Source organism: Rissa tridactyla, chromosome 8 (assembly GCF_028500815.1).
Source record: "Rissa tridactyla isolate bRisTri1 chromosome 8, bRisTri1.patW.cur.20221130, whole genome shotgun sequence".
NCBI lineage: Eukaryota > Metazoa > Chordata > Aves > Charadriiformes > Laridae > Rissa > Rissa tridactyla.
The window spans coordinates 5,472,803-5,595,222 of NC_071473.1; the positions used below are offsets into that span (position 1 = coordinate 5,472,803).

The 122,420-nt window shown below is 49.4% G+C and overlaps 6 protein-coding genes across 17 annotated transcripts; 3 read left to right on the plus strand and 3 right to left on the minus strand.

The window, feature by feature from the left end:
• Window positions 1–520: 520 nt before the first annotated feature.
• Window positions 521–10,344, minus strand: SREBF1 (sterol regulatory element binding transcription factor 1). 2 transcript variants are annotated; one of them, XM_054212912.1, is made up of 19 exons: window positions 10,073–10,344; window positions 7,238–7,621; window positions 6,895–7,067; window positions 6,680–6,820; window positions 6,382–6,600; window positions 6,180–6,294; window positions 5,881–6,092; window positions 5,188–5,392; window positions 4,449–4,633; window positions 4,081–4,342; window positions 3,829–3,995; window positions 3,562–3,730; window positions 3,364–3,472; window positions 3,178–3,287; window positions 2,949–3,081; window positions 2,576–2,738; window positions 2,099–2,284; window positions 1,895–2,006; window positions 521–1,578 (listed from the first exon to the last, which is right to left on the minus strand). In XM_054212912.1, exons 1-19 carry the CDS (start codon window positions 10,176–10,178, stop codon window positions 1,355–1,357), a joined length of 3,375 nt encoding a protein of 1,124 aa, XP_054068887.1. In that variant the 5' UTR covers window positions 10,179–10,344; the 3' UTR covers window positions 521–1,354. The 2 variants fall into 2 exon arrangements, with proteins under 2 accessions (XP_054068887.1, XP_054068885.1); XM_054212910.1 differs by having other exon boundaries at window positions 2,949–3,287.
• A 4,157-nt stretch (window positions 10,345–14,501) lies between these two features.
• On the minus strand, window positions 14,502–72,672 carry TOM1L2 (target of myb1 like 2 membrane trafficking protein). Of its 7 annotated transcripts, XM_054211391.1 has the most exons (16): window positions 72,583–72,672; window positions 52,345–52,429; window positions 51,572–51,650; window positions 49,742–49,891; window positions 45,260–45,394; window positions 44,129–44,287; window positions 43,246–43,362; window positions 40,440–40,573; window positions 37,938–37,986; window positions 37,148–37,271; window positions 35,928–36,045; window positions 33,926–33,999; window positions 30,670–30,758; window positions 23,401–23,460; window positions 20,735–20,771; window positions 14,502–20,201 (listed from the first exon to the last, which is right to left on the minus strand). In XM_054211391.1, exons 1-16 carry the CDS (start codon window positions 72,632–72,634, stop codon window positions 20,053–20,055), a joined length of 1,611 nt encoding a protein of 536 aa, XP_054067366.1. In that variant the 5' UTR covers window positions 72,635–72,672; the 3' UTR covers window positions 14,502–20,052. The 7 variants fall into 7 exon arrangements, with proteins under 7 accessions (XP_054067366.1, XP_054067359.1, XP_054067360.1 ...); XM_054211384.1 differs by lacking the exon at window positions 30,670–30,758 and having other exon boundaries at window positions 33,924–33,999; XM_054211385.1 differs by lacking the exons at window positions 23,401–23,460; window positions 30,670–30,758 and having other exon boundaries at window positions 33,924–33,999.
• Window positions 72,673–73,102: 430 nt separating this feature from the next.
• On the plus strand, window positions 73,103–89,934 carry DRC3 (dynein regulatory complex subunit 3). Of its 2 annotated transcripts, none has more exons than XM_054213255.1 (13): window positions 73,103–73,153; window positions 74,729–74,902; window positions 76,293–76,409; window positions 77,932–78,098; window positions 78,701–78,847; window positions 80,108–80,227; window positions 81,137–81,248; window positions 82,543–82,718; window positions 85,494–85,625; window positions 86,905–86,975; window positions 87,772–87,895; window positions 89,349–89,480; window positions 89,647–89,934. In XM_054213255.1, the coding sequence occupies exons 2-13, from the start codon at window positions 74,746–74,748 to the stop codon at window positions 89,788–89,790; spliced, it is 1,599 nt and encodes a 532-aa protein (XP_054069230.1). In that variant the 5' UTR covers window positions 73,103–73,153; window positions 74,729–74,745; the 3' UTR covers window positions 89,791–89,934. The 2 variants fall into 2 exon arrangements, with proteins under 2 accessions (XP_054069230.1, XP_054069231.1); XM_054213256.1 differs by lacking the exon at window positions 73,103–73,153 and adding an exon at window positions 74,474–74,604.
• A 948-nt stretch (window positions 89,935–90,882) lies between these two features.
• Window positions 90,883–97,973, minus strand: ATPAF2 (ATP synthase mitochondrial F1 complex assembly factor 2). Of its 2 annotated transcripts, XM_054212970.1 has the most exons (9): window positions 97,731–97,973; window positions 95,889–95,933; window positions 95,389–95,534; window positions 94,455–94,552; window positions 93,971–94,051; window positions 93,726–93,838; window positions 92,136–92,251; window positions 91,636–91,708; window positions 91,368–91,506 (listed from the first exon to the last, which is right to left on the minus strand). In XM_054212970.1, the coding sequence occupies exons 1-8, from the start codon at window positions 97,858–97,860 to the stop codon at window positions 91,679–91,681; spliced, it is 759 nt and encodes a 252-aa protein (XP_054068945.1). In that variant the 5' UTR covers window positions 97,861–97,973; the 3' UTR covers window positions 91,368–91,506; window positions 91,636–91,678. The 2 variants fall into 2 exon arrangements, with proteins under 2 accessions (XP_054068944.1, XP_054068945.1); XM_054212969.1 differs by lacking the exon at window positions 91,636–91,708 and having other exon boundaries at window positions 90,883–91,506; window positions 97,731–97,970.
• Window positions 97,974–98,169: 196 nt separating this feature from the next.
• On the plus strand, window positions 98,170–108,097 carry GID4 (GID complex subunit 4 homolog). Of its 2 annotated transcripts, none has more exons than XM_054212652.1 (6): window positions 98,170–98,490; window positions 101,033–101,092; window positions 102,075–102,182; window positions 102,925–103,026; window positions 104,050–104,180; window positions 105,324–108,097. In XM_054212652.1, the coding sequence occupies exons 1-6, from the start codon at window positions 98,278–98,280 to the stop codon at window positions 105,385–105,387; spliced, it is 678 nt and encodes a 225-aa protein (XP_054068627.1). In that variant the 5' UTR covers window positions 98,170–98,277; the 3' UTR covers window positions 105,388–108,097. The 2 variants fall into 2 exon arrangements, with proteins under 2 accessions (XP_054068627.1, XP_054068625.1); XM_054212650.1 differs by lacking the exon at window positions 105,324–108,097 and adding an exon at window positions 104,876–105,307.
• Window positions 108,098–108,545: 448 nt separating this feature from the next.
• DRG2 (developmentally regulated GTP binding protein 2) lies at window positions 108,546–117,857 on the plus strand. Of its 2 annotated transcripts, XM_054212702.1 has the most exons (13): window positions 108,546–108,688; window positions 109,800–109,960; window positions 110,380–110,469; window positions 111,654–111,714; window positions 112,650–112,740; window positions 113,176–113,248; window positions 113,379–113,469; window positions 113,665–113,762; window positions 114,355–114,431; window positions 114,883–114,971; window positions 115,818–115,876; window positions 116,299–116,352; window positions 116,438–117,857. In XM_054212702.1, the coding sequence occupies exons 1-13, from the start codon at window positions 108,625–108,627 to the stop codon at window positions 116,522–116,524; spliced, it is 1,095 nt and encodes a 364-aa protein (XP_054068677.1). In that variant the 5' UTR covers window positions 108,546–108,624; the 3' UTR covers window positions 116,525–117,857. The 2 variants fall into 2 exon arrangements, with proteins under 2 accessions (XP_054068677.1, XP_054068678.1); XM_054212703.1 differs by lacking the exon at window positions 115,818–115,876.
• Window positions 117,858–122,420: the final 4,563 nt, after the last annotated feature.

A 122,420-nucleotide genomic window follows, 5' to 3' on the forward strand; every position in this document is an offset into this window, starting at 1 on the left:
ACTGCTGGGGGTGTCCCCCCCAGGCCATGCCAGCCCCTGGCTGGCCCTTCATCCCCGGGTGTCACCTGCACCGAGGGTCTTGCTCGTAGGGCTGGGCTGGGAGGGGACACTGCAGTGGGGCTGGGGTATGGGGGGGGGGGGGAGTGTACCAGCACCCCTGGCGTACCTTAGGGCAAAGAGGGTGTGTTTGGGATCCCTTCGCACCCGCTGTCCCCATCCCTGCCACCCTTGTCACCCCCCATCCTGTGCAGTCTGCGGGGGCAAGGCAGGACCCACAGATGGGGCTGCCCAGCTGAAGGGGATGCCCAGCCGGAGGGAGGGATGCCCAGCCGGAGAGGGGGATGCCCAGCCGGAGAGGGGGATGCCGGGGAGGGTCCCTTGCCCCAGCCAGGTTCTCTGTACCCCCCAAGTCCAGTGTCTGTCCCCAACCCGCACTCCAGCACACACCGGTATAAATAATCAGCTTTAATTTGTCTGTACAAAACTCTCCAACTATGAAAATACCGTTTAAAAAGGCAAGGCGGGGAGGGGGGGGCTGGGGTAGGGTGGGGGGCTATGTACAAGAGGGGGTGAAGCAAAGGGACAGGGGCACCCCCCCCAGCCCCCTGGGAGCCCTGTGGCACCCTGCCATCCCTTCTCCGAAAGCGCTCAGGCCCAGCTGTGCCTGGGGGGGGTGGTGGCAGCTCCTAACTGGGGGGGACTGGTCAGGGCTGGGGGAAGGTGGGGGCAGAGGTGTAGGCTGGGGGTCCCCTCTTGCCTACCATGGGCATGGTTGGGGAAAGGACCCTTAGCCACCACCATGGGGGCAAACCTCCTCCCCACCATAATGGGGGCAAAGCCGAGGCGCCCCAAGCCCCCCCTGCGGCAGCGGGACCCACGGCGGGGGGGGAGCACCGGGCAGGGGCACCAGGAGAAGGGGGGGGTGAGGATGGACCTCCCCACACCCTGTGCCAGGGCACGGGGGAGTACAGGTGGCACTGGGACCAGGCTGGCCGAGCATCCCGGTGCCATGCAATACTGTGACAGTGTCACTAGAGGTCCCCACGTCCCACCACCCGAGCGGGCTGGGGAGAAGGACAGAGCCCTGGGGTGGCCGAGGCCACCCGGGATGCCCCACGCGTGGCTGTCCCACGCCAGGAACCTCCACACCCGCCGCCGGTGGCACTGGGCATCACCCTGTCCCTCACCACCCGCCCCCTCACCTTAAAACCTGCTCCCTAACACCGTCCCACAGAAGGGGGAAACTGAGGCACGCACCTCGCCGCCGCCCCCGGCCACCCGGCTTCCCCACATCCCCGATCCAGAGGGGCTGGCAGCCTGCGTGTGCCCCCTGACCCCCGGTCCTCCTCCTGGGCTAGCCCGACGTGACGGTGGTGCCGCTGCCTAGCTTGATGATCATCTGCTGGCAGTCGTGCAGCGTCCGTTTGTCACCCAGCTTCTCCAGCGTGCGGGCGGCCTCGGCCAGCATGCCCACGCGCTGGCCCGGGCCCGAGAGGAAGCTGGGCGGGAGGTAGCAGCAGGCCAGCAGCAGGGCCTCGGCATGCTCCCGCGGCGTTGGGTGACTCTCCGGCTCGCCGGCTGCAATGGGGGGAAGAGTGGGGGTCAGTCCCAAGGGGTGTCCAGAGAAGCCACCCGCCCTCCCTTGGGTGCTCCGGCACGACCATGGAGCCATCCGCCCGCCCCAGGGCAGATGCCACCACCAAAGCGTGGTCAGGAAGCCCCTGGACCCCACCACCCAACTCTGCTGGGGTGCTGCAGGTGGGAAAGGGGGTGGGAGGAGAGGTGGGAAGAGGGGTGGGAAGAGGGGTGGGCTCCCACCCTGTATCCCACCTGGTGGGGGGTCTCCCACCCCATGTCCCACGTGTGTGTGGGGGTCTCCCACCCCGTGCCCCACCTGTTTTGTTGCCCTGCACCCCTCTCCTCCGCAGGCTGCGGTCCAGCAGCTGGTGGGTGCGCGTGGGGCTGGCCCGGGCCATGAGCCTGGCGGTGGCTTCGTGCAGGAACACCTGGAGGTGGCGGGGAGAGGGGGGGGGGACAGTGAGCACGACAGGGCGCAGGGGACGAGGGGACCTGCTGGGACGAGGGGTGGGGGGCTCACCCGGCGCATGGCGGGGCGGAGGGTCTGGGCCAGGCGCCGCAGGCTGCTGAGGTCCTGCTGGAAGCCGCGGAGCTCGATGGCGGACGCCTGGTAGAGGCAGCTGCGCTGCTGGCTGGCACTCATCTGCTGCTGCCACAGGTTGGTGCGGGTGACGAGGAGCAGGTCGCACAGCAGGAGCTGCACCGCCTGTAGCGGGGAGAGGGGGGGTGGCAAGGGGAGCTGGGTGAGCAGGGAGACGGAGGGACGGAGGGACGGGGGGGCCGAGGAGGTCCCAGCGGGCAGGCGCTGCTGCGCGGGACCCCCGCCGGGCTGCATGGCAGGGGCATTGCACTCCCAGTCTGACACATGCAATGCAACTACAATGCACCCCCGCGAGGGCCGGGGGCACCTCCCGCCAGGGCCGGGGGCTCCCCCCCAGGGCGGGTGCCCACCTTACCCGTCCCCCTGCCCGCCCCCACCCCCCCAACCCCAGCTCACCTTGTCGATGGTGCCCTTGGGGGGGCTGCCGAGCTCCAGGCTCTCCCGCAGGCAGCTGCTGGCCTTCTCGCAGTGGCTGAGGCTGGCCTGGCTCCCGTCCTGCTTGCTCAGCATGGCGCGCACGGCCCTGAAGGAGTGCAGGGCGGCACGGGGCAGGGGCTTCCTGCAAGGTGGGGGACGACACAGTCACCACAGGCTCCTCGCTGGGCATGGCCGTGCCCCCCCCTTCAGTAGACACCGGCCAACACAGCCTCGGTGCTCTGACTGCGCTTGCACGGGCTGTGCCGACCCGAAGAGGAGGGAAGGCGTGCGATGAGCTGTCACCCCCCCTCCCCATGGCCCTCTCCCCGTCCCTGATGTCCCCAGCACTCACTCAGAGCTCTGCAGCGCCCGGGGCATGGTCTCCACAAGCGGGTAGAGGCGCTCGGCCCCCTCCTCATCTCCCTGAAGCCAGTGAATAACTGTGCCAATGATGGACGCCCACCACTTGGACACGGGGTCGGTGCCTGTGGGGCGGGAGGGAGACGGGAGCGGGGCATCCACCAGCCCCATGGCCCCCCCCACACAAGTGTCCCTGGTTGGGGGGGACACGTCGGCCTCACCTGTGACGGCTGCCAAGCTGGAGCTGATGGAGGGCGCAGGGCCGGGCACGCCGCTGGCATCGGAGCAGCCGTTGAGGAGCTGGAGGTATTCCAGAGCATTGGAAAAGCGCCTGCCGGGAGAGGGGCAGTGAGTGGGGACAGCCCCACGCTGGGCGGAGGGAGCGGGGTGCCCACCCTGGCACTTACCCCTCTCCCTGGGCAGTGGGGCGGCCGGGCTCGGGCATGGCCACGCAGCACAGCGCCTTCTCCAGGAGGTGCTCGCGGAAAAGCTGGGTCACCTGCGCCAGCGGGTCCACTGCGGCACAGAGGGGCGGTGAGACGGTGACAGAGGTGGGGTGAGACCCCCGAAATGGGGGGCTGGGGGTGCTGGGTTGGGGGTGTTACCTGGGTTGCCGGCGGAGCTGTAGATGGTCTCCCTCGGGACGCCCTTGACAGCCCAGTCCCCGTCGACGAAGAAGCGGTGGCCCAAGGGGTGGCAGAGCCACTGCATGGCGGGGGGCACGGCCCCGCCGTGGGACAGGGCCACCCGCCGGGCGCTGCAGAGGAAGGGGCGCTGCGGGGAGAGCGGGGGGTCAGGGGGGGACGACCCAAGACTGGGTCACACATGACCGCCTCCCCAGCCCCACACGGAGGGGGCTGCCCCGCACTCACGGCCAAGAAGTGGAAGCAGCGGTGCAGGCTGGCCTTGACCCGCAGGGCGGCCGCCACGTAGATCTCAGCCAGGGCGGCCACGGAGACGGCGTCACCGGCGCACTCGGCCAGGTTGACGGCGCTCAGCGCCAGGTTGATGGCCAGCAGGTGCCCCCCCGCCTGCTTCCCTGCGGGGACAGGGACGGGGGGCTCAGGGAGGGGGTGTCACGGGCATCCCATCCCGCAGCCTGTCCCCACGGTGCGGGGCCATACCGGCGAGGTGGAGCTGGTGCAGGCGGTGGTAGGTCATGGCGGCGTCGCGGGCGCTCTGACGGACGTGGGCGGGGGGCGGGGGGTCGGGACGCAGCCCCCCGGCGCGGGCGGCCAGCCAGCGTCCCACCCAGAGGCGCTGGAGCAGGTGGCGCAGCAGGGTCCAGAGCAGGCTGCAGGCCAGGTCCCCGTGGGAGGCGGGCAGCGGCCGCCCCAGTGCCCCCAGCGCCGTCCGCAGGTGCTGGGCGCCCTGGGCGAAGTCCCCCTGTGTGTGCGTCCCCACGCAGGGAGAAGGGGGTCAGCGAGGGGGGGGGGTGGGTGGGGCGGGTGACATCACACGGGGTGTGGCAAGGGCGGGGTGCGGGGCTCACCCGGTCGAGGTCAAGGTCGGCCTGCCGGCGGTGCCGCCAGAAGAGGACGGAGGGCTCGGAGTGGGGGCGGGTGACGGGCTCTCCGCAGACGAAGAGCCGCACCACCGCCCCCAGCACCAGCGCCGCGTTCAGCGCCCAGAAGGCCAGCGTGGGCCACAGCCACTGCGACCACCCCCACGGCTCCTCTGTGCGGGGAGGGGGTCAGCACTGCCTCCGCCCTGCGCCCACCCCAGGGTCTCCCAGCCCAGCAACCTCCGCCCCACGCCTGCCCCGAGAGCCTCCACTCCAATGGTGCCCACCCCAACAGCCTCCACCCAATGGCCTCTGCCTTGCGTCCACCCCAGCACCCTCCACCCCGGTTGTCCCCCATCTTGGACCTACCCTGAGACCTGAGACCCCCCTCCTGATGGCCTTCACCCCATGCCCATCATGACCAGCTCCACTCTGGTGGCCTCCAGCCTGTGCCCACCCTGATGGCTTCCACCCCAACAGCCTCCACCCAGGTGGCTCCTACCACAAACCCACCCCAACATCCTGCACCCTAATGGCCTTCACCTCAACAGCCTCTAGCCCATGCCCGCCCTGACGGCCTCCATCCCCCGTGCCCACCCTGACAGCCTCCACCCCACACCTATCCCAGTGGCCCCCGCCCTGCGCCCACCCCAACAACCACCACGTTGACAGCCTCCATCCCAATGTCTTCCACCCCAAGAACCCCCACCCCCACGCCAGAACTTACCCATAGTGCCGGACTCAGCCATGATGCTCCTGCGGGGACCAGCGGTGTCCGGGCTCCCCACAGCGGCTGGGGCACCGGAGCCGCGGAGGAGGGAGGCCAGGGGGTTGAAGGAGAGGCAGAGGAAGACGAAAGCGCAGAGGGCCATGCGGGAGCGGTCCAGCATGCCCTGACTGCTGGGCGAGGGCGGCGGGTGCTCCTGCTTCACCTGGGCGGGCAGAGCTGCTGTGAGCCCCAGGGCATGGACACGGTGATGGGGAACAGGCATGGGACATAGGGCATGGGACATAAGGCATGGGGCATGGTGACGGGATGCAGTGATGGGGCACAGGCATGGCATATAAGGAATGGGCATGGGGCACAGGGCACGGCAATGAGGCACAAGTATGGGAAACAGGGCATGGGCATGGACTGCAGGGTATAGGGATGGGGCACAGGGTACATTTTGGGGTACAGAGCATGGGGCGTGGGCGCGGGGCAGGGCTGCAGCAGCCCACTGCAGCCCAGAATGCCCCCACACCCCTCCCTCCAGCCCCAATTCGGGTGAGGAGCAGCCTCAGAGAGCAAGATCAGGGCTCTCGGCTCCTTTCCCCGCGCACCCGCCACGCTTTGCTCTCGGCACCCCCGGCGTGATGCACCGGATCCCCTGCCCCACTCAAGGCGCGGACATCCCTCCCACAGCCCCCCCACACACACCTTGCCGTGGTCGCAGAGGGGGCTGTCGGGCTCCGAGTCGCTGCTGCTGTTGCTGCTGCCCCCACTGAGCGAGAGCGGGCTGCTGTGGGAGGGCGAGCCCACGTCCGAGGGCGGCGGCGTCAGCATCTCCATCACCTCTGCCTTCACCACCTCCATGGGGGCCTCCGCCTTAGCCCCGCCGCTGCAGGAGGCCACCAGGTCCTTCAGGGACTCTGTGGGGAGCAGAGCGGGCTGAGGGGCACTGGGGGGTACAGCAGCCCCAGGGCCGAGCCCTGCCAAAGACCTGCCCTTCCACTCACGATTCTTCTGCATGGCCATCTTCAGGGCCAGGTTCTCCTGCTTCAGCTTCTGGTTGCTCTGCTGCAGGAAGCGGATGTATTCGATCGCCTTCCTCAGGATGGCCGACTTGTTGAGCTGCCGGTGGGCAGGGACGGCTCAGCCCAAATGCCAGGCAAAGCCCCCTCCTTGCCCACCCCATCCCCACCACCCCCAGGCTCCCACCTTGGCCTCGGTGCCCACCACCAGGTCCTTGAGCTCCACAATCTTGTCGTTGATGGAGGAGCGGTAGCGTTTCTCGATGGCGTTGTGAGCCGTGCGCTTCTCCCCCCTGCTCTGCACCAGCGCCGGCTTCCCACTGGGCGCCAGCCGGTTGATGGGCAGCTTCTCCGCATCCACAACCAGCGGCACTGTTGCCAGGATGGTCCCTCCGCTCACCAGTGCCTGTGGGGACACAGGGTGGCATCGGTGGCGCTTCCCCGAGCATCCGCCCACCCCGGAGCTCCCCGGCAGTGGGACCTACCGGCACCTGCAGCGAGGTGGCAGAGCCGCTGGCGCTGGTGGCCAGGGAGGCCATGCTGGAGGTCTTGGCACCGCCAGCGTCCGTCTTGACGGCCGTCAGCAGCAGGGAGTCAGCCTTGATGAAATGGGGCTGCAGCAGGACCTAGGGGGCAGGGGGGGGACGTCAGGGGGCTGGGGGGGACCACCGGGACCCCCCTCCCCTGGCCCTCGGCTTACCGGCACCTGCTGGATCTGGGGTGAGACAGGCTGGCTGGCGGCGGAGGCGGCGGGGGCCAGGAGCTGCTGGGCTGCCACGCTCTGCACGGGGCCAGGTAGTGCCACGGGGGGGCCCGGCTGCAGGGTGGGCAGGGGGCTCGGCAGGGCCTGCCCCGCACTCCCGGGCTGCACAGCTGGGCATGGAGCAGAGGACAGGGTTACCAGACCCCCCGGGGCCAGCCTACCCCAGGCAGCCCCATCCCGCAGGGACGCATCCCCCTCTCCAGCAAGAGCCCCCCCGCAACAAGCCCTCAACCCAGGGTGTCCCGACACCCCCCCCCTGCGGCCCCCCCCAAATCCTCACCGGAGAAGCCGTGCTGGTTCTGGTAGCCCACTAAAGGCTGGGGGTTGAACTGGCTGGAGGACGCGGGGACGAAGCTGGGGGCCAGCATCACGCCGGGCTGGGGCTGGCTGCTGGGCACGGCCGCCAGCTCCTCCTTGACACCCGGGGTCGGCGCCGGCAGGAGTGGGGCTGGGGGCTGCGGGGCGAAGGCCGCCATCCCGGGGGGCCCCGGGTAGTTGCTGCCGGTGGGGGCGGCGGGGGGAGTCTTGCTGGGCCCCAGGTAGGTGCCGAGGGTGGCCGATGGCGGGGGGAGCCCCGGGGGCACAGCGCTGTCAGGGGCACCGAACGGTGAGTCAAACAGCCCCGAGAAGTCATTGTCCGGCGTGTTGATCAGCTGGAGCATGTCTGCAAAACAGCCCCGCCCCCCCCACGCCGTCAGCAGCTGCCCCGGCCCCGCACCTCCCAAGGGGCCCCCAAAGCCCCAGGGGTCCCCGGGCTGGCCTCATGCTGCCCACCCCAACTCAGCACTTTGGGGACAAATTCCCCCTAACCCAGAGGCAAAACTTCCCCGAGAGCCCAGGAATCCGCTGTGCTCTGCTCCTGGCAGCCTCCCGGCCACCCTGCCGGTGGGGAAACTGAGGCACGGCGCTCACAACCGGGGGTGCTGTGGCCTGGCCACCAGCATTCAGAGGTTTCCAGACCGGTCTGGGGGTGGCAGGGTGAATCTCAGCCTGTTTCTGAGGTCGAGGGGGGCAGAGAGGGGCTTGTGCCAGCTCGTTCATTTATCCCCTGACGGAAACCCCGACAACCCCCGAAGCAGGGGGTGCTCAGGCAGGGACAGAGGGGTGGCCCACCCGGGATGTCCCAGCCCCCCCGTGCCAGACGTGCCTGCCCACGGCACCCCCCGGGGAGGGACGTGGGTGCCCTGCGATGTCCCAGTGCCGGGCAGGGAGGAGGCACCGGGATATTTTAAAGCCATGTTCTCGCCTCCTCCCCGCCACCCTCCCCGCCGCTGCCCGCGCCAGGCCTGGAGCGAGGCCGGCGATGGGGTGATGCGACTCCGCCAATCGCCGCCCGCTGCCCCCAGACAGCCCCGCGGCCGAGCCAAGGTGAGCCCGGCAGCCGGTTACTCGCGGGCACCCTGCCGTAACCCGCCCGCGGTTACTCGGGGTCAGCCACCGTTAACCCCTTCGCCCGGTGTCCCCTCATCCCCCGTGCCCAGCCCCACATCCGTCCAGCCCGCTGTGATGCGCCACACTCGATGTCCAGCGTCCAGAGGGGACACCCTGCAAGGACCGGGGTCTTTGCGCAGCCCCGTTTCCCCCCAAAGACATCCAGCCCCTCCCTGCGCTTGGGGGTTTCCTCCTGGGGGGCTCTAAACCTAACCCCCTCCCTGCTCAAGAGACCCCCAGGCCCCCCCGTGATCCAGGGGCAAGAGAACAAAGTCTGGGGGTGCAGAGAGGGGGTGCTCCCTCCTGGCCCCCCCTTCCTGCTGCCCAGCCCCGGGGGTGGGTACGGCTCCTCCAGCCGCCCGCATCCACCAGATATTTCTGTCCTGTGGCACCTGCTGCCACCTGTGCCATCAGCACAACAGGGGCACCCAACGGTGCCACGGCTGCCCCCACTCTGCTGCTCTGGGACGTGGGAGCCCGTGGGGCAGAGCCACACGGCTGTGGGTCCCGGCAGGTCCCAGCACCCACACCCCTGGATGTGCATCCCACAGTCACCCCCCCGGGTGGGCAGAGGGACAAGGGACGGCTGTAGCCACCCGGGGACCAGTGGCAAACCCACAGCACGTGGATTGTCAGGCTACGTGGGGGAGCCGTGGGGCACGGGGTGGCACAGATGGCCGTGACGCAAAGGAGCGTGGCAAAACCCCACGGCGGGACACCCTCACCCCTGGCCGAGGGCCAGGGAACCCGATTTTTGGCTAAAACCGCGGCAACGCTGCACCCAGCGCCGGCAAGACCTCGGTGGCACGGTGGTGGGGAGCGGGTCCCCTTGGGGAGCGGGTCCCCCCGGTGGCATCCGCGCCCCCCGGACCCCCAGCTCGGCGGGGAGGTGGGTGCTGAGGGGTCCCACCCCCAGGGACGCTCCGTTCGGCCGCGGGGCCGGTGTGGAGCCTCCCCCCGCCCTCCCCGCCCCCATCCCGGTTGGGCGGCTCGGGGAACCCAGGCGTCCTGGAGGGAATGACCGGGAGTAACCCCGCCGGTGACGTCACCAAGGGGGTGGGGCTACAGACGACACGATGCTGCCGCCGGCGGGGGCCCCGTCGGGGCTGTCCCGGCACCAGCACCTCCAGCCCGGGGTCCCGCTGTCCTGCTCCCCCTCGGGACCCTGCTTGTCCCCGAGCCCCCCCCGCCACGAACCGGCCCCCGGTAACGGAGCAAGCCCGAACGGCCCGGCCCTGCCCCGACTCCGCGCTCCAGAGCAGCTCGGTGTTCCCCCCACGCCGGGTCCGGCACCGAGCCCGGTGTCTCTCCGGTTGTGCCCCGGCCGCCCACCGAGCCTGCACCGAGCCCGTTTCTCCGGCCATGCACCGAGCCCGGCTGTGCACCGAGCCCCGGCTATGCACCGAACCCGCTCCCGCCGGCCATATACCGAGCCCCGGTTGCGCATTGAGCTCGCCGCCCCGGCCGTGTCCCGGTCCCCGGTTCCCTGACCGTGCACCGAGCCTGATCTCCCCAGCTCCGGCCATGCACCGAGCCCGGTCCTGGCCATGCACCGAGCCTGGCTACCGCACCGAGCCCGGTCCCCCGGCCATGCACCGAGCGCCGGTTCTGCCCCCAGCCCGGCCCCGGCCATGCACCGAGCCCCGGTTCTGCCCCGCTCGCCGCTGCCCGGGTCGGGACGCACCGTCGATGTCGCTGAGCAGGGCCGTGTCGATGTCGCTGGCCCCGGAGAGGCCGAGGGACGGCGCCAGCCCCTCCAGGGCCGCGTCGTCGAAGGCGAGGGAGCTCATCCCGGCGGCGGCGGCGGCTCCCGGGCTGCGGCGGCTCTAGGAGCGGCGAGGCCGCCCGCCCGCGCCCGCCATGGCCGCGCTGGCCCGGGCAGAGGGGAGGAAGGGGACGAGCCGCCAAGTTGCTCCCGCGAACCGTGCCCAGACCTGCTACCGGGCAGGGGAGGGAGGGAGGGGTCGGAGGCGGACCCGCCGCCGCGTCCCGCCCCGCCGCCGCCGCCGCCTCCCCGCCCCGCAGCGCCGGGACCTGCCGCCCCGCTGCACCGCGCCGGGACCCCCGGCCGGGCCGGCAAGGGACCCCCCGCGGCAGCGGGCAAGGACCTGGTGCAGCAGGAGCGGGGCGGGGAGCAAGGCAGGCTGCAGCCCCCGAGCAGGGCACCAGTCCCCTGGGGAAGTCGCCGACCCCTGGGGGAGTCATCGACCCCTGGGGATGTCACCGGGCCCTGGGGAGGTCACAGAGCCTTGGGGACAGTCACCAACCCTTGGGCACAGGCACCAAATACCTGGGCTGGGCATTAAATACCACTTAGCCCTGGACTGGGGCACACATGGGAGCAGGCAGGAGGGCTGGTGTGGGGACAAGGTGGTGGCCGTGGCTGCAGAAGTCCCCAGCACCTCGTGGAGGCCACATGCCGGGGTGAGCTTGGGCCACCATGTCACCTCTGGAAGCTCCTACGGTTCCTGGCACAGGGGCAGGCTGTGGACATCTGCCTTCCCCCTCCCCGCTCCAGAGCACATCCCAGCACCACTGCCCAACCACGGCATGGCCCAGGGTGGGAGAAGTCCCTGTGGTCCCAGTTAGGGGATGCCAAAGGGTCGATGCTGCCCTGTGAGCCCCAGCTCAGCCCACGCACCCTCCCAGGTGCTGTGAGCTGTGGGAACCAGGAAAACCACTAGGTGCCATTGGGGTCAGCCCCATGGCTGCTCTCGGATGGTGGGTCTCAGCCTGGGGGGGGGGTCTCTCACCTATGCCCCACAGCGCTGCGTGGTTTGTTTCACCGCTGGGAATAATTTAGCAAAAGAAAATGTGCTGCAACATCATCCCCCTGAAAGTTCACCCTCTCCTCTTCTGCGCCACCGAGCACAATCTGAGGCTACCTGTGAATTAATTAAACCTGTCTGCCCCATAAAAACATCTCCCCCAGACTCACTGGCTTCCACGTGGTGGCACGGCGGGCACCCCTGTGCAATACGGGGATCCTTTGCATGGCACAGGGCACCCCGCTGTGACACGGGACTCACCGGGGACCACGCAGAGCACCCCGTGCCTGCACATGGCGGTGGCAGAGCCGCGGGTGCACAGCCCTGACGGTCCCTCTGCACCCTTGTGCTCACTCGAGCCTCCTCCAGCTGGGGACATTAACCTGTGCCCAAGCTGGGGACAAGCCCAGGGAGTCCTGGCTCAGCTCCGTGCCCATGGCCGGGGCAGCATCACCCGCATGCAGGCCACTGGCAGCCACACGGATATCTCTCACCCACAGCAAACGCTACTAAAGAAAAACCCTCGAGAGATCCATGACCTGCTGTGGGGTGATGCAGGGGGGCCATGCACTGCCCCCCACTTTTTTATTCCGGTCACCGGGGAGAAGCCAGGCTCTGTGGCGGTGGGAGGTTTCCCTTTGCTTCCAGGAAAGCCCTTGCAGCAGCCCATGTGCTGCAGGAGGAGAGGGCAGGTTTCCAGGGCTGGGGAGAAGGATGTGCCCCACGAGGCTTTAGGACAAACGCTGTCACCCACCTTTAACAAGCCACGCGAGATCTGGGACACAGCCTTCCCCGTGAGACACGGAGGGGGGAAAACCGCACGCACAAACACGGCTTTATTTTCACACAAGGTGCAGGCAAAGCCAGATTTTGCAGAGCCCCTTCCCCGACCCCAAGCCTCCCCCCGAGCCGGAGGGTCCGTGCGCCCCGGGGACCCGCACACGATGCTTTCCCCTGCTCCGGGGGGAACCAAAGCAAACCAGCAGCATCTTCTGTGCGAGGGGGAAGAATCGAGCACCCCGGCAGCTCCGTGGGCCGGAGGTGGGTTTGGAGGCCGATGGATGCCAGGCGGGGTGGGGCTCCCCGGGGTAAGCTTGGTTGCGGGGTAGGGAAAACCCCGCCTGTAGGACCAGGGCCACGCAGCCAATAAGCGCGGCGGCCCGGAGTGGAGTGATTCTGCATCACGGCTCAGGGCCCGCGATTACATCATGTCGGTCCTGCGGGGATGGCAGCGGGGCCACGTGGTTGCTCCGGAGTCGCTGAGACGTTTTTCCTGAGCCCAGGCTGGGAGGAAACCGCAGGGATGAGAAAGAAAACAAACCGGCCCCGAGATGGTTGGGTTCTGGCCACCGAGCCGGCCGGGCAGGCTCGCGCGGCTGCAGCGGGTTCGGGCGGGCTGCGTAGGGTTTGCCGGCGGCGTGGAGCATCGCCCCGAGCCGCAGGGGACGTGCCATGCTTCAGCTGCAGAGCCCAGACGCGGCAGCCTGCATGGAGCATCCCCCATCCTGCTGCCCCCTCGCTCAGCCGGGTGGGCCCCCCACGAAACGCCGTGCCCAGCCAGACCGCGAGCCCCCGGGTGTTTCCACTTGCCAGCGCACCTGAACCCTGCGCTGAAAGCAGCCCTGCTTGCCCAGGGCTTCGCTGACATGCCCCGCTCCCGGCCCTCGGCATCCCTTGTGCTCCGGGGGTTTGTTTTGCTATGGCAGAGCGCGGCGTTAATCATTAATTCGTGTTGCAAACAGATTCAAAGCCTCTTCTCTCCTTCACTACCTGTGACTTTGTATTGTCAACTGTCCCTTCCTGAGATACAGCCTGGGTAAACACGCAGCAGGGCCCACTGGCACTCCAGCGTGCTGCGCAGCCCCCGCTCGGGGTTTATTTACCCCGAGGTGAAATGGGAAAGGCAAACACACGTGGGGTCACTTCCCATTCGCACTGGGATCCAAACTCGGTGCCCGACGCTGACAAGCGGTGACAGGCAGCCGGGCCAAGGCTCGGCCCTGCGCCGGGGCTCAGCAGCCGGCGGTGGGGGGCAGCGATCTCCGGAAGCCCCAGCCCGCGCCGGGAGCTTGCACGGTCTCTGCGGGAGCCCGGACAGGCTTGGAGAAGCCCATCAGGGGTCACAAACCCGGGGAAGCCATGCTCGGTTTGGGGATTCAGGTGTCACCAGCAGCTGGAGGCTGGGGGGGGCACCACTGTGAAATGACCCCCGCGTGCTTGTCCTGCTCTTACACTGTCCCCTTTGGCCCCTGTTGGAGACAGGATTTGGGGTTAGAGGGATCTTTGCCTCATGCGTTTAACCATGGGGCTGCAGAAGGAGACAATGGCGCAGCCCCCCAGGGAGGCAGCAGACCCCGCTCTGGCAGCCTTCCTCCTGCACAGCGCTGGAAATTTATGACCCAGTGCTTTTTGTGCGATTTCTGCTCTTTTTTCCTCACCATTCTCAACAGAGGCAGGCCATGAACCTCCCCGAATACATCCAACACAGAGTCAGGCACATGATGAGTGCGATGGTAAACATGCCGGGGCAAAGCTGGATTTAATGCATGCTAATCTGCAGCTCCAAGGAGGGGAAACCCATTTTTCAAGCTGTTCCACACACACCCCTTCCCCCAAAGCAGCTTTTAAACCACAGGCCATTAGTTGTGATCTCCACGTGCAAGACGGAGGGCACCATTTTGAAAAATCGGTTCATTTTTGGCCGAAGTAGAGCCACGTCACTTCTCCGGCGTTCCTAGATGGCCGCTCTTCCTTCTCCTCTGCCCATCACAACCAGCCTCATAAATGAGAACGTTGGGAGTCAATTCCTGGACGATGAGTCAGGAAAAGTCACCCATTGCATGGGCTGGGGACATCACCTGCATTGCAGTGCACAACAGCTCCTTACCCGTCACTTTCTAGGTCACCCGGGCAGGTGATCCAAAGTTACTCCCTGAGGACCATCTGGCAAACCCTGCAAGGTGGGCAGGTGTCCCACCACGCACCAAGGTTGTCACCCGTGTGCCTGTCCGAGGTCAGCCACAAAAGATGCGCCAAAGATTGAGCAGGGAACGAATTTACCAGCAGTGGCAGCACCCCACAGTGCACAGCCGAGACCCACGTAAAGACACAAAGAGCGCCTTCCGCTGGGGACAGCCCTTCTCCCGGTGAGAATACCTGGGCCTCTGTCATTTGGAGGAGACATAGAGGATTCCCAAAAGCCTGCGTCGTGATTTGATATCCGACCGGCACCCACGGGCAGCTGCAGGCCGTGCGTGTCTCCCTGCTCACTCGTACGGCGTGTTCAGGCCGGGCAGTGATACAGCGAGATGCCACCCGAGAGACAGACGGATGCCACCCTCCAGGTCACACTAGTAGTGTATTTATTGGAGTATCTCACATGCAGGAACCAAAGTAGAGATGATTTCTGGAGCAAGTTAAACAATGGCAGATTAATACAGTTGTATCGTCCTCAACGTAAACACTTTCTATGTGAATACAGCAACATTTTAGTGTTGGGTTGCTTTGCTTGTTGTGTATTTTGTTTCTCTTTACATAGTCAATCTCTTTAAACAGTTATGTCCCGCTTCTCCCCCTACCCCATTCCCAAACAAAAAAATATCCAGTATCTTCAGTAAATAAATATTATCCACTTTTATCTGGAAAGCCTACAGCTGTAATATACAGAGAAGCTATTACACAGGTTACATTTGTAGGGTTAACAGTAGCTCATAATAACATGTACAGAATGAGGAGCTCGTACTCATAAAAACACAGAGCAGGGTGGGCAGTTTGGTGTAGGTTTGCCATGGGCTAAAGAGATCCAGCACCGGAGCTCGGCACGGCTGGAAGGCCACCCGGCTCTTGGTGAAAACGCAACCTCACCTCTCTCCGGGACGGAGGGTCAACCTCGGCAGGGTGCGGGAGGCTGGGGCTGGCAGCTTGGGGATGGAGCAGGCAGGGACAGCCCGCTCCGGAGGCTGCAGTTTGGGAGGGATGAGTGGAAGGTGCTGCGTGGGCACCAGCAATGCCCCATGGCGCCTGGCATGGGGATTCCTGTCTCCTCTCCTCTGCTGGTGGGCGAGGGCAGGTGGGTGCCCCCGGCAGCTGAAGGGTTACCTCCACGAAGGCTATAAATCCACTCACTGATTGCCTGCTTCATTATTTCCATAAAAATAACTGTTCCGAGCTGGTTTTTTTTTTCCAGGCTCCACAAGCCTTGTGGTTAGCATTGAGGAGGTAAACAATGACTGAGCTGGATGAGGCTGGCCTGGGGATGGAGATAGCACAAGCAGTTCCCACTCCACAGGACTCCCGGTAGCCGCAAGAGACTTGACAACTCATTGGCTGAAAAAAACTGTGGAAAACGCTGCTGTGTTTGCTCTCCTGGTCTGCATGTCCTGTCCCCATGGGTGACAGCAGGAGAGCATTGAATAGAGAGGAACGGGAACAGGCTGCGTTGGTCGGGGTGCCGGGGGAGCGCGGGCCCAGCTCCTGCAGCAGCTTACGGAGGGGGACCATCACCCCTGCCCTGGGTCTGGCACCACCGCCCGGATCTGTTCTTCCACCACTGGAGGGAAACATCTCGCCACCACAGCCAGCTCTGCCGAGCCCTCCATTTAAAAGTGGAAAACAGCCAACGTATTCCATGAAAAAAGAGCCGAATGAAGTCAAACAAATGGAAACCCCCACTAAAATCCTTCTTCAGCTTGGAGGTGTAAAAACAGCCCTGGAAATGGCAGGGCTGATTTGATCAGCACATTTCAGAGATGGAGGCTGTGATAATCAGAAGGGGAAGGGTATGTTGGAGGCTACGAGAAGGTCCTGGTGAGGACCAGTCCCTGCATTTTTGCTGTTGCTTTTAAGAGACACCGTGCTACGTTTTTATGAGCAATTCTCCTATGAGCCTTACCTACATACTAAACACCCTAAATGTCTGTACAGCACATTGTTATCTATTACACCTGCCAAAGATGCAGCTGAAATCTACACATAACAATTAAAAAACCCGAAAGAATACATTTAAATAGAAACCATTCATTTCTTACATCTCAGCACATGAAGGTTAACAGAAGAGGTTAAAAAACACACTGGAAAGAAAATATATCGACAAAATAAATATTTTAACCTAAAATAGGGTATGATTAGAACTTACAAAGGTCCCCAATAATAATTTAGTGTCATTGCATCTCAAGCTGTGATTCCTAATATGCCTAGAAAGCGTTGGGATGTTATTTCTTAGGGAAAGCGGATCAGGCTGCAGCTCCATCCCCTCTTCTCACAAGCGTCGGAGCCACACACGTCCTCTGCCCACTTGCACAGGGGAAGCACTCAGAGTGAAAGCGAAGGAAGAATAAATGGAGATGGCGGTCTTCTGAAGTGAAAAACCCCTTCCCTTTCCCCCAAACAGTTTCCACCGCTCAGGTTTTCTGCAGACCACAAGAGGACGAGGAAGATGAGAGATCCTGATACAGGACATTAGGGAAGCTCTAGCGTAGCTCTTATATGTGTTAAAGAAGGTTTGGGCCAAACCACCCGTTCTGCCACTCGCTCTGTCCCCTTCAGTGCTTCCAGCCCCTGTGTGCTCAGCCCGCGAGAGCCATATCTGGTGGATTTGGGGTACAAATTTAATGCGCGGCAGGGCTGCGCTTTCTCCACACCCACCAAGGGTCCCACCAGAAGGACGTTTAGCCATTGCCAGGCTGAGCACACGCCTCCCAAGGACGGCATCTCCCGAGTGCTGCCCTACTTCCAGCAAAGCCACTCCTTGTGCCGACAGCAACTGCCACCCCCTGCAAACCATGCCCTTGCTTTCCAGAGGATAACGCGGGGTGTCAGTGGGGACCACGGAGTGCCTGAGGTTGCAAACACAGAGGACAGTCCCTTGAGCCATGCCAACACACGCTCCTTATCTCCCCTCAGCCCCAGCCTTCTTGTTTCATCTCTTTTCCTCCCCGGCCGGAGGAGCAGTCACTGACAGCTCTGCACGATCTTCCTGAAAGGGACCAGATTCTCTCTAAAGCAACAACTTGGAAGTCCCAGGAGAGGTTTAGCACGTCAGAAAGAAGCAGCTTTAACAGCACACTCCTCCCCCATCCCCCCTTTTTTGCTTAGGGGTGGGGGAAAAAGGGCCAGCAAATCCACAGCAGTGGCACTCTGCAGGGGGGCTCGGTGACAGCACCGGTGATATCCTTGCCACTCAGCATCATTTCACAATGTCCCCATGCTTGAGCAATGCGATTATCTCCTCCGGCTTGGCAGGGAAGCTGGATTAACATGCTTAGAATCACCTGATGTGGCCATTTACAGGGTCAATGTGTTTCAAGGATTTAGAAGAGAAAATACACACTTAAAACACCCACGGAGCTTTTTGCATTGACAGGAATACTAACAATTCATTCTGTGCTGGCAAGACTGCTCAGGCAATCACCAGACACTGTCTGAAACCAAATCAGCATCGCAACAGAAGTTTCCTCAGGTTTCTGGGAGCTGGTGGCCACATCTGACGTGTTGCAGCAAGGCAGGGTCTGGCAGGAGCTGGCAGCGGGGTGTCTGGCAGCCAGTCTCTGAGCATTGGGCTCACCTTGTGTTAAGCAGCGAGGGCAGCGGGCGAGAGCAGCAGTGCGTACGTGCAACCTGTCCTGGCACTTCCCATTAACCACAGAGAAGACAAAATAGAGAGAAACCCTCTGCAGACCCACGCAGAAGGGCTACAACTGGGGAAAGGGCCAGCAAGTGGGGAAAAGAGGCAGCTTGATCCCCAAGTTATCTCCATCCTTACACCGATTTTCCCCTTCCGCTTGAAGCCATGCCATTTTCTGCACAGCACAGAGCTTAGAGGGAGCAGCAAGCTAAGGAGCAGCGACAAGGTGCCGGGGGTGGCAGGACAGCCTTGCCTGGGCCCAGCTACATACGGAGGGATCCTGGAAGAGGATGCAGACAGGGCAGGACAGAGGAGAGGATGAGCAGGGACAGCACAGAGTGACATCTGACCTGGGATGGCCTGGAAATCCTGCACCAAACACTTCCCTCGGAAGATTAATGCGGCTGCTCTCAAAGACCATCAGTGCTGCAATCGGGCCATTTGGTAAAAGGTTTTATGTGTCACAACCTACCAAAGCATGATGTACCCTAGAGAGTATGTTATGAGCCAAAATAACTACGCTCAGATAAAAGCTTCTATCGCTTTCATATCAGCCGTTTATAGCACGGCTTCTTGGTCTAGAACAACTTCTGAGAGAGCTCGACACACATCAGCACCCCGAGAAGCTCAGACGTGCCAAGTCAGAACAAAGTGGCTGGTTGCCTAAAACAACGAGCACCCCGAGGAAGAGGGGCTGGAGCGCTGCTGCCTGCATGGGCGTTCATCTGATAAAAGTTCCCTTCTGTCAGGACTGGAGATTCTCCCTCCCTGCCACCCAGCGTTCAGCTCTCTCTTTGATCCTGCCATCTCGCGCCACTGGCTTCCTACCAAGGAACATGCTGGGGGATGCAGCCATGGCTGGAGCTGCCTGCTCCAGCTCCGCTTGTCAGCCCAGCAAGGCAGGCACACATGCTGGAATCCCTTCTGGCGGCTCCAGGAAGAGCAGCACTCTCGGCCGTGCCTCTGGCAAGCAAGGGAATATGCTTGTTTGCACAGACAGGAGGGAGACTGCAGCCCTGTAGGAGCCGGGAGGCAATAAAGGGGCAGAGGTTATCAAAGGACACCCTAAAAATTACAAACAGCATGGCCACAATCATCCAACACTTTTTCAGGCCCAAACCTAGAAGGAAATGAGGAGTTTCACCTCCAGCGCAGGCAGGAATGGCTAATCCCTCCACAGCAACCATCTCCCTCAGCATTTTTGTACAAGCCTCTGTGAGGTTTGCCTCTTTTTCTCATACCTACCACCAAGAACCAGCATGTCTATCCTACCAGGCATGGCAGGGAATCCAGGAACCTCAGTTGACACCCAGTCCATGAGCAAGTCCCATCCATCTGCATGGATGTCATCTACAACTGCTGAGACAAACGCAGAGCTCTACAGTCACTGAAGGAGGAATCTAAGGTAAGGAAAAAATAACCTAGCTATTTTAAAAGGCAAACCCACTAGAAAAAATCCTCATGTGAGAATGCTCTCCCAAAGAGCAAAATGCTTCATGCGCTAACGTTATGGCATCCATTTAGCTCAGCGTTTTTCATTCTTGTCAACTGCCAGAGCTACTGGACATGGCCAACAGACTGCTTTCAAATTAGAGCAAGCCCAGATAAAACACAAGGAAAAAATACCCTGTGAGATTTAGAATATGAAATGCCGCACAAAGTGGGGAAAAGCGACCACCATATGGTACCGGGAGATGTGTGAGTGGGAGAGTAAAGGATTTTAACTTGTGAAGCACACGTTGAAAGGGGAACAGTTGTTCCTTGCTGTCGAATCCAACACGAAAGCCAATACATTAACATTTTATCTAAAAATAAAGACACACTCCTCCTGAACATTCCAGCTCAGTCAATTACATGCTGATCGACAGAGCAGTCTACTTGGCAGGACCTGCCTACAGAAGAGGATGATCCCTACAAAAATTGAAGGGCAAGGCTGCTCTCTCCCCTCCGGGCTTTTGTTTCAACACAGTGTGATGTACTCATGCATTCTAAAGGGGTTTTCAGCATCAAGAGCTGGTTTTGTGCAGCTGGGATAGGAAGGAGGGGATTAAGCGAGTGCTGGAGAATTGTGGTCTGGCAGGAATAGTGTTGGACTTAAATAGAAAGAGTCAGCTTGTGGGGGTGGATTGTTTCGGGAGGGGGGGAAGAAGAAGCAATCTATGAAATGGGGGGGAAGGGGGTCGTTGTTAGCCAAGTACTGCGAGAGGACGAAGTGGCCGTACAGCGACATTCGCCTGCAGAACACGGGGGTGGGAGGGCGGCTAAGAGCAATCTTCACAGTGCAAAGAGGGCATCCTCCGAGCGCTCTTGCTTTTTCCTGCTGGAAGGATTTGTCGGAGGGGTGGGGGCTTCCAGGGGAGGGGATGGCAGATTGGGAACCATCTCCGCCGCTTTGGCTCGCTCTTCTAAAAATTTGTCAAACTCTGCAATGCAAAAAAACAAGGAAGACAGGTAAGAACTGGGGCTGTACGTTTAGCCCCGGGGACAGAGGTTAGCAGGGGTTGAAATTCCAGCGCCTGGTGTCCCGTCGGGCTGTGTTCGCAGGCACATGTACTTGTACAGCCCGAGTTCCTCAGGAAAGGGTACAGATGTCCTTTGAGACACCCTAGCTCAGGCAGCAGAGGGAATCAAACCCACGCTACGCCATCGGCTGCGACAGAAGCAGGGAAACATCATTCCGAAGGGCTGAGCAGCTTGGGGACGCATTCCTGCTGGCACAAACACAGTGCACAGCCAAGAAGATGGCAGGAAAGCACTTACAGCTGGGAAGGCTCCTCACACCATAAATACTACCTTTTTGCTCTAAAACGCTGTCTTCCCGCCTTTCCGAGCGCAGAAGCATTTGCTGGGGAACATCAGGCTGGGAGAAGTCAGCATCTCAGCAGGGATCAAAGCAGATAATTCAGTCTGCGCACTAACCTGAGAACGGCTCATAGCCACAGGCATCTCTGCTTACCTTCACTGGTCACTCCTTCTTCCAGTTCGTCTCCTTTCTGCAATTGGAACAAAAAGGCGGGTGAACACACAGGCAGCGCTTCACCTTCACTATTATCCTCTACACACGTTTAATGCAACTGGACAGTTGCCACCACTTGCTTCCACACATTAACTATTTGAGCAGGGCGACCTGGGGAAACGGTACGGCTGCCACGTCGGGAGGCCAGTGGTGACTGACATTTCACCGCGGTGCAGAGCAAGAGGACGAGCACTAGAGATGCCTCTGAAGATTGCTGGTGGATACCTAAACTTTCCCCGTTGGACCTGAATGGCAGCCCAGCGCTGTTTCCACTTCAGACAGTAGGCCTAGTCAAAAACCGAGCTGTGTAAGTCACACAAACACTGTACAAGATGCCACCTTTTGTCACACAGTCCTTTAAAAAGTCAGGACTGCGGTTTGCATTGTGTCTTCAAATAAAATGCACTTTTAGCTGACAAAGGACATATGTCGCAAAATAGTCTGGGGCCAGCGTTCCTCCTGTGGGAGTTCATTTTAGACTTCATACAAAAATATAGCAGCTTTCCTGGCGTCCACGCTGTACAAAGACAAGACAGGGTGGGCTGGATGAAGGATACTGATGGGCAGTTAGCATCCATCCATGACATACGAAGGCTGGGATGCCAGAGGGTCAGTGCATTTCTACCAGCTGTGTGCATTTCAACAATCGAATTTCCAACAGTGCTTTAATAAGGAAATTAAAAGTCCACGGATGTGGCATCCTTGTCAATCTATCAGGATGTTAAAAATGGACAAAAATACTACTTGAAAACCTCATGTTGAACCTCCTTTGAAAAAGAAAAATGTTTGTCCATACCCTGGCTTCTTTACCAGGAGAGCGGGAACATGCCGATTGGCCTCACAAAGGTTTTTAATGCCTAAGAATTAATGCCACCTAGCACCTGCTAGCTTTCTACTTCACATGCAGAGGCACTGTTTGTTCCAATGTACCCCAAAAAGGGTAAGGGAATAAATAACAATTAGCTAAGCTAATCTGTAACTTCCTCAGCTGGGAAGCAGAGAACTGAAATGAAGCATTAACAGAACAAGGAGGGGGGGAACTCAGAGTGAAAAACAAAAATCCATCCCAAACTGTCTCAGAGGGCATCTCTCTGCTGCACGCACATACGGTCAGGATGGGGACCCAGGTACCCGGGAGAAGGGAAGCCCCAACAGTCACAGTCACAGCGCGTGTGATCCCCAGGCTTGTTCGGGCATTTACAGGGCACTTCTCGGCTTTGCTCTCTTTGAGCAAGACTATCTAGGGGATGAAAGATGTACAGAGCTACCTCCATATCTCTCCGTAAGATCTCTCCTGCTAAATTAATCTAAATGGCAAAGAGAAAAGTTTATTGCTTAAGCAGAGCGGACGTGCTACATTTACTATATTTCTTTAACAAAATGGGGCTAGTTTGTAATTAAATTTGAAAATAACTGCCTGTACCAAGGCCTGAAAAAACTATCTGCAGCTGAAAACCAGTGACATTTCAAAGACAGCCAGTCAGTCTGCCAAACTCCAACACCGAAACCCAGAATCTGTTTAAGTGCTTCTTGGGCTTTGGAGAGCAGGAGCATTTTCTTCCTTTGAGTGCAGTCAGCTCCTCCGGTGCCGGAGCGGACGTGCCAGAGCGTGCCTGCAGCACTGCTGCCAGAGCCAGGCAGCGGAGCCTGAACCCCGCAGCTCCCAGCTAGGAGCCGAGCAGGCAATAGCCAAGGGCTGGGGGAGACCTTAAGGAGTAGGGAGTTATCTAGGGACAAAATCTGAAGTCATAAGAAGTAATGGAAGGAGACGATCCTTAGGGATACGGTGACCACAGGGAACCAGTTCAGTTCACTGAAACCATGTTTAAAAGAACAGTCTGAAACGCAACCCACCACCCGTCCCCAAAATGCACTTGGTTAATTTGAGTCAGACGCTTACATTAAAAAAAGAGACTGGAATAAATGCGTACTAGCTGTACCACAGCTTAAACCAAAGGTGTATTGGTACAGCAAAACAAACTTCAGAGTGAAGGAAAAGCTACTTTTAGTTCTGTCTTTTGTTTGTTTGTTTAATAATTATCAGACAATAATCATTTAGGAGAAACTGAGTTATAAACATTGAAGAGAGACTGTTGTAAATTTTTATTATTGCTCTTATGAAATGTGTCAAGATTGCTTGCCATTTTAACAATGGCAACTTGATTTGCAAGGAGTCTAAGCCCCGATCCAGCACCTCTTAAAAGCATGCCTCAGCCTCAGCGTGTACTTGGATCCTGTCAAAGCTAATGCAGCTTTAAACAGGTGCTTTAAGCCCAGTGGAGAACACAGGTAAACTTCAGCACGTGTTTAAATGCTTCCCTGTACGGGGACCAGAAACACACGATTTCTGGAACGCATGCTATTCCGTGCTGTAAACATGGAGAAGGGAAAATAAAACAACTCAGAAAAAACCGTTTTGATTGAATTGCTGAACACGACCCTATCTCCTCCTGCTTAGGTAGTCCCTTCCAAGGGAAATAAGCCACAATATTTGGAAGTTTCACTGCCTCCCGTTACGAGAAGTACCAGTAACTCAGGAATGCATTGAAAGTTACCCGTACAAGTGCTATTGCCCATGTGAAAAATGAAAATATAAAGAGTCTCACCAAGTCGGTACTGAGCCACTCCTCAATGTCATCCATGACAGAGGACTGTGCAACAGGGATCTAGGGAGTGCAGCGAGAGAACAGCAAGGCAGGCAAAAACCAAAACACATCCACAATCATGGCCACAGAGCGATGGAAAACGCCAGAAATAAAGATTAAAAAACAAAACAAAAACAAAGATGTAAGATGTGCTGGAAAAAAAAAAGGCAACAAAATATAAATGGCATTTCAAATAAAGAAACACTTGGAAAGGAAATTATGAACAACAAGGCTAAAAAAAACCAAGAGAAAGATTATGGGGAATGACGTGACTGGATGCCAGTGTAAGACGGGTAACTTCTCGACCACATATTAAAACCATCAAGATGCACTGATGATTCTAATCTTGATCGTGAAAAGCTTTTAAGGGTAGAATACTGGATATATCGGTTAGGTTTTGAAATGTTAAATTTACACCTTTTGTTTTTTAAAATGGGTATTAGCCACAGTGAAGGGTTAGCAAAAAGAGGGGCTCAAAGTCTTCAGGCAACACGCCTATGAAACCAACGTGATTTTCTCCGCGAGTGGAGGCAGTCAGAGCCCTGGGTACACAGTCATGTTTCCTTCCAGATCCTCCTTCCCACCACACCACCCAGCCTTGGCAAGCCTCGGCACACCGGTTTAAAGCAAAACACAGTCCCGGCTCCTTTTCCCCAGTCCTCTGCCAAAGGTGTCCCTCTCGCAGCTGAGGCAGCAGAACCCAAGGTATGCCAGAGCAAAGTGTGGAGTCTCAAAGGTGAAGGTGAGGAGGAGGATGGGGCAGCAGGTCCTGGGGTGGGCAGGGGCGGATGGCGCAGCATGTGCCCCTCTCAGCTCCCGCTCCAGCACCGGCAACACCCTGCAGCGCTGCAGCAAGGCTCACCGGAGCTTGCCCGTCATGGTTTAACAAAAAGCGTGGAAAGTTTGCCTCTCCTCCTGCGATAAACTCCCTCACGTTACGCTGTGTGATTGCGACAGGCAGTACAGATGCGCTGAAGAGTGCTGAAGCGCAGCTATTTCACAAAGCGCTACAGGCAACTGGGTCAGCGAAGGGAAATTACGGCATATTAGGTGTAGAATTTCCTGACTTAACTACACTGCTTGAATACGACAGAGGGCTGCAGAAGTAAACAGGAAAACAGCACAATAGATCGCATAGGGACAACCTGAAAAACATTTGGAAAGCAACGTCAGTCAGGCAGGCTGCAGGCGAGAGCACGGCAGCCGAGCAGCGGGGCTGGCAGGCAGAGACCTCACGGTGCTGGAGAGGCTCTCCTAGAGAGAAAAGGCGTCAGGGGTTGTTCACAGCTTTGCCTGAAACCTCTCACGGGAAGAAGAGCTGAAAGAGGCTCTGCAGATGAATTTGCTGGGAGATGTAGTTTTCTCAGAGACTTCCAGCAGAGGAAGACAGACGGACTGAATTACAGAGGCAGCAGCACAGGCTGACGCTGTTTAGCAGAGCTCCTCAAGAATTCTTTCTTCTAGTCCAGTCGGCCTTTGAACTGAGGGGGTCAGTTAAGCCCTTGCTTGAGGGGGAAGTCTGCTAAGGTGGGTTAGTTGTGTCAAAGGACTGGAATTCCAGAGTTCAATCCAAAGTATCTCCCACCAAGCGAGGCACCGGGAAGATGGCTGGGTTCCAACTCTGCAGGTTGCTGGACAAAGTGCACGTGACAGATCCCAGAAGGGTCAGAGGTGCAAGTTGTCATTTTGCTTAAATAAGTTCCTGCAGTTTCTTTGGAATGGGCCTGATTTAGGATGATTGTGCCTTTTTAAATTTGCAATGGAGAGCTGAATCATGCACGTACATCGCTAACGCAGTGCGCTGAAGCTGCTGCGAGCTGGCCATTAGTGAGAGGAGGGCTCTGTAGACATCTTCCAACAGGTTCCTTCCCAAGGACAAGTTGCATCTTGTAGAACTGGCTTGTTAGTTTAACAGCTTTGGAAAATACTGGCTTCAGAGATACAAAGCAATGAATTTATTCAGCCTACAGCAACCTAAAACCTACTGTAGAAGTTTCACTGCTGTCTCCCCCTTGTATTCCTTAACACTGCAAACAATAAGCCATGCTCTGGAAGGTGTAGCCTTCAGAGCTGTTGGCTAGTTTGCAGCTCAGAAAGGTACTTACATTTCTTTAAGGTTAAGAAAATCTGTATGGAGAGGAGGAGGAAAATAGCAGGGTTTTTTTTTTCTTTTCTGTGAATACAATAAGAGCAGCTTTTCTAAAAAGTGTGGTGGTACTGCGGTCCTTGTACTAGGAGGAACCACAGTTCAAGTCTCGGTTATCCTGAAAACACAACAGATGACTGAGCAAGTAATGTATTCCTGAGAATCGCAGGGCTCTCGAGTTTGCAGGAGTCCTTGAAGAACAGCTCAGCAGTATAGGAATCTGTGCTGCTGTGTTTTGCAAGATTTAAAACAAAAAAAGGGGGGGGGAAAAAAAAGGAATTCTACTTTCAGGCGGACCTACTTTATATAACAAACAAACACACACCTCAGAAGTGCAAGAACACTTCTTGCAGGTCATATATAAGAAGCAGAGAGAGCTGTAAGATAAACATTTAAGCATGTTAGCCGTTTGCTATTCAGCACTGACCTTTTAAAAAGCTTCCCCCGTCTTCCAGCACACTTCCAGAAGAGCCAAAGGTTTGCACCTATTGCTCCTCCCATGCTCAAACTTCCAATTTATTTTCCTCAGACTCTGAGCCCCATTTTCCCAACAAAACATGGGTTAAATGTCTCAGGTTCAATTTGTTCAAGAATAGAGAGGGGGGAGACTCTCAAGAGTAACTGGAAGTTTTAAAATATTTTGACTGTAACATTGTACCATTTATATTTTATTTGCAACTGACCACACAGAGAAGTTCCTTTTTTGCCAGTCAGTTGTGTATTTGGCAAGTCTCCCCCTTCCAGAAGCCCTAAACTGAAAAAAAATGTGGAGGGGAGTTTTGTTAAAACTAATCCCCTAAAACACAACAGAAGCAATGTAAAAACAAATTAGCTAGTTTACACATTAAAAAAGACAACAGTTTCTGGGAACAAACAGCAGTGGCAGCCGCAGACGACATGGAAATGGCTCCAGAATGGGATACCGTCTTGTTAATACTTTGATTATGCAAACATACACGGTCTAGTGAAGCTCTTAGTCTTGGCAAGACAGCTCCCTAGATACTCAGTGCTGGCTGCAAGAGCTGTTTTTATAACGATATTGTGATTTCTTTTCTAAAAGTCTATACTCAAATTAAATGGAAATCAAGTCAGAAAATATTTTGGGGTACTTCAAGTAACTGGCTTTAATTAAAAGTCGGGCTCGTTGTTCAAATACCTTTTTTCGTTTAGTCTTTGGAAAATCCTACAAATGGGATCATCTCAACAGTCCTGAAAGGGAAATGGAAAAAGAGGGCTGGGAGAACAAAAGTGAGCGTTCAGTCCCACAAAACCCACGGGAACCTGGAATTCAAGTTCATACTCATCTAAGTTAGATTGTGTTGGTGTTCCTACTAGCAATCAAAAGCCAAGGAGTATTGCCAATATATTTCCTCAGAAGTCATAAAATCCAATATTCTACCCTTAAAAAGACAGTTTAAGGTTATTATTATCACATTTTATTTCTATTAAAAATGATCCCACTGGAAAAGAAGCAGGTATGAAATGACAATTCAGGTCTCTAGGTGAGCTCATTAATGTTCTCAAAATGTTTAACAAGGTTCATGCTAATTGTTGCTAGACTACTGTCTTGTAGTAGCTTAGTTAATTCCACTTCTTTCTAGGTGTTTAACAAAGCTGACACCAATACCAGGTTAGCTGCTATTCACGCCCCCCCGTTCGTTAGCAATAGTAAAGAAAGGGCTATCGTTCCTACGGCAGCAGCAGGAGAGCACTCAGATGCACACTAACAGTCTACTCCAGCTTACTACTACAGCCTTACCATCTATTTAAAGCTGTTGGGATCTTGAAATAGCTGCCTGGCCTCAATATTAGAACATATTTGACTTTACATGTAAGGACTGAATTAGCTACTTGATTACTTGTAACTGTGTTTACACATCGCATAGGGGAAGGCAAGAGCTCAGGTGCGGCGTGTGCCCCAACGCAGCCTGTTGTGCCCGCACAACAACCAGCCGATCTGGATCTGACAGGCACGTCCGGACAGCAAAAGCCTTCGTTCACAAGGGGTATCAGATTGTCCTTATAGAGTGCTCCGTAAAATGCCACGGCTGGACAGGTAACGAAGCCCACGTGGTCTTCGGAACAAGGGAACGCGCCTGCTTGCCTTCAAAAGGGAGAGGGCTCCTACCATACAGAAGAAGTGAGATCTTCACACGTTTATTTCTCAGTTTGTCCACAATTCAAGCACTTTAGTCTCCAAGAAGACGACATATTTCAACAGTCTCACGTTACCCAAGTCATTTCCAAATCTTAGATCCTATCTCTCTATTGAAGGCACACATAGCGGCATCCCATTTTCATTAACAACATCTCAGCAAAGGTTTCATTTAATCTTTACTCACGTATCTTTACTACAGAGTGGAATCTCCTCTCTAGCCAGCTATGCTTCTGGTGGTCAAGATGCAATGCTGAAAGCTGTTTGTATCACTTTCTGTGAATTCTGGTTCGGTTTCATTCTTCCCCTGCCACTGTCCCAAATAATGTCTGTCCTGACGTGGTGGCTGAAGCAACGCATGCTTCTCGCTTTTGTAACAAATATCCATTTGGCATGCGAGTGGGGTGACAGATTACTCTAGCAAGTGAATATATCCATGCAAATCTCAATAGCTGCTCAAACTCATGAGAAGGGAACTGGAATTACCTGCACTAATACGTGGTGGCCTTATGCTAAAGTCTGTGCCCAAGAGCTGCTGATACAGACCCCTGGTATGACACAACGTGCAAAAACCCAGACTTTACACTGCAAACAGACCTGGCACTGGAACAGCTCAGCTAACATCAGTCTCGTTTGAACCAGGAACGTCTTCTGCAGATACCATTTTGTCTATGTTAGTTTTGTAGGCATAGCTGGAAAGGATAAAGGTGCGGTTCGTGTCTCCGTGGTCCTGGCATCACCTTGCCAGCAGAACTGAGCTGTAGATTAAGCTGATACAGAAACAACGCTGCCAAATTCACTGGGAGAGTACACACAGAGCCCTGAACGAGCCTCCCTCTGCAGAGGTGTGCTGGTGAACCGGGATGCACAGAAATGGTGTGGGAAAAACTCAACCCTAAGCTTAAATGTACGGCAGTTTGGAAAGAAGAACGTCAGGCCAGGAGAGATGTGAGTAGCCTCAGTGTTGTGCAGGCACAGGTAATGGCAACGTCAGCTCACCCCTCTTTCCCCCCTCATCTCAAAAATACAAAAAGCTACCAAAGAATGTGCACATCAAGTTCATACCTGGGATGCTAGTTATTCCACTGGTATTGCAAATGCTACAAAGTCGTATTAATAAATACGGTTAAGAACTACGCCAGTTAAGAGAGAAACAGAGTTAATGATTAGTTTAGTTTTAATTTTAGGTATTTCTCTCTCATATTTAGCATACAAACAAGGTGACAGGCTTATAAGAGCAGCGACTGGCTGGACAGCCAGACCCCCTTCCCTCCCCAAATCCATGTGCCTCCATGAATGCTGCAGTATCCTTTTTCCAGACTGAATAACCACAAGCCAATGAACGAATATTGTGTTTGTTTTTTTAATAAAGCAGTGGTGTGAGTGGTGTGAACAGCAGGGGTGCCGATTTCATGCTTCCCTGCTCTTGTAAACAGTGGAAAGGCAAAGAAGAGGAACTAACTCAATCACTGGATTATTCATTATGGATGAACATCTAACAGTGGCATAGTACATCTTGGGCTGCAACAGAGCCACCGAACAGCAAGAGCCTCTGTGAACCACCGTCAACAGTATCAGAGGCAAAGCAAGCGCTGCTCACTTTATGGCTTTTCACTCTCTTGTTATGAGCTGTGGGTCTCTGACAAGCCCTGAAAGGAATCTCTGGCTCCCATGGATAGGCACCTACAGCTGGGCTTACCACGTGTGTATGTATATATATGTGCGTGTCCAATCACTGGGTATGCACCAGCCATGCAAACTTCTGACAAATTCACAAGCTGGCTCTCAGAAATAATCTGGATTAGCCCTAAATCTAGAAGAATAAATGCAAAGTGTTGTACAGAGTTGGTGCATTTTGATGTTGCACACTCTGGATTTTCTCAACCTTAATCTCTCTGGGATGTTTCTCTTTTTAAGCCCTGGGCAGCTTAGTCTGGGACATTCAAGGCTCTCTCCGGAGTAAGGCATTCCTGTTCAATGGCCTGCTGACACCCAGCCCAAAGGGAATTCTGCACTGCACCTTTCCGCACTCGCCTGCAATCAGGACTGTCTCACAAGGACTTTGTACAGTTAGGTCCCATTAAGTGTTTGAGATTAGTACCAATAAAGTGACGGATTATGTCATCCAAAAATACAAAATTGGTCTTAGAACCTGGCTTTAAGGCACAGCTGAGGCTATTTTTTTGCCTACCTCTGACTTCTGCACTTGAAGCAGGCTTTTGAACTTCTCTCTGCAAGCATGTTGATGAAGGACAACTTCAAACAAGGTCAAAATGTGCACAGATTCTATCATCTTCAGAAGCTTGATTTTATCAGAGCACTGGCATCACTAGACATGGGAATTAAATCCTTAAAGCCAGAAACACTATTGTACCTTTTGGAGTCTGAATCCTAATGCCAGGGAGTGGAAGGTGTCAATCTGGGTAGCAGTTCTCCCATTCCCTTCCTTTCATAAAGAACTATCCCTACATTACTCAATTGGATTAGCTATGATCCTACAACTTCCGTATGTTTATTCCAGACCACGCAGTTAAGCACTAGCAGAAAAGATTGCTTTAAAGACACATTGAAAGTGTCCTCTTTATGAGCAAGATCCATGAGACTTGTGTTTATCCCTCGAAAAGTGGATACTGCATAAATAAATCAAGACAGTATAAGGAACCAGCTGGATCCCCAGGCCTCTTCTGAAGGTGATGTGGGATCCTACAATTGATTCAGTTGGTCACAGGCCTTTGTGCTGTACAAACCAGAAATAGGTGCAAATCTCTCCCTTTGCCCCAGGTAATGACGTAGGTGGGAAATAAACTCCTTGTACTGTCTGATTTCATGTGGTTCAGTAGGGCAGGACGAGAGGTGAATGGAGGACGGTTATTCTAGGTAAAGGGACTGGGGTGGGCAGTAGGAATCGCTTCACTGGTGAAGTCCTCACCATTCCTTGTGTAATTAGCCACTTGTCTATGGGCTCCATGTCTGAGTTCCCACCTTTACCTCTCCTCTGTGTTGAGAACAGAAAGGTCCATAGAGAAACCACAGCAACAACCCGTGATAAAAGTAAAAACAGCAGCAAGTTAAAAACTTCACATACACATACACACACACACACAGAGTTGCCTAGAGTAGCTTCTGGCAGCAGCTGCATCTCCCTCTGCTGCCTGTCAGCTCTGTCCGTGGAGGGACAGACCTCACCCCGACCTCTGCACTTCCTACAGACAGTTCACAGAATTTTAGCACTTCCTCCATGCTGATATTAAAAAAATAATAATTAAAAAAAAAAAAAATCACTGACTAGTAGTGAGGCTGATGTTTGTCACCTTCTTAGAAGAAGAAAAAGTATAGGTTATACAACCCAGTAAAATCAGTCAGACTTTATTGAAAACACCCGTATTACACAGTGTAGAGTCTCCCTTGTTTATGAAGCTGTGAGCTGCAGCACACACCCTGTTCACCTCCTTGATCTCAGCAGCCAGAGTCTGCCCCAAACTCCAACAGTACGACAGCTCTAATGACGGCGTTGAGCGGGAGGGTAAGTAATGGCCGTTTGCTGCAGTGTTCTGGCAGCTCTTCAAACTGCCCCTCTCGAAGAGCGGCAGAGGTTAAAAGGACCGCTGATGCATCCAGTTCCTCGGAGCAGGTTGCAGACTGCATGGCACAGCAACACAAAGACTCCCAAGATGGCTTCTTGTCCTTCAGCGTCTCATCCCTGAGCCAGCGCCCGGATGCAGAGTCATCTCTAGCTCTGGAGGGGCTCGCTCGGGACCGGCAGAACCCAGCGGTTCCAGCCAGAACTTGGCTAGCTCAGCAAAGAGCCCCTGGTGTGCTTACATACCTCCATCCAGATACCCATATAAGTGGGATACCTCTCCTGTCCCCATTACCACAGATAATGGAGAATCAGCTCTAATCTTTCATGTCTCATTTCAGTACTTGTGCTGGGAAAATAAAGGAGGAAATCACTCCAACTTCATCTACTATCTGTGTAACACTAGAGAATTGTTTCTTGGACACCTCTCCTCCCAGTTGTGATCACGCAACAACTCTGCGGCAACAAAAGCAATTCCCAACATGGAAAAGCAATATTAAGAAAGCAAGTGTATTTTTAGCTCATCTTGTTTCCAGCTGCTAAATCATATTAAAAGACAGCTAATGCCACGTGATCAGACATCTCTCTACAGACCATTCTGAGAACGACTACATTAGAAACGTCGGATGTGCTGAATTTTACCACTGGACAACTGTGCTGGAACAAGATGTGTGTGAAGAATGTGTTGCAAAGCTTCTGGCTCCTCCCTAGAGCTGTTCTTAAATTAGCTCTCTACCCAAACTAATGCATGTCTTTCGTTTACTGAGCGCTGCCCGTTTTTTGCTACACATGCTGGGGCTGGTGACTTTAGGAGAGTTTAATTTTTATTTCCTTTAAGAAGAGACACCCACAAGCCTCACAACGCTTGACAAAAAGTAGTGTTTACCAATTACCGTAAGACTGCATTTCAAAACACGCTCTTCTGATTACATGATACGGTCATCAGGACCTTTGAAAAGAGGCTGAAAGTCTCTACAACATCTCAGAGCCCAAAGTTCCACAACCCATAAAGCGTTTGCCCCAAAAAACTTTGACCGTCAGATTAGCTTAGACACAGCCCTTTGAACTGACAACACTTCGGGCAGAGCAGCAGCTACGCTGGTGTGATTGACACATCGCATTGGTGCCTCAAGCAGAACTGGCTGAGAACAAAAGTGTTAATAAATAAGGACACGACCCTGTGGCCACCAGGGGAATGCAGCCCCCTTGACCAGTAGCTAAATGCAAGCCTCTTGCTTTGGTTAGCCAGGAACAAAGAGCAGAATTGCAAATCCTTTCCCAGGTCCTGCCAATAACACAGTGCTGTGATACTGGGGGCTTGGGCCGTCACAATGGCTTCAGGAATTCCTGTCTCATACCCCCCCTCCTTAATATATTTCTGTCCGTGCCTCCCCATGCTTCCCCCTTTTCTCTCAATAGTGCTGGGATGAGTTTTTCTGGGGCTGAGCTTGAAACTGGTCACAGGGATGACCTGACTTATAAATTTCCCTTTTTGCAGGAGGACAGGGACAGGAACAAGCAGATAGATTTGTGGGGTGGGGGGATGCTCCATAAGAAATCGTCGCTGAAACTCTGATACCACTGAACTGTGGCCCAGGCAGGCAGGCAGCTGTGATCTGACCCCAGCTGGCTCTGAACACAAATTCTCCCTGGCTCAGAGCACAAGCTGCCAGGCATGCCAGCTGCCCTGAGCGCTCCCATTTCAGCTTATGAAAGAACCAGGGCGGGATCAGCCAAGGCATGGGGAGGCAATTCTCCATGGAGGCGGGGGTGTGTACGCTGCACTGGCTCTCCCGTGCTACACTGGCTCTGCCATGCTCCCTAGTGGTCAGCACAGATCAAAATTAGACCAGGAAAAGGCTCCGAACTTGCTCCGTCATCTAAAAACTTGCGCACAGATGAGTACAAAAGAGCAGGACAGTTTTAAAAAGCAGGGTGGTAGAAAGGGGTCGAGGGACGATATGAAAGCTCTTTTCACTTATGCTTTCAGCAAGGTATGCAGACAAAGCTGGCCAAGCTCGCCCTCTCAAACACGTTCCTAGCATCAGCTGCTGTGAGGTGACAGTGCATGGGCCTCTTCTGCCCACACAAGATAGCAGGAGCCTGCCCCGGGACAGACAGAACAGACTGCACGCAAGAGCAGTTATGGCAAGGCATGCGAAGCATTAAAAGTCTACATAATTTCTCTCCCTGTAACTTGCTCGCGTATCCACGCACTTAGAGCAAAGTCTACTAGATTAAGACTGCATCAACTTTCATAAGCAAAACCAAACCAAACAAATGCACACCAGTGTTCACAAGACGTTCCCCACGTATTCTTTTCAGCTGTGATTCCAGTCAAAGAGATGGACCCCCCAGGCTAGCTGCAAGAACACAGGAGAATTTACCCACTACAATTTTGAAGTCTTTTAGGCTGGTGTGCTAAATAGCAGCTCTTTAGAGATCATTACTGAGCAAGTACTTGCTCCTAGATATCAATTTCAAAATAGCCAGTACTAGCATGTTGCTGGAATACAGAATGAGAAGTCTCGTTCAAAGCAGCTGCCTACAAGCTTGGATTCCACGCACAGCTTCAGGTAACAAAACGCAGAGCAATGACCTACCCCTCCTGTGTTCTGTTTTCGAACATCCAGGGCAGACGCTAGTCCTTTGACAGCCTGTGGATCCTCATACGTCACGCTGAAAGAAAGGAACAAACCACAGAACTAGAAGGAAGCCCAGCAGTCGTCCATGCAGAACACACTTGCTACTCTGATTTACTCCCCTGGAAATCAGAAAGCACATTCTTTTTATTTACAAGACTTCAAGTGTACTAAGTGTATTCCAAGAAGACGAATAAAGACCATCTGTATAAAGACCATCCATCAGTTTCAGTAAGCATGTTGAAGCAAAAAGAGTAAGGCTGCCATTATGAAAGGCAGGCAAATAGGTTACGAGGCACCATAAGCACGTCCAAGAGCTAGCAGGGGACTGTGAAAAGAGGCCTGATTACAGATTACATTTTGCAAAGCTTTGAAGATGACATTTGGAAGCCTGACCTTGATGCGTGCATTGAGGAAGGCAGGGGGAGACTTGAAGACAGATGAAACATAACTAAGCAACTGCAGTAAAGCCTACAAAGAAACACTCTATTTACAGAGGTTGGATTTTTTAAAAGCTTAAATTGCTATTCCAAAGGGACACGTAGCAGTCAGGTGACAGAGGCAATAGCATCATTTCTCAGAGCACAGTGGTGAACCATGAGCTGAAGCAGACGCCAACACCTGCCCACAAATCAGCCCCTGGGAGGAGCCGCATGTCTGAGCAGGAGGAGCACGTTCTCCTCCAGCGTGCTGGCTTCTCCCAAGCTCGGAGCACAGCACCCAGAGGCTCTCGCCTATGCACCACGCATCTTTGCTGTCTCCCTGCTGCTCCATTTATACGGCGTACAATCCGAGGGAGACAGAGCAATCCTCCCTTGTGAAATCATGGACTGATAGGTGCGCCTTGTTCCATTAGCTCGCAGAGGAGACTGAGGTGCAGTGTGGGAAGACTAGTTTCATGCTTCATTTAGCAGAAGAGACAGAGGGACCTCCATTAGATCTCTCTGCAATGCATCTCCTTTCTGACCATACATTAGGGCTCTCAGCCTGTAATCTCCAGTGGTAATGTACGCCTCTACAGTAGAGCACGTCTTCTCAACACCAATACTACAGCTGAGGCAGTACCAACAGCTATATTGATGACTGAAAATAAAAGATCCTAATAAATTTGCTGGCTCAGGTTTTCCAGAGCTGCTAAGTTTTTGATAATCTGCTACGGTCTGAGTTAAACTATTTAACAACACTTCTTAGTTTGAGGCAAGATATTAATGATGTTCTGACTGCTGGTAGCCACTATATCTAGAATCTGAAGCCAGAAGGAGGCAAGAAATAATATATGAAAGAAAAATACCTGAGCGTGTCTCTTACTGAATCTCACTTGACAGGGATCAAAGGATTTCTTAATAAGTTCATAGATTTATTTTACATTAAAATAATTGGGCCTGTTAAATGCCCTTGAAAGTGCCAGATCGGCAGCTCTAGAGATGCAAGCCCTATGCATATAAACAAATTAGGGATAGCACGGCAGCTGGGCAAGCTACACTGCCTTGACAGACTGCGAGAATCTGACTGCTGGGCCAAAGGGAGAGTTTAACTGGATGGTAATTCTGTTTCCAAGCCCTTGATGACAGTAATTCCATCACCAAAGTATACCCATGACCTTCAGGTGAAGGACCCTTATGCTCCTGTATCTCAAGCACTGGCCGGGTGGATGGGATGACAAGCCTTTATGAGAGGAAGCATCTGCAGAAGTAAAGGCAAGTTCATTTCCAAGTTTCCAGTGAGCTCATTAACTAAGACAGTCAAATAACGTTACTCAGCCAGTCTGTTCTGCCCAGCAGCAGGAACTTCTCCACTTGCTCATACTAATAATGACCAACAGGATAGGGATTGGATTAAAAGCACAAAAACATACACCAAAACTACTTTTTTAGTCTGGAATGAAGTCAAGAAGTTTCAGATTTATGCCCTTAGAAAACAGCAATGTCGTGACTCAAACAGCACTAAAGACAAACTCCAACATACTTCTTTCGCTGCTCAGCCAAGGAACTGCCTCTTGTCTGTGCAAACATGTCGAAGTCATCACGAGGATTACAGTGTTGTAGAGAGCTGAGTGTGCCACTGACGCTGTTTGTACCCAAGTCTGCAACCAGAAGAAAAAAAAAGCAAACCAATGAAACAGCGAACCATATGCAAGCACCGCTGCCATGACTATGTAGGCTACAGAGGAAGTCATGAACAATACAGGACAGCTATAGATATCATCTAGTTAACAGTTGCAGCACTGAACACAGTTCTGTCCAGAAGAGGCTGGAAGCTGCAAATCATGCATTTTTTAAAAGACAAATGTAGAGATTTGTCTTATTCCTCCTGGCAGCACCACACCATAAGTACTCCTCATCGAGAAGCCAGCATTTGGGAATTGCTGTGCACCTGCTGCCAAACTCATCCTGAAATATTTACTATTCACTAACATGGTCCAAAATTTTGGGCATGGATACTGGTCTTTGCCACAATGTTGTCTCTCAGCTGTTGACTGTGAAACCAACAGCTTCAAATCAAGTCATATAATATTGGCACAGTGCTGAAAGAGGTGGAGAACCTTCAGTCAAATCAAGTGATCCTATCAAGCAATCTGGCTTGATTTAATGTACAACACCTAACAGTTTCATAAAACCTTTCATCCAAAGATTTCAAATATTATTTGTATAAGGAGAATCAAGAACATTCACCAGACTGATTTCATGGAGAGCTATACCTAAGCAGATATAAAAGTAGTAGTACAAGTTTTACCATGAAGAAGAACTGCAGCCTTTCCTTCAGTCTCCCCTTTGGTTAATAAATCCCCTCCTTTGTGCCAGGCTGGTTCCCAATTACAAATCGTTACAGCGCAAGGGAGTGGGAAAGCCTTCCTAATCCTGTAAGCCATATACACAAACCTTCTGAAAGCCACATGGCAACATTAATCAGGTAGTGCAGGGCCAAAGGGAGCAGAAGCTCCCTGACCGACAAGTGAAAAATGTCTCCTCGTAAATCCCAACAGCTCACTGCGATAAGGGCTTGTAGTGGGTGTTTGGGCTGGTCACAGGGACCTCAGCAACTGCTCAGACTTGCTCCCACAATCCCACACTTGGATTGCATAGCAGCCCCTGCATGCTGTGCAAGATGCACAGACTGGTTAGGCTTGAAAAAGTCCATGCATTGCAGCCTCGTGTTCATCAGCATTATTTAGGTCAGATACTCACCAAGCCCTGCAAGCTGTGACGAAAGCGAAGACGGAGGTGCTGAGTTTCCGACCATTGGGCTCACTACAGCTGGAGAGCCAGGACCCAAATCTATTAAATTATCTTCTGTCACCTCATTCAGTACCTGTTGGGACACAAGAAATGCAGCAAGTTACACATGCCAGAGATTTCTTCTTGCAGTGCAATATTAAACACCAAAAAATAATGGGCGCTTCCTAAAAAGATGTCTCTTGCATACTGCAAAATGGACAGGTCTCTTGGATACTACGGTGATGAGTGCAGTATAAAATGGGTCAGCCACCAAAAAAACTCAGTTTGAGTGCTCAGCACAACAGGAAGCTCTCCTGGAGGTCATCTACATCTCTTGAGATTGATCTAATGTGTCTGTGTTCTCCACCTCTTTTAGCACCGGACCAACATCGGATTGAAGTCAAACTGAATTTGCTACCATCTTCCACATCAGGTGTAAACAGATGTCACACAAAGGAGTCACACTTCTTTGTTGTGACTAAAGTTACAACGCCTAAAGTCCACACAGACTCAAAAGCAATCAAAAAAGTTAATAGAGGAGAGAAAATCCATCAAGGATTGTAAATACACAGATATTTTAGTAGCAGTGTCTTCCTGAGCCAGAAATTGTCACTTGTGGTTTGCCGCATTCTTAGGCTCTTTTCCTGGTATCCACTATTAGCCACTACAGGGCCAGACAGGTAAAAGGTCTGATACTAGCGATATTAGTACGGGTAGTACGGTGTAGCTGCTGATATAATAAATGGAGTTAGGTACTTACTCCATTGCTGGCATTCTGTGTTGAACGTCCCGATCTGTATCGTTCAAATCTGTTTAGAAATAAATAAAAAAACCCAACATGGACTATCAAAGCTACCAATAAACGATGAAAACATGAGTTTATAACAAAGCCATGACATGCTTGCCACTGAACTTAGTTTTTGTTTGTTCAAGAAGGAACCCTGAAAGCTTCAACTCCAATCCAGGATAAAGGGAGGATAATTGCAGAAGTTGCATTTTTGGGGAATGTGGGTATTAACTAATCTGATCTTGCAGCACACACACGCCTGAAAAACACTGTAGGATTTGTCTTTGGTTGGTGTTGGGTTTTTGTTTTTATTTTTCATTAAGTGCTTCATGATAGACTATTCTGTTAGTCAAGGGACAAGAGGAACTGCAGCAAGATTGATGCTCCCAGGTAAATAAACTGAGTACCGCAGCAAGTCTTACTCCCACTTAACAGCTCCCTCTTGCTGCAATACATGTAAATTAGAAGCCATATGCATGCGAGCACAGCCCTACCCAGGCAGCACATGGCAAGAGAAACAATGATTAGCAGATTCACTTCATAAATGAATTCTGGCTCAGCGCAAAGATCGTCAGAGCCTACGTTCAAATAGGTTGGTACTTTTCAAGAATGAAAAGTAATGATGTTGGATAAAAATGCTCCTACTTCTTAGGGGAAGAAGTCTGGCTAGTCAAGATCTGGTCTCTTCTCTACTCCTTTCCCAACCAGCTGTGCATCTGGGGCCACAAACCTAAACCCAGCTTTCATGAACTCAAAAAAGCAGGGGGAACTACCTCCTCCCAAGGCCTGTCTGAGCCCAGTCTGATCGCCTTCCATACCAGGAAAAGCACCGTGATTTCTCTGAGGTTAGAGTTTTTCCTCATTTGAAAGAAGTTTCATATATAACCTCTCTTTTCAATAAAAACCCTATAATACTAATATATTCCTGTGGGTTTTCTCCCAGATGGACAAAATACATCAGGGAATCTCAGGCAAACTGAAATGTTTTCTTGATGTAACAAAGGGAAACGCAGACTTAAAGGGCAGCAAAAACAAATTCAGGCCCAAATTTCAATTTTAGGAAACCGTGGGTGTCTACTATTACTGGAAATCCAGCTCCCTTAGCTGGAAACCTAAGACACCTCCCACCTCTTATTTCTCACCAAAAGGCTTATGAACCACACGTTCGTTTACATCCAAAGCTTCACAGCGAAGGCTTGAGTCACTGACAGAGCTCGGTACCCATACTAGAAATCAGCGTGATGAATGTGGAGCTTTTGGAATAGTTGAGGAGGAACTGGAATTTATTGAAATGGTCAGACCAAGCTATTCTACTACAAATCGCTTGCTCACATCACTCAGCTCACCTTTCAGTGTATAATGACTACAAATACATTAGCCCCCGTCAGCAAAGTCGCAGATGGGGGAAATTAGGAAAAATATTAAGGGTGACCAGACTAAGCCTTAGCGGCAGTTACACTCTGCCACTTGCAGAATCATGCTCATGGCATGACACACATACCATTGCACACAAAAAGCCAGCATTTGTTTCAAAGTTTGCCCCATCTCCTCTGAATGACTCAATCAAAGACAAAATCGAGGCCACTGAGTCTTCTTTCCAGCTTTTGCTGTGACAGCCCAGATTCACATATCTAGAGCCCAATTTATTTTTAAAGGCTTGAGAAACAAAGCCCCGTGCTAAGAGCAAGGAACAAAGGGTACTCTTTAGTGCCCCGCTCCCCAGGCCTGTCATTACGGGGAAGATTAAACTTTCCCAAGACTGCTGTATCACGTGTCACCTACTGCAGCAGATGTGGCTGACAGCGCCTTTGTCTAACATGTCGAAAGTCCTATGACCCAAGTCCAGCCCCTGGGGATGATTCCCACAGACCATCTCAACTCTGCGTAAAACAGGCTTTTTTCAAGATTTTAAGTGTTACTTAAAAACAAAGCCCTTACATGCATGAAGGTGACGCCCACCTCAGGCAGCTCCCCTTGCACCAGTACTGGAACTAGAAAGCTCCGAGATCAGAAGACAGAGAGAGCTCACGGGAGCCTCCCTAAGCCAGGACGCAGCACAAGCATTTGTGCAGAGCCCAAGCGAGCAAGTAGAACCAGCCACTGTGGCCGTGCTATTTTCAGTCCCAAGTCCCTACATCTGTACAGCACCGCACAACAGGGACTTGCAGGCTCGAGTCTCTGCTAGTTCAGAGAGTTTTGCACAAGGTTGCCCTGCATTTTATGGCTATGCCCCACAAAAATTCAATGGCTAGGACAAAAAAAAATAAAATCATGGTATTAAAGGAAACAACTGAACCCAGAATGTTACCATAAAAGACCATAAAAAGACTTTGTAAATGCTAAATGCTTTCTGTGGTTTGGCTCTCCGTGTTTTGTGATGTTGGCCCAGATGGCCAGCTCTTGTCAACTGACCTATTTTACACTTAAGTGAAAACCCAGAATGTATGTAAATAGTTGATGGAAAAGGTGCCCCACCTTTCGTATCGGAGGAAGACGTTATTTAAATCATCATTCACATGCAGCAATTCCTCTGTGACTTCTTCATTGGACACTCGTGAGATAAGCTCCACAATTCTCTGCTGCATAGCTCTACAGGTTCGGTTCAGTTCCTAGGAGGAATGCATTGTGCACACACATTCTGATAAGCAGCTAGCAGTAAGTAGATTTAGTTGAGCTCTGTTCACAGCCAAACATATCCCCCAGCTGAGAAACACTAAGACAAGTCTATCTTTGCATGATTAAATGTCACCCAAAAGCACATCTAATCAAAGATGCCCTTCAGGAGACGATGGCATAAAACCTTGAGAGCCTATTTACAATTCAACATCCTGATTCTTCTGTAACTCCGAGCACTTCAGAAAATAAATATCTATATTTTAGTGATGTGTTTTAAGAATAAAACATGTTACTACAACAGCTTTCCAGAAGAGAGCTTTCAAGGAAAATTCAGTCTGGTCTTTTTGGCAATATGATCCCTAAAATCTAAAAGATGCACATGGTGGAACAAGTCGGGGAAAAAAGTTCATCAGGGCTAACACAAGTAGCCAAGTGTGTGCTAGGAAAAGAAGTGCTGAGGACACAGAACTTACCAACTACTCAGAACAGGAGGGTGAACACAAAACAAGGGGAAGGAGCATAAGAAGATGAGCACTCCACACACGTTTCAGTACTGAACTACGCACAGAAACGTTCCCTTCAACTGAGCAGATCCACAGACAAGAGGCTGCAGAAAGGCAGTGGGGAGTTTCAGAAGAAAATTTTAAAGAATATAGAGTAAGGGCATTTATTTTAGAAGTGTCTCATGCCAAGAAATCTAAGTTTGAGTTTGCCTAAACCAGGAGTTCTCATGCTTCCAGGACGTCTCTTCCATCAGCGATTACTTAGCAGAATTCTTTACTCCTGAAAGGCCTCAAGACCAAAGGTCAAAGCCGGCATGTTGAGGAGGAACTACAAGAAGAAACGTGACATATTGCATGGCGCCACTGATTAGGCCCACGGTTTTACTTCAATAAGCACTGACATTTCAACTAAAGCATGTCCCTCTGTCATCTTCTACCCCCCCACCCCAGCTCCACTTCACAGCAAAAATTCAGCCCTAAACAAGGATGACTTGTTGGTACACAACCTTCGGGATGAAAGCAAAGATGTGTTTGTTTTCCTTGCATGGTCTGACATCCTAAGCTCTGGATAAATTTCACCTAGTGCAATCCAGCTGCCTTAACAGCTTGAGGAATGTGTTCTCCAATGTCAGTTTTGATCCCATCACTTTAGAAGCAGATTGTGACATTTCAGAGGTTTGTTTGCTGCCTTTCCGAGAGGGCTGACAGTACCTATCTATTCTGCTCAGAGCTGGCTCTCCAGCAAGCTGTTTACATTTGGTTGTTGGAGAAAATGTCAGGAATTATTTAAGGAGGAGGGCTATATAAACCTCAAAGCAAGGAGTCCTTGCATGCAGCACCCAGCTCACAGCTTTCAAAAGACTAACCATCCTTTGTGATCAAAAACGGGTTCTCCCCAGCTCTGTGATTCAGGTTTAGGAAGCACCAGTCAAAGAAGGGAACCAGTTGGAATAAAGAATTGTTGCTGTCACTCCATTTTATGATCAAGTTCTTTCACCTTAAAGCTATGCTGTAAGGTTACGCTGTCAAGATGTTAGTAGTTGTTTCTGAATGTAAGCAAACTGTTTTACGCTGTTTTGGTCTGTTGTGCTTTCCTGGAAGCTTCTTTTGTTTTGAGCAGTCCGACCCAAATGGGCAGTAACTGAAAGGCTCTTTATTGCAAAGCCTCTCATCAGCTGCCATGATGGCTCTGAGACAAACACACAATACCGCTGCATGGGAGAGACCAGTTTTTGGATGGATTTCAAACTCTGATGTATCACAGAGAGCAATTCCCTGCCTTCCTCCAAATGTACTGCTGTGGCAGCCCATCCTCCCTGCTGGAGGATCAAAACAGAAGCCTATTTCAGAAGCCTATTTCTGAAGCTATGGAAAGGCAAATACCATGTTAAGGGCATCAGCTGGAATGCTAGATCGCAGCATTCCTCACCTGTGTTGCACGTGGTACCGTATTACTTTCCTCAGGCAAAAGGGCACCTTGCTACCACTGGCCGCGGGAAACAGGTATGAAGCCTGAGACATGAGCTCAACTGAAACTTTTCCCTTTTGAGATAATAAATCCTGTACTGGATTGAGACTTTCCAGCAAAGAAACCCCTTCTGATTACTCAGTCTAACCCTCCGGACAGCACAAAACTTTGCCTGAGTGCCTGCCTTAACGTTCAGGAGAAGCTACAGCACATCTTCTGGAAAAAAGATTTCAAGTGGCAGAGAATCCACAGACCCTTGACAACATTTAGTTCAGATGGAAGTGCTTTTTTTTTTGCACAGTGACCGGGAACACTTTGCCACTGTACAAGTGATGATGGAGGATGTAAAAGAAGCAGAAATGCTCAGGGCTTACAGAGCCTATTGCAATTTTAAGCTGCTTTGTGGCAAAGGAGACCTGATATTCAACGTTGGGAAAAATTTCTAGCTACACGGAGAAGAAAGCACTGGAACAAGTTCCAAGGGAAGTCAGGAAATCCTTGTCACTGGAAGCTTTAACAAATGAAGAACATCAAGTGATGAGAGTAACTGGGGTCAAGCGCAGTCCACATTGATTTTGTAAAACAAGCAAACCAAGGCAGTGAAGTGAACTACAACAAAAACCATCCCCCAGAGAAACTCAAGCGCAGAAAGGATCAGAATCATATTTGCTAGGAAACTGTAGGAAACTGTTACCTGGAGTAATTCAAGGTCTGAGGAATCCTCTTGTCCAGGTACCATTTCTGTCAGCATTTCAGACATCACTTTTGTATTCCCACGAACAATATCCAGTTCACTGCGCAGACGGGCAATCTAAATTGGGGTAAAATACAGCAAAATACTGCATAATCTTTTGGTTTAAGCAGATCATTTTCAAGAACTGACTTTGTGATACCTCTGCTTCTGTCTGACTTGATATCTTAGGCTCCAGACATTCTAGCAGGGTGGAAAAAAAGTAAAGACAAAAAGTTTACCCAGGAGAGAATTTTAGAAAAACAACGGAAAAAGAAAAGAATTTTGTAGAACCACTCACTATCATCACAAACCCAGATGTGCTACGCTTGCCTGGAAGGGAAGCAATTGAAACCAGCATCTAAAAACAGACCTCAGCTGCAGTAGACCTCGAGTGCCTCACTCAAGTGTGGGGAAGGATGTACAACTTCTGAGCAGGATCTTTGGCTCTGAATTTATTATTTTTGCAGAGAGAAAATAAGATCCTATATTAGGGCATTTGGAAGGGTCTTAGGGATACAGGCTTAATTCCTTGTTAGAAAGGCTTCCTGCATCTGCAAGATATTCTGTGCCTTTCAAGGAGGGGGGCTAATGAGAGTAACTGCTATCCTACTGCACAACCGCTGAGTTTTTCAGATCGTGAGGTTTCGTAACTGCTGCCATTGGGAGGCCATACAAACAAATCTAAAGCCCAGATTTTACTGTATAATAGGAGGAAAGACTACTAAGTAGAACCAGATCTAGGAGGCAATCAAAGTCAAAAGAGTTAAAATGAAAGTTCCTTTGCAAACTGGTTTCTAGTTTGATCTGCTGAGAGTCTCACTCAAAAGAATCATCATCCCAATACCTGTTCAGAATTAGCAGTGATGGGACCAGTCACATTCAGAGCTGGAGCCTGAGGAGCAGAATACGCCGTTGGAGAAGATGAGGAATAAGAACTGGTGCTCATCCTTTGCTGAGACTGTGAATTGTGCATATTTGCTGCAGGATCAACTTCAGGAACGCTCTGCCACATCAAAAAGACAAGAGTTCACAAGCTGAACTGTGACAGCACTTGCTTTGTCAGCAACCTCAGGCCAAATACGTTCAAATATAGAACATAATTGCACCTTGTGGAAAAGGTCAGTGTAGTTACAAGAACAGACTAGCAGGCCATCCCATAAACAGACAGCCGTAACAAAAATGCATGCCCGTATCTTTTGACTCAACCCACATGCGTTTAAGTCAACTTATCTTTACAAGAAAAATGAGAAGCAAAATAAAAACGAGCCAGAGATAAATAATTATAAATTATTTAAAACTAGGAATTAAGTTGCAGGCTTACAAAAAAATGATGTGATATATAGATACTGGATTTAATTAATCTTGACACAAGAATTGTAGTCTTTCAGTCCTTGATCACCTGCATTTACCACTTCAAAGACTCATTAACTTAAGCTTTCAGAGTGAATAATCAGAACACCTGTGATCATTAAGTTACTTTCTAGCAGCAGTTCTGTCAACTTTACAGACCTAACTTTTCAAAGGTGTAAAGATCACACGTTACCACAGGATCAGTGAGAGATTCAGACACCTTTAAAAGACAGGCAGGCCTTGGTTCAGGGTTATCACCAACAGAAACAACCATACTTTTGAGAAAAAGAAGTAAATCTCCATCATACACCCTGCTGGACTCTCTCTGAACAAATTAGCTGCATTTGACTGGTGGTTTTGTGGTACAAGACAAGTGTAGAACCTCCTCCAAACTCTTCTCTCAGATTGATGTTTGACTCAAGGGGGGAGACTCCATTAGCTTATCGGCATGTCAAATGCAGCTGCTCCATTATGCTTCTTCTACATGCCCTTTCATTATTAAAAAAGTCCTTACAGAAGTGAGAAAATGTGCCAAATTCAGAGAACGGGAGGGGAAAGAAGGGCAGTTACCAACTATTTAGACGTCTTGGAAAAATACCCCTGGAATCACGGTGTTGCAGCTTACCCTCTGTGGTGTGTGTATTGGAGACAGAGCATCGAGATCTGCCATGGGAAACTCTATGCCTTTCCTCTTGAGTTCTTCATAAATATGCACTACTCCAGTTAAATCAGGGCTACTTCGAAAGGCATCAGCCCAAGCCTGGAAAACATGAGGGATTATCCATAAACCTCCCAAATGATGTTCCAGCTCCACCCTGACCTCAGATACAGGCTACAAAAGCTTTCATGTATTTCAGCTTCAAAGGGAAGCTGTAATCATTAGACCTGGTCTAAAAGGTCCTGCAAATATTATTCAGACAGTCAAGTACACGTTTTATTCGAATATAAAATAGACAGGAACCCAGTGCGTAGCAGCTATGTCTAACGCCTGACATCATCAGAATCTGTAAATGCAAATGAAAACCCCTTCCAATCTCCTCTACTAAGCACTGACTGCGTGCTGATCTTTCCTTGCCTATTCAATGGCCAATGACCCACCAAAAAAAGTCGGTATGCAAGATTCAGATCTAAGCAAAATTCATAAAGTCATACAATAATCTTAGGTAATCTCAATTTACTTTCTGAAACACCCTCATTTCTTGCCAAATAAAAAAAAACCCATAGCTGTCAAGTTTTCTTCAGTATTTTATTTGGACCAAACTTATATAAAAAAGGCAGTTTCTGAGGTTCTTATACTGTGAAAGATGCAGTCCCGTGAGCAGCAGAACTAATGAAGCCTGGGCTCTTACAGAGCATATCCAACACTTAGACACCCCAGTGTGTCAAAAAGGACAAGTTTAAAGGGAGAATTTCCCACAGCCAGAACACTCATAACATCTCTCCCGCATGAATTCTCTCATGTCTAAAAAGACTTCAGTTCATATTTGAGCTTTTCCTTCCGTGGGAGTACTAAGTGTTTCTCTTCGCTAGCCAGCCTCCCATACTCATGAAGCTGCTAGGAGCATAATATCTTGAAAGCCTCTACCCCCTTTCACTTTTGCTGGAAATTAGCCAAGTATTAAAAATTTAGGGGAAGGAAAAATTGAAATATTATGACTCAATTAAAAACGAAGCATTCCCCAAACCCCCACATATGTGAGGCAGAGTATCAGTGTGCTGGATCCAGAACTACTGTGAGACGTGTGTGTGGGCTCTGAACTTAATTAATTTAGTCATCACTTTTACACTAGTTCTTTGACTATTTTTACTTTAAAAGCTGTTTTAACCCACTTCCTATATTTGAGAGGAGAGAAATCAAGGATAGTAAAACAAGAGAAGAAATAATATTAATATTTAACTTACATTCCTATTCTGTTCAATTCTAAGAACGAGCGTTTCCTACCCTACATGCCCAGGAGACAATCCATTATCAGCTGCAAGCTAACAATTCTGGGTTTGCTTCTCAGCTTTGTTAGAGAGTAAATTAACTGCATCAACTGTTCTGATGCAGTGCAAGTCCAAACAGCCCCATCTGAGCCAGAGAAAACAGCTCTGACTGCAAAGAGCCATTCTGTTTCCTTGGAACTGACCTTCCAAACCACCCCTAATTCTGATGGAGATATTGACTGTACAAGTAATTCTACCCTTGCACTTTCTCTGCATGTTCAATTTACATAAAAAGTCATCTGAATGATGCTTCTACATAATGGTGTTCCCCAATTCAACTCTATTTGCAAGTGAAAAATGTTAGGCAAGGGATGCTCTCTTTTAATAATCACTCAAAAGCAAACTTAGAGGCGGAAGTATGTTGCGTTGCTGCCCCCAACTTTTAATGAGGCTTGTTTGCCCAGGCGGATGTACTAAAGCATCCTCTTTTTCACTGGCTTCCTATAAATTTTGTTGTAGGCACTAATGACAGTGAATTCACTTCATTTGCACTCTACCTTTTTAATATATTGTTTCTTCTGCAACACTCCTCTCTGCACAAAGGACACTTTCATTTCTATTCTTCTGCCTGAGCTGGCAGCATTATCTTCATCAGTGTGTGTCTCAGAGGCCACAAGCAGGACTGGGCGCTATTGTTCTAAGTGCTGTCTACACACCTTGTAAGACAATCCCTGTCCTAGACAGCTTACAGTTCAACCAGGCAAAAGTAATATTAGGTTTACTTTACGGATAAGGAGCTACACACAGAGCTTAGGAGACCTGCCCATTGTCCGACCAAGTGTATGACAGAGGTGAGGTTGAATTCAAATCTCCTAAGACTTTGGGCCAGACTGTCAAAGGTAGATACTTAAGGATGCTGCTGTATAAATCCCACTTGGCACCTCAGTGTGTCCAAATAGGTTAATTAAATACCATTGCAAATCTTGCCCCTAAATCAGTGACCATCACAAAAATTTTTTTCCAGCGTTGGACACTTTTTAACACGTGTACTCTCCAAAGAATCTGCTGTGCCACTAGAAGTTTCCCCATGCTTCATCTTTGATAACAGTGCTCAGCTATTGGGCAGCAAAGTGGTATCAACTCTGAGGTGACACGCAAGCTCTTACCAGAGGCACAGCAATAAGGAATATTTCCAAGGCCTTTTTAGCAAGAAGAAGGAAGGATAAGCAATATGTAATAGATGCTAATTCATGTACACTGGGAAATAGGTTGAGAAAGTGAGACACAAGATGCCCAACATCTCAAAACAGTCAAGTCTCTAGCTAAGAAATTGTGTGTCAGCTTCATCTGCCCTTGCTATGGAAAGACCCAGGAGTACAAGAGCTGTATGGTTGGACACGTACACTGTTTGCACAGCTTTTTCCGTGCTTCCAAGTGCTATTAATCCTCTCATTTCTGTTCTTATTAATTCCCTGATATCAAATTCTAAAGAGCCTACAGCAAGGGAACAGAGCTGAGAAGAGATCAGACCCCTGGAAGGGAGTTAACTCCAACTGCAGGGAGCTCTAAAGAGCAAAGTCTAAGCTGAGCAAAGTGGTCACGACGTGCGGGATATTTCGGGTGTGCGTGTCCACAGGGCAGCTGAGATGAGTGACTGCAATCACTTTTCCAAACTTGTCAGGCAATCTGGAAAACAAAGTCCCCTACCACCTCCAGCTAAAGAGACACTAACAGAACCCACCCACAGGCAACTTTCATAATTCTCAAGCTTTTTATACCAACAGGCATTTAGTACCCAGGCTTTTAGCTCTACTGCACCAAGTCTACTCAGATAAAGCTCTGTTTGATACACTGAGGCTATGACTGCGGCTTTTTGGTTATGTTACAAATACTTCCATCTTAGTTGCATTGATGACTAGGAATCTACTTAAATCCAGGACCCAGCGTAACCAACATTCTCTAAAGCACTGTAGCAGAGCAAACAGTATGGAAACACGCACAGTTTCTCTTCATGGGACAGTATTTAACCTCATCTGGTGGTCACAGCATGCACCTGCTCTCCCACCAAAGCAGGCAGACACCCAAGGGCTCACTCAGATGCACAAGAATCGCTTTTAATAATTTCATTAATTTTGTGATTTTTTTTTTTTAAAGAAGCCTTGAGATCAGAGACCAGAAATAAAGGGACCCCACAGACCCCAATGCAATGCCCACCTAATTCCCCCACCCAGCCTATCTCCTGTTCGGAAATCACTTATTTACATTGTCATGCTCTAACGATGTCCTCGTATCTGTATATCCTAATAACAAATAAACCAGGAGAAATTCAACTGCGTGCTTTGCCACACAAATCAGAAGTATATCCGGAAAACTATGCTGCGCATTTCTAAGTACCTTCCCACAAGAAACACTGCAGCAGGTTTATATCATTTTAAATACGCAGTGTCTTTTAGTCTCTGGTGTATGCAATAGCCTGTAGGAGCTTAGTGATAAAGCTTCCTATAATTGTCAGATTTCCTCCAGGCAGGCACCAATGTTTCCTCATGTGTTGCTAATGGTTTGTGGAATTAACATGGCTGTTTATTGTTATGCTGCACAGAAGGAGAAGTGGCAGACAAGCCTACGTCTGAACTTCCCCACTGCAGGCAAGGATCTGATAGTGCACTTTTACTGCACAATAACCAGAGAAAAGACACCAAACCCATTTTAACTCCTATATGGTCATTTACTTTTCTATAACCATCTTTAAAAGGAATTCAGAACGCTTTCTAATGGAGGGAAACCGCTTCATTTTACGGTCAGGGAAACAGACACAGAAAGGTAAGTGTTCTGCAACTGACAGCGAAAGTGCGATCCTCTAATTTCCTGGCCTCAGATGACAAGCCCATCACAGAAGCAGGTCTCCAGCTTCTAGATTTGACTGTTAAATTGCAAAGCCATCCACTTATTTTAGAGCAGAGTGGTACCTCTCTAACTAGAATCCAGGCATTTCTGCCTGGATAAAATATCTATGCGTGTGCATGTCTGCTCTTCCCTGCCAATCTGGATATATTGTTTGTTTTTACGTATAAAAAACTTGCCACACTTTTAATGATGACAGCATGTTTAGCGATGCGTAGCACTGAAGCAGACAGTCCTTATTTCAGGCAGCAACATATGGAAGCAGAGACAAGGTGTGTACCTGAATCAGCGCTAGTACTTTATCCTGTACAATAGTGGGGGGGTTATTCTTGGGCGAGATGATTTTCACCAGAACACCATCTATGAAGTCACGGTTTGCCACTAAGACATGAAAGCGATGGCCACAGTTCTTCACACAGGTCTCCAACACCTACACACACACAAGAAAACATTCATTGTTGGAGCAAAGCTTGATCAAACACATAGCACCTATCTGGTTGGTTTCTCATTTTATCTTATCTTATTTTATCTTATTTTAATTTATCTTATTTTATTTTATTTTATTCTAAAACTTTTGATGGGAGGGAGAGAAGACAGAGGAGAAATCACACTTTTAATTCTTCTTTTCTTCCCCAATTTTACCAGAAAGCTTACTTTTCTACACACACATTTAGATGTACCTCACCCACCATTAACATATTGGGCACTTTTGTGATCTAACTTTGCCCGTTTTCAAGGTAAAAAAATATAAAGTTTCTTCCTCTTCAAAGCAGAACTTTCCAACCTGCGCAGCTGAACAGCTAAGTACACAGCATCACATCAAGAGCAGGTAAGACAGAGGACATCCTGTCACAGTGAGATATTATCGTGCTGTGCCACTCCACCATTTCCTATGTACCTGGAACACAGCTGGACCCACTTGCTCTGAGCTATAAGCCGCGTTTTAGAGTTGGGAATTCAGGTGAATGATCTTCGCTCATTCAAAACACTCCCTTGTGAATGCTCTGACAGGTTATACTTTGACACATTTTCCCCCTGCAACCTAGCTAGAGGCACCTTCCACTTGCCATTCAACTGCCATGGAAGAACAGCTGTTGATTTTTCCTCTGAAGAACATGATTAGCATGGAGATAAATCCAATGCGTCACTTCTCCTTACAGCCATGCCTAATAACCACTGCGACTCTCTATCTGGGGAGGCTGTAATTACTCTCCTAGTTCAGCTACCTTCATCAGCCCTGATGACACGGACTCATTCCTGATGAATTTCGCTGTTTCCAGCACAATAGATAATCTCATGGTTTGGTCTTTGGTGATCTGTCAAAATGACAATCCAGGATAGGAAATGGCAAAAAGACAGAAAGTACAGTCACGCTTCGTCAGGGAGATGCAACAAGAGCTGTGCGAAAGAATCATACAGATCACCTACCCACAGCAGCACAACTCGATCCAGTTACTGCTGCTCATTCCTCAGACCGCTGCGGCGCTGAGCCTGCCCAGCACCGCGCGCTCAGGAGTGCTGCATTACCCAGGAAACCCCTAGCTAAAGTCATCAGTAGCAAAGGTCACTGGCAAATTATCTCGCACCTTAGCAGTGCTGCCTAAATGCACAGAATATAATTTACACTTCATTGAGTGAAATTAGATCAGCATAAATTAGTTTGAGTCTCCTACAGAGATCCATTCACATGGGAAATTGTGCATCAACTACTTATGAAGCTGAAAATATGGCAAGTTCATCATCCTCACTTGCAGATATGCCCACAGCTGTTGTCTTGGAGGGAAGAAACAGCAGGACGCAGGGAGATGAGTAGAAGGGAAAGCCCCAAAGAGTACACAGACCCATTTGGGCTACTTTAACTTTCCTCAGTCAGTACTTGGGATGAATAAGAGCCCAGAAAAAAAGCAGAAATCAATTGAGTCAGAAAAACGCTACGCAAAGCTTCCAGCAACTCTCCCCAAGGAAGTGAGGAGGCAATTGGAGAGAAGAAAAGGGCAGAGCAGTGGCTGTTAAAGCAAATAGTGCGTTCATTCAAGAGAGTGCCAGGAAAAGGAAATGACAAAAGAAAAGGGTTCTGCCCTTCGAGGCATTCCAGCCTGCCCCCACTCACCGTCAGCGCCAGCATGACCTCTCTGTAATTTTTGTTTCCGTTCAGCCTCTTCTTCAGTGCTCGAATGGCATCCTTTGGGCTGAAGGAGAAACACACCATTTTTAGAAGACAGCTCAGGCGCTCTTCACATGCCATACATATAATGTGGGAAAAGGAATCCTTTACCATTTCCAGCTGGACATAAGCATGTGTGTTAACTTCAGATTGCTTGACGACAACCAAACTAGGGTCATGTAGAATTATGCGAGGAGACAAGATATCACAGAAGTCAAGACCAGAGCAATGCCCGAGGCCTCCAAAAAGGCAGGATGTTGATCAAGGAGGAAAGACTGACAGCCACTCAGAAAAAGGCTCAGGGCGTAAGACCAGCGATCAGTTCTCCTGCAAACTGCAAGCAGCACAGCTTTTCTGATGCTGAAGGAGATGTATCAGAGAAGCTCTCTACTCAAATAGCTGAAATTAATAGCATTGCAGCACTGCAAAGAGATACACCTGCTGAAAACAAGAACCCCAGAAGTACAACTGGGTACCCTCTCCAACAATACATTTTTCATGCCAGCCCTCCCAAGCAGAGACCGACCATGGAAAGTGCTGCATCATACAGTGGTTTTCTGAAATGTTTAAGGAGCAGGAAAACAAAGAAGCTTATATGCAAACCACATTCAAACTATGAGCATCTGCCCCCGGACTCACTGCATCTCTTCACATGCTGAGTACAACTGGATGAAGATTGTGCTCATGAACCTTTCAAAGTTTAGCGAAATAGCACATACCCTTCTTCTGTCTCGTTGATAATGTCACAGATCTCCATGTTAAGTGTCCAGTCTTCGCTCTGCAGAGAGCCATCTGTGGCCTTTTCTGTAAAGGAAAGAAAAATAAATCTTTTTATATCTTCCTCATTAGGTACTATACTTCAGTCCATCTTCAGTTACTCTCAGCTGAAACTATCCAGTAGAAGATAGAAAAAAAAAAAAAGTCCCCACTGACTGTAAGCAATGTCAAACTTTCTCTCCTTGTTTTAGGGATCAGCATAAAGGTTTCCAGACAGAATCAGTTATCCCTCGAGCTCACTACCTTCAGCCCACATAGATGGGCTGCTCTTCAAAGACTCCTGAATTCCTGGGAGAGTAGGAAAATGTCAGCTAATTCCAATTTGAACTTGTTGGATGCTGTGTTGCTGGCAAGTTATAAGGCAGGAAAATCTCCCCAAAATCAACATGACCTCCTCCCTGTTTCAGTAGGTAACACCGACACATCAATTGAGGGAGGAAAGATAGCAACTTGGAGACAGAATTCAAGGGAGCCCGGAATTTCAGTGTAGAAAGAACCACCAGCACATGAAAACATTTAGCACATGACAATTCAGGTCACAATATCATTCATGGGCACCCCTTTTTGCCTGGGATTCTTTTTACTCCTGTACCGCTGTCCCTCAATACTCGATTGCCAGGGGGCTGGGAACTGCTTCCCTCTGTCCCCAATGTCCTCTCCGTGCTGGAGCTACGTGCACATCTCCCAAGCACAGTCCGCCTTCCTCCCGACTCCCAAATGCTCCCTCACTATTTGCGTGGCAGGTAAGTCAGTCGCTCTGGCATCAGGCTAACTTCTATGGGAAGGATGACCTATAGCACTGTGACAGTGGCAGATGCCAACTGTTGGCAGTTTAATTTATAGTCGTCTGCAAGAGTAGCATAACCATAACTTCAAGTAATCAGTTGACAAGAACTATTTCCTCCTTGGGATTTCCTCCTAAATCAATATAGTTCTGTCTGGTGGTGCCTAGAACATCCCCTGAATTTTTCACACTTTTCACTTGCGGCATTCAAACCTTAGCTGCGTTACACTACCCACATTCAGAAACGCTATCGAGTTGAACATAAAGCCTGTTGCCAGAGAGACCTAAAAAGGGCACCTTTGAGATGAACACGACCTTCTCCTCTGTATTAGCCTAAGTTTTTCTACAGATCTCTGACATCCAATGTTGGAAGGCAAACAGGGTAAACAAAAGCACGTTTAAAATGTAAAACAAACCAAAACCCCCACCAACTTCTAAACATTTTAAAGCACAAACAAAACCACAGGTACCATCTTCCCCAGCTTTCCTTCTGTCTTTACCTCAGACCTCAATCTGTCCCCCAGAACAAGGCAGATTTTGTTTGAGAACACCAGACTCCAAGGACTTCTTCACACATCTCTCTTTCTGTTTACCAGCCACGTTTTTCCCATTAACATTTCTATCACTGTGACTGAGGATAGAGATGCCCACAGGCCACAATTATGGGACATTATTTAGAGAAAGGCTATGTGTCTGGGTAATTCAAGTTTCAGTGACTTGTCTACACCAGAGCAGTGGCAAAAGCAGCTCCACCAAGGACAGCAATTACAGAAGTCTGAGACAAACCAGGCAGCACATGCAAAATCCAAGCAGAGAGTGCTGAAAAGAAGCCATCTGTCTCTGGAATGGAGAGGGCCCTGTGGAAAAGGAGATTATGGAACAGGAGATTGTTCTTTGCAGGCCTCAATTCCCATTCAGAGAGGCAGTGCTGCGAGACGCACACAGATCGCCGTGTCTCACCAACCGGGGAGGAAACAGAGATGGCAAAACTCCCAGCTGTGCCATCTTCACCTCTGGGTCTTTTCCAGCCATCACCACCTCATGTGGAGTTCTCTTTGGCAATGAAAACTCTTTCTGTTTGAGGAGGAGCCTCAGAGAGATGCATGGCTTCCAAAATGTCCAATAAATACTGGAGAGGTTATTGAGCATTTTTAATTTACTGCATTTTGGATACGTTGGGCAGGGATTCTCTTAAGGAAGAGTGCAGGCAGAGCTGTTTAATCTTTTCTGGGATACAGGAATTCATCTCTGTGCAAAGTTACTTGTAACAATTGGGTTTTTAGTTGCATTTTGTTCTTCTACTGTACATAACACTTCATTGCTATAAAATGTCATCTGCCTTCACCTCCATATAGTCCTCGTTCCTTAGGAAAACGTTTTATTTAATATTAGAGAAAAACCCTTAACAGTCAGGGATATAAAAAAATCACTACATCTGCTCTGCTGGAGAAGGTGATCTCCAAAGCTGCAAAGGATTTATAAACACAGTGCCACAAAATGAGAGATTACGCCTTAAATAAAGGGTATTCCTTAAGCTGGGCGTATGATTTGTTTTCTTAATCTAAAACTGTATTAACAAATTTGTGTGTTCTTGACAGCATTTGGCGTCAGGCAGCAACTTAGCGATGTTCGTACTCTCTGGTCTGCTATAATCACTTTTTATAAATGATTGCAGAAAATGCTGATCCTGCACAAAGTTGTGCTAGCCGCCACTTTGTTCATTGCGCTTGTAAAACCCATTTAGTTAAGGTTGATTTTGACAAAATGTGTATATGCCAGTACTCCACAGCTAAAAACTGTGATATTTTGGAGATGGTAAAGAGATGCTGCTGCAGCACTGTACGGAGGGTAGCACACACTCGTCTGGGGTCCTCAATAACCTCATTCATATTTCCCTTCTGAGAACCACGTGGGAAAACGAAATCCCCTTTCTCCCAGAAAGTTTGGTTACCGCCTTTTTATTTTTGCATTTCTGTTCTTTAGTTGGAGTAATACGTGGCTGAGACTGTGTGGGTTTAAGACGTAACATTTGTCTTTTTGAGAATTAGTTCTTTTCCCCTTGGGTAATTGTTAATTCGAATAAGAGTCGGGAGCTAATTTTAGTCTCTTCTTCAGCGACAGAGAGCACACAAGCACTTGTCATCTGTAGTCGTTTGTCCTTTGTAGGGTGTGTGACCCAGATTTGCTGCTGCAGCACTCTCTCAACTGTTAGAAAGGAGTTAACTGACTGCAGAGAAGGCATGCGAGTTGGTGTGTGATTTGTTTGAAGAACAGTATTACGCTGAAATGAACTGAAAGCCTGTAGAGCTCTTCCAGAACCAAAACACAGTGGGTCATCACTTCTGGATTTCTGGTGAAACAGCTCTGCCTGCACTCCTCCTTAAGAGATTCCCTGGCCAATATATCCAAAAATGCAGTAAATTAAAAAGACTCAACAACCTGCCTGGTATTTATTGGACGTTTTTGGAAGCCATGTATATCTCTGAGGCTCCTCCACAAACAGCAAATAGACACGACTGACAAGATAAAACAGAGTTTGGAAACTATCACAGAATTGTGAGGAAATGGCATGCAAATGATGCAAATACCCTTTAGAAAAGCCACCAGTTCCTCGGTCTCTTTCAAGCTCATTAAAAGGCATCTAAATGGCACTAGTTCACACAAGGACTCTGGAACATGACCAAAGAATTCCAGGGTGACATAAGAAATGTTAAATCAGACAAGGAAAAAAGCAATGAGCAGGAGTCTCTCCTGCCCCTCCCCTCACTGAACTGAAGAGTTTATGGTAGAGTTTAATTGTGTAACAAAAGGGCTGGCAAGTCCCAGCCTGGGTGCCAAGGATGCCTTGCACAGCTTCTGCCCCGGGAGCAGCTCTGAGGGCTGTGTTATTGCCGAGTTTGCCACCACAGCAGGGGCCAGGAGTTATTGTCTGACACGGAGATGCGACACAAGCAGTAAGATCATCAGAAAGTCTCTCTCGGAAACAAGATGCTATCAGTTCCCACCACATTTCCCAAATTAAAGCATAAATGTTCTGGTAGAAAGAAAGACAATCTGGCTCTCCACGCCTGACACGCTGCAGACCTTGGACACTGCATATGCACACGCAAGCATTAGCTTATCTCTAGTCTGCAAAGAAAAGGAGAAAAAATGGTGCTATTTTTTCATTCACACCTTCCCTCTGAGATCTAACTCTTGTGGCCGCATTTTACACTCTGCCAAATGGCAATATCAGTATTTCCCTGCTCACACTGAAATCGTGTACATTTTTGGCGTTCAGAAGTCACTGTTCAGTTGCATAAAGTTTTCAGTGTAAACCGTCCCAGCCCACAAACCCCCCAGCCAAGCCTCTTCCCAAACAATCTGCTCCCACCTGAGAGATGTCACCACAAGGAAATCGAGTCAGAAATTCCCATGTAATTGCCACATCATAAACAGCCTGTGCAGGGCAGTACAGGAATGCTCTTTAAAATGCAAGGGAAAAAAAAAAACACTTTTACCCCCATCTTGAACCCAGCTCAAAAGTCACCTAACAAAGATATGTGACTGCTGGTGGTCCTCGAGAAGCTGCTGTCACAGCCCTTTACAGTTCATGCTACTTTTGCTTCAAAGTTACGGTTTAATGTTGACAATGCTTCAAATTTGCCTTTGTTCACACACAGAGAAAAAGCAGAACTCGTCTCTCTTCCCTGCTTCCCACTTCCAATGCTCTCCTCTGACCATTACACCGAACCTGCCAATGCAGACGGCCTGACGATTTTCGCTAGGATTGCAACTGCTCAAGTGGAAGTCTGTATGCTATTTAACTCACGTGCCATATGCCAAGACTGAAAAACCGACTGCTGGAAACGCTGGGAACATCTACTCTGCCTGAATGATTACAGAAGGCATGACCAGGGTAAAAATCTCCCCAAAAGGTCTATCTATAGACACCAATAAGCGACTGTGGTGCTGCATAACGTTCTTGGAAGAAAAGGCAAAAGTGAAAGCTAAATATTGTACTAGCTATAAATCGCATTAAATGAAAATGGAAGAACTGCGCTTTTTTCTGTCTGAATACCAGAATCTTGTGAATGAACACATCTTTGTGCTCAGAGAAATCACAGTTTTCTGTCTTGGGACTTCTCCAGATGTTGCTTCAGAGACTTTTGATTCATATGTTTGGGAAGAATTACATAGAAAAAATCATTTTCTGTTTATGCAAGAAGCGTGCACACCAATGCACCGTATTAGAGAGATCCAAAAGCAAAAAAGTTCCGATTCCAAATTTCTCCCCTTCCCTCCAACAGCGTTTGGTGCTCAAGCAGCATAAAACATTTTTTTTTTTTTATTTTTTTTTTTTTTGCTCGGAAGTTCAGAAGATGGCAGATCTTAGATCTTTGTCTTGCCTCTTAACAGTCCACCTGCCTACCAGCTGTGCTCCAAGACTGAAATTAGCAAATCAAACAGTCAGATGTGTTATATTTCACTCTGCATAATATGTGACAGAGAACAGAAGACGCCACGTTATTAGCAGGCTTTTACTTCCATCCTACTTGTCCCCCTCCCTTCAGCTCGGTGGAGCTCTCTCAGAAACAAGGGCTATTAGCTGAGGTCAAATGTAAAATGCTTTTATAGAATGGACAGAGGTCTTTCAGAGAAAAAAAAAAAAAAAGAGTTTTGCAAGGCAACGCAAAACACACAAGATAGCTCACGAGGGAAGATAAGCTATTGAAGGAGACGATAACATCTCTCCTCTGAGCTGTAGCTTATAGAATTGTTTTGCTTTAAAGCATCATTACATTTTGTGACTGCAGTTGTCTCTCTTGGATTCAGCAAATCATCAATGACCTGCATGGCGCCGTCAATAAGACCTGGGGAAAGACCATACAGAGGCCACGGAAACATATATCAGCTGTCCAAGCAAAATGAAGATACGACTAAAGATCCTCAGCATTCACATGGCTGCTGAGTTCAAGACATCTCACTTGGAAGACAGAGATACACTAGAATAACACACTTGGATACTCCTGGACCTAACAGCCTATTCTTGCTTTTTATGTATTTGCTTTTAGAAAGACAGTCACGGACACTTAGACATTATGGTAACCAACAGGAGGTTTTTTCCTTTTTATCAAAACGCTGCTATTAAAAAATAAATGTGACTCATTCAAAATTCAAGATCAAAACTCAACTCTGAAGTGACTTACTCATAAAAACCTGCCAGTTTCTTTGTTAGAAAGCACAGCTCCAATAGCATTTTTCAATTAGCCACCTCACTGCTCCAAGTCCTTTTTCTACATTCCTTATTTCACACCGCTCTGAAAATGCTGAGCTTCACACTTCCAAAGAAAAAGCCAGTCAGCTAGAACAAACAGGCTCAATCTGAACTGCAAGGCATTACAGAAAAACGTGATTTGGGTTGTACTGCCGCAGCACTGGTCATCCACTTTGACCGTTGTGATTTTTCAATTGATTTTAGCTATGCTTGCATCAAAACTCTTTGGGATGAAGTCATCTATCCTCCCCTCATTGCTTTGCCAAAGTTTCTGGAGCTGAATAAATGAATAATCATGATTTATAATGACTGCAGAGTCTACGTTAAAATAAAATAACAAGAGAAGCTGTGGACATGCACATGTGCAATCAAAATGAGTATTTAGCTCGAATGCTGTTTGAAGGCACAGCAGCAAACTGGGAACTGTCATTTTCTCCAATTAACTTTCAAGTTTTCTTCTTTTTGAAGCTGCAACCCAAATGCCAAACTTCTTCAAACCTGCTTTCCAGATCACGCTTACCTGCAATCATGAATATGTAATATGCAATTACTGTGCCTTTTTAAGGACCACATGGTATTCACAGTTATGCTACAACATTCCTGCGATTTAGATATGCTACAGAAAAGACATCGCCCAACATCTCCCACAAACTTAGCCTCTCAGGAGCAGGAAACTACAGCTGATTAACAGAGCATAGCTACACAGCAGTTTCAGAAGCAGAGCAAGGTGAATGGATTAATACATATTAAACAAATATTAACAGCTGTATAACAAAGAAAAATTTTTCTTTCATACTCAGATCAGAGCTTCACCTGAACAAGAAGAAAAACAAAACAGAAATCCTAATAATAATATCAGAGTAGGCAAGACAGAATATCTGCCTGACTCGCTTAGTTTAGCACATCTCATAGGTCTCGATGCATTTGCAGGTTGTAAAACCAAACTGACCTTCCCGTACTGCGCTATTGTATCGTACAGAAATGGCCTGACAGGGTAACCTAGTCCAGGCAGTTTCTGTACTCAGATGTCATTCATCTCAGGCACAAATGATGGTTTAGTCATAGTCCTTAAAAGCACTGGAGTCTGGATCCCAAGCAGAACAGTGTGTTTCTCTACAATAAAGACTTTTGTTATGAATCTTCTCACTGAAGTTCCCCCATCAGCAGAAATTGTTGCTGCTGACAGCATGCTCCGCTGAATGACATGTGTATATAAGTTGCTCTCTTTTAAAACAGACGGCAGAGAGTACTGCTTCTTTAAAACAACGTGAAATTCCTCTGAGTTCTTCATTCTACACAGCTTAAAAAAACAAAACACAAAAGACCGCCTTCCTCCCACATACTGTACACCCATTAAAGCTAACGGGTTGACCCATGTACTGTAAATAGCTGTCCTTCAGAGCTAGGTCATATGGCAGCAGCTCCCAGCTCATCAAGCTATTTGCATGATTCAGAAGCACTTTTCCCTAAAACCGAGCCTGCGCTGCGTGTTTCTTCACCTCTTTCAGCAGTGACCTTGGCCAGGTCCCCATCTCACCGCAAACCCACGGTATTCAACGTACGGTGCTTCTTTGCAATTGACAAACCAGGACCTGCTCACGTCAGAAATCAATACGCTAAAGCCTTCAATCAGAAATGTCAAAGCAGTTTTAAAATATACGTCCTGTATTAATGGATTTTTATGGATTCGAATGGAGATGTTTGCCGTGTGATTTACTGTAGGGGAGCGACAAATCAATGTTCCTTTATGACATGTCACATCTCATGACAGACTGTCCCCGCGTACTGTTGTATCGGTGGAGATGATGGCTCGCCACTCCGCAAACATCTGTGATCTATTAGGCAACACTTCCACTAGTCTAATATTATCACACTCTGAGTGTCCATCTTTCTTCTCTAGAAGAGAGGCAGGAAAGCATAAATTAAAGCCTTCCGGGTGACAAAACGTTCTCCCACGGATTTGCCTTTCTGAATTAGACCGCGACTGCTGTGACTTGTCCATATGATTTCTGTATGGGAGACGTTATCAGCACAGCGTTGTTTAAACAGGTCACTGCGTTGGGATGGTTACCCAAATCTCCTCTTCCTTTGATCACGGTAAGGCAGCTGGTCCTCTATACCAATTCACACCGACATTTAGTCATTGCCATAGGCAGAACTTGAATTGTACCCTACTACCTGCCAAAGAGTTTTTATATTGTTTTAATTTTTCCAAGGAATTTGGATGACTGGGGGGGGGGGGGGGGGGAACTACCTTGTTCCTTAATTGGGGCTACCAGTTCCTTACCTGAGAATCTCACGTATTAAAACACTGACATACTGGATGAATAACACCTGTTTACCAACACTAGAAACACAAATTTTTTTAACAGCTGAGTCTTTGGCTCTGCCCCACCCCCAAAAAAAACACAGACAAAAAAACTAGCCAAAGAAGCTGGAAAAATAATCTTTTTCCAAACACACCTTAGTAGGTGTGAAGCTTTTCTCACCAGAAAGACAACTCACAATAGAAAATCCTAGTATTCCAAAAAAGCTCTTAAACAACTATCTAATACATATACATGACTTTGTCCTAATGCAAAAAAACAACTGCTAAAAAAAAGAGCAGATTTCATTACTTTTATTAGCCTTAACTTACAAATCTGAGAGAAAGGGCAGCTGAAAGTAGTGATTTATTTCTCAACTTCTTTGTTAACAAGTATGCCTAAAGGCTCTATTACTGTGGGGTTTTCTTTATAAGAGCCACACAGAACACCAATGACAGTTCCTTATATAAACCGTTGCAAATTGCTTTTTAAAACATTCGCCCCAAAATGCAGAAAAACGGTATCACAATACAAAGCAGAAGAATGTATTTGATCAGTAAGATACCACCAGGAGGTGAGAGAGAGAGGAATAGTCTATGCATCCAGGTGCAGTTTTACCACCCAGAACCGCAGGCAGAGCGGCATTACAATTTGATATCTCAGCTGCACAAAATGCACCATCAAGAGCAAGAAGGTGTCCTGATCTGTGATTACCTGCCCCGTTCAGGACTTTAATGGCATCCAGTAATTACAGGTGAGACCGAAAAAACGTCTTTATGAAAAGTTATGGATGATCAGTGTGTCAGTGAGCTATATTTGAAATCTATCAGCTCTTGATGGCTAATTTTGTACTACATGAGTAAAGCAAGTTCTAATAACTCACTTGGGACTTCACTCCAGTACTTACAAGCTACGTGCTTTTCATATTCATAAAACAAAACTAATTGCCTTTCATGGATGAAATGTTCTAAGAATTTTTAATCCACGTCAGCTGCAAACTCTAAAAATCCATCCCCATATATTTAAAACTCCCCCTCCCACCCACTCACTTGCAACATGTTTGCTGCAAACAAACTATAAAGCAAAGATAATCCATCAGGCTCCTACATTAGTATTATTTATATTATTTTTTTACAAGTTACTCCTGAAGTCAATTGCCCACATTCTCACACGCTTAAAATAAAACACTAATTGCACTTAGGGAAAAAAAGTCAAAATCTTTCATGCCTACAAAAAAACCAGCTACAAACAAGTTTACTCCTTAGCTGCAGCATGCTACAGCAGATTTTTAAGTAAACGTTCATACACAATAATTAAAATGTGTTATGAATTAAATGAAACAGCTCTTGCAGTAGCCTGTTTCATGTTCATGTTCCCACAGCCGGCTCTCCTGTATATCTACAGCTACGAAGGTGAGAGCTGTGTCCTCTGGAAAACCACGATTATCCAACACGCAGAAGCGAAGGAGACAGTGGGGAGTCTGCAGCTTTTGAGGGCTGACGGCTCACGTTTTCTAGTGTGAAATGCTTCGGTTTGCTTTTCAATTTCGCAGCCTTCCCTCACACTGCTCTACAAGATGACAGCAGGCCTATGCAAGAGGCAGCTAGCTCCGATCCCATTCAAACTCTCCAATGTCTCCACGGCTTGAGGATCAGCGTCTGGAATACGCTAAGCGTTTTCGCCACGGGAAGAGGGGAGAGCTGGCGCCCGTTCCACTAGGTAACAGGAATCGCTTTTGCCAATGCTGCTGTCATTGAAGGGCTCTATTGCCAGCTGCCCGTTCCAACAAGCCAAGCTCGCTATGCCTGCAAAAGCTTAGCGGCTAAACACTTCCAAACGATCTTCTCAGGAAACCCGAGTGCAAATCAGGCAACGCTAATAACAAGATACATGTGTGCAATTCCGTCTTGTACGGGCTGAGAAATGCAGATTTCTTGGTCTCTAATAACGCTATTAAAAATTCTGCTCCATTTCTACAGCCCTGTTTCTCATGTGTCACTGCTGTAGATAAGCCTGAAAAAGACTGATAAATAGAAAATGTAAATACCGTAAGTTTAGATCAAGTATGCAAATGCCTATTTCTAAGACTGTCATTTTAATTTTCCCCTAAGTCCCCATTCACCAGCTTGTGTTATCTAGTCATACGACTTTGTAAATTCTTCAGGTCAGGAACTGTCCCAATGCATTTCACATTCCACTGCTATCGCCTATATTACATGATACTACTAGTGTAGTAAAATTAAAAACAATGTAAATGCATCAGGGGACTGCAGCATACTTTTGGAAAATAACTATATTGGTCCTTGGACAGTTAAAATTCTAACTAGAACACAGATCTTGAGCACGGCTTACAAACAGTTTGGCTTATTTACCATATGGAGCAGGGAAGCAAATCCTAGGAAATGCAAAGGGCTGTGTTCTAGTGCATTCTGGAAACTGCAGAGGATGGAGGGGAACTTTCCCAGTGTGAACATATGCGATCTTCTGGAATCTATAGAGAACCACCTCTCTGGTCTTTGCTGCTTACAGATTGTTAATCAACAGCACAGGAGATGTCACAGTATACCAAATGATAAATACGAAACCTACTTAAGCCTTTTTGGCAGCGCGACGCTGATATATGTTAGTGTCACTGCTCCTGCTTGAGAAAGCAATGAGTACCAGCAAAGGTACTAGCCTGGCCCCGTTCTCTGGTGGCCAGCTGAATGACGGAGCATCACCAGCTCTGGCTGAGCTTAGCCCACCCGGGACTTCCCTTATGTATCTGGGTGAACCAAGACTTTCTCAACTTCTTTTGCGTTTTATGTTCATGTACACTGTGCACGTCCTTCCTCTGAGGCGCGCAGCAGCTTCCTAAGCAACCAACAGCAGTATAATGATGCCTTTTATGAAAGAGTGCCCTTTAGAGGTGTAAAGCTTGCCTGAGCAAGGCTGCACCATTTCATCTCTCTCCTGGTGAGCATCAACGGCCTGGAGATGATTCTGCAAGCCAGCATGCAAACTAAGGTTTGCTTTAAGGGATGCTACACGTGAAATACCTCATTAACTGCAGCAAGACTCAAAGCCAATACTCTTTAAGGAACCTGGATGGAAGAGGAGTTTTTCATTACTGACTGGCTATGCCAAGTTCTGTGTCAGAGATGGGGATTTTAAAGGCAGTTTTAATTATAGTAGGTAAAACCCACACATGATCAAGCTGAAGTGTCAGAAAACGACCAGAACTGAACACTGACCCATTTGGGCTGTTTGCTGAACTTTAATCACTTTCCAAGTCTGACAGCTGCTCAAACTTAATTGCTCATTATGCTTGTAAATAAAAACTGATCTCACTCTCTGATTAGCCAACCATCTTATAGTTGCCATAACAACTTCTTGTCTAATAAGTGATTTCAGATTTACCATTATTTGTACTAGCAGAAAATTTCACAAAGGTCTGAGATCGCTCTTTTCACTAAAATACCCTTCTAATTAGAAGAACTGAAAACCAGCTCAGAAAGGGCAGCTCAAAGATAATGAAAAAACAAGCTATTTACTACAACAGCTTAAACATGAGATAAGGGTACCCCAAAACCAAATATATGCCGGATCCTGCTTAACCCCTACCTTTCACTATCAATCATCTTATGATCATACCTATACACCATTAACAACTGCTCAGAAAAATAGTACTAGACAGCATTCAGGTAATAACTGGGCACAACATGGCGACCGATTTCAAGATTCACTCCAGATGAAATATTCCAATGAAGTTTTCATATTCTTCTCTCCTAAACTTTAATTTGGAACCAATTAACTGGTTACATTCCTTAATACTCTGTTAACTGATAGGAGTGCTTTTTGGTGAATACAGGAGTTCAGATTCTCGACAGCTTCATATAAAGAAGGGAGAAGCGTTTGTATTGAGCCCAACAGATATCTATTGCATCAACTGCAAAGAAAGATGTTTTGGAAGGGAAAGCTACAATATAGTATCTCATCTCTGTATCACCTCAGTAGAAAACTTACTTCAGGCTTGACTTTTTGGACAGAATTACTAACTAAAGCCTTTCAGATGTCTGGGAAAAAAAATAATCCGTATTTAGTAAGTATTTGGTCATCACAGCTCAGTAAAATGCCTCTATTAAAACATACAGACATATTTGTTAGTCTGAGAAAACAAAGTGATGGGGAGCTATGAAACACCGCTAGCCTGTGAGGCTAGTACAGCATAAAGACCTTCCAAAATTTGCTGGCAAAGCTGCTCAAGCTTGCAATTTATTTAATCTGCTCAAGGTAGCTTTTTGTGTGTATAGGCAAAGAAGGATGCCCTTTTCCTCCCAAAAGGAAAATAAATGCAGAAAGCTATAATTGAGACAAAACTAAAGTTAAAAAAAACCCAAAACCTCAGGAAATACCAGATTTCAAAAAGGGACTATTTCTGCATTTACTCAGCTACGCGATAAATGTGAAATTTTTATTATTTGGGTCAAATACAAAGCTGGTCACAGCTCTTGCAGTAGATATATCCCACAAAAATACAGAGGATGCAACACATCCAAGTTAACAATATCTTCAACATTCCTGACCACGTGGGATGTAACAAAGTCTTTTTTGCCTTAAGACTAAGAAACCAGTGCTCTGCAAAGTTCTTGGGGTTCAAACACAGTTTATAACACCAATCTGTGCCTTTACTTTGTGTACGTTTTCTTTCATCTAAATGTGAACAAAGAATTTCTTCCCAAAGTAATCTAACCCAGAAGGCTTCTGAGGACCAGCTGGGGAACAGACTGGCTTACTCTCAAAGAATAAGCAGGCTTACGAACTAAGCAAACTGTTCAACAGGTTCCTTCTGAATATCTTCTCATTTTTGAGTCTCCTGATACTGTCTGAGACTACGTTGCAAACACGGAGCTGCCAAAGGGTTTCTGTGAACTGAGAGATACAGAAGCAGGGGTAAATAGTCTATATATAGCCGTGCCAGGAACTGTCGTAACAAAGACAGAGTATATACATACACAGACTTTTTTTTTCTTCCCTAATCCTTGATTTTGAAATGAGTTACTACGTTATGGGGCCTACCTTATAATTCTGGCAGGTACAGAGCAATCATAGAGCATATTTTTAAATTTAAAGACAATGCTACCAATAATAGACTGGCTGGATTTATTTGCATCTCCCCTTCTTGAGCAACGGGAAGAGTACCTACAGATTAGAAGATCCGGCTCCATGAGTTATGGATAGACATGTTTACCTGCAGCAAAGGACCTGCTCCTAAGGGAAGAGAGACCAGGCTGTAGCAAAGCCTTTAGACCAGCATCTTTTGTGCTCAAGAATCATCAGTTTTAAAAGAGCCCTTTCCCATTGACGAGAACTGAAACAAACGAGCAAAACAATGGTGAACTGTCAGGGGACTGACTAAGCAAATACAGAAGGTAAGGCCTATCTATCCCAGATAGGATTTTTACACTCAGCAACAAGTTTCTTTTATGTAGAAAACTAGTAATTCCCCAGGTGGATGCAAATAAGAAAACTGAAAATTAGTTCTGGATGATCTGTGCAGACTCGTCATATAGGGGAACAACTGTGTTACACGGGCTGGCCTTTCGGGTCACTTTGTAACTTCTCAGGGCTCCTGCAACTCTTCTTTTCCCCCTGTGTTCTCCAAACATTTATGCTTTTTATCACTGATACATTGCACAGATTTTTAAACCAAAACACAAAGTGTGAAATTATCTACCCAGAGTAAAATACGAAATGTCAGACAAGGGAAGAGGTTGCCAGGCCAACCCTGAAGGGCACCAGCCCTGCAGGTACTACGCAAAGTCCTCCCCCACAAAGGATCGTCTCACCGAAATTTCTGCAACAACTGCCATGGCTCCTCCACTGACCATTATCACTGAGGCTACTACCAGACGCCTTGATCACCTTCAAAGAGTGCTTAATTAAAAATCCAATGTAGTTTACGAAATCAAAGGAAAGTCTGACTAATTTAAAACTGGTTTTAATTAAACTAAGGAAAACACACAATACCTCCTTGCTTTGGGTGAAATACGATATCAGTTGGAAGGGTTTGTGGGAATTTTCTAACTATGTTTTTAGTCAGGCATATTTTAAATATGCAGTTTAGAAAATCTGCCGAGTATATGAACAGAGCAGTATCAAACTGGGAACGAGCTGTCCTCACACTACAACCTTTACATATAGATTTATATTAGAAGCATATGGAGTATACATTTAAGCATACTGTGCTGGAAGAGATAAAACTGCATTACTCAAAAATACATGCTATAATACCTTCATGAACTACAATCTGCTTTTGTGCCTATAAAATAAATCCAGTCTTAGAAACCTAGTATTAAATGGTATTATACTAATTATCCAGCTTCACACATGTATGTAGTTCTCCAAGTTGCCAGATTCATGACTCAGTATTTATTTGCTCCTTTAAAAGCAAAGATATCCATTTTTGTATTTCATGGAGATTTTCCTTACAACATAATCCATTGTCATGAAGTGAAAGCAGATCTAAATAATCTTATAAAACTAAAAGCACTTTATCAGACTCTCTTCTGCATGACTAGCACAATTCTACATGAACAGTGGGGGGTTGGATTTTTAACAACTGACCAGCTACCGGAGTAACTATAAAAGTACTTAAACTCTGAGGAGAGTTCTTCTTGTGCCCTCTTCATTGTAGGCAAAGACAAAATTCATCTTTTTGATACAGAATATGCTGTGGGGATATGTTTTTCTTACAGCACAGAAAAGTAGTAAGTTTACTCTGAGGGAAATTTAGGCAAATTGTGTATGTGGTAAAGAAAGCCTGGGTTAATTCCTCCTGCAGAATTACCATGGGCTGCTCACTGTAATACATCTCTCTATTCTTGCATGTAGCTATCAACTCATTTATTTAGGAACCCTTTTTTTTTTCTAAGACTCATAAAAATCTTAAGATATGAGAAACCTGAAGAAAGGTCTTAAGTGCTTCTTTATGGAAAGAAAAAAAGAGGGGGAAACAAAACAGCAGCTCTGGAAACAGACTCTGTCCACCATATTTATTATCAATTTAACAGCCTTGAATGGGAACTGCAAGTGCTTTGATAAAAATCAATTGAAAAGCTGTCTGTCTCACTGTTGCTTCAATAAAGTGCCTCTGTATCTTTTGCTGAAACCCTGTTTTTTTAGCCTCCTTAAACAATGCTCTGCATTAAATCACCACACTCTGCCTCCCCTGAAAACAGACTCCAAGGCAAGTGCCCAGAGCAGCACCCCTCATTCAAACCTCCCTTCATCAACGGGGACCAGGGATGTAAACCAGCACCGCCTGATCAACACCCCCAGTCATACGGGACACCTTAATTTCTACTGTATTGTTAAAAATTAACTTTCAGGTCTCTGTGCATTTAACTCAGGTGCTGGACCTCTCTCCCTGGAGGTCTTTGGCTCAGAATCAAGCAGATTTCAGGCTGTGGCAAGAACGGCTGACTTCAGCAGTACGCACAGCCCTGACCAGAGCCCTTACCAAAACGGACCCCGACACTCCCATCCATCACCCCGTGAGGAGCCCATTTCACACATCACTGCCCCAACTCAGCCCTTCACACCTGAGGAAGCTGGGGGGAGTGAGCAGCAAGACTTGATTTGGATTCAAACAAATAAGCACTCTCCTGAAGCCTTTGCAAAGTCTCCAGAGTAAAAAACAATACTACAAAATGTTAACTGGTTTTACTGTGTTCTCATGTGTAAGCCATATGGCCTACATCAAATAAGCAGAATGAGCAAAAAAAAGTCACCAGCACTCCACATTCTTGTAATTCAATCAGCTTTAATCATCCAAGATGTTTTCGCTAACCTATGGTAAGGGTATTTGTTCTAATAACCTTGAATAGAGTGGTGACACTTTAAAGATGGCTCCCTTGAACAAAGAAAGATAAAAACACAATTTATGGCAGGATGTTGAATCTCAAGGCAAATTCCTGCCACTGTAAATTGCAGCATTTTCCCCACATCAGCCCCTCTCCCGATAGCAAGCAGTCTGTCTTCACCATTTTACTACACATCTTCCTGTACTTCTCACGGATCAGGAGTATTCTTCAAAATAGTCCTTCCCTAAGGGTCTACTGTATTTACAGTATTGACTGGAAAAAATAAACAGTTCAGTTCTAAGAACCAGGCCAACACCCGATGCCACAGAGGATCTTGTCAGCCCCAACATACCTGGCAGCCTGCAAAGCAGAATTCCTGGTGTCCTGCTGTCCCAGCAGATGTGGTCAGATGGCCAAACACAACAAAGCAACAAACCCTCCAGACTCTTCAGCTTTCCACCCCTCCAGCTTTCCACCCCTCCAGCTTTCACAAAGACCTTCCCCAGGGCTGGTGGCACAACCACCCCTCAGTTGGCCAGAGCCACATAGCACAATCTGTCAGTACAAGCTCCAGTGCCCCCCTGGGCTCCTCGTCCAGCATCATAGACTCATAGAATGGTTTGGGTTGGAAGGGACCTTAAAGATCATCTCATTCCAATCCCCCTGCCATGGGCAGCGACACCTTCCACTAGAAGGTAGAATCCAGCCATCGCCAATGGCTGCTGGATTCACCAGGCACTGCGCATCCAGCACCGTTTAAAAACACCAGAAGCCCATCAGCTGCAACACATAGCCCCTGAGGAGGCTTTCTAGTAATCACTAACCAACGATAAAAGCGACATTCTGAAGGGATCCAGAAGACTTCTTCTAAGTCCTATGGGATTATTACCTACCTCCTTTCACTGCAACATCGAGCTGAAAAGCAATATGGATTGGGCAAAATGGATTTTAATTTCAGGAATCTCCTTGGCACAGCACAGCAGCTGACTGCCTTCCACACAACACCTCTGTCAAAGACCACTCCCTCTGCTCGGAAGAGGACCTCACTAGAGATATACGGACAGTTCAGTGTCCACGGGTCAATCAAAGTATTAAAGAAAAATTAAGTGAGGTTTGTAATTAGCAGCCATGGTGATGGCTTATACAGTTCCTGTTATGCCACCACTGGCAACTAAATAGAGGCTAACACGTAAGCCATTCAAAAAATCAGGTAGCTTTCAGCGATGAGGAACCTGGCTGCCATTTAAACTGGCACTTTAGATGCAGGAGACTCTATCCATCTCCATTACAAATCCTCTGAGCTCATCCTAGCATTACTTTCCCACATTAAGCAAAAGAGTTAACATAAAAAGCCTGTCTAGCTTCAGACATTATCCAGATAAAGAGAAGGAGAAAAATCCCTTGTATTACCTCTCTCAGCTCTCCTCAAACCTTCTCTGACATCTTTGTTCTTTCAGACCTGGCATTTATCTGAAGACATTGTCTAGGCCTAATTAAATCTTCATGTGAACCACTGCTACTTCCTGGCAGAGAACATGCATTCTTGGTGCGCTGATGGACCTACATAATTTTCTGCACTTCTCCCTTATGGTGAGTGTTAGGCCTTGCTTGAAAACATCACAACTGTGTTCAACACAATATGTTTAAACAGAAATACCAAATTATTCAGTTTCTTTTAAAGAATGAAGAGAAACATAAGTGAAAATTATATTCCACAAGCTCATTGAAAAAAAAACTGTGGAAACACTGAGCAAATAGCACCGTCTGAGAACAAGGCATGCTTTTGTTTTACTGTTGTCTCAGAAAAGGATAACTGGCAGTGATAGGAGAAGCAGAAAAAATTTTCTTTCAAAATAAAATCTGCAGCTATCTCTTCCCCCTGGGGATGAAAAAACATTCTTAAAAGTGCAGCTGAATTTTGTATTAAGGGAAGTTGCATTATAAGCCCCTCACAAACACCTAACCTTATCTGATGAAAGCAGCTCCTTCAGAGCTTTGTGTTTGAAGCCTCTAAGTTGGCAGCAACTGCTCATTCAAAGAGAACAAGGGGATGTAAGAGCTATGAAAATCTTTGCACTCCAGAGTTAGAACAGCAGAAGGCTAGAAAAGCAGATTTTACTGCTAACCCCCCAACAATTCTTAAGTCTTAAGGAAACCCCTTTAAACCACTTACTGATGCTAAAAGAAACTGACAACAAATAGATGAGAAATCATTGCCTTCCCTTAACAACGCTCATTGTATAGAAGGCTTGTCCAAGCAGCAAAGCAGCCAGCTGTCCTGGCAGATGTGGTCAGATGGCCAAACACAACAAAGCAAATTCACTTTAAAATCGTGTTTAACTTTCACTGTTCTTGTTATTATCCTCCAACTCTCAGCACTTCTCTCCCTAAGCAGAAGAAATAAACACCCCAGATGGCTAAAGAAAAACAGCAAGCTATACATATGCTCCATATAGTCTGACAAAGCAAGAGTCCAGCCATCTTCAAAGCACAGTGCAAGACTTACCCATTTAAGGGCCTTTTACCTCTACAAGGGGGTGTCTCTGCCCGCGTCAGTGAGGAGACTACTATAAAAGAACTTCTGGGGTTTGGGGCCACAACCAGGTACTCTGCAAAATTTTTCCACTTTAATTTCCAAAGACACAAGTCTTCTATCATTCCATAAATTAATCTAGAATAGCTATAGACTAGACCATACATAGCTATACATTATGCTATATATAACTACTAAATAAGGCATTAGAATTACTGCTGTTTATGAAACAAAGCAAGGAAACTAAAAGCATAGTTTCACTGGGGAGGGATGGTAGCACAAGTACATTCAACTGAATATTGCCTTGGTGTCTGGGACCGTACACCACGGTCCCCGCACTGCAGGAACCTGAGCCAGTCTGTTGCTCCTTCCCACCGCAATATGAGAGATCTTGCATTTCTTCAGGGCCTACGAGAAGAATGCGGATGGCAATGACAGCCCACCCAACTGTGGGCAAGTTAACAAACGCTGCGGAAGTGGCACCCAGGCCTTCTCCTGTGGCCCAGGCCATGGCAACCCAGACTGAAACCAGACTTGCCACAGCTGAGAGTGAACATATCTGCGGGAGGGAGAGAGTAGACACAGCAACCCAGGGAGGCCCTAGCTAGCCGCACAGTGAAAGCACATTCAAAATAACCTGCCTAATGTCACCACAGCATTAGCAAAACCACAATTCAAGCTCCAGGCTGAAAATGGAGCATGTACTTGTATCTCTAAACCACGTCACCGTCCCTGCATATGCACACTCCAGGGAGGTTTCAACACTTTGGGGAAAAAGTGGCTGAATGACGGGGCTGCTCTGGAACAAGGTGCGCACATGCCAGAAGGGGAGCTGGGGGATCCAACAACTTTCCTTCATCCATCAACCATCTTGAAGTGGAGTCGCTCCTTCCTTATGGCAAACAGCCTGCCTGAAGCCACCACTACCCGCCAGTCCTCTGCTGCCCACAGAGCCCTCCACGATCCACAGTAACCCCCAGAGACCCCTACTAAGGCCTACGGCACCTACCAACCCTTAAAGCCCCCCACTACCAAGAGTCCCCCAGAGCCAGAGGGGGGGCTCCTACCAACCCTGAAAGACCCTGAAAGACCCTGAAAACTCCTACCAACCCTCCTACCAACCACGAAAGAAACCCCTACTAAGGCCTACGGCACCTACCAACCCTGAAAGCCCCCCACTACCAAGACTCCCCATCAGCCCCGAGATCCCCACTACCCCGACTCCTTCCCATACCTCCAGAGCCCCCAACAGACGCCTCACCACCTCCAGAACCCACTATGAGCCCCCAGAGACCTCCACTAAACCCCACAGCCCCCCATGGGCCCTCACAGACCCCCCACCACCTCCACAGCACCTCACCGACCCCCAGAGCCCCCCGCTGCCTGGAGCCCCCCACCCCCTCCAGTGGCCCCGCTGGCTCTCCGGGCCTCCCCTGCAGCCCCCGGGCCGCCTTACCGAGGCTCTGCCCCACCGGGGTGCTGAACGGGTTCCCCAGCAGAAACTCCATCTTGGGATGACAACAAACAGCGGCCCGGCGGCCCCCCCCCTTCCCCCACCCCGCCCTGACTGGCACCCGCGCTCACCAACCGCAGTTCGCTCTGCCGAGCGTGGCCCGCCTCCTGAACCTCGATTGGACAGCGGCTGGACGCCCCGTGTAGTCATAGGCTGAAGAGTGTGTCCATCACTGTCAAGCGAGGGGCCCGCCCCCGCGATAGTCCCAGTCCTTTCCACGCCCTCCGGTTGATGGACAGCAGGGACACCGTTACTGGCATTCTCCATTGGGCAACGGCCAAACCATTCTGTAATGCTACTGGGCAAAAGAAACATCAATCACAAGAGCCTCCTCCCGCCCCGAGGGCACGGTGCCGGTGCTGATTGGCTGACACGGATTTCTCGTGCTCTGATTAGCAGCCAGCCTTCCCACCCACTACCCGACCATTGGCGGTTGAGCCCGTCACGTGGTCTCCGTTAGCAACGCGCCTGGGCTTCCTTAGCAGCCGGGCCGGGCGCCGCGGCTGAGGCGCAGGTGGGGGCCGGGTACCGGGGGTGCGGAGCGGGCCCGGAGCCTGGGGGACCCGCGGCCTGAGGGGTCGGGAGGCTGGGGTTCGGGCCTGGGTGGGTCTCAGAGGGAAGGCGGCAGCCCACCTGGGGCAGAGGCACCCTGACAGCAGAGTCGGGGTCCTCGTCCCGGGCCCTGCTGGGCCTGGAGTGTCGGGGCCGGGGCCTGGGCTCCAGCTGGCTGTAGGCAGCAGCTTCTCCTCTGGGTGACAGACCCACTAGTGCACTGACGCCCGTGTTGTTCTCCCTGAGTGCAAGCAAGGTGCTGGTGTTGCCGTGTGAGTCATAGAATGGTTTGGGTTGGAAGGGACCTTAAAGATCATCTTGTTCCAACCCCCTGCCCTGGGCAGAGACACCTCCCACTAGACCAGGTTGCTCAAAGCCCCATCCAGCCTGGCCTCAACACCTCCAGAGATGGGACAGCCACAGCTTCTCTGGGCAAGATTCGCTCTGTAGATCCGACATTGACTAAAGAGGTGCTGGACAAATCCAAGGGAAGTGGAAAGTCTGGCAGGTCAAGGATGAATAAACTCAGAACCTTCTACTCCTCCATCTGTATTGGGCACAGCTATAGAGAGGTTTGGTTTGTTAACTAAAAGGCATGATGAGGAGACAGCTTTCTAAACGTAGACTTTTATCATTCCTGTCCTCCCATGCAAAAAATCAGCAGAACTTCTTCCACAATTATAGACATCTTACGCAAGCAAAAGTTTGAAGATTCAAGTCCTTCATGCTGATTCATTAACTGCGCACAGTTCTAGAAAGATAAGTAGTTTCATTGCCTCCAGGGCAACATTAAGGATATTTAAATGACAAAGCCAGGACAGAAGGCTTTGACTGACACAATCGTCTATTTCCCAAAGCGAAGGTGTTTGCGTGCAGTGCTATATATTGACTGAATCAGACAGCCTTTACTATGGATCTGCATTAATTGCCGCCTTTAGAAAAATCACTGTTATTTATAAATTTTCCTCCTTTGTCAAATTTGTTTTCACTTTTCTTATGATGTTGGTGTTTAAAATTTAGTGAACTACTGTTATTAATTTTCCTATGCTATAAATACATGTCTCTTACTCTATAAATCAAACTTGCCTATAATGAGAAACTTACCTTTTATAACCAGATTAAATGGTGCACAGAGCCTTTAATATGCCCTCTTTGTGAAGAGGGGTTTCAGCAACAGATGACTGCCATACAATGGATCATTTCTGTTCATAGGTGCTGCTCAGACCCTCCTTTCCCGGTTTATTTATCTAGCCAAAATCTGGCATTCTTCATGGACAACATTCAAACATGGTGTGAAGTTTGCATATGATCGTGCCTGGCCATTTTACAACGCTTGGGCTATAAGGCTGTGCGTAGAGTCTCATCAGTGACTTTGCGACAAAAGTCAAGTCTGTCTTTAATACCAGCTGTGAGGTATTAGATCTTCTCAATGCTCAGCTGTGCTCTTAATTCCTGGGAATTGTCATGCCTGTTCAATGAATGTTGGAAATAGTAGCCAGGGAGTGATTTAATTTCTTTTTCTTTTCTGTTCTTTAAGGCTGATACCGTCTAAAAATGAGTGAGTTATACAATAATATTGAGCCAAATGTTATTGATGATGAAATGCTTCAGAAGGCCATCGAAGAGCAGCGTCCAGAGCACATAGGAAAGCTTGCCAAAAGGACAGGTATTAACTTTAAAGACGTGATGGAGCTAGAGCTTAGTTTTAGAAGTGAGTATCAGTATATATACTTTCTTCTTCTTTTGTTAGAGGATAATAGAATTAAGCATGAAGTGGCTAACTGGCAAACAATCATGATTATCTTAGATTTGTTATGTGAAAAGTAACATCTGGACTTACATTTTTAGTCATACCTGTATGAAGTAGTTTCATTAGAGAGAGCTGGGTGCTTTTGCTAATGGGTGACTTTAAAGCTGCTTAACTTTATGCTATTATTGTCACTGCTATTCTTATTTAACATTTATATTGTGGTGACACCTACAGGCCACAGGCCTATTGGGCCCTTCTGTACGTGGACAAATCAAAGCCTGGGCAGGCTCCGCCATCGCTGGCAATTATGTGAGAGCTATTTGGTAGATTATGGTGATTACAGTTCAATTCTGTGGCTTCCTCTGGTCATCTGTAGCATTATCGCAGCTTGCCTCTTACTGTCAAGCCAGTCATAAACTTGCATTCAAAAAATGAAAAGGAAGGACATTTGGCTCAATATTTGAGTATTTCAGGGGTATATAATTTCATGGGCAAAAAGCTGCTTTTGATTATTCATTGCGTGCTCCAGTAAAATAATGCATGTATTGGTTGAGTTCCTTAGAACAGAATCCCTGTTACCTGGTCCTGCATGTATTTGTTTGCAAATACAAAATATAGAACCGTGTGAATATTTTGTGCATTCAATTCCTCGCTTTACACCGCACTCACTAACAATAATAGCAGCATAGCAGCTAACAAAATCTTCTGGGAAGCCATCGGGTGGCAAAAGAGAATTGGAAGTGTGACTGTTCTGTATTTTCTGTCACCTTGGTCCAAATGTTTTGCTGAAATGCCAAACGGCCTGCCCTTGCGATTCTGTTTTTGGAGAAGGCTAAACGCAGGGATATTGATTAGTTCTAAACTGCAGCCTTCACAGCAAGAGTAGCCCCCAACTTGCTCTCCTGTGATGAAAGTCCCGGGAGCAGGAGAGTCATTTACAAAAGCAGTAGCTGGCTACCGCTAGCCTGCAAACGTGGAGTCTCATCCCAAACCTCCCTCTTGGAGCTGGAAAGGAAAATGAAGGTCAAGGCCTCCTAGTAGTGGATTCATAAAGCCACTCTTGACTGCAGGGACGTAGTCAGCATCCCCTCAGCGACTCGTTGGCATCACTGATGAGCAGTGTGCGCTGGTGCAGGACAGTGATGTTAACTGGGCTGTTTCATTGAAATCTCATCCAGCCAGTGGACCTCTCAGCTCTCTAGGGCAGTCATCACACGCTATCATAATCTGCTGAAAATAATTTTGGAGGTAAGACTGGATGTGTTTTCCCTGTGCAAGATAGCGTGTCTGCTAAACTGAAAGCTGTCTCACATGAAAAGCAATTTTTTTTATTTTTTTTCTGTGGCTTTAGATATTCTGCAGATTGATAATCTGTGGCAGTTTGAGAATCTGACTAAACTGCAGCTGAACAACAACATCATTGAGAAGATAGAAGCTCTGGAGAGTCTGGTTCACCTTGTATGGCTTGGTAAGATACAGGCATATGAGGTTGGATGCTTTCACAGGTGCAAAGCAATCTGCGATAAAGCCAGGATGTCACATTCCTTCTCAAACACAACTGATAGGAGCTTTCCCAGGGAAGACTGTCAGCTGTCTGTGTGTTTCCTCATTTGACTGTCAAAATGTCTGAGTATCAGAGCTGCAAAACAATCCTTTAAATGTTTAAAAACTGGTTTTAATACATTTGGTGTGGCAGCAACAGGAAGCTGAGATTTCAAGGTTGTTTACAGGGTTTGTACTTGTATTTGGAGGTGAATTTCAGAAATATTTAGGGAAACACCTCTGTGATTTAGAAGCTTGTATTCTATTTTCAAAGCTAATGCTGGCATTTCAGAGCCTAGAACCTACAATCTTTACCTGTATATGCTTAAGGGGTTGTCATCGTCGTTGTCCCAAGAAGTGCCCATCCTTGTAGTCTTATGTGACTACTTTCAACTCAAAACTCAGGCCGCTGATAGCAGCATCACACGGTGGTGCAGGTTTTGATGCTGGGCAGAACAGTGCGCTTGCTGCTACAGATGCATAGCTTAGAGCATTCTCTGGGAACTGCAGCCACATTGCTGGCTGGCAGCGTAAATATATCCCCAGCCGTCTTTGAAAATAACATGCAGGGCTTTGGCTCATAAGCACATCTTGAAACGTCTAATGGGCTCTTCCACCCAGTTGTCTGCACTGTTCTGCTGCACAGATGACTAATGTACTTGTGAATCAACAGCTGATCACCACAATGTAAGCAGAGTGTTTTGAAGCACACTCATGGGTTTCGTTTGCCCAAAGGCCGCAGTGGTTCAGCAGCTGCTGCATGAGTCTCTTAGCCGTCCAGGGGCTGGGGTGATGCAGACAGCTGGTAACCTTGTCAACAATCTTTGGACTCCTGAATTGCTCAGTATTGGCCTGAGGGCAAATACTGCCCTTAGTCGTGATGAATGTAGGTGTTAGGATAGATGTTCTGGCAGGATAAGAGGAAATATCACCAAGTGAAATAGCTGAAGTGAGTAAATGCCTTTCCATACCTCCATTGACAACAGGGCAATTGTGAGCGTGGGACTGGCATATGTTGGTCTTATGGGAATGACCATGACAGTAGGCATTGGTATGGCAGGCAAGAGTCTGCAAGAAACAAGGCAGGGAGTGTCAAACTTGTCACAGAAATATCCCCCTTTTGGGCCATTTCCCCACCTCTTTTCTTGTATTTTGTGTTTCCCTATAAGGTAGAAATTGCTTTCAGGTTGTGTATGTGGACTCCACATGAAATGCGTTCAACTGTTCCTCTCATTGCAAGGAGGAGATGTGTACATCACTTCCTGGCCAGAGAGTGACAATTTAATGCTGAGCCTTTCCTGCGGGACACTGAACACCCCTGAGGAAAATACTGTATATAAATTCCTAAGTCAAGAACCAAGCTAAATGCAAGGTCTGATTCAGGCTGTTCTGCTAGAGATAATTTAGTTTTTGCTTGCAAAACTTTTGGTTTCTAAACTCTTCCCCAGACTTGTCCTTCAACAATATCGAAGTAATTGAGGGCCTGGATACCCTTATCAAACTGCAGGACCTAACTCTCTTCAGTAACAGAATATCTAAAATTGGGCACATGGACACATTGCAAGAGCTGCAGATTTTCTCCATAGGAAAGAATAACCTGACCACTCTGAAAGATGTGAGTGCTCCCCATCTTTGCAAATGTTCCCTATCAAAGGATCAAATATTCTAAAAATTACATTTGCCACTTTGTCCAAGCCCCTCCTTAGAGGAGAAAATTCTCCTTAGGATTTCACTTCCTCTGTAGTCTAAGTTATGGTTTTGGTAAGCTGTCCTGGTGTTAAGTGCTTACTACAGCTATTTCTCTTTTAGATTATTGACTCTTGGGGGCCTGGCTCTGTTACTGCTATCAGCCATGGCAAAATTCCTATTGATTCCCATAAAAGCTGGAAAAGATTAGGTAGCTACATATGAGAAAAGGAGGGAGGGGAAACTGGGATTTGTTTGGGGTTCTTTTGAGGGTACCTTACCAATCTAAGGCCTCTGATTTGTCCACCCCAGCTAAAGGTCTTCTTTCTACATCCATCGTTTATATATTCACAATGTGAATTTAAGCATTGCCTTTCCTGAAACCATTAGAAACTCATAATTTAATGTCATCTGTGTTTGGCTGCAGAGCAGGATACATATTCCAACATAGTTGTAGTAAGAGCAATGAATTTCAAGGCTGCGTGCTTCCCCAGCACTGGGAAGTACAGCATCTCTTTCCTCTTGGCATAGGTGATTTATCTCAGGAGGTTTAAAAAATTACGCACGCTGAATCTCAGGGGGAACCCCCTCTGCGACGATGAGCAGTATATGCTATTTGTTGTTGCTCATCTTCCAGACCTGGTATACTTGGACTACAAGCGCGTGAGTGACACTACGGTAAGCATTTCTGCATTCCCTGCTTGTGAAATCGGGCAACAGCATCTTACAGAGCATTTGCTATGTTGATATGCCAGCCATATTCTAGCATTCAGGGCAGGTTCCCTGCAGAAATTAGGCTTACAGAAACACACAGTGTTTATTCTGCCTCCACCTAACAGCTGTGAATCTGTAGGCCAAATTCTATCAAATCTGACAGAGGTGTAGAGGTGTCAGAGGCATGACATCTTCACAGGTTTTGTGAGAATCGGCAGCTGTGTGTGGGAGAGGGACCTGGTTAATGTTGCCCCAGAGAGGCTGCAGTGTGAGTGCAAGCCGCTTTAGAGATCAGAAGATCTCGGAGGAAATCAGTCCTGAGACATGGGTCCAGGGGACGGGAGGCTTGGTGGTCCTGCTGCTCGCTGAGCAGTTTGTTTCAGTGGTGGACTGACAAACTATCAAGGCAAGTAGGTGCCATCAAATGCACTTCCCATTCTTGATTTCTGGCAACAGGACAGTGCATCCACATCAGTAACCTGTGGACTGCTTTCTGATCCCGGGGCTCAAACGAAAAAAGAGGAGGTTTTTTGAGTTTGGTTTTTTTTTTCCTTTTTTTTTTTTTTAAAATAACGAAAGAACATGATTAATTGTAAATTTGCTTGGCACAGAGCAGGAGCTGTACTTAGAATATACATTACTCTTATCATAGGACAGAAAGGGCTTTCCAGGCCATTGAGTCCAGTCCCTGCTCACACAGACAGTACGTCATAGAATCGCATACTTAAATTTGTCAAGCTTCAGTTTCAAGTTAATTAGGTTCTTGCCCCTGCTACTACCTTGCCATCCGCTCCTCCGAAGAGCCTCTTCCTTCCTAGTAAATGCATTAAACTCACTAGCTGATCAAATCAGACCTCAAATTCTGGATTCAAAACAGGGCCTCCTGCTAAAAAAGGAAAAAAAAAAAAACCAAACCAAACCCCCGAAACAAAACCAAAACCCAAACCACCTAAAGATAAGGAAATGGGAGAGAAAAGTTTCCTGTGACTGAATCACCTCAGGTGGATTGAATGCAGAGGCAAAGTAATATGCCAACAAAAAATGGGATGGGGTTTTTTTAGAAATTAGAAACTTCATAGGTAATTTAATAAAAAGCTCACAAAGAACTAGAGATGCAGATGCCACTTAGGTGCACGTTCTGGAAAGACTGAATGCTTATGCACAGATTTGTTGAGCAATACTGGAAAATCTAATAAAAATACTTTATTTCTCTGTATTTCTCAGCGAGAAGTTGCAGTTTTAAAGTATCAAGACCTTATTGAGCCATTGGAACGTGAAGAGGCTCAGGCCCTGGCTCAGCTGGAGGAAGAACTGGCAAAGCAGAAAGAGCTGGAGTACCACAAGGTATGTTTTCTTTGGCTGGTTGTATATTGTCTCAGGGAAAGAAGGGCAACAGATATTGACTTCTCTTTTACCTGCTTGAAGATTTAATGAGAGGTTAACATCGACTGTACTAAAACTAAGGCTGGGATTAATCTGTGTGATCTCTGAATCTCATCTTCTGAATGAAAACAGGAACTGCTGTGGAATACACATGACGTGGGGGGAACATAATTCTTTTGGCTGAACAATGGAACTACAGATATAGACCCTGCGAAGCTAAATAGTAAATCATACCCAAGGATCTTATCAGCCTGATGTGAGATTAAGAAAATTACAGGTCTGAGGGAACTGTGAGCATTTTCATGGTGCGGTGACTTTTTTTTCTCCTTCACAATAGGTTAATGTTTTTCATTAGTTTTATGGTTAAAGTCTTCAGGACTTTCAGAGATCACAGCAGTCCTGTGAAGAGGCTGAAAACAAGACCAGGCGAAATGGTGCTTTCAGTTATGGCCTGGCTGTGTACTCCGGAGCCCTAGAAGACCAGACTGGCTGAAGAGCAGGAGGCGGTTAAGTGACAGGGAGGATACCTGCAGCTCTTCCCTCCATCCCTCCCCAAAGTCTGCTGACTCCTTATCTGAAAGGCTCAATAGCCGTGCAGCATGTGGTTGTATGTAATAATGTTTTATATATTAAACAGTGTTTTCTGTCTTTAGGCTAGACGGTTCTAGCGGCAAAGCCGCATGTGAACCTAGATGATATTCACTTCAATTGCAGGGTGCTTTCATGCCTTGATTGGTATATCTATTGTCTTGGTATCACTGTCTGCACCAGTGTTCCTCTACTGGTAAAGTGCTTATGGGAGAGACACATCCTGAGGACTGGCAGTTAGCATGCTTTATTTTACTTATATTGCTCTGATTCTCTTCAAAGGCAGCCTTTGTTGAATACCTGAATGGATCATTCCTGTTTGACAGTATGTATGCAGAGGATACAGAAGCTGCCAAACTGGCTTACCTCCCTGGAGTGGATGACCTGCAGCAGGCATATCCTTCCTGGATTTAGAATACCTACAGCTAAAACAGAATGCCTTAGGTTAAGAAGGAGGTACATCCACAGGGACTCTTCATCCGTTGCTTTTGTCCAGGGCTGAAAGCTACATTGATCTAAGATCTGAGACAGTCTGTGTTTAATTTTGGAATGGAACCAAAAAAAACACTGTAAGACCGTGAGACCACTGACAGCTTTAAGGCTTGATATCTCGTGAAATATGAGGGCTACAAACAAATGGTTTATATTACTGGCAAGCTGGCCAGCCCAGCTTGAAACATCCTATTTGTAAAAGCACTCATTTCTATCACCAACAGGTCATGAGATTCCAGCGTTTTAAATTCTCGCCATTGTAATTACCATATTTCTTTTCCTTCACTTGAATCAAACACAATTTTGGTAGCCTTCTTTTCTGACCCTTCAAGAATCAAGGCTTTGTACTTTCTTTAAGTCTGGAATCCACTTAAAGTTTAAAATGAGCTATAAGATAAATCTCTGTCAGTTAGATTGTAAGAGCGCAGTCGCTAAAATCATGCTGAAATTGAAGTGGTAGGAGATAGGAACAGACTAATCAGAACGATATGAGTCGCATATCTCACAACCTGCCAGAGCTGGCAACGTGAAGTTTTCAGGCCAGCACTTTTTTCTGATCATTGCTCCTACACGGGGGATCAGAAAGCAGACACTTTTTTTTTCTTTTTTCTTTTCTCATTCAGATTAATAGGGCATTGTCAAGGCCAGTAACTTGACCTTCCTTAAAATTGCATTACACTGTTGGGGAAAAATGCATCACGGCTTAACTACAATAGACTCTAGAAACAATTCCATTGCCAAGATAATAGCAGAAGAAAAATTGACGTTATTTTTGTGATGCTACCGAGTCAGTAGTTTATTCTGTGCTCTGGCTGTAGGCTCCAGAGCTGTATTTATTAACGACGCAGACACCGTATTCACGCTTGTGAAGACAGATAGGGTTGTATGCTTCATTCCACTGCTCTGTCAGAAAAGAGTCAGAGAAGTATATGTATTTCCTTTTTTTTTCCTCAAGGCCTTTTTCCCCCTCACGTTGCCACAGCTTGCTACCTTTAAGGTAGCAAAATCCTATGCATAAAATGTGACTGGGTGACCCAGTCCTGCTACAGACGGAATACTTGGCAGCCTGCTCCCAGCAAGAGCCGCAGAGTTTACATCACAGTAGCTTGTAACTCTTGTTGCTGAAATTCACAGAGATAGAAGGAACATAGCACGTTGCTCCACTGAACAAGCAAAATCCCTTGACTCTGGTGTCACGTACAGGAAGGAGTTTGTCTCAGCTTGTGAGAACCTATTTAACTATGGCCTGAAAGAGCATGAAAAACGAGAAGCTGAAGTCTCCGATTTCTACGAAAGCCTTCATGGAGCGTTAACCGCCAACCAGCAAGAAGGCAGGAAATTAATCCTAGACTTCGAAAATCGGAACAAAAGGGTAATGTTGTTATACTTTTGTTTGTTTGATATGTGACTTCTCTACATTATATGCCAGCTTTTAGTTTCACTGACAACGAGAGTGACTCCATTAAAATTAAGAAAATTATTCTGGATTTACCCTGCTGTGATAGGAATCGGTACTTGATCCCTAATGTCAGAATCATAGTGTTTGAGGTTGGAAGGGACCTCTGGAACTCATCTGGTCCAAACCCCTGCTCAAGCAGGGCTGCCCACAGCAGGCTGCCCAGGACCGTGTCCAGACGGCCTTTGAATATCTCCAAAGATGGAGACTCCACAGCCTCCTTGGACAACCACTTCTAGTGCTCAGTCACGGATCTTTCTTTACATGTTTCTTACAGTATAAATCTATACCAAGAAAAATTGTCGTGTTAACTAATATAATGTCATTAACTAACATCATGTTAAAAGTTTTTTAGTACTTTATGTAGGAAAATAATTTGGGGATTGATATTTCAACCCTTTGGGCAAACCACAACCAGGTAACACTGACAGCCTTTATCTAGACTGGAAATTCAGCGTAGGACAAAATTAACATGTCATAATGCTATCTTATTGTCCACAAAGGTAAAGGTCCTTCAAGGCTTTACAGGAAAAAAAGTGGCTAAACGTGGTGGTTTGGGGTTTTTTTTACTTATTTTTTGACATCCAGAGAAGTTACCAGTCTTTAAGAAAATGGAAACGTTCAACCTTTCTTTTAGTTTACATATTTTTTATGAAGTTGATTTAAAACATATAGAGTTATCAGATTTAATGCCACTCCCCTTCTCTTTGAGGCTTCCAATAGCTCTTCTTCATTGAAAAATAGGGAAGAAAAGGGAAGAGATTGCAGTGTATTCAGTTTATTTTTGAGTAATTTTCTGCTTCGGTTCATTTTGTCCACAACAGCTCAAAGAACTTTAACAAAAAAATCAGATAAAGTTATTGTAATGTATTTCTCGTCTTTTTAAAGCAGAAACCACCTTTTTTCATTCTGCTCAAACTCCAGCCAGCCATTGTGGCTGCTAAAGGCGTAGCTTCTAGATGGATCCCTTTCTAACCATGTATAATAGATGGATCATTATTTTGTTACCACAGAAAAAAATAAGGGGGGTGGGGGGCTAAAGCCTGGTAACAGTCAGCTGAGCAGAGCAAGTCCCTGACAACTGACACCAGGCAGAGTCACGAGCGCCGGCTCCCTTTGAAAACCAGGTCACTTTTATTTAGGTGCCTTGTCACACGCTGGCAGCCTGCTGAGTCACTCTGCTGCACCCAGGTCCTTCAACCTGGCTGACTCATGCTGGCAAACTGACTCCATCAGCTCCGGTCAGGGCACGAGTTTGCAGCCTTACCAGAAGGCAACGTATAAAGATTGATATGTATATTCGGTTAACTTGCACTTGAATTCCCGATATATTTTCCATTTAAAAAAAAAAAAAAAGCTGCAAAAACCCATAAAACCAAACAAAAAACCAACCAGAAAACCCAAAATCAAACCCAAAGAAACATGGGTGAGGCCAGATTTTGGCCCTTCATCTTTGTCCGATGACGTGCAGGCTCAGCTACATGTTGAGCTGCAAGAACAGGACACAGTGGTCAGCGTGACAGTTTTCATATAAAAACTGAAGGAGTTGGTGCCAAAACCGAACACTGTATTTTAACAGCATTTCCCCGTTCATTTAAAATTGCCGGAGGAGTTCAAAAGGTGCAGAGGTCCCAGCAGCCTGAAATCTGCGAGCCGTTCTTTGGGGTTGTTTGTCTCGCTGTAATCCTTTCATGTAAACTTGGGTAACCTGTAAAATAACTCTGCTCTCTGAAGTTGGTTAAGGAGCAAAGAAGCATTAAAGGCCTTGACCTTTGAAGTTATTGCTCCCAGAGGTGCGGCTTGAATGACTGGGGAGATTTTTGAGCCTCCTAACTTGTTTACATTAGAAAAGAAGATACCTTGCTCTCCCCTTTCCTCCTTTTAACGCTGCAAAGTTTGGGTAATCTAGTCCATTTTCAGACACAAGTCTTGACAACAATTTTCATGAGAATTCTCTATTTTAGCCTGTTCCGTTCCCTCTCAGGAGAAGTGGATTAGACATCTTAAAGCATGTATAATTTTTTTTCCTCCTATTATTGTTTGATTGTTAACTTATTTTGAACAGACTAGAAAATTATATATTGCTTAGCACAAGAGGATTTTTTTTTTTGATGCAAGAAATCATAAATCTTGTCTGATACAAAACTGACGTCAATATTTAATTCTGAAGGGCAATAAATCCTTGTTGTAAGAGGAAGGCAGGCAATGATAGGTATTCCATATTCAGAATACTAAATCCTGACCCTACGGAAGTCAATCAAGATTGTCCTTGACATGAAGGGGATCAGGATTTAGGCCTGCATTTTTTTCTACAAGGTAATTGTTAATCTCTTCTTCGTGGCCAGCAATGGAAAGAATCTAATAGTTGTTGGGATTTTTTTTTAATTTGAAATGTGTCAGAAGGGGAACCAAAGTTGGAAGCGTAGAAGGGGGCAAAGTCTTCTGCTGACTGGAGGATGAGGAAGCGTTTTCACTGATTTCACTGCAATGTCCCTGGATCGTTAGCGGGGTAGCATACCTCAGCACTGTTGACTACCCAGTATGTAAATCTGGAGACTTCCTGAATCATCACATTTCATTTCAGCTAATCAGCAGCAGGAACTTTTCTCACATATGTAACAAGTTAATTAAATTGCAATGGAGTGCTGAACACAAACTATAAGTAATTTATGTATCTATCTCTGTGTTTAGAGGCTGTATGAGATTCGTAATGCCAGTAGTTATGATATTGCTGAGTCTAAACGAGCCGAGTACAAGGAGGACATACTTCAGCTGTCAGACGCACTCATGACCTTGGAAATGCTGACAGCTGACCAGCTGGAGGTAAGGGTCAAGCACATACCTGTGAGACCTCACATCCAGAACATGGGGGGGTCAATTTTCTGTTGCTTCACCCCTCTGTTTAGTAGCCCATTGCACAAAGAAAGGGGCACAGGTCTTCCAGTCAGGCTAACGACTTGTCTCCATCTTAGTCTTTTCTGCTCAATGTCGATCTGGGTGAAAGCAGGCCCTGGACATTAATACATCGCAACGGATTTCTGTTTCTCAGAGCAGAGTGCAGTATGTCCTTCGCATCTATCTAAGCTGATTTCCTAGTCTTTAGAGAAAGGAACTTGAGGCCATTCAATCGTTTTATAGGTCTGTGTAGAGACCTGCGTGAGGTATGCATTTGGGATTCTAGAGATGTAATTCTTTGAAGCTGATCTTTGCTATGAATAAGATTACACACATTCCTGCTCAGCTTACTGCATTTGCTTGCATAATAGCTGCCTTTTTTCTCCCCAGACTTTCCCTCAAAATCTAGGGCAGGGCTGCTAATGTGCATCTTCATTTTTAAAAAAAAAGAAAAAGAAAAAAGTAAGCTGTTGAAAAATTAGCAGAGAGGTGCTGGGGCCTGCGTGCAAGCAGATGCAGCAGTTTACTTTTGTGAATGCGTGACAGAAAGCAGCGGCTTAAAATGGATTGCTCACTGCATCAGGATTGTGCCTTTTAGTGTTTTCTGAATTGGTCCTCATGTATCTGCAGTCCCTGATGGAAGGAGCAGAAACGTTCCTCTCCGCATGCCCTTCTGGATTTGCAGAAGGTGGCTGTATTTGAACTGTTGTATCGAGACATTTAAGTGCAACGCTTCATAGATGCTCCATCAGCCATTTTTGAGAGAGGGCAGTAGCAATTTTAGTTTCTGAGGACTAAAACAAAAGCTGCAGTAAGCCCGGGCATTGGTTATGCTTCCGACAAGAGGCTCTTCATACATATAAGGATACTGCAGCATGGCAGGATACGGGAATACAGCACACTCGGTGCATTACTTAGGTAAGGGTAAAAAAGGATCAGCTGGCTTGCTCCAGACACCAGGGAAAGGCATCAGTCAGTCAGCTTCCCTCCAATAAACTATGATTTTCTGTCTCTGAATGAGGAAAGAAAATCTTGCAGCCCTTTCAAAACACTTGAAATGCTTGAGGCAGTGCAGTTTCTGACTGTGCTAATAACAGCAGTGAGTCCAAATTATAATCAGTTGTTGATTCTTCCTAGACTGCCTGACTCCCTTTTATGTTTATGCAAGTTTTCATTGTAATATTTCCTTCTTTTCCTCTCTGTTAAGGATCTAATAGAGGATTTTAAAGGAAACATTGCCGTCATAGCATCAACATTCATTGAAAATGTTAAAGGGATATATCCTTTTGATAGTACGTTGGCCTGGACCTCCCAGTGATGTATGTATATTTCAATTCTAAATCCAGAAATGAGACATCAGTATAGAATTTGATTATTATTATATTTTTAAATCAATAGAAAAAGTCTTTTCCCAGCTTTGCAGGAATGGTTATTCAAGGTGCCCAGCTTCTTTCTGTGGAGACTCTGGTGAGCACAAAAGGATCTAAGTTCTCTTGTGGTGAAAGTCTGTAGGACTTACGCAGCTTTCTCCTCTTTGGGAATCTTCCTTTCTTCCCCACACAGCCATGACAAAACTCTGGGAAGAGCTGGTTAGGCCGTTTTCTTTGTACTTTCTTGCCATAGCAGGCAATGAAATACCTACAATTCTTGTTGAAGTTTCTTTAAATGTTTGTGTTCAATTTTGTGTTGTTGATGTCTTCTGGAACAAAGTGGGATGAGAATACCAAAGTGCTTCAGTGACAGATTATGCTACTCTAAACATAAAAATCTGTTGGCCTAGTGCAAATAATTGCACTATAATCAGATTTTAGCTTATATCCTGGGAGGCCTCCTGCAATTTCCTTTGCAAACCTAGGCCCAGTCTCTGTTCTGCGTAATATATGGCAGTGAGGATGAGCCCTCATGCGTGTGAGCTGTGCTGAAGAGCAGCAAGTGTATATCCAGACAACATGGTAGCTTCTGGCAGCAGCCAGGCTCTTTCCTGTGGAGACATGCTGTGTGGACACTCAGAATCTGGTTACATTTAATCTGTAGGATTGGTGTCGTCAGCCTTTTCCTTAACCATCTTCTCTACGATCACCCAGTGCCGGGACCTGGAAAACCGTCACCATGAAGAGCTGCTAGAGATCTCCATCACCACACTGGAGAAATCAGTCAAGAATGAGCTTGACGAAGATTTGCCAGCTGACGTTCAAATGGTGAGGGCACCAAAAAATTCATCTCTGCTAAGGAGTTGGCAAGAAGAGGAGGCCACAGCCTCTCCTCAGAAGGGACGGGGTTTCCAGAATGCTCAATAGTGCTAAAGCCATGGCTAAACCAGAGTATAACCTCCTCCTAAGAGGCCCCAGCCACTTGGCTGAACTGCAGTGCTGCTGGACATCTCCACTGACTAGGACAGAGGAGAACTGCACTGCAGGTTTCCCTGGGCCCTGCCAGAGTTGGTGGCAGCAGCCCAGGAGAGGTACTGAGCAAGTTTCTCCTGCCTCCAGCACAACTCACTTCTCTGGCTGACTTCCAGGCAGCCCCAACCCAGCAGGCACTTAGGCAGCATCTTTGCTGCACTCGCAGCTGGTTTTGTTCAGATTCTCCCTGCTCCCCTAGGAGAATCCAAACACCGCTCTGACTTCCTTGCACCGGGGCTCTGTTTCCCTCCGTGATTTCAAAAGCCCTTCCTAGAGCTCCCCAGCCCGTGAGCTGATCTGGAGGCGGGACATGACATTTCAAACAGCCTTCCACTGAGCCCTCAGTCGTGCTGTGATACCAAAGATCCCAAAAGCCTTTCAGAAAGCACAAAGATCATTGCAGTGCTCCACGCAGCAACGCCGCTGACCTTTTTGACTCTGTTATTCCTTCATTTAGTGGCTAAACGACTCAAGTTTTGCATTCGCTGTGGTTTCGCTCTGTCCTGATTATCCCAGCCCCACTGTTACTCCAGGTAATCAAGAGCTGACAGACACAAAACAGACCCCTCAGCCTCCCCGGGGGAGCTCCCTGCTTTATGGTCTGTGCAGATGGCTGCAGTTACGCACCGTTGCTGTGCACCCATTTTGCCTCGCTGCCATCCATTTCCACGGAGAAGCAATCTTCATTTGTTCAACAGCTGCACTTGGCTGCAGGAGGAGAGTCATTACGGTTTAGCGAAGCCACCCTCTATTTAGAGCCACGGGGGAAAGTCACTGCTTTGATTAGAAGCTGGGACTCTCCAAAAATGAAGATTTACAGCCAATGCCACCAGTGCAAGAGACCCTTCCAAGAGCGATTTTCCACTTCCCGCACCTGCTGGGCCAGGCGTGCTGGAGCATATGCAGTCTTGCTTCAACACCAGCTGCCCGCAGGGTCTGCCGTGTGCTGCGAGGCAGCCTGCCTGCAGCACAGCCCCCAGCAGCAGGCGCTTGTTCCCCGCTCCAGCCCGTGAGGCCGAGGGTGCTGCCTCAGTTTCCCGACCCACATTAGGAATAATACTCCATTACACCACGGCGAGGCCCAGACCTTCTTGTGAAGGGTAAAGCACTGGATTCATTCTGATGACTAGGGCTTTATCAGGCTGAAACAGAAGGATTATTTTCTTCCCCCAAGCACTGCAGTTACTGTGCTGCTAGTCTTTCGCTACAAGCCCGCCTCCTCCCCTCATCCAGTCACGTTACTTCCTAGCTTCTTGTGGACAAAAACACCATTGTCAACGCAGTCAACACGTCCCATGGCATCCACCTGCTGAAGATTGATAAGCGAGAGAGCGACATCCTCAGCAACACCTACCGCTGGCAGACCTCCGTGACGGAGAAGGTAAGAGATGGGGCATGCTCAGGGGGATGGGGCACAGACAGGTCTGGCCCAAGCGGTGGGGACACTGCTGGGAAAGATGTTCCCTAACCTTTGCTGAAGCCCTCTGTGCTGCAGCAAGGGACCCTGACAAGCCTGCGGCTTCGCTGCTTGGTTTCAATCTGTTCAGGCTGTCCAAAATGAGATCAACAGAAACCGCGAGCGTGTCGGAGAGATCATTCAGTACATCGACAATCTCCAGGAGGAGCTGGATAACCTAAGAGATCCTGGAGACGATGGGGTAGGTCTGACACAGGCTGGGCAGCTGCCTTAGCTGGGGGCACACAGGACAGTCCCCAGCGGCAGCACACCCAGCAGGGACGTCTGTCTCTCTATGCCTGAGCTGCCTGGGACATTTCAGGCCAAAGGCATACTTCTTCCACCCCACCATAAACTGCAAATAAAAGATACTTACTGATTCTGGAAAAGCATATGAAGCTCTGTCTCTTCCATCACGTTGGCACAAAGCCCGGGCAGACAGAGCTCAGACCTGGTCACGAGGGGTTATGGATCAGCTGTGAGCTGATTGAACCAAACCATCGTAGCATATCATGCCTGAAAGCTTTAGTACCTGCAAGCGCGGTGGTAGGAACCTGTGAGCCACAGGCACGCGGCAGCAGCCTGGGAGAGGACTGCTCTCCATCAAACCACCCCCCAAGATAACAGCAGGTTTCCAGCTCAGCAAGCACAAGGCTGGCGGGGGCTCTGCGTGCCTGGGAGCCTTGTCTTCTCACCACCTCTCGCAAAAGCAGCTTTCTGCAGCGTGAACAGAGCAGCCCCCAGCTAGCAGGAAGGGAAATCAATGGTTCCAGAGGAGCTCACACACCACCGCTCACAACAGCCAAGCGAGGAGTCATTAATTCCCCTCCTTGCTCGGTGACAGCAGCTGCTACGCTCACTTGTGGGCACCTTCTGAGGAATGATGCTGGCCGGGGCGGTACTGCTCCAGGCAAGCAGCAAGGAGAAAGGTGGGAAGGTTAAATGAGAGGGTGGCTGCATACGCACTCTGGGGAGAGGCCGGTTCTCTCCAAAAGCCCTGTGGCTGGTGCTGCCTGTCATACACAGATTTAGCTTGTAGTACCCTGTGCTCTTGAAGATGTCAGGAGCCCAGGTTCGCCCTGCGCTTGTTCCAGGACTGCTGTCAGCTCCCTGCTACTCCTTGGCTGCAAGGACAGGGCAGCTAGCATGGAGAGGCTCACACAGAGATGCGGAGGGAGCAGATCTGTTTGCGAGGTAGTGTCTGTTCAGCTCTGCTCTCTATTTTTTTCTGCCTGCAGCCAGCTCAGCACTTGCCTGGAGCCTGACAGCTCAGGACCTACACCGCAGTTTGGTGATTAAAACAAAGAAATACTCAGCAGCATTGGCTTTCAGTATCTAGCACGGGCGTGCCTTTAATCAAACAGAGACCCTGGTGTTACATACAGGCACACTGAGGGATGAAGAACAGATGCAATGGAGTCTGTTTTCAGATTTCCATAACAAGTGTGTGTCAGGAGCTGGCAGCTATGAAGACATGTGGCATATGCTGGGTATGTCTGTGCCGCGCCCTGCCCAGGAAGCTGTTTCTTTCATGGGAGCTCCTCTGATGAGTTACAGACACCGGTAATGGACAGAGCTGCTGTCTTGGGGATGCAGAGGAAGCTCACCTTGACCTTCCCTCCTTGTGGGCTCAAAACTGCTGGCGCTGCACTGCGGCAGGCAGTCCAAGCGAGGAGATGCCCACAAAGTTGCAGCTCCTCAGCACAAGGCTGATCCCAGGGAAGGCTTGGTGGCAGGAGGGTGGTTACCATCCACTGGGTCATGCCAGCGATTCACAGCTGGGCATTTTCCTCCTGTGCCCAGCCCAGCAGCCTCAGTCCTGCAGCAGCTTGTGTTTTACAGTCGAGCTCTCGGAACAGAGGTGAACAAAGAGAGTCCCAGCTGCCGCGCGAGCACGCAGCTCGCACAGATCATAGTCATGGGCCCACTCCACATTGCCCCACCGCTGAATCTGAAGGAGAGGAGGAACGCAAGTCAGTTCAGAACTGGATTACACAGAGAGCTGCTCAGCAACTCTCAGCCTCCCTTTTCATGTTTGTGAAACACGGGTAACCCCCCAGGAGCTGTGCCGGTCACTCACTATGGGGGTAGGGAGGTCTCCAGATGAGTATGGAGGACACGCTTCATCTGTACTGGCGTCTGACACAAAACCCCTTAAAGGGAGGATTAAAAGATTCCCATCAAGTTCAGACACTTTTGGGTCAGGGAGAGCTTCACACCAGGCCAGTTACCAGCAAGCAAGTTATTATCTTGGTGTCTACCAAGGCCTCCAGGCTGAGTAACCCACAGCAACAGAAGCCAGCCACAACTTTGCGTTTCAGATTAGAGAGGAAGAAAAGCAGCCATCTGGGTTTTGCAAAAAACTGGCAGCCGCAGCCCTGGGAGCACTCTGGGCTGTTGCGCCCATGATGTTCCTCTACAGCAGCGCACTCCAAACTCTCAAATGGGGAGAGTGGTGGAGTGGAACCTCTCCTGCAATAGCAGGCACTTCCCTTGCCAGTTATTTGTGGTGGGAGATGCATTTGTCATGCTGAGATTATTGCTATTTGAATTATAGGGCTGTTCTGTAACATCATTTACCTGGTATTCTTCCTCCAGGCGAGACAGCAGCACGGCTTTCTCTACTGTAATGTGCCTGTCAATCAGACCCATGGACAGAATCAGAGATTTCAGCTGGGTGATTACATATTCTATACCTGGAAGACAATAACCCAAAACAAACAAGATTCATGGCTGTTTTCTGCAGCATTCCAGCAGCATCTTCACATGCTCTGAAGAGACAGTCAGGGTGTGGTACCTCCTCAGGGACAGCGATACCTCCCACTTGCATCTGGGCACTTAAGCATCAGATCTGCAGTTAACAGCAGACACAAAGCGCTATTCTGGCCACCGTCACCGCAGTGACAAATGGCTTCGAAACTGCCTCCTATTATTCTGCCACAAACCTGCCCTGTGCAAAGGGAAGGGATACCCATCCAGGCCCGAATATTCTGGAACTCAGCTGAAAGTCCAGGGTGAGAGGGACTCGTATACTGTTTGGTGATAAAAGAGCTGCCCACATCTATAATCACGCATAAAAAAAACACTGCGCAAATGTGTGTGGTGTGCTGTGCCCTGGGAGAACTGTGTTGGCAAAGGACACAGCTGCTGGGCTTGGCTAATAAAACAGCAGAGCTCTTTCCTGCCACACCACAAGCTACTGGCTTGCAAGACACCCCTCTTCAAGGCAGGAGAGCGAGTGCCTGATGGCTGAGAGACTGGAGCAAAACTTGAAGACATGCACAGCCAGGAGGAGGAGGAAAGCAGGGCTCAAAACTCTGAGCTGCTGAGCACTCATGGTCTAGCACAAGCTGACAGGAAATGGAGGTACCTGCACACGGACAGGGTCGAAGGAACGAACTGAAGTCAGACTCGTCCTGCGCTACCAGCCTAAGCCAGATCTTGAATTTCAGGTCTAAAATCAACTAGCTGGCCAGAGGCTCCCCTTCCCCAGGGGAGGCATGTGCCTTTCCTTTCCACCATGCCTACCCAGATTACCAACTATGAAGAAATGATTCATCAAATAATATCTTTACAGGGGTAATGGGAAGGCTTTGCAACTCAGGGACCTTTCCTGTCCCTGATACCCGAGCAGCTGCTCAGATAGTGTCTTCTGTGGGTTTCACTGTCTGCTGCTCATTCAAGTGTTGCATTTGAGGACTTGAGCAAAGCAAACATTACTTAATTTCTTTATCTTTAGGTGTCATTCGGCGCTACGAGGTAAGATCAAGTGGGCAATAAGGGTGAAAGAGTGAGGATAGTGCACAGAGCCATGGATACTTGGAGCACTAAATCCCATTTCTTTTCCTAGTAACAAAGCTGGGGACTCCGTCACTATAAAGTTTGAAGTTATTAAAGAAGTTATTTCTGCTAGGGTAGAGCAGACAGCTTGCAGGCCAGCAAAGTCAGACCCTGAACACCAGTGGCACTAAAGGGAGAGTCCCTGTCCTAACAAATACAGCTAAGGGATTGGCTTGGAGTTTTAAAATATAAAGCCTCAACACTCTGATTATCTCAGCACATCAGCAGGAGAGGAAAAACATTGCAGTCACATTTCTCCCCTGTGGAGAAGAACCGCCTTCTCCACTGGCGCAGCCCGAGCAGAGGGCTCCCTGGTGCAGCCTCTCTCACCTTGCAGAGCCCACATGTTGTAGGATGCCAGATGGCTGATGAAGGTCTCCTTGGTGCTGGCTGGGATGTTTGGCCCCAGGATGCTGGTCGAGGAGCCAATTGCCACGTTGTACCTGGAATAATCATGCGGCCCCTTAGAAAAGCACAGGGCTTGTGGACCTTGCAGCTCCAACAATCACAGGCACTAGAGCTCCTGGCCTCAGCAGGGCTGGGCATAAGAGACAGAAACATCTTTGACCTTTTACCTTTTCTCAGCCCAGGCGACAACAGGATCCCATTCATTCTTCTGCAGCTCTGCCAAGGCAGCCGGCTCCTCCACACGATAGCTGGGATGTTACAGAATGAAACCACGCTGGATGTTCACTCCCAGGCTGCCAGACTGCTCCCTGCCAGGCTGGGGCACACCTCTGGGAAGAAACCTTTCCCCCCCGAGACCACAGCAAAGGGAGCAAGGGCCTACTGTCCACCCAGGCAGTGGCAGCAGTGATTGCCAACAATCCCCCTACTCTTCCCCAAATTTGGAGGTTTTTTTTTTTTGTTCTAGGAAGTTTGCAGACGTAGGACTGGCCTAAATGAATTCAAACCCTTGGGCCAAAACCAGGAGAGATCAGAGCCCTGCCATGACTGGGTTATGGTATACATTTTTCCTCACTCCCCCCAACCACCTTTCCAAAAACCACAGTGACCAGACAACCTCGCCGCTGTGCCAGCAGGGCCCCCATCTCGTACCAGACAGTGTCAGTCTCCAGGAACTTCACAGCCGCACGGATCAGCTGCATTTTGTTTCGCTGCGTGGGATTGTCCAGCGCCGTGTTGCACAGCGTGGTCTGCGGAATAAAGACAGTTTAAACTGTTGTTATTCAAAGCTTGGGGAAGCAGAAGCTTCCATTGTACAAAGCCAAGAAGAAGTAGAGGAATTCATGGCAGACAGAGAACCGAGGAGCCCATCTAAAAAGGATGCAGGGCCAGAACATGGCTCACATAATAGGAATCTTCTCACTGGTTTCAGAAGCTTTGGGAGCAGACCCATCAAGCACCAGAGGAGAGGGCTCACGGACTGCTCCAGAGCTTATCCCATTTCCTCCTGCGCCTTGCTAACCCCAGTAATACTGTCCAGCTCCTTCTCAAGTCCCCCAGTGACACAGATTCCCCCCAAGACAGTCATTCAGCCAGTATCTAACTGCCCTCACAACCACAAGGTTCCCCCGAGTGCCCAGCCAAAGTCCCAACCTCTTCTCCCCAATTCTATCGGTATTAGGAGGAAACCTCTCTCCAGAACATGGATGTTCTGGTTTTAGAGATGGTTCTCATGTCTACACAGTCACCCCAGTTTTAGACCAAGCCAAGCCAATTCTACTGCAAGAACTCAGGAGAGCTGGGGGAGAAGAACACAGAAGGAAGCATTCTCAGAAGATGCCCCTGTCTCATGCAACCCAGCACATGTCTCACACCCCCCAGTCCCAAAGTGGTTCTCAGTCCTTCCTCTGGAATCCATTCTGCCAGCTGGAAAAGCCCTTCCCTGTGGCAGTGGCCTGGCAAACCCATCTTTAGCCCCCAGTGTTTCGATTCCCTGTCTTTAATCCTGACTTCCTTGACATGACTGCTCCCAGCACACTGCGTTCTGCCCTGACGAGGTCTCAGCATGCCAACCTGCCGTGCTCACCAGGTGCATAGTGTAGAACTTGATGGTGTCTTTCTGGGAGTCCCACTCTGTTGCCACTGCAATGGCCAAGGCCTCACTAGGGACAGTGAAGAGCTTGGCCTGGGGCGTTTTCAGCTTTCGGTGGTCCAGGTTTATTTCAAAGCCTCCTGGGGAATCAGAGTATAAATCCTGGGGAATCAAAGAGGAGCAGGAACTAAGGAACAACAGACAACCCCACAACGGGAGCAGATTCAGAGGCAGAGCTGATGGGAGCAGGGGATCAGGGATACTCAAGTTTCCCACCACCACTTTGACATACTTTTCCCCCAAACAGTCTTGGAAGCTGTTTCCCACCCCACAGCTTCGCTACAGACGAGGAAAGGGCACAGCAGGCTGGTGACAAATACCCCACTCACATAGCCTGGGTTGTGGGTGCGCCACGCTCTCACTGAAGCAGCGTGGGCTGATAACGCCCCTCCCAGGGACCAGCCCCTCGGTGCTGTGCCTGTGGCCGTACTCACCTTCTCCTTGAGAGATGCTCACATTCTGGTAAAACCGCTTCCTCTCTGAGGGTAAAAACAGAGCCGTTCAGAGAACAGTTTGAGGAGGTTCAGTCCCTTCCCCTGCTCCCCATCACAGCCCAGAACAGACAGTGCCCTTGGTGCTGTCGAGGTGGCCTGGCCACAAAAAATCCAGCCCATTCATCCACAGCTTCCAAGCACTACACCGTTTCAGTGAGCTCCACTCAACTGGGGAAGCACCATGAAACTGGTGAAAACCAGTGTCACTGTGCACAACTGGCAAGTGAACGGGACCAGCTTCACTTCTGCCAGGCTGGGCTCTCAGCTCCCTTCGAACTGGCTGGCACTGAGTCTCTAGACAGTCTGGCAGAGGTGGTTTCCAAAGCAGACCTGTCCCAGCACTCCTTATGGAGTTTCACTCTGGGCTCAATCTTTCAAGATTCTCCCACTGCAATCACATCTGACACATTAATCCCTGAACTGCCCTGGCTAACTCTCTCTCCCTGCGTATTCTGTCTCAGAGCAGCAAAAAACCCAGCAGGAGCTGGGTTAGACGCAGGGCAGGCCACAGCAACCTCTCTTTCCACGCCTGATGATGACAAACCTACCTGGTGCCAGCCCACATGCTCTCCCTCAGTGCATCTCACTCATTCTCCGCTTTGACCTGCAGCCAATGCACCCTCTGGAAGAGCCACAGCTGCCAGCAGGCTCGGAGCGTGTAGGAGCAAAGACGTTGTTCCCTCCACTGCGACTGCCCACAGGGGCAGGTTTATTGCTGGCGGTAACAGCTGGATGGTGTTGGGGACACACTACAGCATGACACTGAGTCACCAGCGGAGGAACCACCCCCCACAGCTGCCTCCAGCCCACACATCCCACTCCGGCTCGTGAGTACGCCGGCTCCACCAGCAAGGTGAGCCCAAGGGAATTGCAGGTCTCCGTTTTAAAGGCAGCCTCCTGTGAAACCAGCACTGTTTCATGCAATCCCAACACCCAAGAGATGGATTACAAGTGTTGCAAAAGCTTGTATCTCTCACACAAGGCAGGAAGAATGTGCAAGCCATTCCCCTGACGACAGCAAGCAGATCGTAAATCCCAAAACCACAAATCTACCTCGAGGAGGGTGAAGCGAGCAGGCCAGCCTGCAGGTCTGTTATTCTAGGCTAAAAAAGGCATATTCCCTGCTGAGGAAATGGAACAGGATTTGCTCAGGCACAGCAACCTGCAAGCTTTGGGGCCACAGAAAACACCACACTGTTGAGACATAGTTCTGAAAAAATTAACATGTGTGTACCCTAGAGTCATGTCAGTGGGCTCTGACCCCCTGCGATGAGTCACTGCGACTCTGCAGCCTCACCTCAGACAAAATGAGACTGATTTTACTGTCCTCAAACCCACACGTTTCCAGCAAAATCTGTGGACGGGATACATAGCCCAGAAGGTGCATGAACCACCCCGGCTGGGTCCCATCCCCCCCAAATCTCCAAGAAACGCCACAACACAAATGCCAACCAGTGCACTGGGGACTTGGCCATGCCGCCAGCAAATCCCCCCCTCTGAACTCGCACTGACGCCAGGAGAAGGGCGTCGGGGGAGGCCCAGCACCTGGGCCACGTCGCCGGAGATGCTACAAGCCCTAGGGGCCGCCGGGGGGGTGCGGTTTGACCGTTTCCCGTGCTTCCACCCGCCCCGAGCCCAGCCCTCCCCTGGCCCGAGGTGACCTTGAGGGTTGTCACCGGAGGAAGGGGATTCCTCCAGCAGGTCCAGCCCCGCCGGGCCAGGGAAGTGTCCCCCTCCCTGAAGGTGGCTGGAGAGGCCCCGTTCGGCCCGGCGCTCCCTCACCTGCCGGTGGGGCGTAAGCCCGGCCCCCACCCGGCCCCACTGGGCCGCTCCCGGCAGCGGCAGGAGGCGGTCGGGGGAGCCGGACGGTCGGGAAGCGACCCCACAGCAGCCGGCGGCAGCCGCACCACATCACGACGAGGGACGAGGAGAAGCCTCTACCACCACCCTCACCCTCCCGCCTCAGCGCGGCTCCGCGGGCGCCGCCATGTTGCCGCGGCGGCAGCCAATCGGCGCCGCGAACGCGTTTTGCCCCCTCGCCCGCCCCGTCCCGTGCCGTCGCGGGGGGAGAGGGAAAAACTACATTTCCCAACAGACCCTGCGGCCGCGCCTGCTGGGAGGAAGCGCGTGCTCCGCGCCCGCGGCCAATCGGCGCCCGGCACCGCCCCTCCCGCAGCGCCCGCGAGGGCCAATGGGAGCGCGCGGAGGCGCTGCCGGGAGGCCCCTGAGCCAGGCGGCGGCGGCGGCCTCGGCGTGAGGGAGCGGAGCGGGCGGCACCCCTGGCCGCGCTCGGCCCCTGTCCACGCTGGCGCCCGGGGACCCTCCCGAGATGCCGGTGCGGAGCGAGAGGTGCCGCGCGGGTGGAGCGGCGGGCTCGGCCTCTTCGCCGGCCTCCGGAGCGGCGGCCAGTAGCCTGGTGCCGCCGCCCCCCATCAACACGGCGCAGCCCGGCGTGGCCACCTCGCTGCTCTACAGCGGCGCCAAGTTCCGCGGGCAGCAGCGCAGCAAGGGCAATGCCTACGAGGTGGAGGTCGTCATGCAGGTGAGGGGCCCGGCGGCGGCCGCCTCCCCCTCCCCGGGCCTTCGCTCTCCTCAGGCCGCGGTCGCCGGTCCCGCCCCGCCGGTCCCCTCAGGCCGCGATCGCCACCCTCTTGTCCCCTCCCGGCCCCTCTAAGGCCGCGGTCGTCCAGTCTCCCGTCCCCTCAGGCCCAGTTGCCTTTTCTCCTCCTCCAGTCCCCCGGCTGCTGCCGTTCTCCCCACCGCCATTCCTCTCAGGCTCCGGTTGCTGGCCCCCTTGGGCTCAGGTCGGTGTCAGCGCTCCCCCAGTTCCCTCAGAACCCAGAGCTCGTTGTGTGCCCCATCTCCTGAGCTCCAGCAAAGCCTGTGGCTAAGGTGGGGGAGACCCCTTTCCCTTAGTGCCAGCGTCCTTGTTCCCCTCGGTCCTAGTGAGGTGGGACCAGGGTAGCAGAGGCCTCGGGGAGACCCTTCCCCTCAGGCCAGGTCCTCCTGCCCCTGTTTCTTTCTCACTTGGTGGTGCTTTCTTGTGATTCACCTGGTTCCATCAAGCCTGGTAATGGTTGTGAGTCCTTAGGCATTGGAAGGATCTCTGTCCACCCTTATGCTTTCCCCTCCTTTCAGGTCAGGGGAAAAGACCTTGTCCTATTGCCCTCACGTGCCAGGAGAGACCCCTTTCCCTCAGGCCCATTGAGGCCCAGGACCGCCCCCTTTGCCTCAAACCCTGAGGAGGGCCCACTGAACTCAAGCCTTTCCCCCACACGTTTTTGCCCCATTCCTATCAGGTCTCGTAAACTTCATAACCCAGGATCCCTCCTCCACTCCCTTCATCCCCTGGGGTGGCCGTGCACCTCTGTGCCACAGGGTGGAAGGGTAAGAGCCCGGCTTAGAGTGTGTGTTGTCCTGGGAAGTCTCTGTCGGTGGGACAGCCTGTATTTCAAGCCTGGCTGGAAATCAGCAGGTACCCGGGTCCCAATCCCTGGCTGGACCTGGGACCCAGGGTACCCCATCCCTTGCGTGTTGGAGGCTCCCCCAGGCTGAGCAGGGAGCCTGGGGCGAAGTGAAGTTGTTTGTCTGTGGCAGGAATGCAGCCAGACAGCTGTAGTGCCCAGCTGTGCTGGGGAATCAGGACGCTGGCTTGTGTGGCTTTCCTATTCCTCCCTGTAGTCATTGTCACCCTGCGTGCTTTATTTTTAGTCCTAGGCATTGGCACAATCACTTTGGGCAGAGCTGGTGAGGTGTGGAGTCATTAGTACGCGGGCAAGCCAGACATCTGATGCACACTTTCCTATAGAGCACCCTGCGAGTCACAGCTTTGTTCCCAGTTTGGTTGCACGGGGTCTGGGGGACTGTGGTTGAGCATGTAGCAAGCACAGTGATGAAGCCTGACGTGTGCTGGCATTGTGGAGCAGTGTCAGAGCCCCAGGGTCAGCAGATGGGGTAGCATTTGAACCGGACCGTCTGTTTTCACGTACAGTCCTCCCCTTGTCAACAGCACAGGCGTACCTGATATGATTTGCTGTGGTGGGGACATCCTATGGCTGATCAGCTTCACTGCACGCAGCCTTCTCGCAGGGGCTGGCTGTGTCTTTGTGCTAAAAATGCTGCTGTTTTGCGCGTGTCAGCTGAGAAGAGGTGGCTGCCTGCTCTCCCTGTGCTGAGCACAGAGAAACATTGCTTTTCTTTGATCACAGGTGGGGAAGATCCATCTTCTCACAGCTGATGTTTGCACTTTCCCAAATAACTAGCTTCTTGCTTTGAAAACGGATCTGGAGATGTCAGGGAAAAGCTTGGAAAATCCCCTGGCTTTAAAGGTGCTTGGAACAGGCGCCGCCCCCTGCCTAGCTTCTGCAGGGCAGAAGTGGCGAGATATAGCCCCGTAACTCAAAAGAAGTGTGGCACAAAAGCATTAGATCAGGGAGAAAGGCCTCCTTTGAAACATACACGACATCATTTGGCTTCTGAGCAGGCTTTGCTGTTCGCCGTCCTGCCAGGCACTAGGCAGAGAGTATGGGTAGCCTGTTAGAGAGGTGTGGGTCAGGCCTGTTAAATAAGCAGGTGATGAAGCTCAGGGCCATGCTTTCTTCCTCTAGCCTGAATTATCTCCAGTAAATAGATGTTTTTTACTCTTCACTTACCCTAAACCCACTTTGCTGGTAGCGGTTGACTGGGAAATGTGGGGGCTGGGAGTGTGGGTGATTCTGCCAGTGGTGCTCTCACTTGAAGAAAACTGTGAGTCTGCTTCCTTCTGGGTGGAGAGGGGAGGTTTGCTTCCCGTTGGAAACATCTGGGCAGAGGGTGCTGCCTCAGTGTGATGGAGCTGGAAGCACACAGGGTATTGTCAGGCCTGGAATGTGGGGGCTGTCAGAGGTGAGCTGGACACCTGTAAATGATCTTTTTGAGTGGTTCCCAGCGAGGGGGAAGGGCTGCCAATGTGAGTGTTGGGCAGTAAGATGGACAGTCTGTACCAGATGAAACTGAAATTAGCCTTGGAGGGGTTAGAAACTGCTTTGGATCAATTGGGTGCCTTCATGCATACGCTTATGGTTGGACTTTGTACTCTTTTCTAGCATGTGGATATGGAAAACTCCTATCTCTGTGGATACTTGAAGATTAAAGGCCTTACAGAGGTGAGTGTTAACTGCAAAACAAGAAAAGGTGCTGTGTAAAGGGTTTTCTTTTTCCTGGTGGAGAAACTACCATGAGAAACAGCAAGCAGAGAGATTGAGCATACGGTAAGTTTGACCACGAAGTAGTTTAATAGCTTCAGTCTGTTGTTCTTGGCGTGTCAAGCAAATATGACGCCTTGATGAGAGTCCTGAATGAGGGCAGTTTATCTGGCATCCCTTAAGGTCTGAGCAGAAATGAATCTGACCTTGCCGTGAGCTTTAGGCACTCTTACCAGTGGTAGTGTGTTGCTGAAAGAAAATAAACCGGGACCCGAACAGTCGGATCTTTACACGCTTCCTTCCCTGTCCATCCTTTATGATGTGCTTATGGTGTCAGACAGTCGGTGAGAACTGTCTCCCAGGGGTGATGCTTCTTTCAGCTGTGGTGCACCATGCGTCTGTCATTACACAGGAGTGCTTGGAGAAGCTTGCTTGTCCCAGTTGAGGCTCCTATTCCGTGCCTGCATTCTCCTAATTCGGTGCCAATGCAAAGCTGAAGAGGAGCACCTTCTCCCCTGGTGGGGTGGCTTAATCCAGCCCTTGGGCTTTATACCAGTCATGCAGCAACCGCCAGGTGTCTGCTGGGGAATGGTGCTGGCTGTAAACGGTCGCTTGTGATTGTCCAGCTGGGAGCTTCCCTGCAGTCCAACTCTGACAGGGCTCCTTTTGGTTTCACGAACTGAACAGAGGGGTAAAGAGAGGTTAGAATAAGAGTGAGGAGGCTGTGCGTGCATACGAGTCAGGCTTTAGGAGGTGTGGAGCGGGACGAGTTTGCGTGCTGCTTGGAGGATGGGAGCACCGACCTTGGATTGCTTGGAGCTCGTGCTGCAAGATGCTGCTTTTTGCTGAGCATGTGCACCTCTGTCTGCATTTGAGTTTTTGTCTGTGGTGACAAATCTGACCTCTCATTCGTCTCTTTTTTTTTTTTTTTTTTTTCTCCTAGGAGTACCCAACCCTCACCACTTTCTTTGAAGGGGAAATAATCAGTAAAAAGCACCCTTTCTTAACACGCAAATGGGATGCTGATGAAGACGTGGATCGTAAACACTGGGTAAATAAATCAAGAGGGTGGATGCAGTCCTGGCTGAGCAGCTGGTTTGGAGATGAGGTGCAGAGGGTGTCTGTGCAAAAGCTGTCAGAAGGGCCTGGAAAGCTCTCCTTTTTGTGTGTCTCCCTCCTTTCCCCCCCACTGGGATCTTTGGAACTAGAGGTCCCTTCAGCAGGCTGTGATCCAGGAGAAGGTGTCTTGCTTTCCGCTTGCTGGTTCTTGGGATGGAAGGGAGCAGGAGGAATCCCCATCTCTTGCACCCATGGGAGAACACACTCCTTGTTTTGAAGGCTTATCGCAAAATGGAGGGGAGAGGTGCCGCTCTGGCACAGGCAGGGCAGTTGGTACCTGTGTCTCAGTCAGGCGACCGGCCACCTCAGCCCTGTGCTCGGGGTAGGGCGTGTCTGCCCTGTGCTCTGGATCAGGGCCACAGCAGCCAGCCGATTGCCTCGCCACCTTGACCTTTGCTGTTTGCCAGACACGGATGTTTATTATGTTTGTGTCAAATATCTTCCTCTGGAAGTGTAGGAGCTTCTCCAGCCGGCTTGTGGTTGTCCGGGAATCCTCTGTGTTGCCCTGTGCTTGTCCTGGGGTATGTGTTAAGCACTGCTCCGAGGGAAGAGCAGACCCTTTGGGGAGGGGATCCTGTTCCGTAACAGTTTTTCTCTCCTAAATAGCAGCTGGCACTAGTGAGCTCTACTCCTGAAATAAGCATCCTGGTTTTTTCTTTTCTTTTTTGTTTCAGGGGAAGTTCCAGGCTTTTTACCAGTATGCAAAAACATTTAACTCCGATGACTTTGATTATGAGGATCTGAAAAATGGGGACTATGTCTTCATGAGATGGAAGGTAAACTCTGCGTGTCTCTTTCTCTGATGAGCTGCTTACAAGCGACTGACAGAGGCTTGTGATGCTTGAAAGCTTTTTCAGCTATGCTGGTTTAATGAAAGATCTGACCATACCAACCTTGTAACCCACCATACTTGCAAATTCCAGTGTGACTCCTGTCTAGCCAGCTAATTACGTCCTTAAGTGCTGCAATCGTGGCTAAAAACACAACAGGAAAATCTTGCTTGGTGATGCTCCAGAGGATGAGAGAAATGGTGTCTCTGGTCCCTGTGTGGGGCCTGTGTGTTTGATGCAGACTGGCCAGTCTGCACCTCTCTGCTTTTCAGCTGGATCAGTTCCTCTTTACACAAGCTTTGTGCAACTGTGATGGGAGGAAATCATGGACTCACAGAAAGGTTTGGGTTAGAAGGACCTTTAAAGATCATCTAGTACGCAGCTCCTCCCCTGCTGTAAGCAGGGACATCTTCCAATTGCATAAAGTCCCGACGAACCTGACCTTGAACACTTCCAGGGATGGGGCCTCCACAACTTCCCTGGGAACCTGTTCCAGTGTCTCACCACCCTCACAGTAAAGAATTTCTTCCTAAAAGGCACTAGTCCTTGTCCTGTCATTACAGGCCCTGGTAAAAAGTCTCTCTCTCTTCTTGTAAGCCCTCTATAAGTACTGAAAGGCTGCAATAAGGTCTTCTCCAAGCCTCCTCTTCATCATCTGGCAGCTCTGATTCCTGATTTGCAACTGGCTTCTGGTTTGCAGTGGTCAGGTGTTGAACTGAAACTGGTCTCATGCACTCTTTAAAACTGATTCTGTTCTCAGTTGTCCACTTCCCTGTAAGATGCCCACAGTGGCAGGTGGTGAAAGAACACACTGGTCTCTGTGATCTGGGCTGCTGCAAGTGCAGGAAATGCTCAGCCAGAAATGCCTTCATGTTAATGGGTGCCAGTGTTCAGTTTGGGAGGGCAGATTGGGGTGGGGGGGCAGTATTTGACCGGCATTTTAAAATACGGCCTGTGTTTTCTGTGCAGGAACAGTTCCTAGTCCCAGATCACACTATCAAAGACATCAGCGGTGCTTCCTTTGCTGGTTTCTATTACATCTGCTTCCAGAAGTCAGCAGCATCTATAGAGGGCTATTACTACCATAGGAGTTCAGAATGGTAAGGAAGCTTCCTTCCTCCTGCGGACTGAAGGGTGGCTCCTCAAACCAAGCAGTGACTCCTCTTCTGCTTGTCTGAAGCCTTGGGAGCGTCCAGACAGTGCTCCTCTGGGCTGGGGAGGAGGTTCAGCGTGGCGGCTGGACCTCGGGGCAGAAAGGAGGGCGTGTGTGCCACACTTGGCCAGAGCCAGGCTAGCATAGCCCATTTGTGTAGTATAAATGCTGTCTTTTTTGCACAGCTAGGAATAATCGGGCTGGCAATGTGGCACAGGGGAGCTTGGAGGTCTGGAGATATGCTGCGGCCCGGTGAAGCAATGGTCTGGTACGTTGGGAGGCAAACATCACCTGTGGTTCACTAAAAGCATCTCTCCAGAAGCCTGGTCTCCAGTCCAAGTGTTCTCAGGACTTGTCGGGCCCTCAGTTTGTGATTTGATCAGTGATTCAAACTTTGAGCTTCTCCATACCTTGGCCCTTCAGAGGATGTCGGAGGGGCCTTCGAGAAGGAGCTCAGTGCTTTCTCCTGTACAACAGCTTGGCTGTTGCTGCCTTCACGCAGAAATCTTGTTAGGCCAGTGCTTTGTAGTCCACAGTCCTTGGGGTGTTGCTGTAAGACAGGGAACAGTCAAAGTTAATTGGTTGGTTTCTTGTTAAAGCCATGTGATAACTAGCTATGGAGAACTCTTTTCTCTCTGACAGCCTTGGATATTTGTCACACGCAGCAAGTGAATCTGTAGGGTGGCTGGAAGCTCTCACGGGGAGGCAAGGTACCTGGGAGGCTTTCAGACGAATCCCCTCGAGCTAAGCTTTGAAAGACCTGAGTGTAATTTGCAGTTGTAGCAAACACCATTTGAACATGAAAGTTGTTGAACTTCAAAAGGTGTCCAAAAACCACAGTCAGCCCACCTCGAATGCAGCCTGGCTGCAGGTAGCTCAAAGGCACGAGAATGGAAATGAGGAACAATGCCAAGTCCTGACGGGGTTTTGGCACTGCTGGTAAGTGGGTGTTGGGGATGCCTTGAATGCCTCTGAGACCGTAAAGGGGCAGAGAAGAGCCAGGCACCAGGAGCCAAGCAGGAGCTGTTAGCACCAGGGGAGTTCTGTTGCTCTATGTAATCCTCTCGTCTGTCTTTTCCCTCTCTCTCAGGTATCAGTCATTGAATTTAACTCACGTTCCTGAGCACAGCGCTCCTATCTACGAATTCCGATGACAGCTGTCCAGAACTGATACTGCACGGAAGCAAACCGGGCAGGAGAGCATGGCCTGCCAGGAGAACTCTGTCCCTGTCGGAGCACGGGAATGCACGCTTCTCTCCTGCCCCTCGGACTCGCGAGAGAGAGCCTGAATGTTAACTCACCCAGCCCAAGGAGCGTGGCTGCTGGAGCTTGATTCTCCCTCCCGTCGAGTGGCGATTTGATCTTTAATCTGGTTTTAAGCTACCTTTAAATGCACTTTCTTATTGCACAGCTAGTTTTCTCTGTCACTGAAGTTCCTCCCGGCTCTCTGGAAGCTGTTTCTCAGTAGCTGGAATCAGTTGGTCTGTCCTCTGAGTAATAAGAAAATATAAGCTCAGTGCTTATATTTTCATTGTTACAGCCTGATATAGGTTGAGATCGCCGGGACTCAGGTTTGTTGCCCAGATTGCCAGCTCTGATGCTTCCAGAGCCGGGTCCTGTGTGTGAGGCTCTGCTTGGCAGAGAGCTGCTCAGCTGCAGAATCTGTTGGGGAAGTGTTAGCTGAGACAGATAAGGCTTGAACGAGTCTTTGCTTCGCGCCGGCTAACGAGGTTAGCCGGAGCTGCAGATCTTTCAGGAATGCCAGTCCTTTGGAGCTGGGAGCTATTCCGGTGTCTGGATATGCCACTGGGAATTAATTTAATGTACGGACTTCCAGGCTCTCAGTAAAGTGGATCTGAACTCTGCTTGTAGGTGTATATTTGCTCTTTACTTAAGTTAAGGGTAAAAAAGAAAAAAAAAAAAAGACTTTTATTTAAAAAAAAATATTTTTATGGTTCCTTTTTCCAAGGACCCTATGGCAAATGCACAAGTACTCGATTACATTTTACCGTTTTCACATTGAAAACCAGGAATGTTTGCGTTAGTTTTTATATACGTGTATGTAATCAGCTAGCCGCTTTGGGAAAGTAATCGGAGTGCAAGTGTTGAGCAGCGTCTCAGGAACAGCTCTGGGACTGTTCAGCATTTGTACTCACTCTTCATGCTTCACCAACACCACTGCTTGATACCTTTTTACAAGGCAAAAAAAAAAAGGAAAAAAAAAAGAACAAAAAACCCCCAGTAACTCTCCTCTGACTTTGAAATGTTTCAAGTGATATAACTTAAGGCTTGTGTGCCAAAGTGTGTGTGTATGCGCGTGTGGTTTGTTATTTTTGTTTGGTTTTTTTTTTAAAGACATTTTAAAAGTTGGCCTCGGTTGTATATTTAATGTGACAGTCCCACCTGTGGGGCTTTTTGGAGAGTTTAGTTTGCGTTTTTCTGGCTGTTTTTACAAACAACCCCCTTCAAGCAGGCTTGTGTCACGCGCTGACCGGCCGGGCGTTGAGAACAGGTTTGAGAGGAAAGCAAAGCCCCCTGTGTGCCCAGCGCCAAGCTGCTTTGGGTTTTCTTCTTTTTAACTAACTTTCTTCCTTTCGGCAGCATGTCTGTCTGGTTTATTGCAGCAGCTGAATTGCTAGTTTAAGCCTTAAGGAGAAAAGTATTCAGGTCTCGGTGAGCCCATTTCCTATATTCCAAGTCAGGATTTTGTGTGATCGGAGAAGCGGCCAGGCTGGTCTCGGGAGATGATGCGGGAAGCACCCGCCTTGTGTGTGCTGTTTGCCGCAGATGAATCCTTTTCCCCAACACAAATGGAGAGAGACCTGCTTAGGAGAGAAGGGGGGAGACCTGGCAGGATTCCTGCCCCCATGATGGAGGCAGCGTGTGCCGTTGTCTTGGCTGTTGCAGGTAGATTTGTAGAGCAGTGCGAAGGCAAGAGGGAGAGCGATTCGAGGTGCAGAGGGAGGGCGGCTGCGAGGAGAGCAGTCGGGAAGCGGATTCCCACTTTCATTCTGCTCCTCTTGGAGCCACTCGTCCCCTTTGGCAGCGGGGAGAGGGGTTTCCTCGCAGGCGGTGCTGCGAGACGTCCTGGTTTTAGAGGCGAAAGCCAGCGGTGCTGCTCGGCTGTGACCAAGCGTGGGGGTGAAGCCTCCTCCCAGGTGCTGTGTGGGTGCAGGGACCCAGCTCCAGCGGCAATTTGCAGCCCTCCAGAGCTGTCTGTGCAATATTGGCGGCGGCACCGGTCTCCCTGCACTCCCCAGGGCTGACACTTTGGGTTTCTGACGTGTTTCAGTTGAATTAACACTGCAGTCGTTGGCAGAAGCTGGATTAGGAAGGGTCCTGGGGTTGTTTAATATGTATAACTACCCCAAAACCTTTAAAGTTTTTCTCTGAGACTTGATATGTTGTGAGAAGGGTGGGGAAGGAGCATCCTGCTCTCTGCCTGTCTCCTTCCCACCTGGATTTCCGACCATTTCGGCTGAAATCCAAAACGGCCGGGGTGATGCCGGCCTATGGGATGCGGGTGGTGGGCGCAGAGCAGGTCGTGGAGCCAAGAGGTTTGTTGGTGTTGAGAGCTTCCCTCCTCGAAAGCCTTCATTTTGGTTTTATTTTTCTTTGACTTGTTTGAGAGCGAAGGAGAGATGTTACGTATGTCGTGGTGGGGTGGAGAGAACTGGCTGGGGGTGGATCTTTGGGGTGCGGAGGTAAGAAATGGGGTATTTGGTCTCTGAAAGGGTTGCGATGTCTGTTTTTAACCACGCTGGCTGCAGAAGTGGTGTACTTGCGGGTGAAGGAGGGAGCAGGGGATAAGGAGGTGTTCTGCGGAGCGATTAACGTCCAAATTAAACATGAAATTGTATTTAAGGCACCTGTGTCCATGCGTGGTTATTGACCAAAGTGTTCTCCGTTCCGGGGAAGAGCTGGGCTGCTTCTCCCCCCTCGAGGGTTTCTCCAGGAGCCCAACAAGCTGCTGATTGCCTTAAATGCAGGATCTGGCCTTAATTAGAGGAGCCGGAGGGGGCAAGGCCTGGTGTGGGGGGGAACTCCCTGTGACACCAGCCAGGTTCCTCAGCCTTTTCCCTGTAAGTGGCTCCCGTTACCCCCCTCCTAAGCCGCATTTCCCGCGCAGCCCGTGACGCCCAGCCGGGGACCCCTACCCGTGGGCTCCCCGGGCAGCCCGGAACACCCTCCCGGGGACACCCACGGGCCCGTGGTCGTCCACCCGAGGGTCGGGGAGGGGCGGAACGCCGGTGGCGGGCGGCGGGAGGCGGCCGGAGCGGCGCGGCGGGTGCGCGGCACCGGAGCCGTGAGGGGGACGGACGGAGGGACCCGGCGGCGCTTCCGGCGTGAGGCGTGCGGGGCCTGGGGAGCGGGCCCGGCCGGCCCCCGCCATGGGTATCCTGGAGAAGATCTCCGAGATCGAGAAGGAGATCGCCCGCACGCAGAAGAACAAAGGTCCGGGGCTGAGGGGGCGGTCGGGGGCTGAGGTAGCTGGGGGTACCGGGCGGGGCAGGGCCCCTGTTGGTGGGGACGGGAACGGGGAGTGACCGGGGATGTGAGGGGCTCTGGCGGGGCTGGGAGGGTGAGGTGACGGTGTGGGCTGTGTGGGTGCGGGGCGCTGGATGGGGGTGGGTGAGGGGGAGCCTGCAGGCTGGGGTGGGGTGTAGAGGGGTGCGGGGGTCGGTGCCGGTGGGAAGGCCGGGGCCGCAGGCCTGGAGGAGGCGAGGTCCGGAGCCCTGGCGGTGTCCCGGAGCCCCGGCAGCGCCCCGGTTCTCCTGGGAGCTGGGCCCCCGGTGCTGCCGGCGGCCGTGGGGGGCCGGGGCCGTCCACTGTGGGGCCCCCCAGACGGGGTTTGAACGTCTTAACTTAAAGAGGGGGCCCAGCACCTCGCTGCTTCGGGAGGCTTTAGGCTGTGGTACAGAATGGAAAGCAAAAATAGTAAATCATGTAAGCTCCTGGTTTTCTTGCCCTTTCCTGGTACAAAGGGAAACAACTACCTTCTGTTTTTTTGCTTTTTGTTTTTTGTTTGTTTTTTTTTTTCTGTATCAGGTGTAAATTCAAATGTTTTGCTGAGAATAAGTCAATAAAGTACTTTCATGCACACGTAAGCTCCAAGTTAAATATGTCTTTAAAAATTGGCAGGAGCAGGGGAAAAAAAACACCTTGCATTTTTGTGGTGCTGAAAGTGACTGAGTGTAAGGGGGGGCCTTTGCCCAGGCGGGGCTGTTCCCCCTGTGATCTCTCCCTCCTTAACTGGCTTCTTCACCCATTTGTTCCTGCACCCGCTCTCCCTCCTCCTTGCCCCTGTTACTTGGGAATTTCTTGGCTGCTTGTTTCCCTCGAGTCTGACTTTGTGTGCAGGATACCAGAAGTTTTGCTCTCAATGCCCAGTATTTCAAAAGGTTACAGAATGTTTGGGGAGTAGCTTGTGTGTGTGGCAGTGGTTAAGACGTTGACTGAAATCCATAGCGTTTCTTTTTAGGAAGGTTCTTATTTCTAGAAGTGAATCTAGAATCTGGAGTCAGCAGCTTTCTGTCAACCAGTTGTTGCGTTTTTGTTATTCCAGCCACTGAGTACCACCTCGGCCTGCTGAAGGCAAAGCTTGCAAAATACAGAGCTCAGTTGCTAGAACCGTCCAAATCCTCAGCTGCTAAAGGGGAAGGCTTCGATGTGATGAAATCTGGCGATGCCCGGGTGGCACTGATCGGTTTTCCTTCTGTGGGTAAGGTCAGTGAGTGTCTACGTTAACCACATGGCACGTGCGTTTCCAGGTTTGTGGTTGGCAGTGGCTGTAAAGCAGATATCCACCTTCTCTTTGTCTTTCACCTTCTTGCCATGAATTAACAGAAAGTTATTATATGCCGAGAGCTGAAAGTTAGAGCTAGGGGAAACACTCCATCATCTGCTGTGCGGACAGCCTGACACTGCTGTGGCTGGGCAAGACTTGAAAATAGTTGAGAGTACAGGATTTACCTTCATTCTGCAAATGTGCTGGCTGTCCCATCGCCGCTTCAGGCCCTGTGCCTGGGACAGCCACAACATGACTTCTAAAAGCTGAGGAACGCTTTGGCATTGCTTGTTTTGCTGAAGATTTACCAGTGCTTCCATTTGTGTAACTATAGTGATGCTGATCTCTTGCATTTCAGTCCACGTTTTTGAGTTTAATGACCTCAACTGCCAGCGAAGCTGCTTCTTACGAGTTCACAACCCTGACGTGTATCCCAGGAGTCATAGAAGTAAGTAGGATTTTCCTCCCTTTGGCATAGTAGTGGTAAGAAACACAGACACGTAAATGTGTCTGTCTACACCAGTTGCACTTGTGCTACCACTAAGAAGCAGTGATATCTAAAGGTCTCTGCTGACTTCTGCTTTAAGCTTTAGGAGGTCTCGAGTGCTTGCGGTGTCAGGTCTTCTGCAACCTGCAGTGCTGATTTAGCACTTCCCTTGGCTACATAACTCTTCAGGATTGACTGCCTGCGCGGGGTTTCATATGCTGCTGTTTGACTGACCAGAGCAATACGACAATCCTCAACTGAATTTTTTATAACCGCTATTGGCGCCATTGACCAGATGGCTGGAAACCTTGACAGATTTGTTTTTAATGAAGCTTTAAAAGAGGCAATCTGTACCGTGATCAATTTGGAAAGAAAATACAACTACTCTTGTCCTTGAGGAGTTTTATTAGTGGTGGCCTAAGCATCCATCAGTAAAGCAAATGATAAAGGGCATCAAACTGAAAACTGTCCAAGAGTAATGAGCAAATTTGGGTCAGAATTGAAAGCGGAGTTAAATAATGAAAGTAACCGTATTGGTGTTAAAACGAACACAAATATTGTAACGCATCCAAATGCAGCCGTGAGCTGCAGTCACTCGTTAAAGCCGTTACTGAGGACTCTGCTGCACAATAGTTTGAAAGCTAATGCCCCTGCAGATCTGATGAACGAAAGTCTCCCATTATTTCCTGGTATTGTAAGACCTGCAGCACATCTGAATAGTTCTGATCCGGCTCAAGTAAGAGCTGGTGGCACTTGCTTGTTACAGTGCTTTCTCATTAGACCAAGAAAGTAAGTTTGTGGGGTTTTTTTCTTGCCTTTCCATTTCACCAACTTGGGATAATGCTACTCTTTTACTGTGCTGTTTTCCTGGCGCTTTATCAAACTGCGATCATGTGATGCTTTAGGAGGTCTGGACCTAAATTACCGCAGTACGTGGTGTTGAACGCAGCTTCAGAGGAAACACTCTGGAGGTTCCCTCAACAAAACAGAGCCATCAGCTTTGTGCAAAGTTGTCCTGCTCTGTCAGGTTCATTCAGTTCCTCTCTCTGCAGGCTTTGGACCCCAGCATGTGCTTGGGGCTTTCGAGGCAGGTCAGGTGCCCTGCACAAGGCTCTCAGCTTTCCATCCTTCTGTTTCCTTTTCAGTACAAAGGAGCCAATATTCAGCTTCTGGATCTGCCCGGAATCATCGAAGGAGCAGCACAAGGTTGGCTGATCTCTGTGTTTCGTGTAAAGTAGGGATTTGCCCTCAATAGCATACCTGGGTGTCTCAAACGTTAGCAGGTTTCCCGGGCCAGTAGTTCCCACATTGGCTTTCCAAATTTTAGAGTCCTTGATCTTATGTGAGGCACGATTCTTACCCCTGAGCCCACGGAAGGTTCTATATGTAGCAGAAAGATGCTTTTCTGGAGGTGGGAGCCAAAGCAAGCCAGTCACTTCTCACCTTCTTGTGTGAGTGTTATCTTGCTCATCTGTTTTCTGGTAGAGAGGAAATCTAAAGAAAGATGTTAGAGAGGCGGAGGGGGAAATTGCAGCTAAACAGTAACCTCTTTTGACTAATTTCCTGAGTTCCTGCCAGTCCTCGCATAACTCCTGATGGAAGAGGTGTTGGCTTTGTCCCTCTGCTTCGTCGTTGTCCAGATTGGCTGGTCATGTCAGAAGATGCCTTAGGAAACTTCGGAAAAATCTCCTAATGGTCTTTTTTGGGGGGGAGGATCATGGCCTGATTTATGAGGTCTCTTTCGTTTTTGACCAGAAAGTGTATGTAACCTCTCCACATAGGGGCCACAGGCCCACAGCACTGCTCTGGGTAAGCTCTTTCTGCTGCCATTGCGCATGTTTGGGGATGTCTGTCCTGATGGCAGAGGTGTCATTTCCACCCGTGCAGCCATACTCAGCTTTACCCACACTAGTTCATGTAACCTGTGGTGGAGGAGCAGCAGGAAAGAGTATTTGTTAGGGCTCATGCTGGACGTAAGACAATATGGATGGACCAGATACGCTCACTTGGGGATGCCCAGCAGCTGACTACAGCCAGTACAGCATCTGCGGGGTCTTTTTCCTTGCTTCCAAGCAGCTGTAGCCGGGCAGGAGTCCCTATGGTTTCTCTTGCTGATGTATGGCCATCTCCTCTCTTCTCAGGGAAGGGCAGAGGTCGGCAGGTGATAGCTGTGGCCAGGACAGCAGACGTCGTTATTATGATGCTGGATGCCACAAAGGGTGAAGTGCAGCGGTAAGAGTGTGCTTCTGGGCACGTGGAGCTGTGGGGTCATGGGCCAGGTTCAGGGGTTCCCATGTACCCAGAAAACACGCCAGCTTCCTGTGTGTCCTGTGAATATTGGGGAACCAATATTTAAGCTGTGGAGTGCGAGATGGAGGTTGTGCTCTGCAAGAAGCGTGGTAGCTGACTGGGAGCAGCATTTACAGAGATCTCTACAGATCTCCACTTGGGCTTCTCAGCTGATGGATCATTCCCACAGGATGGCTCTTCAGAGGTGGGGATGTCAACATAGGTTTTCACCACAGACTCTGTCCTGCATTAGCTGTGGGGTTTAGGTTGTCGTGAAAGCTTACGGCAATGCTGTATCTACGATAGTCTAAAAGGAAAGGGGTGTGTGTCACCTGACTGGCCCAGTCGCACAGGTACTAACGTGCAGTGTCCTTGCAGGGCACTGCTGGAGAAAGAACTGGAATCTGTAGGAATCCGGCTGAACAAAAGCAAACCAAATATCTACTTCAAGGTAGAGGTTTCCTGGGCTGCTGCAAGCACAGACAAGTTCACTGTGTGCTGGCCCTCGTGTTGGACAGACCGAAGGGGGTGGGTTTGGATTTTGCAGACTGTTCTTAAGTTGCCTTATTGCCTCCCTGCAGCCGAAGAAGGGTGGAGGTATCTCCTTCAACTCAACTGTCACGTTGACTCAGTGCTCCGAGAAGTTGGTGCAGCTCATCCTCCATGAATATAGTATCCTTTCTTAAAATGGGAGACCCTTAAGCCATTGGCAGCTCATGAATCAAATTGTACCAGCTGTGGGACAGCCTTGCTGCGTCTTTGGTGCTTTCTGCGTTGAGAACAGGCTTTCACAAGCGAGCTCCCCCCGTTGGCTCACAGCGGTGCGTAGATGTGTTGGGATTTGTGCCTTGACGATGTTCACCTCAGAAATCTTCAACGCTGAGGTCCTCTTCAGAGAGGATTGTTCCCCTGATGAGTTCATTGATGTGATTGTAGGCAACAGGGTCTACATGCCGTGCCTCTACGTGAGTATCTCAGAAACAGCCTGCCTTCTGCCGCACCAAGTTCTTTGCTGGAGGAAACACTGTGTGTGCCTGGTTCCTAAAGCAGTAACGATTCAACAGGGAGCTTTTTATAAGCTTTACTCTTACGGCTGTGCTCTGTGTGTGTTCCCTGTGCCCTCTTGTGGCTGGCTGCCGTGGAGCAGGACGAGCTGCGTGTCCTGGTGGCATTGGGTTTGCTCCCACGGTGTGGAGCCTTCGGTTCCTGTGCTGCAAGCTCCGCATTTAGGTTTTCACTCCTGGTCCCTTGTGCCAGAGGTCACTTACTGGCGCTATTTGATAGTGACTGGGTCTATAGTGAAATCCAAGATGCTGAAGAATGTGTTGCAAGTCTTCCCAAAAGGACAACTTTAAAAGGCCCAAACTTACATTTAGGTTTCTGAATTTTGGTAGTTTATTTTACTAAGCAGCTTCACCTGTCCTCTGGCTGACGGGATCTGAGTTTCTGTTTCAGATGCTGGAACTACCTTGTTGTACCTGCATGTACACGTCTTACTTCCTTGCAGTGTTGCTGAGCTCCCTTCCTAAAGGGTGTGTTGTTTTTGCTTTGACTTAGGTTTATAACAAGATTGACCAGATATCTATGGAGGAAGTGGATCGTCTTGCTCGGAGACCCCACAGCGTTGTAATCAGGTAGGAGCCTGTCACGCTGCCTGATGTACCGGCCAAATGGTGTGGTACTTCATTTCATTCTGCTTTCTCCGTCTTCTCCCAAGAAGGGGCTTCTCCCAGGGCTGCCTGCAGCTGCTGGGGGGTGAAGCAGAGCCGCTGTGCAGCCTTTTCCAGGCTTCTTTCCCCTGGAGAGGCAGGAGGCTTGGCTTTTCCACACTGTCTGCAGGCCAGAGTAAGCCAGTCTAGCTTGTTTCCTTAGAAGTGCTGATGCATCTGACTGGGGCTTTGCTGCTTCAAAGCTCCTTGCCCTTTTGAAAGCCATATTTATTTCACCTTGTGTTTTTCCTTTGCTGGCCTCATTAAAGACTTTTCCCCTTGTTCCCTAGCACTTTAATAAGACGTTTCACCTTGTTCTTCTGGATCTCTAAATCACAACAGCAGTAAACACAGAGATGTTCCTGGTGTTTTGCAGCTGTGGCATGAAACTGAACCTGGACTACTTGCTGGAGAAGCTCTGGGAGTACCTGGCACTTACCTGCATCTACACCAAGAAACGAGGACGTAAGTGACCATTAGCTGAACAGAAGTTTTGGAAGGCACAAAGCGCTGCTGTTCATCAAAGGCAGACAGGCTGCCAGCGGGCCTTGGCTGGCTGGCTGTCAGTGATCTCTTGTGTCTTGAAGTGCTGCAATTACGCTTTCCCTAACAAACTTCCGGCTTTTGGGAAATGCTTTCTGTTCCATCTGATCCAGCCATGTGTATATCCCACCACAACCCTCCTATTCTCTCTGCACTGAAAGAGCTGAATTTTCATAAGGCTTTGCATGATGATATAAGGCAATAAAGTTTGCAAGTTTGCAGCTTGTTTCCTTATGCACAGCCTGTGATGAACTGTTCAGCCCATCTCTACCCAGAAGAGGTCTCCTCTTCCCGCTCTGAGAGGTTTGGTGATTTCCCATGCCAGGCTCCTGAGGCTCAGGAGTGCGTTTGATCCTCCTTTTGCTTTATAATTCACTTGCAGCTTCTCCCAGCGATGGAGGCACGTCTGCAGCTTGTTCCTGTTTGGTGGTGAATAGCTGTGACTCTGAACTTGGGTGGATGTGAGGAGATTAAGGAACTTTCTGTTTGCTTGTTAAGATATGAAAGCTTGGGGATTGCAGTGAGGTTTGGTTTTACTTATGCAGGTGTGTTTTGACTTGGGTGGGTTTGTTTGTCCTAAGTCAAGTATGAACTGATTTGATACTTTCAAGTACCTGGATACCTCTTCTGTCTGGGAGCTGGCACGTGTAACGGGAGGAGGAATTTGGGAGTAGTAAGCCCAAAACAACGTGAGGTGATGTCAGCATGTTAGAAAACACTTGATGAAAATCCAATAATTTTCCCCCCCCCGCTCTTGCTTTTCCACAGAGAGACCAGACTTTACAGATGCCATTATTCTACGGAAAGGGGCCTCTGTGGAACATGTGGTAATTTCTCTGCATCTTTTACGTTTCCTTGTCCGTAGAAGGCAGATTCATCTGGAGCCTGCTATGATTTGTACTTTGTAAAGCTCAGGATATGTCAGTGTTAAGTTGGGCTTCTCCTTTTGTTACCTTTACTGATTCCATCTGCCTCGGGTTTCTTTCCTAGCTGCTATAAAAGTCAAAACCAAATCACTTTAAGCAGTCCAGTGAAAAAGCACATGGAAGCAGTGGAATGGGGCTTTATGTGGACTGGTGATTCCTGTGTGCCTGTTCTGTGTTCTTTCAAGTGCTGTTGACTGGTTCCTAAAGTCCCTGTTGTAATTTCTGACATAGACCTGAGTCGCTTCTAGTTCCTGGATGTTGAGCAACTTGTTTGCAAAGTAATGTCACTGAACTGCCTCACATGCTGTCTCTCTGTCTTGCAGTGCCATCGAATTCACAGATCATTAGCCAGCCAGTTCAAATATGCCTTGGTGTGGGTAAGTGTTTAACAGCAAACGAAATCCTTGTCCTCTGGTGTCTGTGACTGGTCTCCTAACCCTTCTTCCCCTTTTTGCTTTAAAGGGGACAAGCACAAAATACAGCCCTCAAAGGGTGGGTTTAACCCATATGATGGAGCATGAAGATGTCATTCAGATCGTAAAGAAGTAACCTTCTTTGGTGGTGCCTGGCCTTGTCTTCAATCGCTAGAATTGGAACTGACCACATAAAAGCAAAACAAAACAAAAAAAAAAAGAAAGAAAAAAAAAAAGAAAAAGAAAAAGGGAGACATTCTACAGCCAAGAAAGCAAGAAAGCTTCTGTGAAGCTCCTTCTCTTGGAGAAAGGCAGAAAATGAGGCTACTGTACTTGCAGGTGGGGATGGGGAAGATGGGTTTCCATCTTGCAGTGTTTCAGGTGAAGTAATATTTCTTAAAAATAAAAAAGGAGCCAGTTCTTCTAGGACACAGTTCCCACAGACAGCAATGTCCTGCCCCTAGTACAGTTTCCACGTGGATCTGTGTGTTAAGCAGCCAGTGGCTTGCTTAACCGGTGGAAAGTTTATGGGTCTACGTGAACAAGTCTGGCCCCGTGCTTTGGGACAGGGAAGCCAGGGCTGAGAGAACATTGCTGATGCTTTGCTGCTTATCCATTCACTTAATTTCATCATTGATCTGAAACAGAAACAAAGTTCTCCCCCCCCCTGCTTATTGGGACACTTTGTCTCTGCAGCTTTCACCATTGGAGACTTCAGTCTCTGCATCGGAGACAACCCCTGGTGAATTTATAATGGTCCCGCCTCAATTAACATTAAAGCGTGGCAGTCTGTGCCTCTCCTTAGCTCTGCAGTAGGGTTTGTGGGACATCCTGATCCAACAGGTACTGAGACAGATGAGAAATGAAACCTTGTTAACGAGTTATTAACCTGGCTCAACTGCAGCAGGGTACGATCAAAGAGCCGTAGTCTGCAGTGAGGATTCACTTCTGGCGCATCGCTCATCCGAGGAGCTGTCTTGGGAGTTTCCTCCTTTGCTCTTGTCCTGCCCGTTAGTCCCTGAGAGTATTGCTGGGGATCTGCTTCTTTCTCAGTCGTGCCCCTAAATTCCAGTGTCAGCTCTTTGAGCTGAAGGTACCATCCCATGCCGTGGGTTTTACCCCAGCCCTGTTAAACATTGTTGCTTGTCTGGGTATTTTTCATCAGAAATCGGATTTTTTCTAATCATGCTTTTTCATTGAATACCGATGCTAAACAATTCAGAGTGCCTGATAGAGAACAGCTCTTTCCTTCCGGGGTCAAGAGTTGCCAATAGCTTTTATTTTCTTTCATTGAAAAAGGGTTCGGTCTGATGGGGATTCTTAACTGTGAGGACAGGTCTGATCGCAAACTTGTCTGAGCAGGGCTCCTTCCCTCTCCTTTGTGCTCCTCCCCACCCCTCGCAAACTGATCGAGCAGAAATGGAAGGATTATTTTATTTGAGAAAATAAATGTTGCTATTTCACGTGAACTGTCGGTGTCTGCCTGCAGTGCGTAGGCAGTTTGGTGTGTTTTCTAACTCTTTTTTTTTTACCTTCGGCCACCTGAGGAATCCTAGATGCTGTTGCAGGAGGTCTTAGAGGGGAATAGATTGTGAAGCAGCTGCGAGAGAGCTCTGGGGCTGGAGGGGACTTGCTGAGGTGTGATGGGAGATAAATAGATATTATACACAATACCCAAGCGAAGAAGGTGACTTTGAACTCTGTAAGTTCCCTTCCCTGTCCCTGGCTTTGTTCACAGCTGGAGTGCAGAGCAAATCCCGACCGCGGTGACAGCTAGCAGAGAATGAGCTCCAAATTAGCCGCATTATGCCTGAGCTGGCTGGAGAAAGCAGGCACTTCTCTGTGTGAATTGGGTGGGATGCTGTTCCAGCACATTAACTTGCCCTTTAAATTTCTTGTGAAGGTTGCGCAGGCAGAGCTGCCCGCACAAAGAGTTCTTTTGGTTTCATTTTGTCCCTGAGCTTCTGACTTTTCACTCCAAACCCAGGAGCCTGCCAAGCCCTGGCGCGCGAACGGGCAGCCAGAACTGCTGACGGGGCTTCGTCCTTAGGCCAGGTAGTGCGTGGAGTTGGGGAAATGGCTGACACTTGCATGAGGCTGAAAGGCACAGTATTACCTGCTAAAACACGTCCTTGGTTAGTTAGTGCCTACCTCTTCGTGTCTGCGGGTTTCAAATTCACTAGTCTAGCGTGCCGTCATTAAAAAACCCTCTCTCTAATTAGCCTTACTCTTCATGGAGGAAATCGGGCATTTTATCCTGTTCAAAATGAACTGATACATGATTAAATTCGGAATGGGGATGAAGTAAAAATAGTTAAGCCAGAAGAAGCTAACTTCTTTTTTTTTTAGTGGGAGTAGCTTCTTTTTTTGCAAGCAAGTTTATAGCTATATTTGAAAATGCATGCGTTTAATTGCAGTGTTCATTCTTCCAGACGGCTTCCCTAATTGTTCTGCACTAACGTTAAAAGCTGCAAACATTGCAGTTCGGTGCAGGAGCAGGTTTGCCTGAAGATCTCTCTGAATCCCGAGAAAGCAAGGTCCTAAGGTCAGGGAGAAATCTACTGCAGCATTAGTATTGTACCGGAGCTTCCTGAGGTTTATGGAATCGGCCAGACCCCTCGTTGTCTCCGTGAGGTTGCTGCCGAAGGGAGATGTGCTCGGAGTCTCCTTGCTGAGTGTTTTTGGAGAAAGGCTTCCTTCTGTCTGGGAGGATGGGGGGCGGTTGCAGGCAGGAGCTGAGGGTTTGGCCCCCCAAAGAGCAGCGCGCTGCGTTGCGTCTGCTGTACGAGGGAGAAAGCCGCCCTCAGCGAGGCTGGGTGACGGTCTGCTCTTCTGCGCTGCAGCCCCCTGCCATTCCTCTGCTGTTTCAGCCGGCTCTGCTCTCATCCGCGCCGTATCCCGCTCCCAGAGGGCTGCACTCATCCTGCCCTGTCCCCAGGCCTTGCGGAGCGCGGCTGTGCATCGCTGCTGAGCCGCGCTCCAGGTGTGAAGCCGGGTGGATCGGCTTCGATACAGTCCATCAGCCACCCTCCATCTAGTCCTGGAAACAGCCATGGCCCGAGGCGTGCTCTGTTTAAAATGCCTGTTCCAGGCAATCAAGCAGGTTTGATTGGCTGAACACTCCTTTTATAATTTAATTTAGTCAGGAATCGTTTGCAAAGTAATAAAAAGAGACTCTGACTCCAAATACATTCATTTAATTCAATGAGAGACAGTTACTGCGGCGGGCTCGCCTCAGCCAGCTTCCCTCAGCCCATCACGCTGACATCTTAAAGCGCTGCTCGGGGCTGTATATAAGAGTCACGATCCGCAGTGACAGCTTAATTGTTTCAAATGCTGACAAGGGTCACCCCAGCCAGGCATCGCGCATTGTGCGGGGCTGGCTCGGGAGGCTGCGGCGAGGAGGATTTATGGCTGGCAAATAGTTTTGAATTCCTCTGGTTGCGCCTGCTAAATGATGAACCTGCCCCTTGGGGATTGGGGCTATTGATTGTAATTTGCAGTTAAGCCCTCGCTTTCTGAGGAATCAGCATAATAAATACCCACCGCATTACGGCAGGGACGTGTCTGCATGGAGGAGAAGGGAGCGGAGGTTTTCCCGGCTCGGGCGGTGCGGTGCCAGCAGCAGGATGCTCTCGCTGCCCCGGGGTTTGGGAGAGCCGCAGGATCCATCCCTGCAGGAAAACGGTCCCTGGTTTGGTGTGATGGAGGAAGCCCGTGCTGGAGGAGGGGAGGGTGAAGCTTTGGGACTCTTTGCCCTGGTGATCTCGGATGCTTTGTGAAGGGAGGTGGAAATGCCCCGCTCGTCCCGAGGAGGAGAGGGCAGTCTGGTGGTGTTGGGGTGGTGGGTGCCTGGGTCCCTTCTCAGTGCCCGGCCTGGGGAGCTGGTTGGTCCCAGCTCTGCTTTGGAGAGGGGTTTGAGGGGGTGGGTGGGTGTCCGCCACCCGTGTGTCCCTGTCATTTTCTCCTGCTAAACTTGCCTTGCCTTGGGAGCAGGAGCAGGTCAGGACCGTTTACCAGCTGTTCACATCTGGGGTTCATAACGCTGAGAGGTGGTGCGGATCTACGTCCCAGGAGGGAAGGGGCTGCAGGGCTGTCCAGCCGTGTCACTGGGGGAGGGAGGGACGGGGACTGGGGAAGGAGGGGACGGGGATGAGAGCTGGCTGCCCCTCACCCCTCCGGCTGCTCCCTCCCTGCCACTCCCCGGCTCCGCAGAGGGAAGATTAGCTCCCATCCCTCCGCTCATGAGTAGAGATGAGAATAATAGCGGTCATCAAATATGCATTGGGTAGCAGCAGCCTGCAGCTGCCGTGCAGCAAATATGGTCCTGCGGCTGCCGGGGGAGTGACGGTCCCCGGTGCAGAGCAAGGCCAAGAGCACAACGCCGGCAGAGCCGGGGGCTTCAGGCAGCACCGAGCCGGCCCAGCGCCATGTGGGCCAGCTAGGCTACCCCAGGTGAGTGGCTGGGAGTCCCCCAGCTGGGTGGCACATCCCTTGGGGTTGTGGAGGCCACGATGGGAAGGACCAGGGAGGGACCTTCGTGTGCAGTGTTGGTCTTTGTGCCAGTGCTGTCTTGTAGGGATCAGCTCCTCTGGGTCAGGGCATATGGTGTCCTCTAATCTCTGGTTGTCCCTGCCTGTCTGCTGCCTTTAGCCCCTCCTTATCCCACCTTCTGCCTCTCACCTTCTCCGCGGTCCCAGCGTTCCCCCTGCGCTCCAGAGCCGAATGTCCTCCCCTGAACACCCCTTCCTTCCCCAGGAGCCTCTGCCCCATGTCTCCTACCACCCCTTTCCAAAATTCCTTTCACCGTGGGGCTGTTTTACCCCAGGAGAGCTGCCTGGGCTCAGCTCCGGGGCCGTGGCGATGACACTGGGCTGTGACCTGGCTCCGAGGCCACCAGCCGGCGTTCCTGGGTGCACGCCAGCGCTAAGCCCAGGACACCTCGCGCCCAGCTGGTCCCCGCTTCCAGCATCTGCTCCGTCCTCTCTCCTCCCGATAACACCTCCCTCACGGGCAGCTCTCGGTGTCAGGCAGCAGCTGGCAGGCAGGGACACGGTGCTCATCCCCTGGGAGATGTTCCTCCATCTTCAGTTTGGGGGAGGGAACTGTAGGGGATGGAAATCAGCAGCTGGCTCAGGGGTGTGATGGGTGCCCGGGAAGGCAAAGAGAGATCCCCCCGGTGCCTCAGGGGCTTGGAGAACCGTGCTGCTCTCACATTGCCCGTTGCTGGAAGGGTCCAGCCCGTCCTGGTGCTCCCAGCATCCCCGGGGCTCGTGGCTGGAGCAGCGAGAGCTGTGGCAGGGCTGCTTCACCCACACGCAGGTGTTTATATCTTTGTGCATCCACTTTTAAAGAACTGATGACGGGGAAGGAGTTGTGGTAAGAGATGCCGCAGCCAGGAGGTGCCTGGCCAGCTGGGCTGGCTCCGTGGGGCTGAGGTGCGGCAGCGGTGGGGCCGGTGTGGCACGGTGCGGTGGCACGGGGCCCTGCTCCAGCTGTAACTGGAAACAGGCTGTAAGGGGACCCGGGGACAGCTGGTGACCGCAGACCTGCCTGGAGACGGCGGAGCTGCCACCCCAGGATCTCTGCCCTGCCGATGCCGGTGCTCCAAAGGTACAGTCCCGGGCAGCCGCGTGTGGTGCCGGGCTGGGGCGGGTGAAGCAGAACCCTGGTGGCCAAAGCCTCCCTCCCTTTTCCGTAGCCAGCCCTGGCAGAGCCCCACGCTGCGGTGGTGGGACAGGGACCGTGTGCCTAGGGCGAGGTGGCTTTACCTGCCTCAGCCATGTGGTTGGAGCCGTTCAGGGGTGATGGGGTCAGAGGATGCTCTGAGCATCTTCTCCCAGAGCCCCGGTCCCCATCGCCACCCCAGGGAACACCTCACCACCAGGTTTTGCACCCAGGGTCCCTCCCCTGTCCTGCTGCTGGATGCGTCCATGCCCAGACACCCTGGAAACATCTGCCAAGTGTGGGTTTGGGCATGAAGGCCATGGGTTCCCCCTCTGACCCCCAACATCTGACACCATCCCGCTGTG

Bases quoted from the DNA above. Each gene is read 5' to 3' on its own strand.
- SREBF1 (XM_054212910.1), bottom strand. From the start codon at position 10,178: ATGAGCTCCCTCGCCTTCGACGACGCGGCCCTGGAGGGGCTGGCGCCG. The intron at 6,601-6,679 runs GTAGGTCCCACT...GTGTCCCCACAG, and splicing joins CCACCTCGCTGCAGGTGCCG to GCACTGGTGAGCGGAGGGAC. The intron at 6,093-6,179 runs GTGAGTGGAAGG...TGCTCCCCACAG, and splicing joins GATGGCCATGCAGAAGAATC to AGTCCCTGAAGGACCTGGTG.
- TOM1L2 (XM_054211391.1), bottom strand. From the start codon at position 72,634: ATGGAGTTTCTGCTGGGGAACCCGTTCAGCACCCCGGTGGGGCAGAGC. The intron at 52,430-72,582 runs GTAAGGCGGCCC...TTTCCTTTACAG, and splicing joins CCCGGTGGGGCAGAGCCTCG to AAAAGGCCACAGATGGCTCT. The intron at 36,046-37,147 runs GTGAGTATCTGA...TTCTGGTTGCAG, and splicing joins GTCACAGCTTGCAGGGCTTG to ACTTGGGTACAAACAGCGTC.
- DRC3 (XM_054213255.1), top strand. From the start codon at position 74,746: ATGAGTGAGTTATACAATAATATTGAGCCAAATGTTATTGATGATGAA. The intron at 76,410-77,931 runs GTAAGATACAGG...ACTCTTCCCCAG, and splicing joins GGTTCACCTTGTATGGCTTG to ACTTGTCCTTCAACAATATC. The intron at 89,481-89,646 runs GTAAGAGATGGG...CAATCTGTTCAG, and splicing joins AGACCTCCGTGACGGAGAAG to GCTGTCCAAAATGAGATCAA.
- ATPAF2 (XM_054212969.1), bottom strand. From the start codon at position 97,860: ATGTGGTGCGGCTGCCGCCGGCTGCTGTGGGGTCGCTTCCCGACCGTC. The intron at 94,052-94,454 runs GTACGAGATGGG...GTAACATCCCAG, and splicing joins CTGGAGACTGACACTGTCTG to CTATCGTGTGGAGGAGCCGG. The intron at 93,839-93,970 runs GTAAAAGGTCAA...TGATTATTCCAG, and splicing joins GTCGCCTGGGCTGAGAAAAG to GTACAACGTGGCAATTGGCT.
- GID4 (XM_054212650.1), top strand. From the start codon at position 98,278: ATGCCGGTGCGGAGCGAGAGGTGCCGCGCGGGTGGAGCGGCGGGCTCG. The intron at 98,491-101,032 runs GTGAGGGGCCCG...ACTCTTTTCTAG, and splicing joins AGGTGGAGGTCGTCATGCAG to CATGTGGATATGGAAAACTC. The intron at 103,027-104,049 runs GTAAACTCTGCG...TTTTCTGTGCAG, and splicing joins ATGTCTTCATGAGATGGAAG to GAACAGTTCCTAGTCCCAGA.
- DRG2 (XM_054212702.1), top strand. From the start codon at position 108,625: ATGGGTATCCTGGAGAAGATCTCCGAGATCGAGAAGGAGATCGCCCGC. The intron at 110,470-111,653 runs GTAAGTAGGATT...TTTCCTTTTCAG, and splicing joins GTATCCCAGGAGTCATAGAA to TACAAAGGAGCCAATATTCA. The intron at 113,470-113,664 runs GTATCCTTTCTT...TGTTCACCTCAG, and splicing joins GCTCATCCTCCATGAATATA to AAATCTTCAACGCTGAGGTC.